The sequence below is a fragment of the Wyeomyia smithii genome, chromosome 3, assembly GCF_029784165.1.
Source record: "Wyeomyia smithii strain HCP4-BCI-WySm-NY-G18 chromosome 3, ASM2978416v1, whole genome shotgun sequence".
NCBI classification, from domain to species: Eukaryota; Metazoa; Arthropoda; class Insecta; order Diptera; family Culicidae; genus Wyeomyia; species Wyeomyia smithii.
Window position 1 is genome coordinate 243,097,222 of NC_073696.1, and position 144,179 is coordinate 243,241,400.

At 38.3% G+C, this 144,179-nt stretch overlaps 2 protein-coding genes, 1 long non-coding RNA gene, 1 other non-coding gene and 1 pseudogene across 4 annotated transcripts; 2 read left to right on the top strand and 3 right to left on the bottom strand.

Annotated features, from left to right (window-relative positions):
* Positions 1-17,177: 17,177 nt before the first annotated feature.
* On the bottom strand, positions 17,178-39,912 carry LOC129729980 (uncharacterized). Its single transcript, XR_008728771.1, has 4 exons — positions 39,031-39,912; positions 38,117-38,968; positions 17,362-17,468; positions 17,178-17,307 (listed from the first exon to the last, which is right to left on the bottom strand). It is a non-coding gene; the product is annotated as an uncharacterized LOC129729980 (long non-coding RNA).
* Positions 39,913-50,851: 10,939 nt separating this feature from the next.
* Positions 50,852-50,979, bottom strand: LOC129733473 (U2 spliceosomal RNA; annotated as a pseudogene).
* Positions 50,980-61,154: 10,175 nt separating this feature from the next.
* On the bottom strand, positions 61,155-62,318 carry LOC129729164 (uncharacterized). The gene has a single exon (XM_055687647.1). The coding sequence runs from the start codon at positions 62,316-62,318 to the stop codon at positions 61,155-61,157; it is 1,164 nt and encodes a 387-aa protein (XP_055543622.1).
* Positions 62,319-108,800: 46,482 nt separating this feature from the next.
* Positions 108,801-109,835, top strand: LOC129727140 (U1 small nuclear ribonucleoprotein 70 kDa-like; the record flags this gene model as incomplete). The annotated part of the gene is made up of 1 exon (XM_055684635.1): positions 108,801-109,835. A coding segment is annotated over one exon (1,035 nt), but the record flags the coding sequence as incomplete, so codon positions are not given.
* Positions 109,836-116,985: 7,150 nt separating this feature from the next.
* On the top strand, positions 116,986-117,091 carry Trnai-uau (transfer RNA isoleucine (anticodon UAU)). Its single transcript has 2 exons — positions 116,986-117,023; positions 117,056-117,091. It is a non-coding gene; the product is annotated as a tRNA-Ile (tRNA).
* Positions 117,092-144,179: the final 27,088 nt, after the last annotated feature.

The following is a 144,179-nucleotide window of genomic DNA, read 5'->3' on the forward strand; positions in this document are numbered from 1 at the left end:
CGTCATCAAAAGCCCGTCCGTCTGTCCGCGCGGACCCGGAATGGAAAGGAACTCCGGCTGGAGGTGACTTTGATTAATTCCATTTTGCGTTCTCTGACCTGTTGCTGTTGGCTTCGATCGGTTTTGATGGCCGTTGCTTTGACGGAACGGGCCAGGATCACTTGATCTCTCTCCGGATGGGGTAAATGGCTCTCGCGGCAAGTGATCCGCTGTCCGCTGTGGCTAATGAATTTCGGTCTCATCAGAGCGGGCTTTGTCTAGGTCGGGTTTTTGGGGAGTTTTCGGACCACTGCAGAACAACACTTGCTGAACCCAAGAGCGTCGACGATCCGTTTGTTTGATTGTTGTTTTCAGAAGAAAAATGAGCGATCCTCCTTTCGAAATTTGTCATTAATTTGATTCCCCAACAATGGGGCGCGTATTTTTTTTCTTTTCTTCTTCCAAAACTCATACGGTCAGCGTGATCATCATTTATCTCTTTATCGACTGTTTATCCAAATGATTAATCTAACCTGGACAAACTTTCCCGTATTAATCATAGCCAACGGATCGTTTGTCTTTGGTATTGTTCTCCGCGAACCGAAGGTCATTTTGCATACTTGCTAAAGAACTCTCCCATGACACTTTGATAGTTGAACAAAAATAAAAAAAAACAACAGTAAAAAACGTCCGTTAAACATACCATCAAAATACCGCCAAACGACTCATTTAGATTGATGAAGCAACGTCGAGTCCCGCCGGCAATGAGAAGGAATTTCCAGCCCTAATTACAAGCGCGCATTGTGTCAAGGAGCAAGTAAGCAAGTAAGCAGCAGCAACAGCAACAACTCAGGCTTATCGTCACCAGTGAAGACGTTTCAGTCCGTTAGGCAGCCCATCTGCACATGTCCTTCCATTAAGGCCGTTTGCTCATTCCGCTTATCGCACTTGTCCCATCCGTTCCCAGGAAGCAATTCTCACATTTCATTAGCATCTCATTAGGTCACAAGTGCCGTGAAAGTGAATATCAACTCGGCTGAGCGCGCGAACAAGTGCACCCCTCTCGGGCCTCGGGCTGTCCTTGTCAGCCGATTGCGTGACGATCGCGTTATGCGGCAATTAATCCTTCGTCGGTGGATTAATGTCGGTCGCGAGCACGACCACGGCATGACAGGGAAACTGCAGCACTCTAGGTATTAGCGCAAGGGGACACTTTTAGTCTGATGGTTTTTTTCTCTTTATTTATCCACAGGTGAAAACAGAAAAAAATGAAACAACAGAAGGTGTTGGCAAGATCGTAGCTGCTTCTGGAGTCAACGGGCACTAGTAATAAAATATTATATTCTTCCATTATGCAATATGTGTTTGTTAAGAAATATTTTCTGTCCGGGAATTGTTACCCAGAAAACTGTTTAATATTTTCATATTGCCATTCCACTTCAATAATTTGCTTGAATATTTTTTTGTCTACTTCCCATTCAGTTGAATTGAATCAACATGAATTGTAACAAATGCAATCGTAAAAAAAAATAAATTTATGAAAAATGACCAGTTACGTATCCGTGCAGTCCCCCCACGATTATGGATCACTTAAGAAGGTGTATGAATTCAAAATATCATTTCTGACCAATTTTATTGTTTATATGTAATCTATAAATGTGTTCAGTCACAAAAATATGTAATCCTTCACTTCATTGAGTATATTTTTGAATGTTTTGTGAATATTTCTCAGAAAATATATTTATTTCATAACTCACCAAATACACAATTATGGATCACTTTTGAGAGCGGTTCTAATTATGAGACAATTCGCATCATATTATGGATCAGCATATTAAAAACAGCTTTTGGCATCGAATTCATTCAATAAACTTTATTCAAATTATGTAATTTGAAGAAATAACATATTTCAAATCGTATTAAAGATCCCGCATGGCCTGGTCAAATTTTACGTGGCTTTTGAGGTTGCAATTATATCGAGAGTTCAGGTCTGTCGCTCCCGAAGGTAGAAATGACCCAAGCAACCAAAAGTTCCAATTTTCCTTAACAAATGAACTTAGAAGTTCACATAAAGTTCAGATTTAGTTCCGCGGAACTTTCTTGCTGAACAACAGGACACATTACTTACGAACCGAACTTCATTCTAAATAAAGTACCGTCGATACTTGAAGGCAACTTGAAAGATCATAAGAACCTGCTTGCTCCTCTTCATCGGAACCTTAAAGTTCACATAAAGTTCACTCGTGAACTTCAAAACCCCTGAAATTCAAGTTCGGTTAGCATCTTATCCGTACTGTTAAACAGCACGAAAGTTCAAAAGAGCTGCTTGCTCCTCTCTGTTGAAACCTTGAAGTTCACATAAAGTTCACACGTGAACTTTAAAACCACCAGAATTGAAGTTCGGTTTATATTTTATTCGTACTTCTAATCAGCACGAAAGTTCAAAAGAAGCTGCTTGCTCCTCTTCATTGGAACCTTGAAGTTCACATAAAGTTCACACGTGAACTTCAAAACCGGGGAAATAAAAGTTCGGTTAACATTTTATCTATACTTTTTTCAGCATGAAAGTTCAGAAGAAGTCTATGTCGTACTCCGTTTCTGCTTCAAAGTTCTGCTTCAGGGCTAGTGATAAAAATGAGTTTTTTTTTAAATATTAACGAAAAGTGGTTCATATTATTATGATCGGATATTTTTTTATCTAAATCGGAAAAGGAAAACGAAGCTATCACTTCAATAGGTTATATTTAGGTACATGAAAGCTTTCGATATCTAAACATTTTCATTTGTTGCCTTGTAGAAAATCAATTATAAATTCATTATAAATTTAAAATTATAAATTCATTATTAATTGCATTATGTTTGGAGGTTTGGTTTGGGGGGTATTGGAGGTTCGAATCCTTTTTTCAGACACCAAAGAGAGTTCTTTATGCCCAAGGCGCTGGTCGTTTTGACTACGGCAAACGGCATCTATTGGCCGAAAAAGTTTTAATCGATTTTGACTATTTATCATATTTTGTTTATAATGCTTACCAGAATAATTTTTAATAAACGGTTGGAACGAAAATATTACTTACACAACCTTTTTCGAATACATTACCAAAAAACTGCAGCAAAATCAAAACAAACTAGAGAAGTGTCAGACGTGAGTTCATATTGCGTTCCGCGTGTACTTTTTTTGAACTTGAAAGTTCGGATAAAGTTCCACGTCAGTCTTTCTGAACTTCTGAGTTCGCATGAAGTTCCGCGTGTACTTTATGTGAACTTCCAAGCTGAAAGAGAGGCCCGGTATGTTCCTATCTATGAACATGTAGGTAACGAAGAGAACTCAGCACATCAACTAAAATCGATGCTGACATCATATAGCGGGAACGGAGCAGGGGTATGCTTTTAGGCTTCGAAGAGGAAGGACTCGAGTTCGAAGCTTAGTGTGGTAGTAAGTTGCAAAAAAATCATGTAATTTGATAATAAATAAAGCCAGGCATTATTCTTCTGATCAAGAATTTATCCAGTGCGCGATGCTTATCGTGGAATTGAACTAACACAAATAATAAGAAAGGGAAATGACAATTAAAAAAAATGCTAGTTGCTTATTTTTATTTTGAGTGTTTTGAAGTTTTCTTTTCATGATCAAAAGCTTGGCTGATTAGACTATGAAATCTCCTTTTATCCGAACCTTTGGTTACTTGGGGAACCATTGTATACGGTACATCATAACAGTTTCGCGCTTTACATAGCTTTCCTGTCCCTCGTGCCTTGGGAAAAATATTTTTCAAAGGCTTAGCACTGTTTAGCTTCCGTTTGGAGCTTATAAGAAGTTGAGAGGGTGTTTTAAGTGGTGAAAATCACATTTGAATCGGAGTGTTCCATATTTATAGAGAACTATCTTGTCTCGGTCCCTATTATGGAACACTTAGAAAATAACTAGTTTTTACAGAAAAATCGTTATCAACCATCAACATTTTGATGAATCGTGAAGAACTTACCTTGATCTTTGTGTATGAGTTATTTTTTGCATGAGAATTAGCGATTATATCACATATGAACCTTATGAATGATGAGCGTGCTTCTTACGCTGATTGAGAAAAACGGCAAACATTTTGATAGATTATGGAAGACAATATTTTACGCTTATAAAAAACACATTAATCTAGGAATGAGAACGATGTTTTCCGTGTTCAAAGCTAGCAAATATGGCATATTTTACTGCAAAAATGTTACATGCCTTTGAACCGTTATTTTAAATGAGTTAAACAACTTCAGACACAAAAGTGATCCGTAATTGTGGGAGTTCCATAATTGTGGGGGGAGTGTATTTTACATGCTTGTACAGTAAATAAATCCAATGCAGTGTCACCGATGAGAAAAATTTGTCAAAATATTAAACAGTGAAAACTGGAAACTCCGCTCTCATTAATTACATACAATGGAAAATCGGCAGTTTAGAAAGAGCTAGAAAATACTCTTAGGAAATCTTTGTCAACTTGTAAACGAATTTCGGAGAACACTTTCTTTCATCCCAGTTGTAGGTTACGTTTGCTTGCAGCAATTTGCTGTGACTTGTCCCCCGAGAGTCCTTAATCATTACAATGACGGTATGGCCAAATTAGTCGGCGCCCCCGACATAATAGAAGTAACTAACATAAAAGACCCGGAGGACAATCGACAGAAAGGGGTAAACAGGGCAAAGAATTACCATAAAAATATCAAGTCACTTTTTCTTGCCTTGCAAGGTTTCATGCTGCTTTCGTTTGGCTTGTGCAGTGCACGCTGTGAGACGAATTTCCATGGTTTTTCGAGACACAAAAAAAAAGTATACCGTCTGCGGGGCGTGATGACTTTTCCGAAGGGGGAGCGAGCGCAGAGCTGGCCAATTTGTGTTAATATTTTTATGACGACACAAAGGATGCTGTTCCGCATTTGCTTGTTGCTGTTGCTCATTTTAATTCACCCTTCTACTGCTGCTGGTGATTTTGGTCCCGTTTGTCTCATCCGGTGTGGTGATTGGAATGGTATTAGGAAATTTATTGCTTCATTTGGTGCAACGACGCTAGCTTTTGCTAGCCTAGCAGCAAGCCCGGGTGGAAGTCCCTGGCCAATAAGGCGAAACGGAATTATTTATGGGCCTCAATGGTCACTTTTGTATAATTTTACGCTTTGTATGAATTTTTGACAACGTCTTAAGAAAAGGGTTTAGTTCCAATATTCCTTTAAAGCAATTCAAGGAATATTTGCATCCTTATATAAGAGTTTAAAGTACTGCATTTATCGATTGAGAAGACATTCTAAACAAATTAATTACATGCATGCTTCTTCCTTCAGCATCGTCATCGGTTTTGTGCACAAGCATAGCAAATTGATAGGAATGCTTTCAAAATCTCAGCAGCATTGAACCGTATGGGAATTAACAACAAACCAGAAATCAATAATTAATTTATAATACCATCTCAGATTTCCTTCCGTCTTTCAGTACCGTATCGTATCATGAGTGATGCAATGCAATTATCGAACGGTAGCTTGGAGACGCATCTTGAAGCCAAACCGGATGAGAACGAAGCGAACGGATATGACGCTTGGTCGCCCACATTTTAGATTGATACAGAATTGCTTTCAAGGCGAGGTCGACTTTGTTGCAGCGAGTTTGCATCTAATGGGAGTTCCCTAACGGATTTACGCCACTAGTGATGCTGTTATAACCATGCACGGATTCACGGGGAAGACAAATGCCACACTGCAGATTAATAGCGAGCTTATGCTTGGAAATTATTCATCACTATGCGCACCGGTGATTATCATATGCAGAAGCCGTCGTCGTCATCGTCGTTTGTCCCTCTGTCCTGGCAGGAGCTAAGCCGAGATATCATCGGAAGCTTATCGCGTGTTTCTCTGGTTCAGGCAAATCAAGCAGATGGGTACCTAAATGCAACCGGTATGACACTTAATCATTTATGTAGTTTCGGTTTACAGTGGCATGGCAGTGCAGCGTAATGCAGAAGTGGTGTGTTTTCTAATCGCTTTGGTGGTTATCAGTTTCGAAGCGGTGTTCTGCCGAAGGCGTCGTTAGCAACCAGCAAGCGTTTCTTCCGGTGGGAACCGGAGGATTATCAGCGGAGCTTGAAGAATGTGTTCCAAGGTGAGTATTTGTGATAGATAGTTCAAATTAATTATGGTGGATTGGTACAAAGCTACATCACATCAAATGATTATCCGTAGCACGACTCTGGTCGGCATTCCAGACGGGTTTGCTGGTGGTATAATTTAACTAAATTCAATTTGCTAGCTATGAAAAGTGCGTAAGAACTGGAGATTTGTAAAATAATAACAAAATTCCGTGTTACAAAAAAAAAAATTAATAAACAATAAAATACATTATTTCTTTCGAAAACATTGAATAAAACTAAATTTCAAAAGTTACAGGTTACGCAGATAAAACAGGTAATCTATTCTATTATCATCAGAGGTCCAATGAAGTAATAAAGAACACATCTTTTGCAGAAAGGTTCTTTGAAATTTGAAGAACCATATGCGAGAAATTAATGCTCTAGGACATTACGCCATCATTGAATATTATTTTTAATCGCTTGTTCCAGCAAATGAAATTCCCTAGCATGTGGAGCCGTCTCTTATGACTTCCGCTTTTAAACATGGTGATCGTAATTATTTATCGAGGAATCAGGAGCCTTTCCGCAGCTTCAATATTGTTGGAAATTTTACCGCGTGAAATTATGCTCGATGTCACCAACACGGTTTCATGCCTGAGCTATCGGTCACATGAATTTGAAGAAATTTATGTCGGAATGTATAACAAATATAAAAGGAAACGCGAAAGTCGATGCAATTTATACAGACTTGAAGGCAGTATTTGATAAAATTGATCATCGAATAATGCTACACAAGTTGCCACGGTTTGGATATTCTAATCAATTGGTATCCAATTAAGAATCACACTAGACGGATCATGAATTTCGGGTACGAACTAATGGTTGCGAATCACAGTTATTTACAAACAAGTTCGGAGTGGATGATTGGAATATTGACGGCGTTATGCTTACTAGAGTTACCTAAGTGACTAACTTAAGGATCCTGTTGGATTCAAAAATGAAAGTTGATTTGCACCGCTCAGGGTTGATATCTAAAGCTATAAGAGATTTTGGCTTTATATCCAAGATTGTTAAGGACTTTTTTGACCCTCATTGCTGAAAGGCACTGTACTGTGCAGTTGTACGACCAATTTTGGAAAATGCTGCTGAAGCAATGCATAGAAAATGAATGTACATGAATATTTTTTTTCAACATTATACCTATAGTTATTCTCTAGAACAATTTTTTTTCTTACGGAGTTCGGTGCGAGCACTCGATCTGTGCGGTTCGCTTTTTCAGTTGCTCCGGGTCTATTTATTAAGCGCTTTTGTTATCGGTTGCTGTAAAGTCGTGTACGGTTGAGAAAAGTAAAATCCCATTTGTTTTATTTATTTAGTCTTTCCGTTGCTTAATCGTAATATTATTAGGTGTAAAAGCTGGTCCCGAGGTACGATGCTGGCCTAACAAGCCAGTCGTCGTAGGTTCGAGTCTCGGCTCTGGAGAGACTGTTAGTGTCAGTAGGATCGTAGCGCTAGCCCCGCAATTGTCCTCTACATTAAACAGTTGGCTGCGAAGTCCATGTAATTAATAAACAGACGGTCGAATTCCGAATCGGAATGTAGCACCAAAGCTTTGCTTTTTTTAAAGGGTGGAGGAAAAGGTGGTACGAAACTAGGCGGTTTCGTACCACCGGTGAAGGTGACAAAATGACGCCAATATTAAAATCCGTGGAAGTTAGGAGAAGTTTTGGTTGCCACTAATGATCATATCCAGCAACGGAGTTGTGGCTAATAAAGTGTGAATTCATGGGCGCAGCCATTCTTTTTTCCGGTGACGGAACGCGTTTTCCGCGAGTGCTTGCCATAATTCTTGTGCTTAGTCAAACTTGTTAAAAAATGAAGGTTTAATGAAAAACACAGTGTTCTTTGCGTTGGAATAATTATTTATCCACGCATTCAAATTGAAAATTTTAGGCCAACAAGGTTGCGTGAGTGTGAGTGAATATTTCATGCGTCGCGCAAACTAGTGGTTTTGGTATGGTTATGGTATGTAGTTATAGTGGTTGTGTCAATACTTGGAGAGCGGAGAGAGTAGCGTTGCACTGTGGTGTGACGTAGTGCTAGTCGGCATTTGTTTCGCTGGCATAGGTCTTTGCCATGATTGTGATTGGTTTGGCTTTTTTTAATAGACTTAGAACTCTGTTCGGTTTTATATGCATTTATGCATATTGTTTTGGCGATTATGTATATATGCATTTTCTAAAGTCTTGTGGCTTCGAATGCATGGAGCTTGGTCCGTTTTTTATTCAAAAGAAAAATCTTGTGTCGCGCGTTGCTTTTATATAAGCGTTCGGTCAATAAATATCATGAATGATAGAATTGCCATGGAGTATACGTTCCAAACAATCGCGTCTACCCAAGTTAGTTTGCTTACTTGAGGAAATTCGTGATTGCTAATTGGCAGATTTTTAAACACTTGGGTGCTTCTAGAAATGGATAGTCTCCAGCCACGCCGCTCACACAAGTTCGCGATGTTTGACGAGAGAGATACTCATCGTTGGTCTTCGTAATGAGCTAACTTCGCTCGCAACATTGTTTGATTTCGTCACTTACCACGGTGATACAACCCTCCCTTTCCGTCGCAGTCGTGGAGATGCAGAGGTAAACTCGGTCTTTGACAACAACGGCTGATACACTTCCTTCCTTACAACATCCTCCCTTACCCTTACCTTAGGACGTGGCCGTCGCCGTTATCGATCTTTAGCAAGCGATAGCTACTGAATTGTTGTACAATAAAGATGGCAAACTAATCCCAAGCAGCCATATACGTGGTTCCCTATGCAACTCCACTAGCTCAGATCGATCACGGAGGAGTAACTACGAAATGTGCGATCGTTCAAGCTCAAGGTGAAACTCAAAAACAATTTTTTTTCTTACGGTGTATATATTTTCTGGGACGACGAAAATTCTATCTACAATTTTGCTGAAAACAAACATAAATCAAAAAAACCATTTTGACTCGAATAAAGAAATCAACGATTTTTCACTTCAAATCTACACAGACAAAAATAAATCTAACAATTTCGAGTTTTCATCCGATTGCCACCAAATGTTCAGGGAGTATGAAGAAACAATAGAAGCTTGTTTTGGCATCATTCTTTTATTTCATTTCACCTGTATAACCGAACGCTCGAGTCTTAGCTTCAACCCCAACCATACGATTCTGCCCGACTTCATAATCGACCGTTTTCAGTGTATTAACCCGGCATGGCTCTTCATTTCTTCGACATTCTTAACAACTTTAGGTCGTTTTAGAGGGTATCCCTACATAATGGCCCAGTACTTCTCAATCAGGCGCAGTTCCGGAGTGTTTGGGGAGTTCAGCTCTTACGGGCACAAAATCGACTACGTTCGTCTTGTACCACTCTACCACTTCCTTGGAGTAGTGGCATGATACCAAATCCGGTCAGAAGAGCATCGGACCATCGTGAGCCTTGAGAATAGGAAGAAGCTGCTTCTGAAAGCTCCAGAACTCTTTCAAACAGTTATAGTGCTATCGGTAACGAAGGGAGTGCTCCGCATTCCGAATTTGCAAATGGTCTGCCAAATCAGAAACTTTTACGCGAATTTCGAGAACTTCTGTGTTCTGAGGTCCTCGAGAACATCAAACTTATCCTTGGCCGTCACGTACAGGTTTCCAGGAATCTGCTTGAAGTCTGCCTTGATATACGTCTCATCATCCATCACGCAATAGTGTGGCTTGGTCAATTTTTGATCGTACAGCTTCCGTGTACGGCTTTTCGCGGTCGTATTTTGCTTCGCGTTTTGGTTTAGGGACTTTTTGACCCTAAACGAACGTAATTCGGCCCGTGTTTTGATCCTCTGCACGGAAGACGCACTCACGTGCAACTTTATCGCCACATGTTGAACCGAGCCGTTTGGTTTGCGCTTGAAGGCAGTAACCACGCGCTTGTGATCGTTTTCGTTGAGTTGAGTGCTTTTCCGTCCGGATGTGGGTTTCCGATCCTCAGTCAGAAGTTCTTTGAAACACTTAATGATACCGGACACCGTAGAACTCGCGATTCCTAGCCCTTTCCCGATATCGCAGTGCTGATTTTCAAAGTCGTTTTTAAACGGAAATGCAGTAGCTTTTTTAAAAATGAGAGTTGGAATTTAAGTAAAAACTTTTCCAAGGTAAACAAGCGTTGCATACAAGAATGGCAAATTTGACAGTGCGTCTTGAACTGTCCTACAGATCAGACGTTTTTTCGGTTGCTTGTGGACTGGTATTTGACTGCCTATAGCTTCAAAGTTTGTGTTTTGTCAGTGTGTCTTTTAAAGACTACCTGAAAGTTATTTCCCATCAGTCTTTCTCAAGACTACCTACTTTTGAATTTAACATTTGTTTTAACTTTTTTCGTATCACCTGAAATGGCTGGATGGAAAAAGAAACCTCGCATCGCTGCGGGGAGGAAAAGAGAGGCATCTCTTTCTGACACTTCGAGTGTCTGTAGTGACAATCCTTTTGATATTTTGCCTGAGCAAGAAGCTGGTGAAATGGAAGTTATTAATAATGAAACTATACAAAATATAAAATCTTTAAAAAAGGAGAAAGTTCCACCTATTGTGGTAACTATTTCTTCTGAATTTAATATATTCAAAAAAGAACTTTCAACGTTTGTTTCTGACGTTAAAGTTACCTATCAAATTGGCCGTAGAGGCGAATGCCGCTTATTAGCCGACTCAGTAAAGGGTCGTGATCGTCTTGTTCAGTAACTGTTTAACTGACAAGATGAACAAATTTTTTACATATGACACCAAGAACGCCAAGCCGTTCAAGGTTGTCTTGAAAGGTCTCACCAACGATCAAACCGTTGATGAGATCAAACTTACTTTAACAGAATTACTTGGCATAGCCCCTACCCAAGTAATTCTAATGAAACAAAAATCACGAGGCGAAAACAGTCAGAGAACTGGAATTTCCCTTGTTAATTATTTAATTCATTTTAACCGCAATGAGGTTAACAACTTAAAATTTTTTGAAAAAGCACATGCTTTGTATAATGTGCGTGTAAAGTGGGAAATTTATAGGAAGTACGGCGGAGGTGAAAAGCATATCACCCAATGCCGTACTTGCCAATGTTATGGCCATGGTTCCAAATTCTGTAACATGGACCAAAAATGTCTTAATTGTGGAGACTCTTCTCACAAAAAGGACACATGTCCTGTGAAAGAGAGTAAAAATTTTCGCTGTGCGAATTGTAACGGCAACCATATGTAAAATTTTTATCAATGCCCAGTCCGTTTAGCAATTGTTAAGGCAAGGCAAGGTAAACAAAATTCAATTTCTCAATTAAAACCAACTTCAAAACAAAATTCTCCAAGCGTACCAGTGACGCATAATTTACCTACTCCTTTGCATACCCATTTAACTTATGCACGGGTTACAGGTAGTTCGAACATTATACCGCCTAGTGTTGGTAGTTCGAAAATGACCGTTAATATGGGTAAGCAAAACACGTTAGAAAATAATTGTACACCTATCACTTCAGCTAATATTGCTGTCGAAAATATTTTTTCTAATGTCAACTGCCTGGGGCCTATTACGGCAGGTAAACTTTCTTTTTTGCAACAGGCAATGTTCGATCTTATGAACGCCATGTTGCAGGCAAAATCAATGTTTGAAGCCATTCAAATAGGCACAAATTTTACTATTAAAATTGTTTCTAATTTAAAATTTAGCAATGATTTTAAATAAAACAATTAAAATATTAAATTGGAATGCTCGCTCACTGAAGGCCAATGAGAATGAGCTTTTTTATTTTTCAACAGTAAATAACGTGCATATTGCAATTATTACTGAGATATTTTTGAAACCTAACATAAAATTAAAATATGATCCCAATTACGTGGTTCATAGATATGATAGGATTCAGGGTTCCGGCGGTGGAGTTGCAATTGTTATTCATCGCCGAATCAAACATCGTGCTCTTCCCCATCTTGAGACGAAAGTTATTGAAACTTTGGGAATTGAAATTCAAACTGAACTTGGGATTTTATTTATTGCCGCAGCATATTTACCATTTCAATGCACTCGCGAGCACAAAAATTATTTTAAAGGTGATTTACAAAAACTCACCTGAAATCGTTCGAAATTTTTTATAATCGGCGATTTTAACGCTAAACATCGTTCATGGAATAATTCTCAAAGTAATTCCAATGGCAAAATTTTATTCAATGATTGTTCTTTAGGATACTATTCTATTTTGTCTCCGAATAGTCCTACATGCTTTTTTCTGTAAGAAACCCTTCAACAATTGATTTGGTGCTGACAGATCAAAGTCATGTATGTAGTGATTTGATCACACATGCCGACTTTGATTCTGACCATCTTCCAATAACTTTTTCTTTTTCACATAAATCAGTTTTAAACCCTATGAGCTCTGTTTTTAATTATAACAAGGCTAATTGGGAAAGATACAAAACTCATATTGAGAGAAATTTCAATAATGAGCTTGATTTGCAAAACGAAGTGAATATTGATTCCGCTTTGGAAGCATTAAAATGTACAATTGTTGATGCCAGGAATTATTCTGTTCCAAAGGCTCAAGTGAAATTTGATTCATCAATAATTGACGAAAATCTTCAACTTCTAATTCGTTTGAAAAATGTCCGCAGACGTCAATATCAACGTTCTCGTGACCCTGTTTTTAAAACTATTTATAAAGATTTACAGAAAGAGATTAAACATAGATTTACTCTTCTGAGAAATCAAAATTTTGAGACTAAAGTTGAAAAATTGAAACCATATTCAAAACCTTTTTGGAAGCTGTCGAAGATTCTTAAGCAAGCCTATTCCAGTTTTAAAAGATGGTGAACGTTTTCTTGTATCCAATGAACAAAAGGCTCAAAGACTTGCTCAGCAGTTTGAGAGTGTTCATAACTCAAATTTGAATTTTGTGAGTCCAATTGAAAATGAAGTCACACGTCAATTTGATTTAATTTCTTCCCAGAATTTTTTACCTGCAGAAATAATTGAAACTAACTTGAATGAGATTAAATCAATTATTAAAAATTTCAAAAATATGAAAGCACCTGGTGACGATGGGATCTTTAATATACTAATCAAACATCTCCCTGAGAGCACAATGGAATTTTTAGTGAAAATTCTCAATTGCTGCTTCAAAATTGCATATTTTCCTAAATTATGGAAAAATGCAAAAATTACTCCCATTTTAAAACCGGATAAGAACCCAGCTGAAGTTTCAAGTTATCGACCAATCAGTTTGCTTTCTTCAATAAGTAAACTGTTTGAGAGAATTCTTCTTAACAGAATGATGTCACACATCAACGAAAATTCAATTTTTGCAAATGAACAGTTTGGATTTCGCCATGGGCATTCCACAACTCATCAATTGCTCCGAGTTACTAATATGATACGAGCTAACAAATCTGAAGGTTATTCCACTGGAGCTGCTCTTTTAGACATAGAAAAAGCATTCGACAGTGTTTGGCATGAAGATTTGATTGCGAAATTGCAAACTTTTAATTTTCCAATTTTCCTAATCAAAATTTTAAAAAATTATCTTACTGACCGAACTCTGCAGGTTGTCTATCAGAATTCCAAATCTGATAGATTTCGTGTCAGAGCAGGTGTACCTCAAGGTTCAGTCTTGGGTCCAGTCCTGTACAACATATTCACTTCAGATCTTCCTGATTCGCCTCCAGGATGCACGAAGTCATTGTTCTGCGATGACACAAGCATTTCCGTACAAGGAAAAAGTCTTCGTGTCATATGCAGTCGATTGCAAAAAAGTTTAGATATTTTTTCTTCCTACTTGCAAAAGTGGAAAATCTCTCCCAATGCTTCTAAAACTCAAATGATAATTTTTCCGCATAAGCCTAGGGCTTCTTTCCTCAAGCCAAACAATAATCACGTTGTCAAGATGAATGGGGTTATTTTAAGTTGGTCTGACAAGGTTAAGTACTTGGGACTAATTTACGATAAAAAACTTATTTTCAAAGAGCATATTGAGAGTATACAAGCCAAGTGCATCAAATATACGAGATGTTTATATCCTCTCATTAACAGGAATTCTAAACTTTGTTTAAAGAACAAACTTTTGATTTACAAACAAATTTTTAGACCAGCAATGCTTTATGCTGTACCGATCTGGTCAAGTTGCTGTTCAACAAGGAAGAAAACGCTCCAAAGGATTCAGAATAAAATTCTGAAAATGATTTTGAAGCGTCCTCCTTGGTTTGGTACACTCGAATTACATAGACTTACTGGTGTTGAACCATTAGAAGCTATGTCAAATAAAGTTATTAACAATTTTCGACAAAAATCGTTGCAATCCTCAATTGCTACGATAAGCTCTCTTTATAGCCAATAAGTTAACAATTAAGTTAGTTGTAAGTTTACTTCCCCTTTTCTGACAAGCAGGTTTAAATCCCTACGAACGATAAGTCCTAATTGCGAAAGCAAACAAATCCTAATAATGAAAATTACAAATTTCTAACAGTGTTGAGAAGTCACCATTTGTGATTGGACACACATACTCATTATTTACTAATATTTATCATAAATACTTAAGCTACTAACAAATCCCCCCCATTAAAAAAAAAAAAAGAACATACGCCGTCTAGTAACCAGATCCCAAGAGAACAAAAGATTTAAAGGATTTCTAGTAAGCCTTGACCTTATGAAAGCTTATGACAGTGTCAACCACGGTTTTCTTTGGAAAATTCTTTTGAAATACGGTTTCCCCGAAAAACTCGTGACATGTTTGACAAATTTGTATTCCTCTGCCACTTCTAGCGTACTTTACAATGGTTTCCTGACTTAAGAATTTCAAAATTAAAACATCGGTCCGGCAGGGATGTTCGCTGAGCATGGTGCTGTTTGTCATTTACATCGAGCAATTGATAAGTAAATTACAAAGTAGTATCACAGGCATTCTTGTTTATGATAGGTTCCTCGCTCTTACTGCATATGGGTCATTCCATACGAAGTGACCACGAACAAGCACAAACTTGGACACGACCATCACAGATTTTGCTCAAAGTTGGGAGAACTATTCATCTACCGTCACTTTGGAAAAATCCCAAATTTGGTGTCGATTGGAATACCCCCCGCTCTGTGGGACCCGCCCTGTTTACTGCAATGTCACGCATTTTTTGTTCAAAATCTCTTTTTTCTTTTTCTTACAATTCATAGACGTAAGATGTCCGAAAAATACTGATAGATGATTTTTGAAGAAAATAAACCAATGAATCCAGAAAAAATATAAGTTTTGACCGGAAGTGTTGCCCGATAAATTATTTTTGTATTTGAAAACTATATTTACAGTTTTCGGCAAATGCAGCCATTTTGATTTTAAATTTGATAATTTCATCGTGTTCCTTGGAAAATTTCACATAAGAAACAACTATCATCCCGAGGTAATATGAGCCAATCTCGAGATATAATATTTTTACGAAAAAAGTTGTAAACTTCGTAATTAATTTTACATATTTTTTTTTTTTTTTTTAAAATGATGATTGGTGAATTTTGAAGAAAATAAACCAAGGAATCCAGAAAAAATATTATTTTTGACCGGAAGTGTTGTTACTTAAAACTAAATTTGCATTTTTCGGTAAATGAAGCTAGTTTTATTTCAAATTTGACAGTTTCATCGTCTTTCTTGGAAAATTTTACGTAAGGTAATATGTGGTAATAAGAGCCAATCTCGAGATATAGCATTTTTACGAAAATAGTTCTAAATTTCGTAATTAATTTTTCGTTAAGGGGTTATATACCTTTTTGGTCGAGAAAAATGAGGAAAGTTTGAATTTATTTTTAAGTACATAGCACCATTTTCATTGCACCAAAGGGGTATTTTTCTGAAAGTACAGTTTATCAACAACAACAAAATACGTTTGATTTTGAGATATACCAATTATTACTGTAGTAATGGCCGTTTCCCCGAAACGCTATTTTTTTGCAGAGGCTTGCGGTGATCCTGATAGAGACTCAGCGGGTCGACCGAAATCAACAAACTCATATTATTTCGTTAGTTTAGAAGTGTGCCGGGTCCTTGAACGATCGCTTTTATGAGTATTTTGTTTTCAGTGCAAATGGGAACATTTTTCCCAAAAATTGCACGTTTTGAGCGCTAAAAATTTTTTTGCGGCAAAATGTAACTGTATGTTTCGAAAAGCGATCGTTCAAGGACCGGCGAATTTAATAACGAAAATTAAAAAAAAAAAAGATGAAGGAAATCGGTTCAGTAGTTTTCCCGCAATCAGGATCACGGCAAAGTCATTTTACGGAAATCACTATTTCGAGATAATCGCGTGTAAAGTTTCAAGATTAGCTTATGCGGCCGTGGCGAGGCGCGCTGCAAATTGCTCTAACTTTCTTCCTATTGCTCAGATCTTTATGAAAATTTGTGAAAATGTTCTCAAGCTGTTGTATTTGAAGATAATACAATAAATTTTTTTTCGGTTTTTTGAAAACTGAAAAGGTATATAACCCCTTAAAATGTTATATCTCAAGATAAGCTCGTATTACCACGGAGTGGTAAGTGCTTCTTACGTAAAATTTTCTGAGAAACACGATGAAACCGTCAAATTCAAAATAAAATTAGCTGCATTGGCAGAAAAATGCAAATTTTATTTTAAAATACAAAAATAATCTGACTGGCAACACTTTCGGGCAAAACAATATTTTTTCTGGATTCCTTGGTTTATTTTCCTCAAAATTCACCTTACCATATTACCATTTTGACAGATTGCAGCTTTGGTTCTCAATGTGAATAACTCGTTATATGAAGTTATTCGTACAGTATGTATCAAGCGAATCGATTGGGTTTATTCATAACCATTTGACTAATGATCGCGATTCTTTTGTCAAAAAAGAGAATTAATGACACTGTCAACTCTCCTACTCTCACTCAACTCAACTGCAGCCCTCCTACCGCACTTTCCCTTTCACCGCACCGCCCCTCTGCTGCTAGGACAAGCATATAAAAAGCGTTCAAGTTTATTCGCAATCCATACAGATCATGACTTGTGCAACTTAGGATAAAGCAACTCACGACCAGTGATGGAACAATAAACAACTGATAATATAAAATGACTTCTTTATCAAAAAGAGACTACCGTGCAAAGTTTCAGTGAAATCGGAAATAGTCGATCAGCATCGATTTGCGAAGTAGCGTTGACTGCTTCTGCCATTGTATGTAGCCCCTAGCAGGTCACGTGGAACCTAGGATCGAACGTGTTGAAAACTGGTTTATTCGTGTGGCAAAATGGAACTTACCCTGGAGAAACCCCGATAACTTGGCTTCGTATCCTGATAGTTGCCGACTAGGCTTAGATACTCTGGAGCGCCGTAGGAAACTGCAACGATCTTTGTTTGTCATTGAGCTAAAATAGTCGAAGGGAAAAATAGCACGAATGGTCAAAAATTGATATGACAAAATAAAAAAATAAAAACAGAGAATGAAATAAAACACGTTTTTTCCTTGAGAACATCCTCACTGCAACCAAATCAGATATGACCGGGTGTCTGCTGTATCCCGCATTTTTCATTATTGGCAATAATGATTATTGTTAATTCTGTGCTTGTGTATAATGTAATTTTACCCCTCCTTTTACACGCTATCGGCTCTACTATACCGAGCCTCCTTCCTCCTGTCAAATAACGCCAAACATAATTCCCTGGAGAAATTTTCTCGTGTGTCCTTCTGGCCAGTTTCATTGAAAAGAGAGTCTTAATTTTTGTTAATAGGAAGTCACGCAACGGTATCATAGAATACAGCGTAAAGGAAGGGTAAGTGGTGGGATGCCTGAGAATAAACCAGCGTTGCAAAGCGAGCGAGAAACAAAACCTTTCTCCTCCTTTTTGCATGAGGACGAGATATATGCTACGCTTCTCAAGTCTTTTGTACACACGCTTTCGAGACACTATTACTTCTTCATGTACCCGTCTTGTTAGCTGCTGTTGCCGCACCCGCACACAAAAACTCTTTTGCCTTGCTACTCAGCGACTGTGAAAGAGTACGCGAGTTCTTGCTTGCGAGTAGGAGTACTCGACTAAAATTGCTCGACTGCATGGAGTGCATGCGAAAACAGTTTTTGCTTAGCGGTAGCTGCATTGCACAATGGTCCAGAAACCGAATTTAGGGGGAAATTTGGGTCTAGAGCTCTATAGCAACATTTTAGAGAAAAACTTTCTTCTACAAAGTTGTACATATGATAAAGCGCTCATTGAAAAATTATCAAAAATTAGAGTGACCAACATTTTCGATGCAATCAAGTATCTAACCTTTTTATCTTTGTAGATAGAAGAAAAGTTGTTCTACAATGTTATAGCTCCATTAATTTTAAATACCTTTGTAAAAGTTTTTCTCTATCTTTGAAAACAACCGATTTATATTGAAAAAACATATTTTACGCTCTAACTTTTTTATTTCAAGTTTCATCTGTTTGTCAAAACTGTCTTTGAACGACTTTTCGAGCTTTTTAAGAGAAACCATTTGCAATGCTGACATCGTAAATATCTCAATTTTACTCAAAGTTATTGGTATTTTTCATCAAAAAATATGCGTTTTTCATTTGTTTGTCATTCATTTTGGGGCAAACATAAAAAATATCTCTTAGTCTCATTTTGAAGGGCATACTTGACTCTATAAATGGAGGAACTTGAAGAGAAATGTTATTTTTTAAATTGGAGTAAATTCAATTTAAAAACAAGACGTAAATTTCAATAATTGTATACATTATGCATATAAAAGCATCCAGATTTATTTTTTGGTATTTTTTCTCATAACTAGACATAATTACCTTTAATTTTACCCAAAAATATCGAAAATCAATCAACTGGTACAAAAGTTATGAATTTTTTTAAATTAAATACATCGAACACAGTCGTTTTTTATGGTCACCCTATTTCGAAGTTTTTGATATATGAATATATGAATACATGATATACATTTGATATACATGAATACATGAATAGTCTTTAGCAAAGATATAGAACTTTTCAAAATATGAAACTATGCAGAAGATATTCAATTTCTATGACGTCTATTCACTGAAATACAAAGCATTTTCGCTGTCAACCCCCTAAAATTTAGTTTTTCTAACATAACTTCTTGAATATTTTTTTCCCAAGAACATAATGTTCTAGACAAATATGACCAACATAAAAATACAGGTTTCTTTTGAAGACAACATGTTGCTACAATCGTTCTATACTGAGTTAGAGCGTTTTTTCATTAAATTATTTCATAGATTAAAATGCTTATAGAAGAGAAAGAGGCAAACCGGTACACATCATTAAATACTTTTTTTAAAGCTAAGACCTTGTACTACAAGAACGTTAAACTTTGATACTTGACAATTCATAAATGAATGAGTAGAGTGATGTTTTAGGTATGTATGTTTATGAGGTTTTCTATACAAAAATGCACCAACTACCTGATTAATGAACGATGATTTGTGAATTTATAAAACAGATAACTCACAATACTCTCAAAATTAGTAAGAACACTTCTAGAAACTACTTCTGAAAAGTACAACTTTGCTAAAGAAACTATTCATGTATTTTCTCTGTATCAAAAGTTGGATTTTTTATTTGCATGATAGTAGGCCATGATAAAAAAAAATTCTTATCAACATTTCCGTTATATTTCTGAGATCAATTCTTTTGAACGTTGTCTTTGGCTAACATCAACCGTTTAAGCACAAAAGAATTAAGTTCGTCAAATTGCCTTTTCCGACCATTGTGCATCGGTAGCTACAGCGGATCCCAGTAGCGGTAGTTGTAATAGCAACGTCAGCGGTAGGTACTGCGGAGCTTTTCAGAACAACCACATTATTTTCAGAGTGATAACTCTCTTCATTCTACATGTCCCTTATATACGTTTTCCTGAAATCCATCCACGCCCCAGTTTAGTCCTATCCCCTTCCGCCTACATCCAACCAAACGACAAGAACACGTTAAGACCCCGGATCCGGAAACAGCAATCAGACCCGCACGATACTCTCAATGCCCGATGGAAACAACCCAATATGCCAGTCCGTAATATCTTGGCCCAGCAGCGGAACTAATTTAATATGCTGCTTACCTATGGCAATGAAAACCATCAAACAGCAATCCTGTGCTTTTAATGCAAAATATTCTAGCTTAAAGAAAGATTTAGTTTCAGCTCGTAGTCGGCAGCGAGGATAAAAAATTTGCTTTTAGTTATTAAGATACTTTAGAAATTAAGCTACCAGATATAATTGGCGCCGTTAATCATTGAATTGTATTTGTGCCGTGTCAAATAAACTATAGATGAAGAAAAAAAAACTCTCTTCATTAGTGTTGGAGAAAAATTATTAACATTGATGATGATATAGGATAGTTGATAGTACTCTTAGTGTCTGTCATTTGAAGAATTATTGTAAAGGAGAAATTTACTTCGAACTTATCACTTGCGGTCGCTCTCGATTGTAATAATACAAGAATTGTAACAAACAGCTTCATGTAGTTCTACGTTAACTTTGCGGTCGTGGCTTTGCACACGACTTTCAAGATCCTTTTCTTCTGAGGCAAATTATAAAATAGCACTGTCATTGTCAAACTATCTACAGAAACCGTAAATAACAGCATTTTAATGATTTTTCAATTTGAACAATCATTCTCGCAAAATCTCTTGGTAAACTTCCTCATTTGGTATAACTTGTTAAATCAAATTAAAAAAAAAAAACAATACTAAAAACGGAAATAATCGACGCAAAATATACCAAAGTATTGGCATTGTGAGCGCGTAAACCCCACATCACAACCGATTACTTTCGAGAGAAGAACTAGGCTGATTTTGACCAGAACTCAAAATTTTGCAGTTATTTCCGACGGATAGAATTCATCAACCTACAAACGCCAGTAGAATTAAAACCCATTTCTCACCGTAGTATTCAAACTAATATATGGATGAAAGATCCACACGTTTTTGAAAAAAAAAAAAAATAGGATTTATGTTCTCGTACATTCATAATACTGTTTGACAAAAGTGAAAAACAAATTGCTTCAAAGCTCAAACTGGAAAGAATTGAAAGATTAAAACTTCTTAACAATTTCTGTAAATGTAGTGCCCCCGTCGAATGACTGTGGAGTAATTACTCGCCGGGTTTGTCGCTTCTACATTTGCTTACATAAACGCTCCTTTTCTTTTCAAGTCAAAATTCAGAGAAATTGTAGAAAAATTTTAAATCTTTCTTTTTTCAGTTTGAGCTCTAGGTTGATGAGTTATGAATTTTCGGTCTTTATGATGTCCGAATTATTCAAGAAAACTTAAAAAATACATATACATTGTTTTGTTAATCTCATTGCATTTTTTAAGGTGACTAATTATTTTAGTAGATACATAAATATATGTAGTCTGGATAATTTTTTGAAAATATAACCAGTGAGCTGAATTTATCAAACAAAAAAAGCCTTCTTATTATAACCGTATAACAGAAACCGGAAAAAGTTCAATCATCCTTTAATAACATGGTGTAAAATTAGTCTAAGACATACTCAGAAGTTTCGGTTGAAAACCGAAACCATCAAGCAACAATCCACTAGAAAATCAAATTCACATATAGTAACGTCACTTTCCTTAATTGGTTTGATTTTCTCACCGTCCCAGCATATCCCACTTCACCAGATTGCTGTCCTTTTTGAGAATCGTTTCAATCTGAAAATCTTAGCTCACACTCAAAGAACCTTGTAATTAGAATCGAATTGAACCCCAACCCGAACCGTCCCAATTCAAAGACCCGTGGAGAACTAATTCACAAAGAGTGATACAAATATTTACTCTGATCTCTTCAAATAAAAGCGATCCAACACTAGAACCTGCCGAGGAATCTTCCCACAACAATCGGTCTCCCTCGCCCGGTTTATGAGGTGCGATTTGCCATGGGACGCGTTCCTACCGCCATCCGTCCGCCCATCCCACGCGGGTCCCAAAACGGTGCCATTCTTCCCTCTGCTCACTTGACGACGGTGGCTGTGCCTTTCCCGAAATGAGCGTGAAATAAGCCGCGATGAAATTTTCGGTTTCCACTGTTTGCCGTGCTGCTGCTGGTCTCACAACCCGACGCGCGATGGCGCGAAGTCCGTAGAATGATCCGCAGTTCTATACGACAGTAGCACAAGCAAGCGAGAGGTAAACAGAACAGTAATGGCATTTGCCTATAAGCCTGCCCGAATTATTCGGTGATCAGAACGTCATTAGCTCAGGCCCGATCGCGTTCTCAATGGATGTCTTTGAGCGCCTGATCGGGCTTTCTAACGAGAATCGTGTTTTTCCACGTTTTTTTTCTCTCGCTCCCCTCTGGATTCCACGAATGAATCGCGGGCATTGTTTGCGGTGGACAAAGCGGAAAAACAAATTTCACATTACCTGAATAGACTCAGTTTTGTTGGTAGCAATCTGAATTAAAACTATCTTGTGTTGATGGGATTGGTTCTAATTTTTTTACCTTCTAACCCGGAGGCTAGAATACGCTAGTTGAGAGAGACCTGCGACCACTGACATTTGACTGGCATCTAATAAGTTAATCGCTCACTGCGACAGGTGCAGTGTCCGCTTATGTGGGAATTTCCTCAATTACCCCTTTTTCTGACATTCTCGCCTGTCGCACATTTCCGGCAGCTGTAGGAAACAGACGCGATAAAGCACTCGAGTTGATCTTTATGTTAATTTGATTTTTAATCACATTTGTTTGCTCCCCATTTTGGCGACATTACCATTCAACTCGTTAGTGCGCTCAAGTCATTCTCATTTTTATTATGCAACCATAAAGTTGTTTCCAGAGCATAAATTCGGATACAACATTCTGTAGCAATCATAACATTTAGAAGATCATAAAAACTTGGGGCAGTTGATTGTATTTTGGTGGAAGAAAAAAAAATATAAATAAACGATCTTGAATGTTCAGTTCATAACGACTAGTACCAGGACAATAAATAATCACACCGTTACAGATGGCTTTCGATCGCACCGCGATCGGCACACAAACGCGAGGCGGCGGCGGCGATTCTTTAACGATAGTCAGGATCAGAAAACGGTGCGCCGAATTGGGCTCTCTCAATGCAGGAAGTGTATAATTTATCGCCTGCATTCGGTGGACAGTGTGCGAGAGCGTGGCCTGGACAAAGCGGCAAACAAAAGGGTTCGAATCGACAGGAATCAGCAAATTGAAATCTCACCTTCGCCGCCAGTGGGACCCGGAGGTGCATCGCGCATCTGCGGAGGTGTGATAAAACATCGCCGCGGACAATCGCACTGTACAACTTCGGGCTGATATAATGGTGATGCGATCCGCGCGGTGCGTTGATTTTTTTCTTTTGACTGTTTGACTGAAGTGATGATTAATATCCTTTGTTGCCCGGTGATTGCGAAAACAAACCGCGATTGAACCACAGCTTGCATTCGGGGCTGCAACGAGCTTAATTGTAAATCAACTTGACTGATTCATTATTTTTTGTTACTGGTTAATAACCGTAATGTTTTCAGAGTAATATATTCGTGTAGTGAAGAGAGTCCAACTTCCCAAAATAATGCAACCGTTATCAAGAAATTAATATCTAACGGGCCAAATGAAATATTTACGAAATTGTTAATCATCTCACATGAGAGCAATTAAAAATGACCCAATTATAATATATTTGTAATTGTCATTTTCGATTTGGCTGAAACTTTACACAGAGGTTTCTATTGGCTCGAAATATCATTTTATGCTATTTGTAGTTTTTTGAAACACGACTTATTTTTGAGACAGTATCATGTAATAATAGTACTGATGGTTACAAATACTTTTGGAGCCAGAACTGTTTGTTTGATCAGTGCGAAAGACGATAATTTTGTCTTTCCGAAAAAAATATGCATGATTTAAAAAAAAAGTGTAAAATAAATATTGAAATTTGCCAAACATTTATAGCTGCTAAAAATTGGAGAAATAAAATATAAAAATATGATGAATTTTCCAAAACAAAAAAATTTGCATTTGATTATTTTACAGTATATATTTCATTCGGAAGGACGAATTTGCTATCTACGACTTTGCCGGAGAAATTATGACGATCAAACTAACCGTTTTGGCTCTAAAAATATTGAAAATATCATTACGCACTCGACTCAGGAACTGCTCTTAAAGTTAGATAGGTAACGGTCTCAAAGTTCAAACAGCTCTTAGTGTTTAGCTAACATTGTGTGGTTTTTGGAGAAAAAATAAGATTTTCAGAAGGTATTGTTCTAAAGCTCAAACTGGAAAAACATGGAAAAATCAATAATTTCTTCGAATTCTATCAAGTGAGCTCGAAAGTGCGTCAAAACGTCGCATAGTAATTGCTCGCCGGGTTTTTCACTTTCGCGTTTGCTTGCGGAAAAACTTCATTTAAGGGTTTGAAGACTTTAAGCACTTTCGACTTGATGGGGGATGGAGGGTATTTACGACAACCTGGAAAATTGCGGCCTTCAGCAAACTTTTTCAGAAATTCATGGGCTGTTGTATAATAGCCAAATCAGTGCAGAATTTTACTGCTATGTGGCGCTAATGAGCACAAAACTTGTCATTTTTTAAACTTCATTTAGGGTAAATTAACCTTTAGGGGACCGTTTTATATTGGTCCACTATGCCTGTCAGATTAACTCAATATTTCTCAACATCAAATCGAAATTTCTCGTGATTCTGATGCATATTGGCTGGATAAGATGTTTCCCGTTCGAAGTATTCTGGAAATCCCTCGAGTTTTCGCATAAATTGAGTTAATCTGGCGGTGGCCCACTATAGGAGAGAGGTTCACTGTAGGTTAATTTATTCTATCTCACGGTTCCGACCTGCTAGGACGTTGTGGTGTTCAACGAACTTGTTCAGAAGGTCAATGGCTTCTGCACGGTGGACAGCTTAGTACTAAATTCCCCCGCTATATGATGCTAGTGTGCATGCAAATCTTCAGTGGTGGGCACCGCTAACCGGAAAATTTAGCTCGATAATCGCTAAACGCTGAACCATAAACCCACATTAGCGGAACTTTCGCTAATCGCTAACTTTTTAATATGTAAATAGTCATATCGCTATATTTATTGCTCGTGTTTTGTAAGATTTGGACCACTTTGATCTGTTTTCGTTAAACAAACGAAAACAATTACTTTTTAAAGCTATTTACAGTAAGGGGTTCACGAAACGGTATTCATATTTGATTTTGTAAAAACAAGAATAACAAAAGTTATTTAGCTTGCATTGAAAATAGATACACTTAGGAATGTTTTCATGAAAATTCAATTATTATCTGAATCGAAAAAGTAGAACCAAAGTTGTCATAATTTCAAGCGCATTGCAATTTACCAAAGTTTTTGGTGTGCCAAAAATTCAATCTAGACCTTGTGCTTGTTCTTCAAAATGCTCCTGTGGCTTGTACGACAACTGGAACTCCATTCTAGGGTAAAAAAACTGACAAAAGTAACTTTCGCAGTAAAGTATGTTCATCTTTCGAAGCAATTTACGTACGCCATCAGCAATTCACAGTTTTTCCAAATATTTCTATTGTCGCTTCTCCACAAAATTTAGCGAATTAGCGATTAGCGTTTCGAAGGCCAAAATTTTAGCGACGCTAACAGTTTCGCTAACCAGCTCAAAAATTAGCGAAATCGCTAAATCGCTAACTGAATTTTAGCGTCGCTAATTAGCGAATTAGCGGAATGGTGCCCACCACTGCAAATCTTCGTATTTATTTTTTTCAATTTATCGTGCGATTCTTACTACCCAGAAAATTGCGGTCTTCGGCTTGTGCCACCTGTGCACAGTAGTCCAAAAAGGCGAAACGTGGATTTTAATTCCATAGCGCCTTGTAGGTTCCATTTGTTCCAATTTGTTCCATTTGTTCCAAAACTCATTTTAGAGTACGGCGAGTGTATGTTACAGTAGGTTTTCATATATTAAATATACTAACTTTTTTGAGTTAAGAGATAGCGGAATGGTTCATTTGGCAAAGTTTTAGAACGTGTAAAAATATGAAGCTTCGCTAATCATACAAATTTCTTATCTTCATTGGGTACAGAGGTACAGAGTATGAATATGAATGAATATGAAAGTTACCTAAAATTTAGTTTTTTCGTTCGTAACTTTTGTTAGTTGCATTTCACAAGAAAACGTTGTTCTGAAGAAGCCTTTGTGCATAAAAAAACACACGTTTTTGTTGAATACCACATATTCCCAGGATTTTTCCTCACAAAGTTATAGCATGTTTTAGCTTATTTTTTGATAACTTCAAGAACGTATAAGGTAAAAAGGGGTGAGTGGAATCATGATGTCAATACTTTTTCTCGAAGTAGAGCTCGAGTACTCAGAACTGTTATTAGTTTCATCTGTCCCAAAGCACCCAAGCGCGAAAAAAATGCTTAAATTAAATCCGCGTGGAAAACTCTATTTGCCAATGGTTTTTAATAATTTCTGCTAAACACTCACGTAATAGAATATATGTTATTCTTCTGTTATTTCCACCTGCGAATCGAGCTGAATATCAAGGAAAAATATAAAAAGGTTAGGTGAAATCAGTGAATGTTCAGTCATTGGATTAAGAAACCTTTCTGGACATTCTAAATAGGCGATTTAAACACGGAAAACCAATTAAACATGCCGCGTAGAAAACGACTTTTTATAAAAAACTGCGTATAAAGCAACCGCGTAAATTCCGAAATCCGCGTTAAAAACACGTAAATGCCGAAGTTCGTGTGAGAAAAAACGCGAAAACTCCGAAGCCAGCGTAAAAACCACGTAAAAACCGTGTAAAAAACCTTAATGTGAGTGTAATTTTCTGAGCAAAACATGACTTTTTTAAAATTTAAATCATTGTTCTTCGATTTTAAAATGAAGAATTGAAATCGCTACAATGACAGTTGGTATATGGGCGAACTGTCATTATAGCGACTTCGAGCAGCTTTAATTCGTGATTTGAAAATTGAATGACAACGGAAGAAGTTTTTTGAAAATCACGTTTCGCTTTTTTTTCTCTGTGTGGACTCATCACTGCGACCAGAGACATTTTGATCTATTGTAACATTGCCCTTTTCTGTACTCCGCACTATATATTATTGGCAGTATCACTATTGAAGTGAATGATACGCTTTTCATTTATATTCGTGCTTGTGTGTGAGAGTTTACCCTTTCGTTTCAAGCTTACTGCTCTACTTTACCGAGCCTCTTTTCTATCCTACCAATATCGCCAAATTACAATTACCTGAACTAAGGCTACACCTAACGTTCCTTTCTGGCCAGGGTTATTCTAAGAGGGACTTATTATGTCAAGAGGAGGGCGACATATCGAAACCTCGTTACTTGTGCCTATACAAATATTTCTGAGATCAGTTTTATTATAAGAAGGACTTATTTTGTCAAGAGGAAGGAGTCTTATCGAGACCTCGTTCCTCCTCCAACACCGCGTCACAACCACAATTCCCTGAAGAGGCAATCAATGTTTCACCTCTGGTCAGTTTTATTAAAAGTAGGACTTATATTTTTGTCAAGAGGAAGAAGTCTTATCGAAACCTCGTTCCTCCAGCCAAGATCGCGCCATAATAACAATTCTTTGAAGAGAACTATTATACGTTACTCAGAACAGTTCTATTATAATAGGGACTTTTTTTTGTTAGGATGAAAGTCAGCAAGGGTTAGGCTGACCAGATTTTCTAGGGATAAAAACGGGACAATTGGGTTCAAAAAACGGGACACATGATAAGATTGATTTTTGAAAATGTTTACCAACCAAACAAATCAACTTTCAATCGCGAAAGCACAAAACGTACTCAGTAATATTAGAAAATCCTGGCTGCTTGGAAACTTATTTTCCGTTTGGGGAAATTTCAATGCAAAGCTCTATTTAGGATTTTTCAAGGAGTATCTGAAAACGGTACAAAATGGCAAAAAGACGGTATGGTTAAAAACAGTCGAAAAAACGGTACTGTCCCGTTCAAAACGGTACGTCTGGTCAGCCTAGCAAGAGTACTATAGAATTCAGCTTGAAGGAAGGGTATGTAGAATAAACCTATGCTCAAAGTCCTTTGACAACCAAATGGCCTGATTCTACTAAGATTCGAACCCACGACCACTCGCTTATCAAAGCGGACTCTGTAACCTTGCGGCTACGAAGCTCTCAATACAGAAGGATATGTTCCATTGCGTTTGATTTCACTTCCGAGACTTCAAGCGTTTCGCAGGTGTTTGAAGTTTTTGTGGGTTTTGTCGGGGTTCCTCTCGTATTTGCGAAGATACTTTCAGGACATGTGCAGATTTTTACAGAAATTCGCCTTAGTTTTCGAACCACGAATAGATTTTTTCCAGATTTCAAGCGAATGCTTCCGGTTGCAGACATTTGCCAAAAACACCTGGCGTCTCTGGTCTCATGTGTGTATTGAAATCGGGATATTTCCTAGTGTTTTTATGCTTCCTATTTTAATACATTTTTTATGCGTTTGCTTCTAGCGTTAAGTGAAATTTCCCGTAGATACACTGACAAACGGGGGTGGCCGTGTTGGATTGTTTTTGTTTCCTTTGACCTGTGTATCGTCGTATCTCGTTATTTTGATTTTTCCACTTTTTGCCGATAACGTTTGTGATTGTCAGTGGGTTTCAGGGTTTGGTAAGGAAGAAGATGTGTGAACGTATGAATGATCTGCTTGGATGACTTTCTTTCCTGTAGGAGACTGAACCACTGCGACCATTGGTGTAGATCTATTGTGGTATGCTCCGCCTAAGTCGAGGTGCATTTAATTTCGGCGCATAACTATTCTTGAGTTGATGTCCAATTTTGATTTGCACGTGTATCCCAGTCAGGTATCACAATTCGAATGAAGTGTAATATCTGAAAAGGGCTTTCGTTCCAGATTTCAGGTGGACTTAGGAATCCTTTACCGAGGATACGCAGTCTGCGTTGTATTATTACTATGCATTCGCAAAGTAGGTGTTCAGAGGTTTCATTCTTGAGTCCGCAGGAGCGGCATTTCTCGTCATTGAGGTTGCCCATCTTCTTCAGATGGTACTTACTCGGACAGTGACCAGTGAAAAGTCCTGTTATCGTACTTAGGTCTTTTTTATTGAGCCTAAGTAGCCATGGTTTTTGCGTAGTTTGGTTTTATAAATTTTTTTGATTGCCGTAAACCAGATACAGCATTCCAATTTTTACTTATGACCATGCTCTCCCACTCATCTAGACTATTTTTAAAGCTCTAGATGAGACGCCACAGAAGGGTTCTGGTCCTATAAAATTTTCAGAAAGCCTTGTCTTGCTAGTGAGTCGGCCTTTTCATTGCCTTCAATTCCGCAGTGTCCTGGTACCCAGTATAGTAAAACCTGGTTTTTTGTGCTAGCTTCCGAAGTGAAAGAATGCATTCCCACACTAGTTTTGATTTGCAAATGGGTGCTTTAGATATTTGCGTGTCTGTAATTTCTCTTTAGACAGATTATGCACATTCCATGATTGCGTATATTTCAGCTTGAAAGACTGTTGGCCAGTTTCCCATAGAGATATATTCATTTATTCCTGGCCCGGTGATGCCAGCTCCGGTGGCTTTATTTATTTTTGAACCATCGGTGTAAAAGATTATTGAGCCCTGTCGAACTGCTGGACCTCCTGTTTCCCACGATTCCCGTTCGGTCACAATGATTTTATAGGGAGTGTCGAAATTTGGCTTATTTTCCAGCCAGTCTTCGTTTCTCACTATAAGTTCGTTTATAAGAAAATTTTTCAGTATTTTGATGTGACCTGTTAGATTTTCGTCTAGAAAGTTTTTGTGACGGGTCAGCCTTAGGGCACTCTTTACCGCCTCAAGTTGCACCGTTTGATGAAGTGGAAGGAAATGACAAATTGCTTCCAAAGATTTCGTCGGAGTACTTCTCATAGCTCCGCAAATAAATACGCAAGCTAGCCTTTGTAGTTTGCCTAACTTTGTTTGAGCGGCCGTTTCATTAGTTTTTGGCCACCACACTAGCGAGGCATTGCTGAGTCTTGGTATAATTATTTTTTAAGCCCCAGTTTTTACCAGTGGTTCTGCTACACACCCACAGAGCGCTAGTTGCCTTCTTGATTGCATTTTCAATGTGTGTGTTCCAGTTTAATTTATGATCAAGCCATATTCCTAGAAACTTAGTTTCAGTAGATGTGTTCAGATCAGGGCCATCGAGCCGTAATTACTTTATTGTGTATTTCCTCCTTCGTGTGGAGGGAATAAAAGTTGTTTTCGAAGGAGTTATAGAAAAACCCTCTGTCCTGCACCATTTCAGTGCGAAATTTAAGGCCGATTGCATACGGTTGGATATAACGCAATCGAATTTTCCTCTGACAATAATTACTATATCGTCAGCAAAACCGATCACCTCTGAGCCCCTTTCCATCAGGATTATCAAAAGGTCGTCAACAACTAATGACCAGAGCAAAGGGTTAAGTCTAGGACTTCCTGTCGTATAGCGTTGATGAAGGTTGGGTTATTACCTCTATTACATATCTCAATGTTGTTAGTTAGTATGTAATCTAACAGGCACTCACCTCTTTTGTTTATGTTGGCACTTTCCCATACGGTGTGATAGGCGTTCGCGTCGCAACCAATGATAAAAAGTTTATTTTTTTTTGCAGTAGTTTATTAAATCCGCAACTTCGTGTGGAGGGGCTTCATTTTGTTCCCCTGGAAAATAAGCTGAGGCGACAATAATTTTTGTTATTCCTCTGGCCGTTGGAACTTGGAGTTGTATTGTTTTTTTTTTTTTTTTTACTCTCGCTTATTTTCCGTCGGTCTAGCTCCGCCACTGTTGTGGCCAATCCTCGACGCCCAGGGAGGCGACTCCACACCCAGGACCCTAACTCACGACCCGTTTATTAACGGACCGGCGCCAACGGCTTTACTTCCTCATGCGATGGAAGGCGTGATCCCAGAGATTTTTCGCCTCAGAAAATCTCCCGGTGTCGGCTAGGATTGAATCTAGACCAGTTTAGGTTAATTGTGAGTGGATCACGCCACCTCACAACCATCGACACCTATGTCGGCGGTGGGATTCGAACCCAGGCGTCGAGCGTGGTTGGCGGAGACGTTACCAACCGCACTAGGCCCCCGCTCTGTTGCTCCTTTTGCGTGATGTAGATTCACTTGCATAAATTTAATTATTTTAGGCATTGCTTATTTTATTTTCAGGGTCATTGTGATCCCTCAGATCGGATTGACGAACCTTGTGCTCTGTATGGCATCTTCTAGAGGTACCTTCACCGACATTTTCAGGTACCCTCTGCGCCTGTGGGTTGCTTGCTGCAGGTTCGGCTTTTTTATCCGATCTGGGTTTTTTGTTAACCCATCTGTCTGTATGTTGAGGATTCTTCTTTTCAGCTTCTCTGCTACCCTCACTACGTGGTTGGAGGACTACTTCTTGGTTTTCCTCCATTTGTTCCAATCCTGGGTCGACTACTTCTTCGCATTCAGGATTCCTGAGCCAATGGTTAGCCCCAAGTTTTCTTGCAAAAATGTGCCCGAATTTGAAGTTCAATTTCATTCCCCAGTTTGTAGTTTTACGCGCCGAAGTATCATCAACGGACAATACCAGTATGGCGTGTTCTTTGATTGTGCTGCGCTTCAAGATTCGCCAGGCATCAGTAATTATATCGTTCTGGCTTTCCACTAACGCCAGAATGGCGTTATTTTCGTTTGCAGCACTTTTTGGGAAAAGTACCGACATGATTTCCGGTTTAGGTATCCTCTTCTCATCTACCGCAGTTAGATCAGCTGTTTCCCAGGGTTTTAGATTCGGAATTATGGTCTTCAGCCAATTTGCCGTGTATTAGTCTTGACGGCCAATGACCATTAATCCGGATTTGAATTTGCAGCTGGCAAATTTAGGCTTCAATCGTTCCTTCCTCTGCTCTATTACTTTATTTAATATGGACTGTTCGATAAGTTCCAGATTAACCGTAGTAAAGTCAGTGTTAGGGTAGTTTTTTGGTAAAATGCCTATTCTTATAAGCTAAACGGCTTCGCTGTAGGTTGCGGGGGCATTAGTCCTGAAGCTTGGTCCTTTTCTTGTCCCAGACCAACTGGATCTAACTGCCTCTAACCTGCTGTTCACCGATATAGTAGGACGTTCGCAATCTCTCTTCCTTTTGGGCAGAGGATTATTATCACTACTGTATGATGTATTCAGCTGTCTTGGTCTTTTAGCAGTCACCGGTTGAGCGGTAATTGCTTGTGACATAGCCGATGGATTTCGCGCTAAAATACGCGCCTCTTCTTCTCCGTAGCCTTGGTTCTGTAATTTCTTAAACCGTTTCCTAGCTGAACCACATAGGTACTGTCTCTTACGACTTTCGAAGAGGAACGTAGAGATCTCCTCCTCTTTCGTCGTTGCATTACCTTTGGTCTCGCTCACGGAAGGGCATAGAAAATTTGACGGGATTTCATAAGGGACTTTTATTTCCTCGCCGGTCACTACATCACCATCGCCTTAGATGACTTTATGTGGCGAATGATTGTAGAAGGGAGCGACGAAAGGGCTCTGGTAGCACGCCTTTCGTCAGCACATGTGAGTTGTTTTGTTCATCAGTTTTTTTGCTGATGCTGGCTGTAGAGACGCTCGAAATGCAACAATTCCAATGGATTCACTAAAATAAGTACGAATTATTTTTCCTGCTGTTTTTTCCGATCCTCATCATACATTCTTTATGATGTTAACGTTCGTGGTTGTGGTAGATACGTGAACGTGTGGATGATTTGTTTGGATGACTTTACTGCCGGTACCCGGATAACTGGCCCATAATGAAAAACAACATGTTGACTGCCGTTCTACGCATAGTTGTCCCATGTTACTTTTGGTCGATTTTCGTTTTTTATCACCAATGAGTCTATTTTTATGTATATTTTTGAAAAACTTTCAAAAATAATATTGTTTGTTCCGAAAGTCTTGAAAAACCATACCAAATCTGTTTGTCCCATCGATGATTTTCTTCACATATTTGTCCCACTAGATTTTTTCTATTCTAATCGATCCCACTAATCACTAATTCTCATATTTACAACTTGGGAAGTGCTACAGAGCAATAAAAACTTCTCCTCACAACGTTTGGCTACATTACGGGTGTCAGAAATTCGGTACCGAAAATCACTTTGCTTGATTATTTAAATGCGGTACGTTCATATCTTTGTTCCGAATACCTAAACATTGTGTGCTGGTTTGTAATCTTAATGCCTTTCCTTTTCGAGCATAAGAAGATAAACGCATGAGATTCATACTAATTGAAAGTTATGAGAACTATCTTTTGTGTGATGAAAACCTAACAACGTTCAAATATGGGCAATCTGAAAAAACAATTCCCCTTTGTAATTGTAAGTCATCTGATACTTATTCAATTAACTAAACTTTCATCTCGACTATCATCACCTGCTTATAAAGACAACACGATTAGCGTGATCATTTTCGTGAAAAGTTAAACAGCCTTGTATCCCCAAAACGAACCTTGTATTGGGAAACATCGAATGCACGTGGTGGGACTGATATGCGTAGAAATTACCTATTGGAAGGCAAATTTCTCGGCATTATTGTCCCAGTGGGTATTTTTATGGAAAAGAGCGTTAAACCGCAGAACATTCAACTAGATTTATTGAAAACACTCTATTGCAAGGTAAAACTGCTTAAAAACCCGTGACTGCATTTGTCACATTGGCGCAATGCGTAAAAGCATTGTAAAACTTTAAAACTTTAACATCGTTTTTCTCGTTTGCATGATTTGGAACATGGGACAAGTATGCGTAGAACGGCAGTTGAGAAAACGGCGATTTAATATTATCCGTGAATTTTGGGATATCCAGCAATTACATCCAGAACCAATGACCAAAACAGTTTCATGACAGCACAAGTTTATCGTTGAGAACATGGATGGAATTGGTTTTTCGTTAAATAACATTGAAAAAAAAAAGACAGAATGGGACAAAATATGCGGGTACCTTTCAAAAGTACTCGCATATTTTGTCCCATCACATATAAATTCAACCAGCAACCGGCAGTATCATTGGCAACATAGATTGTACTACAGAAAAACAACATTAGTCTAGTTAATTAAATGACATACTTCTATATGCCTAAAATAATCCGATATACACTAATCTGGAGCAAAATTATATGTTTGCAGTTTGTACCACTATGCAGTGGGACTGTAATGCGGGTACTTTCAATATGGGACAAAAACAACTTGGTATTTTTTCCATGTTTTTCCATACAAAATTATCAATTTTAATTTTTTTCCAGAAAATATGATAACAATTAAGTCGATTCCCGATAATAACTCAAAAGTGACCAAAATCAGTATGGGACAGTTATACGGGTACCGGCAGTTTATGCGGTGAATGGTTGTAGAAAGAAGCAACACGTCTGTGCAAGCGCTGCAATGTTGTTGTAATAACTTATTTCAATTCATGTTTTCAGTCACAGAAAGTAGCACAACAATTATTGATATATCACGTTTTAAACCCAGTCAGTTTTCAACCGATTTCTGTCATTTTTGCAGCAATCGATTGGAAAAAATTGTAATCTGATAGTTCAAACTATTGTAATATTGAAAATTGTTGAACATTGTCGAAACGCAAATGTCGACTTTTGATTGGTCGCTTGCTGCCTTTCCCTAAAAAGGACGACAGAATGGAGTCGGGAATGCACTCTTTGGGCTATATAAGAGAATGTTTCTCCTCAAGCAAATCAGTTTACTAGCAGCAGCGGACATCAACACCGATGGCAGTAGGCGAAGTGGATCAGCAGTGGGCAACAGCGACGGTGGTAGTGGTTAGTTGCAGTTCCTACCTTTTTTCAGTTCGACTTCCCTTCGATCTGAGTTGGACACCACCAGCGGTAATCCAATTCAGATATCGTTGGGTGAATACAACCCGAAACTGAAAGAGACTCGCACCGCCAGGTGGTTTGAGAAGCCACCATCATCCAGCGTATGTATATATAGGTTGTATGCACATAGCGTGCGTGGCATGCTATATAGCGTGCGTGGCTAGGTATATAGCGTGTGCATGTCTATAGCGTGTCTATGCAGCGTGTCGCTAGCGTGTGTGGCTTGCTATATAGCGTGTGGCTAGCTGTATAGCGTGTGTGTATGTTTGTAGCGTGTGTGTGCATGTTTATATAGCGTGTGTGTGAATGTTTATATAGCGTGTGTGGCTAGCAGTATAGCGATTGCAATTTTTATATATAGTTGCTAATCAATCATCTCATGTAGAATCTAATTATCACTGTAAATCATTCAAAACTAAATAAAAAATTTGCCATGTTGAAAAAAAATTATTCAGTTGTCAATAAATGGCATTGACAAACACAATTAACCTCAAAGCTTATCTGAAGAATTCCTGAGCTAGTTAGCCTGAATCACATAATTTTTCGCGCAAGTCTCACGAATTGCAGCAGTTAGTTGTAAAATTATTTACGCTATCGTAAAATACAGAAAATTATTTGAACTGTTATATCATAGATGGGGAATGCACTATTTGACCTTAGCTATAGCCTCTTCGTAGCCACTGCCTAAATTAAGATATCTTAGTGCAACTTGATACAAAAGACAGCCTCAAAACAATTCAATTTCGTTCTTGTTATGGATACGGCAGCAAGTGAAACCGCATCTGGAGCAAAGAGACTTAAATTAATTAACCCCAATTGAGTGTATTCCCAAACCTATTCCAAGAAATACATTGACATAAGACAGGCTGTCGTATTCTTCGTTACCTCTGCGATCGTGTCTTATGAACAACCTCTTCAACTATTATTATTCTTACATTGTATGTACATGATCATATCTATATTGTTACATTAATGCAATTAAATCATGGTCATATCACTTATCAAAGTTAATCCTGACCAAAAACCCACATCACTAGCAAAAACTTCCTTCTGTGGTCTTTGCAGGGGTTCAGATGTATACCTGATCTCTAACAAAGCAAAGCCTACATTCTAACATTCCTTCTTTATTGTAGATTTCGTGCGGCACTGGCACAATCCGAAATTCACAGTTCCAAGATAAACGTGATTGAAAATTAGCTTTTAAAATTACCTTTAGAACATCCACGAAAACTATGAACAACTTCGAATTTCTTTTTTTCCCATACTTGGAGTATGTTTTTGATTTGAATTCCAAAGACACATTCGTTTTTAACTCAGGTGTTTTGTGAATTTTAAAACAAGTCTTTGTGAAATAAAATTTAACCGTATTCGATATCATTTTACATCAAAATTTCAAAATGGAAAAATTTTGAGTTGTGCCGGTGTTGCACGAAACAGCCGATATCCCCACCTAACTGTGAGGACGTGGCAGGCGCCGTTATTGGTATATAAATGTCGGGTCATTGAATGATGCACAGTGAGAAGTAATTACCCAGTCGCAGTCGTTATTTCAGTTGATTCATTGTGCATTTTGAGTGGCTCGGACCCATCAAGGAGTAGCAACCATTGATATGTACAGTCAGAACTTAGCTAAGCTAAGCTAAGCTTCAAGCGCTCCTCAATTCGCGTGCTGAAATCTGCTATGAGCCTGCTTCATTGAAGGTATTGGCTTTCTGCGTCTTGACCAGTGTGTCGAACAGTTGACATTTTTGCATGACACCGTATCGAAAAATACTGTTGCCTCTCTTGCAAACTGCGACAGCAGCGTTCAACTGTACGCTTCTCTATTTGAGAGAATCGTGTGACTTAAAGCCAACACGGATGGTTAACGATTCCCTTTTGTGCCGATCTCCAGCCGCTTCGATATCTCGACTGTCGCATTGTGCGAATGACAATAATTGGCAATCATGCGACAGTTTAGCACAGTAATAAGATGGAAAATCAATAGTTACTATGTATGTACTGCCGAAAAATATCATCAATCGTGTACACCAGAAAATTTGAATCCCTACTTCTAAACTTTTTCATTCGAAAATAGTTCGCTGTAGCGAAAGTCTTATCCAAATTTGGCATATTTATTCAAAAACAGGACAATAAAAGCATGAATCTTACAAATTCAATTAACGTCCTCGTGCCCAAATAAAAATTGACGCTAAGTGAATTGATTTCACTTCAATTCTTAATAAATGCAATAAATACCACAGATAGCTACAGTCAATAACACACGAGCCAGAGATTGTCTATACAATGACAACAATATAAAAAGAAGTGAGCGAGAGAATTGTTGTTCATATTGAATTCGTGACAAAAAGCAAGAGATAAAGCAGATTGTATGAAACTTCGATAGCGGCTACTGTCCCGTAGTGTTTCATTCCACAAAGGTAATCACAAAAATCTTGCTGCTGTCGTGTGAATACTATAGCGTACCAGTACATTTCCCTACCCTGGTCTTGACCACAAATTTGTTTGGTGACAATATTAAATTCTATTAAATATTAAAATCGAGTATTTTAGAACTAGCTTCATCATATTTCGCGCGGGAAGTGTATCTACATGAAGTTTCTAGAAACTGGAAAATATACTACAATTTTTGAAAATTCATTTCTATTATCAACGCTTGAAAACACGACATAACTGAAAAACAAGAAAAAAAAGAAAAAAAGGAAAAAAAAGAGAAAAAAAAAAGAAAAAAAGATAAAACAAATAAAATAAAAATACAACAAAAATAACTTAAGAAATAAAATTGAAAAAGGAACAAACAATTAAAAAAAACAAATAAAATAAAATAAATTAAAAAAAACAGCAACCGTAAGAGTGAATTGTGTTCGAGAATGAATCGATTTCTAAAACTCTAATACTTATAGTATTACTAGAACACCACAGGAGAAGTTTTTGGGATGATACTCGGAAAAATATTTTAAGCAATTTTTTGATAAATAGTGGAGCAATCTCGCATGTGTATGAAAAATTGGGCCGATCATGATACAACACTCCAAATAAAAAAGAAATCGGGCGACTAATTCAAACGTAAACTATAGTCTGATGATGAAAATTGAAAAAAAAAGAATATATAATATTATAACCTATGAAAAAAATGATGACTTGATGCAAGATTTCTAGAATATCAAAAGTCTTACCTAATTTTAGCTTCAGTTACACCTGATTTGATCAAAGCATTAAGATCCGCTAGCTTAGTTCCCATCGTAATCATCCGTGACCGTGACAATAGTCTCCAATTGAGGCAGTTTTACTAGAAAGCTTACTTAAATATTTGATTAACATCCCCACTCGATCGGTTCCGGTTGCTTTACATTATCCAGAGTGAAATGGAACGCAGAAGATCGACTCATCACCAAATTCTTCCACGCCAGTTTTCTCCGCTCCCAACGCCGTAGGTACACCGTTGTCGATCGAACAAAGCAAACGCTCTATCACTTCTCGCCCCCTCTCGATCGGATTCGATCGGTCCTTCTGGTGGTGGGACTTCCACGCACTGTAGGCACCAGCAAACCGTGTGGACGGTACCAGCAAAGATAGCAACAATTAGATGCGACCAATTCAATCCGAAAATTTGCTGCCGTTTCTTCCCTTCAAAATGGATGCTTCTCTCTCACCCAGCGATTCGAACGCGGTTAGGGGCGTATATAATTAATTGATTTTGTGTCCGATTACGATTGGCCTTTAATGATCGGTTTCATTCAGCGGAAGGTGATTAAGCTAGTGAAAAATTGGGAAAGTTCACAAATTGGCATTTATTGTACGAACAATTTGGTAACTCTCGTTCAGTAACAATAGGTGTAGCATGATGTTTCGCAGTTCTGGGTAATGGCCTCGCCTGACAGGCAGACTCCCTCGCCATACTCCGTACTGGGGCAGCAGAGATCCATCGGTTTCGGACAGGTGCGGTTAACAAACACGGCATGAACCGTCGCGAAGGTGGTCTCCATTTGCTGGTGGTAACGGCGACGATGTTCCGAGATTATTGGTTTCTAGAAGTAAGATATGTATAAGAATTAAATTTTAGTGTTTACTTCAATAGGAGTAAACTAACCGTAACACTGACTGGACCACAGTAACACGGGTTGTATCCATGGTAGGACTTCATGTAGGTCGTATTACACATATCATTTTTATTTAACTTTTTCGTGTACATTTTTTGGGTTTACAGAAAAAAATTCTCTTGACAGACTTTTAATTTCGATTGCTACTGACATGCATATCAAAGCGTAGCCTACTGGAGTTTCGGGAACAAGCCCCTCCTTCATCATCACATCCTCCTGGTGCGATTTCCGGAGTGTCTCGCTGGATTCTGGTATGCCGCAATTGAGGATCATCGTTCCGCATTAGGCAACTGTTGCAGTCCTCCAGAGGTACCGGACAGGGTCTTGGTTTGCAGTGAGAAACCGGTAGATAACAGTCCGGATTTTGTGCGATGGCTTGAGCTGTTCGGATTCGATGCAGCGCACAACAGGGATCACCTTTAGGTTTTTTAACACAACATTTCTCTACGCAAACTACTGGGCGTAAATTTGAAGGCGGAGGGCAAGCTGGAACAGGTTTGCACTCGGGTTGACGTTCCGGCTTCATGGTTACACAGCACTGACAGTTGCAGCGGCAACCTTTAACCGTTGGTACGGCGGTAAAGTCGATTTGCTGAATCGATCTGACACAAGAAGTGGTACTAGCGCAAGATGACCGTCTGGACCCTCCAGAACTAGGTCCTGCAGCCACAATACGCATGCACTGGCAGGGGCGGGCACATTTCCGGCAATGATTCTCGGGGTGACTTACCGACGGAGCATCATCCTCAGTGCAGTCCGGGGAAATGAAATCTGATGAATAGGTGGATTGAAAGCGGGACATTGCAGGTTTTTTTTTGGAAATTTTTCGCGGTCAAAAGGTACTGCCAAAGTAGCAATAATATTTTCTTGTGAATTTTTAGAAGCCTACTAGACAAAGATGTAAAATATAACCTAGACGGGGGTTGAATCTCAAAACCCACCCCATTGCGCTTGTTTTGACTTTCGAATTCCGCGCAGCTGGCCAATTTCGTCACGAAAACGATCTCCGATCGCGGCGCCCTGGAATTAAATTCCGTATCATTCCAGCTGCCGTGCCAAACGGTTAGAATTTGCGCGGCGCAATCGATCATTGCCTGCAGCGGAAGGACTGTCGAGTCGAAAACAATTGCTGTTGCCGCTTCCATCATGGCCCCACTTCGGCTGATTACTGTTACGCTGCCTGGAAGTTTAAATTCTGCCACACCCAATCGGAGCAGATCGCCGCTGATTGATGTCGCTCCTTGCGCAGCATGAAACGCGCCCGCCAAACTTGCATAATCCATTCAATCGACAGCGAATGCGGAATCCGGTGGTGCGGTGATAGGGTGAAGACGATAAATGGTTCGATCAAACGCGGGTTCGTAATTTCGATACAAAGTTGCACTCGAATCCTAGCAGCGATTGGATAGAGATTATGCTGCCGTCATTGATGCCGCGGCTACTGCTGCTGATGCTGATGCTGGTGCCATTGCCAATCCGAACAAGAGGCCTTCGTGTCAGCAACAGCAGCATTAATTGAGATTGAGATATTTATGGGCAAATCGATTCGGTCTTCATTGAGCTGCCGCCGATGCCAGTGTGCCCCCAAGCGGTAGAGTGGGGTGGCAAACACGCGACCGCCGCTCTCGCGATACCGAAAATACTGTGAACTGTGGTCAGCCGGAGTAACATCTATTGGTTTGTGCGAATCTGGGTTTGATTTCCAGCGACGGTGGCGGCAGTGGTAACCACTTAGAGCTGGATGTGATTTGCTAATGTTGGCTAATCAAATCGCTGCTAACGCTCGCAGGGGTTGTAAGTCAGTGGTGAGACGGTGTGTGAAAGGGAAGATTTTTTTCCGAGAATTATCTCGTTATATTGTCTAGAAATACTAGATCGAGAAATCAGTGCAGAAAACATTCCTTGCTATTTCTTGAATAGTATAGGTAGATTATTAATATTATTTATTTAATTACAGTGACTTAAACTCTTGGTCATTCGTCTCTTTAGCATAGGTAGATGTTTTTTTAATGGAAATAATATTTCGTGGGGTAGTTCTTCGAATTGTTTTTTCTTTCAATATGTTCATCACAACTTTTATGCATTTTTTTTCTTTTTTGCTTACCTATTTCTGTACAATTGAGTTTTGTTTTCATCTACTGTAATATGGCATTAAATTGAATTTATCAGGTTTTTGTATTTTTATTGATATCTTTTCTTGTTTGGTATCGAAAAACTCCCAATTCTCGCCTTTCCGGTTTATTTTGTTCTTCGCTCTTTTATTATAAATTTTATGTTTTACTGTTTTTGTACTCATGCTGTTTTTTTTTATTTTTGATACTTTGTAGGTTCATTGCGTATTAACTTCTCTCTGGCATCAAAAATACTTATTTTCTTGCGTTCGAAAACGTTGCGCTAGGTATACAAATTTACAATTTGTTTCCATCCATTTCGATAGAAGATGAGAAATCTCGAATTTGTCTAGTATCTTTTAATTATATTTAATCAACCTTTGTGTTCATTTCTGTTTCTTTATGCAATTTTATTTTTGGTAGCAACTAAGCTCTCGCTATTTGTCAATAGATGGCGCCAGCATTAAGTGCTTGTCGATTTTGAAAAGAAGAAGGCGACTGAAGCACATCGAGAGTTAACAAAAGAAAGTTAACGGATATGCTGCTCTAGGTGAAACAATGTTTCGTGACTGGTTACGTTGTTCCGAAGACTTCGATGCAAACGACTGTACGCGTGAAGAGAGGCCAAAAATCTTCGAACTCAAAGCGCAGGTGAACGTGATTTATACTGCCCTGAAAGCTTCTTTTGACCGTATAAGATAATGGCGTTACAAAAAACTTTACTGAAAATTTTTTTCTTCCATCTGCTCTTGTTTTATATATACACCGTTTCGTATCAGGCTAGTCCTCAAGAATCGATTTTGTTGAATATCCAAAAACTGAGGCATCTAGAAGGCAACATTGCACAGCATATATTTGACCAGCGAATATTTGCACATCATTGAAACCCACAACTTTGTAGAAGACATAAAAAGAGTTTCTATTAATTTTACGTAATTTTAGGGGGGGGAGTTATGTCGAACGTTACATAAAGGAGAGGGGAGAGGGGTTTTTAAAAATCTAGATTTTTAGCGTTACGTAATTTATATACCACGCCCTACTGAGTTGGTTTTTCGTGTTTTTGTCAACAATTTTTATTGTTTTTTTATCTTCAGATTTAAATATTTTCTGATGTTTTTTGCCTTTCTCCTAGAAAGGTATAGCAATCACTTGCAAAACCGAAAATATAAAAGTGCTCCAAAGGGCCGAATGGCATATATCACTCGACTCAGCTCGACGAGCTGAGCATTTTCTGTATGTGTGTGTATGTGTGTGTGTATGTGAAGATTTTTATTCTCACTCACTTTTCTCAGAGATGGCTGGACCGATTCTCATGAAATTAATTGCAAATGAAAGGTCTTGTTGTCTCATAAGACCCTATTTAATTTCAATGTAATCGGATTTTTAGTTTCGAGGTTATGTATCAAATAGTAAAAATCATAAAACATCATTATCTCGAAAACTACACAACCGATTTGAACAAAACTGGTCTCAAACGAACGGGCTACCTGAAAAACTCTTAAGTTTTGAATTTTATAAAGATTGAACATGTAGTTCAAAAGTTATGAAAAGAATCGTGTTCTGAAGACTGTTGAATCTCACTCATGTTTCTCTGAGATGGCTGGACCGATTATCATAAAATCAGTGTCAGATGGAAGGTCTAGTTGCCCCATATAACCCTATTGATTTGTTTTGCAATCGGACTATTAATTTGCCTGTTATGTTTAAAAATGTGAAATCCAGCTATGCAAAGGAACATATTCCGATGACTACTTGGACTCACACACTTTTCTCAGAGATGGCTCACCTGATTTCCACAAAATTAGTGTCAAATGAATGGTCTAGCTGCAGTTATGGTCTAGTTAAGGGTTAACTGATGAATTATGATTGAACACGTGGTTTCAAAGTTTGGCTGCTCTATACGTTCCCATTTCATTTGATTATAATCGAACTTAAGCAACCGTTATGCATTAAATTGTTAACAATACAACGAAAGTCAATTATCTCAAAAAGTACATGACTTATTTGAACATAACTAGTGCCATACGAACGAGTCAGCTCTCAAACTCACAAATAACAAACTTCATAACAATTTGATATGTGGCTCAAAAGTTATGGAAAGAAAAGAAATTCAAAGACTATTTAAAACTATACCTTCTTTGATCGATATATGTGGCCTTAACATAATTTAAGTGTGGTATCGTACTATTTGAACGTTTCAAATTCATTGATTCCTTACGATGTGTTTAAAGTCGGCCATAGGATATGATCAAAGTCAAATAACAACTCGTTTGAAATGATTGATTTTAATCGAAATGACAACATCCTCGACTGTTGGCTTGTGTACTTCGCTTTAATTCTAAATTTTTTTATATTGAGTGGTATTCGGTCATTTTCAGCAGATTTTCTGGCATCAATCTGACACCGGAAATACCCATATTGGGAGGTATTTAGTTATTTAGGTTGTTTTCCAAAAATTAAAGTGGTCGTCTTTAAATTCAAAATGGTGTGCAGGGTCAATGTTTGGTTTCTATACATCATCACGTTTACGGAAATATCCATATTGAGTATTATTCGGTAATTTCTCTCTGTTGCCTAAAAGTTGCCATTTAGCAATTCAAAATGGTGCCTGAGGACAATTGTTAGCTCCTTGCATCATTCTGGTTCCAGAGATACTCATATTGAATAGTATTTTAATCTATCTTGGATAGTATTTCAAACGATTTGTTATTTGACTTTTATCATATCCTATGACCGATTCGTCGAGCATTTGCAGACTTTAAACACATCGCAAGGAATCAATGAATTTGAAACGTTCAAATAGTACGGTACCACATTTAAATTATGTTGAGGCCACACATATCGATCAAAGCAGGTATAGTTTTACATAGTCTTTGAATTTCTTTTCTTTCCATAACTTTTGAGCAACATATCAAATTGTTATGAAGTTTGTTATTTTTGAGTTTGAGAGATGACTCGTTCGTATGACACTAGTTATGTTCAAATAAGTCATGTTAAATTTGAGATAATAAACTTTCTTTGTTTTATTAATAATTTAATACATAACGGTTGCTTAAGTTCTATTATAATCAAATGAAATGGGAACGTATAGAACAGCCAATTTTCGAAACCACGTGTTTAATCATAAATCAATCATGACCATCGTGTTCAATCTTAAACCCTTAACTAGCCCGCTCATCTGATAATATTAATCAAATCGGTTGTGTCGTTTCTGAGATAATGAAGTTTCGTGATTTTCACATTTTGGTACATTACAGACGAAGTTACAGTTCGATTACAGTAAAATTCAATAGGGTGTTACGAGGCAGCTAGACTTATTAGTTGACACTAATTTTGTGGAAATCGGGTCAGCTATCTCTGAGAAAAGTGAGTGAGTTGAAGTAGTCTTCGGAATATGTTCCTTTTCATAGCTGGATTTCACATTTTTAAACATAACAGGCAAAGTAATAGTCTGATTGAAAAACAAATCAATAGGGTCTTATGGGGCAACTAGACCTTCCATTTGACACTAATTTTATGAAAATCGGTTCAGCCATCTCTGAGAAACATGAGTGAGATTAAGTAGTCTTCAGAACACGTTTCTTGTCATAACTTTTGAACCACATATTCAGTCTTTATGAAATTCGAAAATTAAGAGTATTGCAGGTAGCCCGTTCATTTGAAATTAATTTTGTTCAAATCGGTTGTGTAGTTTTTGAGACAATGATGTTTTATGGCAAAAATTGAATGAGAAAGGCTGGGTCTGACCGCTAGGTGGATTAATTTAGGTTTTGCCTTTCTCCTAGAAAGGTATAGCAATCACTTGCAAAACCGAAAATGTTAAAGTGCTCCAAAGGGCCGAATGGCTTATATCACTCGACTCAGTTCGACGAGCTGAGCATTTTCTGTATGTGTGTGTGTGTGTGTGTGTGTGTGTGTGTGTGTGTGTGTGTGTGTGTGTGTATGTGTGTGTGTGTATGTGCAGAATTTTATTCTCACTCACTTTTCTCAGAGATGGCTGGACCGATTCCCATGAAATTAATTGCAAATGAAAGGTCTTGTTGTCCCATAAGACCTTATTCAGGTTTTTTGTAATCGGATGTTTAGTTTAGAGGTTATATATCAAAATGTAAAAATCATGAAACATCATTATCTCGAAAACTACACAACCGATTTGAACAAAATTGATTTCAAATGAACTGGCTACCTGAAAAACCCTTAACTTTTGAATTCTATAAAGATTGAACTTCGGGTTCAGAAGTTATGAAAAGAAACGTGTTCTGAAGACTGTTTAATCTCACTCACTTTTCTCAGTGATGGCTGACCCGATTTCTACAAAATTAGTATCAATTAATATGTCTAGCTGCCTCATAACACCCTATTGAAGATGATATAGATTTTGAATGTCATACTGGTTAAAGAAACACTCATATTGGGTGGTGTTTGGTCATTTTCAGCTGTTTTACAGAAGCCGGAAGTCGTGTATCATTCTAGATTCGGATATTATTGTATTGGGTGGAAATCGGCCAATTTAGGCTGTTTAAGCTAAATATATTTCCATTTAGTTGATTAGTTCGCGAGATGTGCGGAAATTTGTGCAGAAACATGTGCTTCCAGAAGAGGGAGGGGCGTCGAACCATTATAGACATATTTGTTACCTCTAAAAACATTCACATACCAAATTTGGTTGTATTTTTTTGAGATGTGCGAAATTTGTGTTTCATTTGTATTGGACCCCTCCCTTCCAGGAGAGGGAGAGGTCTGAAACTATCATAGGAACCTTTATCGGCACCAAAAATCCCATTATACAATTTTTCACGTCGCTCGGTTTGGTAGTTTTCGAGCCAATATGGATCAGACAGACAGACTGACCGGACTACATTTTTATATGTATAGATTACAATATCAATATTTTAGAACCTACAGAGTGAATATATATTTACTGGATTGAAGCGGTCATGTAAATCTATTGAAACAAATAAAAGTTTTAATGAGAAAGGCTGGGTCTGACCGCTAGGTGGATTAATTTAGGTTTTTCTTCATATTTATATACTATTCCTACTTTTTAACCTAGATTCTAGTAAAATTTATATATTATGATTTGATTCTTTATGTTATGTTCTTTGTTTTTTCGTCATGTGATTCACTTGTGCACAATTCGTTTCTGCTTAGATTCTGTACTTGTTTGTTTGTCGACTGTAGCGGTTAATTTTGTAGATTTATCGGCTTAATCAGTCCGTGTATAGAAGCAAAAACGATTTTTTGTTTCTTAATCCTTTTTTTTTCTTTTTTTTTCTTCTTTTTTTTTCTTCTTTTTTTTTTTTTGTTTCTTAATCCGACAGTTTCGGTGACTTTATTTCACCTTTTTCAAGGAGTCTAGGATTAAGAAACAAAAAATCGTTTTTGCTACTATACACGGACTGATTACGCCGATAAATCTACAAAATTAGATTCTGTATTTATTATAATTTAAAGTTTGCTTATAGTTTTGATTGTCGAATTATTGCTCTCGAATGACTTTCTTTTTAACCTAATTTTGTTGCCAACTGTTTTTGCCTTTCTCCTAGAAAGGTATAGCAATCACTGGAAAAACCAAAGGTATAAAAGTGCTCCAAAGGGTCGAATCTCGTATATCAATCGACTTAGCTCGACGAGCTGAGCATTTTCTGTATGTGTGTGTGCGTATGTGTGTGTGTATGTGTGTGTATGTGTGTGTGTGTAACGCTCTCCCAATCTCACTCGATTTTCTCAGAGATGGCTGAACCGATCTTCATGAAATTAATTGAAAACGAGAGGTCTAGTTGCCCCATAAGACCCTATTGAATTTCATTGCAATCGGATTTTTAGTTTGCCTGTTATGTTTAAAAATGTGAATATCACGAAACATCATTATCTCAGAAACTACTCAATCGATTTTAACAAAATTGGTTTTAAATGAACAAGCTACTTAAATAACCCTTAACTTTTGAGTTTCATGAAGATTGAACGTGAGGTTCAGAAGTTAAAATTAGTGTCATTTGGAAGGCCTGATTACCCCATAAGACCCTGTTGATTTTTTTTGCAATCGGACTATTACTTTGCCTGTTATGTTTAAAAATGTGAAATCCAGCTTTGAAAAGAAACATATTCCGAAGACTACTTAAATTCACTCACGTTTCTCAGAGATGGCTGAACCGATTTCCACGAAACTAGTGTCAAATGAAAGGTCTAGCTGCCTCATAACACCTAATCGAATTACAATGTAATCGGACTGTAACTTCGTCTGTAAAGTACCAGAATGTGAAAATCACAAAACTTCATTATCTCAAAAAGTGCACAACCGATTTGAACAATATTGGTATCAAATGAACGGGCTAGTTAAAGGTTAATTGATGAATTTTATAGTGATTAAACACGTGGTTCAAAAATTGTGAAAAGAAACATGTTCCGGCGACTTTTCAAATTCACTCGTTTTCCCAAAAATGACTGGACTAAATTCAACAGTCTTAGTGTCAAATGAAAAGTTTGGCTTTCCTATAGGTTCCAATTTTATTTGACTATAATCGTATTTTTATTCCAACCGTTAGTATTAAATTATAAAAAAACGAAAGTCTATTATCTCAAAGATCACACGACTTATTTGAACATAACTAGTGTCATTTGAACGGGTTGTCTCTCAAACTCACAAGTAAGAAATTTCATAGTAATTTGATATGTTGTTCAAAAGTTATGAAAAGAAACGAAATTCAAAGACTATTTAAAACTGTAACTGCTTTGATCAAAACATACGGCCTCAACAAAATTTAAATTTGGTATTGTGCTATTCGTACGTTCCCGGTATTGCTCGTGATTGAAGTGTACGAAATTCAAAGTCATTTCTTTTATTTCGCTATTTCTTAAGCACGAATATTTTACTCCTAATTAATAATTTTTTTAACTTTTTACCTTTCTCCTAGACAGGTATAACAATCACTTGCAAAACCGAAGATATGAAAGTGCTCCAAAGGGCCGAATGGCATCTATCACTCGACTCAGTTCGACGAGCTGAGCATTTTCTGTATGCATGTATGAATGTGTGTGTGTGTGTGTGTGTGTGTGTGTGTGTGTGTGTGTGTGTGTGATTGTGTGTGTATGTGCAGATTATTATTTTCACTCACTTTTCCCAGAGATGACTGGACCGATTTTAATAAAATTATATGCAAATGAAAGTTCTAGTTGCCCCATAAGACTCAATTAAATTTTATTGTAATTGGATTTTTATATTAGAGGTTTTGTTAAAAAATGTACAAATCACGAAACATCAATATCTCAGAAACTACACAACCGATTTCACTAAGATTGATATCAAATGAACGGGCTATCTTAAAAACCCTTAACTTTTGAATTTTATATAGATTGAATATGTGGTTCAAAAGTTATGAAAAGAAACGTCTTCTGAAGACTGTTTAATGTCACTCATGTTTCTCAGAGATGGCTGGAACAATTTCCACAAAATCAGTGTTATATGAAAGGTCTATTTACCCCATAAGACTCTATTGATTTTTTTTGCAATTTGACTATTACTTTGCCTGTTATGTTTAAAAATGTGAAATCTAGCTATGAAAAGAAACATATTCCGAAGAATACATAAACTCACTCACTTTTCTCAGAGATGGCTGAACCGATTTTCACGAAATTAGTGTCAATTGGAAGGACTAGCTGCCTCATAACACCCTATTGAATTTTACTGTAATCGAACTGTAACTTCGACTGTAATGTACCGAATTGTGAAAATCACGAAACTTCATTATCTCAGAAAGTACACAACCGATTTGATCAATAGTATTATCAGATGAACGGGCTAGTTAAGGGTTAACTGATGAATTATGATTGAGCACGTGGTTTCAAAGTTTTGCTGCCCTATACGTTCCCATTTCATTTGATTATAATCAAACTAAGCAACCGTTATGTATTAAATTGTTAATACGAACGAATCATCTCTCAAGCTTACAAATAACAAACTTCATAACAATTTTATATAAGTTTGAATGAGAAAGGCTGGGTCTGACCGCTAGGTGGATTAATTTAGGTTTTTATCTGAATAGAGACATTCTCTTAATTCACCAGATCTTGTTTTATATCATTATTTTTTGTTTGTTTTATGTATTCTTATTTCTGCCGATTTCGTAATGAATTTTTTTTTGTTTGGTTCAGAGTGTTTCCGATTTGTGATATTTTTTCGTCTCGACTTGACATTCGACAAGGAATCTTGGAGTCCATCAGGTTACCTTTCTCTAATTCGCTCTCTCTCTCTCTTTCTCTTTATTTCTCCCTTTTCATTCCACTCTCTTCATTTCCCTCTCTTAATCTCTCTTCTTTTCTTTTTTTCTTTTCTCACTTTATCTCCTTCTCTTTCTCTCTCTCTCACACTTACTCACTGTCGTTCTCTCTCACTTTCTCACTGTCGCTCTCTTTCTCTTTCGCTTTCTCTCTCTCTCTGTCTCTCTCTCCATCTCTTCATCTTTTCCTCTCCTTCTCTTCATCTCTCTCTCCCCTTCTCTCCATCTCTCCCTCCTCCTCTCTTCATCTCTCTCTCCACCTCTCTCTCTCTCTCTCTCTCTCTCTCTCTCTCTCTCTCTCTCTCTCTCTCTTCCTCTCTATTTCTCTCTCTTTCTCTCTCTCTTTTTCTCTCTCTCTTTCTCTCTTTCTCTCTCTCTTTCTCTCTTTCTTTCTCTCTCAGTCATTTTCTCTTTCTTTCTCTCTCACTCCTTTTCTCTCTTTCTCTCTGACTCTTTTTTTCTTTTTTTCTCTGACTCCTCTCTCTCTCTTTCTCTCTTACTCCTTTTCTCTCTCACTCCTTCTCTCTCTCACTCCTTCTCTCACATTATTTGTCTTTTTTTCTCTCTCAGACTATTTCTCTCTCTCTTCCTCACTCTTCCTCTCTCTCTCTCCCTCACTCTTTCTCACTATTTCTCGCTCTCTCTGTCTCTCTCTATCTCTCATTCTCTCTTTTCCATTCTCGTTCTCTCTCTTTGACTTTCTTATTCTCATTCTCTCTCTCACTCTCGTTCTCTCTTTTTTTTTCTTTCTCACTCACATTTTCTCTTTCTCTCTCTCTCTCTCTGTCTCTCGTTCTCACTTTTTGTTGCTTGCTCTCTCATTTTCTCTCTATAGCATACACATATCTACATATATACACTGATAGTCATACACGGGCTATTAAAAAGTGTTTATTAATTACGTAGCGCAAGTGATTAACCTTTCAAAACCCTCCTCCTTCCATGTCACTCTCTTCTTCTGACCTTGAAAATTTTGTGTGTGTGTTGTCAAACTTTCCAACCCCTCTTTCAAAATCAATTTTCGTAATCGGAAATTTGTAAAAAAACATCTAAGGGAACATTTAATTATTACGTAACGATTAAATGTTCCCTTAGATGTTTTTTACAAATTTCTGATTACGAAAATCGCTTTTGAGTTGTAAAACATATTAAAAATCTTGCTTTGATTTTACGCACAATTCGAGTTTATGCACATTTCAAAAACGAGAATGCGCGTAAAATCGAGGTATACCTGTAGTTAGTATTTGGCTTAGATTTTAGATATTCTAAGTTTACGTGTTTTATGTCTTTCTCCTCACTAATTTTGAATATTCTTTGCTTTTTTTTTGTAATATTGAATATATTTTGAATATCTGTATTGTTACTGTTTTCGTTTGTATGGTTCTTTGGTTTACATTTTTTGACGTGGGACACATCCTACTTTTGAAGGGTGGAATACTGTAGAAAGTGTAACGAAAATGTGCCCTCGTAAAGTTCATATCCTGTTTTTTTTTGTTAAGCTGATAAGAACAGATACTACACTTTGATCTTAGCCTTTAGGCCGAGAAGCTATCCCTGAACGAATTTTAAACGCCAATGTTTTTTATCCAAAAGTGAGGTTTACTCCAAACTTGTGGTATAATAATTGGCATACCGTTTTCAATGATCAACTGATAAAAAGTTTGAATAGAACATAAATCATTTTGGTGTAGTTTCGCAGCACACAACCAATCACCAGCTTACTTTTTAAGCTGAGAACAGGATGGTGGTTTTGAATGTATGCAATATTACTTTTACTAAATAGATCTTGAACACTTAATCGATTAGTCAAGTTTTCCCTAAACTTTCTGTATATTAATTGGCATATCTTTCAAAATGCAAACCAGTGAAAAGTTAACTAAAGATCTTTCCAGCAGAGCAGCGGACTTTCTGTTACCTGGTATTGATTTTAAAGCTATATTCTGACTAGCTTTTTCCTTTATTTCAAATTCTCATAGTTTGTCTTAGTTTCGTAATTTGAATGAAGGGAAAATAAATTTCATTTATGTTGACTAGCAGCGAAAATGAACTGATTGAGTTTTCACAAAGGCAACAGTATAGCACTCGTCATGTCGCGGTGCGGCTTAGAAGAAAAACAATCAAATTGTTCAGCAGATACCAAGAGTGTAACTTTCGCGAGTTGCATATTGCCGTTGTGCGACCGGAGAAAATTTTATTCGTAAGAACGATAGTTAGTAGCAGCCATAAATTTACAGTTCGGTATACTGCGATGATGTCAAACGAAAGTGGCTTTTTTAGGACGTTACATCCTATGTGATGCAGTGTTGTGAATTTTTTGAAACGGGTTCAACACATGTCATAATCATTAGACTGAGACACGGTTATATGGGAAAAAAGCAACGGTGCTATTTTTTCGCTCCCATGCACTTTTCCTGTTCCTTATGGGTCCAATAAAAACTGTGTAACTTTTCAGATCGATCCCCGGTGTTCAAATTTTCCATTCGATTTTATATGTGAAAAATTCATTTTTTCAAAACATATTCTCTACAGATACCCAGTTGACTCCAAAAAATATATCGATACATGAACATCATTTCTTATCACATGGTTGAATTTGCAACAAAAGCATGCTAAAGCAATATTGCTAGGAAAATTCAGTAGTGAGCCGTTCGTCAGATATTCAATCAGTTTGAGGGAAACGGCTTTTCCTACAAGTTTCCTACAAGTATCGCATTACGATCGTTTTTTATTTTTTCAGGGAAATTTCTTACAAATGTCATATATCGATATATTTTTAGAAGCCAACTGGACATCTCTAGAGAATAAGTTTTGAAAAAGTGGATTTTCCCATATATAATCGTATGGAAACTTCAAAAAGCGGACGCGAAAATATAGTTACGTAGTTTTTATAGGATCCAGAAAGACAGGAAAATTGTTTGAGAGCTAACATTTATTTTCTAATATAACTGAAGAGTTTGATGAAATAAAAAATAATTTACGTAGTCCCACGTCCATCATGCGTTCGTGTCTTGGATACCACCCTCCTACTTTTTTTCGATTTGGTGACTTTCCTTTAAAAGATATTTTGCTTGTGTCCTGTACATTGGAATACTTACCATCTTTATTAGTTACGATTGTTCATGTACATATATAGTTTGCGTATTGTTTCTTTAACTATGTTTTTCTTACGATAGTAATTTGTATGATTATGATGTTCAATTTTCGTTTTTTCCACTTTGTTATCCGCTTTTGAAAATATTTCTTCTGATATGTTTTTCTTATTATTATAATTATTATTTAGTTTTCGATTTTTGAATTTTTTTTTATGTTGCCAATTACCAGTTTTTGTAATTTTAGGTCCTAATGGGACTTTCTTTTTGCTGTTTAATTCAGTCTTTCAGTGATTTCAATTATAATTTTACTTGCTGTACTTCATTGTTTGGCTTGGTTTTTACCTTTCTATTTTTCGTCTTTTAGAGATTTTCAAGTTTTTTTCTGTTCCTCGGCATTCTTTAATGTCGTTCATCCAACTATTCCTCTACCGTCGCATTCAACCTGCCACCAGGCGTTCAGTTCCAAAGAAAAAGCTCCCAGTTAATCGTAACCGACAGCCACATTCGGCTCTGACTGTACCGAAAACAATAGGCTCCATAAATTTGCTAATTTGTGTGATCTAACACGCTTTGGCGGTAGCAAGGGAGGATGGCCGATGGTGCTGGTAGTGATTACATACGAATCGCATGGGTCTCAAGCGATCAATGAGGAAACGGCAGAAAAGCTGCTGCACATTTCGTTCAACCGATTGGTCGTCAAATGCGATTTGATATCGCTTCGATACGATTTAATGGCTGCTGTAAGCATAAATTATGCTGCAGTCGAATCCACCCAGGTTTCAACTGGAGGCCTGTTTTCCATGATTTCATTACGCTAGATCGGTGCTAACTCACTACAATGTACGATTTGGGTTTTCCGGAGATTTGGGGGGTGTTGCAAGTAACTCGTTAACTTAATCGCACCGCACAAGGCTAGCAGGAAAGGTAATACTTGCCAGAATTTGCCTCTGTTTACTGTACAGAACATTCGGATGATTGATTAATGGAAGACAGAAGCTCCATTACCTATCATCGAGGCGTCATTATCACATTTCCGATTGCCGCAGTTGAAATAAAAAAAAAAAAAACTAAAGTAGGTTTGAATAGAAGAGAAAAAAAAGAAACGGTGGAAAAGTAACCGACGAAAACGGCTTTCCTCCGCGCGATGGCCAATAGTGGTTCCGGGCGGCGACGCCGTCGATGGCCTGGCCGGGAGATCGTCTAAGTAGTAGCTTAATTTCAGTGCCAAGAAATGGGGAGGAAAAAATGCTAATAATAGCAACAGCAGCTCGCGATGAAAAATTCAACAGGAAAATACTGAACCTGCTTGGCCATCACTTCTCCCCACACTCGGGGCCTCCAACCTCTTCCTCTTACTCCTGCCAGACAGGGCAGGCAAGTCATTGGATCGTTCGATATCGATTTTCATTCTCGGTCGGTCCACTCTTCTGGGCCAGCCGATAGCTCATTTCTTTCGCTCTTTCTTTTGTTTACACGATTTCTTCGATTTAATGAATGGTTCTACTTCCATTTCCTAAAACACCATCAACGTTTCGATAATTGGCATTATTTTAAGGTGCACGCTCTTATAATAATTGGACACTCCTGCTGTTCGGACTCTTCCCGCAGTTGTTACTGCTGCTGCCGTTGTCGAAGTGCTACCGTTTTCCTGTCCGTGATTTGATCTGCCGGACAAGCCTTGAACTGAACGTCATAAAGGATTGTGAATACTATTTAATATTAAAACTAGGGGCATTTTTGACGACTCAAAGAAACTTTTAAATTTTGACATTTAATTCAGTAGAATTTGGAATTGTGAGGTTTGATGATGACCCCTGGAAACCTCAGCCCTTTTCCCCGCACCAAGCCAAAAAATAAAAAGTGGATTCCTCGTAAGCCACTGGATAACTTCTTTCCTCCTTCGTTCCGTTTTCCACCGCACCGGCGCAGCCGTTGCTTTGTTTTAGCAGCAACAACAGAATAAGAAAAATCACCTTTAAAAGCTCGGAAACAGAAAATATTCGGCTCGCGTATAGGAAACGATGCAGGCGGTGGAATATTGGCCGTTCTATGAATGAAAATGTTTAGAGAGCAGCCCATCCCCCCCACACCGGTGCTACGACTCTTCCTCCCCCGATTCGTACACATCGCTCATCAACGCCATTCATTAGTGCGGCGGTGGAGCCGGCAGCATCCGCGGGTGCATCAGCTGGTTTGGGCAGAAGTTGAAAGAATCGTTCTTTCGCAGCCGCCGGGTTTACGTTGGTTCATCTTCGCAAAAGTTTCTGGCTCTGGTTTCCCCGTTCTTTCGGCCGATTAGATGCTATTTGTTAGCTAACGTCCTGAAAGCAGTAATTTTTATTATAAAAATCCCCACATTTTCCTCCCATTTGCGGGCGCTAGATTCAATTAGCCAACATTCCTAAACAAGCTGCCAAAAGCAGTGCGGCGGTGCACATACAGACAGGCACACACTCACATACACATATATCCATTTCCGATTCACTCCAAATCGTGGCCAGACAAAAAGAGAGAGAGAGAGAACCGGGAAAGGCTGCCTGATGTACATAATTTGCATTTCAAGCGGCACCTGAATAGTATGTGTATTAGAAATTAGCTGTTTTCAGTGCATTCACTTTTTTCTCTATTTTGGTTATCAACTCTGTTCGAGAATGACTACACCTGGCTGGGAAGCGTTGTTGTTCGGTCAGAAACAATTCCAAGCCACGTTTGCCGCAGAAAAACCAGCCTAACCGGGGTGCCTCGCGTAAATGGTTTTATGCACTTTCCCTCTCCTGTTGGTGCCATCCCCAGCAAATGCGGGGGAAAAGTTGGGCGCGGAAAATCCAGATCGTTGCATTAGCTGCAGAAAATATGGTCGAAACATAATAGTAGGATGCCGCTCGGATTGGATGCATTCTGGTTGCGAGGGGCAGACAGTGTTGCTAGATTGGAATGGTGTTCTTACTTGGCGTTTGATGAAATTGGGACTCTAGTAAGTTGAGAAATTCAAATATTGAAATAATTTGCAACCTATCTATACTGCAGATTACAGTTTTGACAATTTTGTTCAAGTTTTGCTTCAGTTACCGTGCTGGATCGAAACCCGTACAGTATCGAAATCCGTACACCGTGATGTTTTTCTTCAGTTTTAAGCATTATAAAAATAAAAATTCATATGATAGTTACATGTACATGTCCGTTGAGCTGTTGGCCTTCTGTTAAATTAAACTATGCGCTAGTAGGCCATGAAACAAAAATATTAAAAATGAAAAATCAATAGTGAATCGGTTTCAGTTGTCATTTCGTTGTATTGTTAGAGAATTTAATAAGGAAACGTTCTTCAGATAAAAACGTTTTTCAAGTGGGAAATAAGTGTTTTACTCTGTGAATCTTTTTGAAATTGATGGAAAAGGTAAGTTTTTGTCATTTTCGAGCAGTATATTGTCTGGTAAATAGTGTAAACTGTATTTATTCAACAAAAACAGTGCCGTACGGATTTTGATCCTTGTTAATTGCTTGAATAAAAATCCGTACAACGTGTGTATCATGCATATATTGTTGAACTTTCTTCTTGTTTTCAGCATATAATGGAAGAAAACAAGTATAAATATACGGCAAATAATTTGGAAGGAGCTGTGACTGAGGTGCGCAAGGGAAAGTCGTACCGGGAAGCTTCGAGAGGTTTCGGCGTTCCGGTTACTACGAAACGCTACGAAAATTGCACTATTTAAGCTGATATCAAAAATTAGAGAACCGTGTGAAACTTTAGGAACCAATTGATCCTCAACATATATTTATTCGTGAATTTAAAGATAAATTATGAATAAAAGACGTTCAATTTTGTACTTCTATATCTATACGGATTTTGATTTATTGTTGTATGGACTTTGATCCAGTCTATATCGCGTGTGTGCGGATTTCGATTCAAAAGTGTACGGGTTTTGATTCAGACAAAAAACTGTGTACGGATTTCGATTCAAAACATGTTCTATTTAAACATGATTTTTTCGAGTTTCAGAGTGATTTGAATCATTTTGCTTGAAAAAAGTGATGAAATATAAGTAGACCTACAAGTAAACATGTCAGTTTAAAGCAATATGTGATTTCTTGATTTTATATTGACCTTCGAAGATTATCATGTGCTTAGGTGTACGGATTTCGATCCAGCACGGTAGTTGTGCAGATTCAGTCTGGTTCTCTGACCAGGTACTTCATCTCTGTCTTTCTCAAACGAACTTTATGATACCTACATACTTAAATTCTAAAAATACGTCGTTACAGCCAGTGGGTTCTTATGGCAATCGGTTTTCACTTGAAATAATATTATTGACCAGACTAAAAATTTCGGCACTCTTATCTGTTGTGAAAACATTCATATCAGCAACCATTATGATAAGTTATTTTATGTCTGTTGGTACCAAAGACGCCGGTTCATGTGGGTTCGGAAAATATCCCTGTGGGTACTTACCCACACGGAATTATTGGACAAATGCAAGACAAAAATGACAGATTTTTTTATGGATATTGTTGAGCTAGAGGTTATAAAGCTACAGATTTATGTAAAACTTCTCAGGGAGAAGGCTTATTTTTAAATTGTTCCCGAATTCGTTCGTTTTGTCTGATTAATCAACACCATAGGCTTGTTGTAACGAAAAAAGTGTTTTTCTGATTTGTGCCGAACCGAAAACTATTAAAAACCAGCAATTGTTTAGAATCGGTTCAATTACGTAGCAATTCTATATTCATATCCAGCTTTTTAATTACGACAGGGTTTAAAAGTTTTGGCTTCTCGTAAAAATTACCCATGCCAAATTTGAACTCAATCGGACTGCGGTACGAAAAACCTCAAAGCGGTCGAAGTTTCGGTTTTTTGATCGATGAAACAAAAGTTCGAGCTGGGAGTGTTTCTTGTGTGTTCTGGTGTAGCTCGAGTCTCCTAGCGCGAAAGTTTCGATGTCCCTGAAAGTTAATATTTTTTCAGACAATTTTTTATGAGATAATCTGCTGTTTTTACATTTCATGCATTTCAGGAGATTTACTATAAAAAAAAAATTTATTTCTGGTGCATTTTTTCGTTGGTCAAAAAAGTAAGACTTTCGCGGCAGCGGTTTAATAATCTCGAATCGCGACGTGGCGGTGGTGATGGACATTGAGACTTATCTCATCCTGGATGGCAACGACTGGCAGGGCACTTCTTATTTCAATTTCCCCACGAAGGAAGTGAGCTCTGAGATGTGGTTCATTCCACACATCAAGTTCCCCAAGAAAGTGCTGCTGTAGCTGACAATCAGCGAGAAGAGGATGTCAAAACCGCTTATCGGAAATTTATAATACGAAGTGCCTGCTAGAAGTTGCGTCGTTCATCAAGTAATACCTTAGGGTGAAGACGCGGTGCTCTGGCCGGATCTAGCGTCGGATGGTCAAAATCCCCCGGTTGCATCCCATCCAGAGTTTCTGGGCAAACCAGAAGCGTAAGATCTACTCCAATAATTTTGTCTCGGAAACTGAGTAGGAATTGATAAATAAGACGAAAAAGAACTCAACATGCCAACACGTATGTTTTCGTCCATCAAAGCGAACGTTCCGGTAAGCTTCTGGAATGCCACTCGCAAGGGCTTAGATTTTTTTGCAAGTAAACTAATATAATTCCCTGAGAAATTCATTAAACTCAATTATCTGTCTTAGTTTTGACTATCACCTTCCGAAAAAAGTCCATTTTATAATACAAACATCACTAATGAACGAAATTTGAAAATCTAATTTCTGTTATACATTCCATTGGCATCGTATCGTTGAGGTCCTGTCGAAAAATTATGTCAGGAAAAATTATGTTCAGGTATCAGTAGGTCGACAACCTGCCCCTAATCTTGAAGTCTGTTGCAGTTTTTGTTAGTACATAATTGTAAACTGTACCTTTCCAAAAATATAAATTTTTCTACGCATTGAAAATACCGATGTTTACTGCAATCAGAAGAGTTAAAAATTACAAAAATATGTAATACTTTTTTATTTGAGCCAAAATGATTCGTTTGATATTTGTCAAGTCTTCAGCAAAGTTGTAGATAGTATTCGTAGTATTCGTATAGATGATATCGTTCCAGAAAAAATATACACCTTTGGAAAGAGAATTTTCCACATTAATGTTACACATTTTTACACATTATTAGCTTAACATTGATGCTTGTTTAAACATGATAGAATGAGAATCAAAACAAGCTATGTTTTTTTGAGAAATGAGAACAATATTTTTTTTTTTCAAATAAATATTTAAAAACAGGTAAAAAACATTATTATCTGAAACTTTGCCGAAGACACTATACCAATCAAACAAACCGGTTGTACGTTAAAAATGTTTTTATCAATTACAGACTCTTGGCACAGCAGATTATCCCATTACTTGATGTCCCGGATTTGATGCTGACAAAAATCAAGCGACAGTTTTATCTCCTATCAATGTTACTCGCACTAGCGGTCTTTAGGTCGTTTCAGTTTATTACATAAGCTGACCCGGCAAACTCCGTGCCGCCGCCATGAGTTTTATTGACTGTTGTACTGCAAAAGCAAATATCTAACTGCTGCTTCAAAAACATACTCAAGATATGTTTTAGCTCTGATTTATCAATGGTATTTTTTTTCAATATTTTTACCTTTCTTCAAAAACAGCCACAGCACAAACTCACAGAAACCGAGGTAAAATTTAAGTGGAAGCAACTAAAACCAAAAAAACAAAATCGCTCAGAATTATCCATAAAACATTTAAAAAATTTAAGGCCATTGTTTTAGTACGCACTTGTTTGAAACTTCTCCGATCACAGGTAGCAAAAAATCGTAACTCACTGAAACTCACAGATAACCTCTCACAATCTTAAGATAAATAATTATAACTATCACTACAACCACAGACAAACAGACGTAGCACGAGATTTATTTCAGTGCATCAAAATAACGGTCATATCTGATGAGTTTCAGTTATGCGGAATATTCCCGCCGCAGCGGTGGTGGCGCTGATGTGCCTTTTCCTTTGAACTAAGTTGACAGTATTCGAGCACTGTGCTACCAATATCAGCAGAAAAGCTTAAAGTTTTTCTTTTATGGCCAACCATTTTTCGGTTTTTTTTTTCTGTTTCTGCGAGAATCTGCATGTTGAGGTTTAATGCCACCAAATATCAGGGCCTTGGGCATTATCGAATATCACGAAATTGCGAAGCGTGAGGGTACATACAGACGTTTGAAATTAAATGGCAAATTGGTCGACAATATCTGGATACACGGAACTTCAAAATTTTCGCTTCAGTCACATTATCACTTCATTTGTTTTTGAGGCAGATCTGTTGCTTCAGCACAGTGCAATTGAGACTCCGCAACACTATAGTTTTCAATTCAATATTCAGCAATGAATTGGATATCCAGAGATTTCTAGGAATGCAACAGTACGTATTTAACGAAACATGAACAGAAATCAATGTTTTTTGAGGAGTAAAAACTACACCTTCGTTTTACCGGCTAACAAAATCATTGCAGTATGAGCGAATATGATTTAGGTCAGAGTGCATTTTAGAGAAAATTGAAGAGATTTATTGAGGTCGAGCAATGATACCATATGCATATATATTTTTTTTTTTCTGTATGAACTTCCGCACTGCGACCAGAATCGTAGATCTATTGTGAGATATGCCCGGGTGTCTGCTGTATCCCGCACTTTTATTATTAGCAACACCGCTATTGAGAAGTGGCATGCTTATTATTATTGTTTATCAGTGCTTGTGTGTAAAGTGATACTCTTCCTTTTACCCGCTTACTGTTCTACTATACCGATGCTCGTTCCTCTTGCCAAATATCACCAATTATAATTCCCTGGAAAAGTGTCGTAGTGCGTCCTTCTTGCCAGTTTTATTAATAAGAGGGACTTATGTATTGTTAAGAGAAAGTCACGCAAAGGTGTTATAGATTTCAGCGTAAAGGAAAGGTAAGTGGTGGGGAGCCTGAGAATGAACCCATACTTCCAGTCCAGTTTCGACATCGAAGGGCCTGATTCTACTAAGATTCGAACCCACGACCATTCGCTTGACAAAGCGGACTATGTAACCTTGCGGCATATACCCTTATGCATATATTTGTTTATGTGACGACTGAAACGGTTAGTTTGATGGGTTTATCGGCTTAATCAGTCCGTGTATACTAGCAAAAACGATTTGTTTTTTTTTCCTTTTTTCCCATTCCGACAGTTTCGGTGACTTTATTTCACCTTTTTCAAGGAGTCTGAAAATATACATCGTGTGTAGTTTTCCTCTTTCGTTACTGGTTTATGTTTTATGTCTGTGTTAGCTTACTTACAGAAAGGATAATCGTTCTATTGTTAAGTGTGTTGGTGTCCAGCATCGGTTGTCTGGTGTGTATTACAAATGGCGTCCCACTTTGGCTATATGTAAAAGGTATTGTTCGCTTAAAACAGATTTGTAACTTTCCTCTATAAACTGTACTTACTGCATGTGTACCTATTTTTGTGTGCTACACTGTACAAGCTTCTAAAGCTTTTTCTAGCACTTACTTTTTTCAAGCACTTTTATGGCAATTTCACTTTAATCGGGTAATGAATATTCTAAGCTGTTGGTTTTGCGTCTTCCTCTGTAGTCTACTAATTCTTGACGGCTTGCTAAGGGTGTGTTTGAGAGATTGTACAGCTTTGAGTTGTGGTGGTAGTGGATTGGCTGTCATGGTTGTCTGTTTTGTTTTGGTTGATGTTCTTTATCGAGTGTATAATACCAGCGTATATGGTGTTCAGTCCCTCAGTGTCTGTGCGTTTGTTTATGCTATTTTCTGTGTTGGCAATATGGCAAATTTCTAAAAACGGGAGTGCTTGTGGTTTGTTGTGTCTGTCTATAATTTTTGTTTGTTGAAAATCAAACCGGTGATTCTGTGTGATACTGTGATGCATTAGTGCTGGTTTTTCCTTAAGTGAACTGATTTGGGTATCTGTTTCGTTGTAACCTTGTTGCAGTAGTTTGTCCCAGGTGTTATAGTGCGTCCGGTGTCCACTAATTCTAGTTTTAAGCATGTTTGTTGTCATTCCCACGTAGCAGGCGCTGCAGTCTTTGCACGGTATGTTGTAGATGACGTTGCTCTGGTGTTCATGTGGAATGGGGTCTTTAACATTTGTGAACAACTGTTTAACTGTTTTTATGTTGCGGTGTGCAAGTCGTATGTGTTTGTAATCGTTTTTAAGGTGCTTGTCGATTCGGTTCGACAGGTATGGTATGTATGGTATCGAACGGTAAGTATATTCCAGGTTTTCACTAGGTGTTTCCTGCGGTGCCGTGATGTTTTCCTGCATTCGGCTTATTAATCTGTTTATTAGTGCTTTCGGGTAGTTGTTTAGTCTCAATTGTTTGTGAATGATGCGAGCCTTATCATCGTTCTGTAGATTAGTGGATAGCTTGTCAACTCGTCTGATGAAATTTTTAGCCATGTTAATTTTGTGATGGAGCGGGTGGAACGAAAAGTAGTCTAAGAATCTGCCACTGGCGATTGGTTTCATATACCATTCTGTTTTAATGCTTTGATTTTCTTGTCTTATCAGTGTCATGTCTAGAAACGGTAGTCGTCTATTGTTTTCCATTTCGTAGGTGAATTGAATATGTTCGTTGTAACTGTTGAAAGTCTCTAATACATGGTTTAGTTGATTCGCGGGCAGTGCTAGTAGAAGATCATCTACATATTTTTTCAGGAATGGGGGCTTGAATGTTAGTAATGGTATTACTGTGTCCAAAAGTGTTTCCATTACTAAATCTGCTAGTGTGGGCGAGATGGGATTCCCCATTGCGGTGCCAAAGATCTGTTGGAAATGTTGTCCGTTGTATTTACAGTAGCTTGATTCTATGCAGAATTCAACTATTTCGATAAACAAATCTAGGGCACAAGGTGCGCAATAGCAAATTCAGTCCAAAACTACATCCATTACAACAAAAATATAACCCAAAAAGATGAACTTACGAAATGCTGTGAAAAAGCTACGAAAATTACAAAACATTTCTTTCGCGATAACCCAGATGTACTCGCCATCCAATCGGACAAAGGTAATAAAACAGTCATAATGCCAACAGATGAATACAAACAGAAGATGCTTAATATGCTCACCGACGACAAAACATATCTCCCAATACCACGCGATCCAACATCACGATACCAAAGAACAAACAATGAATTTGTTAAACGATTGCTCAACCTAAATCTTATCGACAAACAGACCGCAACAAGACTAACTACATATAATGCCATATACCCCAGAATATACGGACAGCCCAAAGCGCACAAACCCAATCTACCACTAAGGCCAGTAGTGCCAAACATGACTGCTCCCGCTTACAACCTTTCGAAATATATAGGAAAAATCATACAAAACTCCATCGAGAGCCGATACAACATAAAGGATTCATTTACATTTTGCGATTTTATTAACACAGTTACATTGCCACCTGATCACATCCTAATTTCCCTCGACGTTACATCGCTATTCACATCGATTCCCAGCATTAGTTACACACAACATAATAAAACAATGGGAGAAAATCAAAGTTTATACGAACATAAACCTAGATTTGTTTATCGAAATAGTTGAATTCTGCATAGAATCAAGCTACTGTAAATACAACGGACAACATTTCCAACAGATCTTTGGCACCGCAATGGGGAATCCCATCTCGCCCACACTAGCAGATTTAGTAATGGAAACACTTTTGGACACAGTAATACCATTACTAACATTCAAGCCCCCATTCCTGAAAAAATATGTAGATGATCTTCTACTAGCACTGCCCGCGAATCAACTAAACCATGTATTAGAGACTTTCAACAGTTACAACGAACATATTCAATTCACCTACGAAATGGAAAACAATAGACGACTACCGTTTCTAGACATGACACTGATAAGACAAGAAAATCAAAGCATTAAAACAGAATGGTATATGAAACCAATCGCCAGTGGCAGATTTTTAGACTACTTTTCGTTCCACCCGCTCCATCACAAAATTAACATGGCTAAAAATTTCATCAGACGAGTTGACAAGCTATCCACTAATCTACAGAACGATGATAAGGCTCGCATCATTCACAAACAATTGAGACTAAACAACTACCCGAAAGCACTAATAAACAGATTAATAAGCCGAATGCAGGAAAACATCACGGCACCGCAGGAAACACCTAGTGAAAACCTGGAATATACTTACCGTTCGATACCATACATACCATACCTGTCGAACCGAATCGACAAGCACCTTAAAAACGATTACAAACACATACGACTTGCACACCGCAACATAAAAACAGTTAAACAGTTGTTCACAAATGTTAAAGACCCCATTCCACATGATCACCAGAGCAACGTCATCTACAACATACCGTGCAAAGACTGCAGCGCCTGCTACGTGGGAATGACAACAAACATGCTTAAAACTAGAATTAGTGGACACCGGACGCACTATAACACCTGGGACAAACTACTGCAACAAGGTTACAACGAAACAGATACCCAAATCAGTTCACTTAAGGAAAAACCAGCACTAATGCATCACAGTATCACACAGAATCACCGGTTTGATTTTCAACAAACAAAAATTATAGACAGACACAACAAACCACAAGCACTCCCGTTTTTAGAAATTTGCCATATTGCCAACACAGAAAATAGCATAAACAAACGCACAGACACTGAGGGACTGAACACCATATACGCTGGTATTATACACTCGATAAAGAACATCAACCAAAACAAAACAGACAACCATGACAGCCAATCCACTACCACCACAACTCAAAGCTGTACAATCTCTCAAACACACCCTTAGCAAGCCGTCAAGAATTAGTAGACTACAGAGGAAGACGCAAAACCAACAGCTTAGAATATTCATTACCCGATTAAAGTGAAATTGCCATAAAAGTGCTTGAAAAAAGTAAGTGCTAGAAAAAGCTTTAGAAGCTTGTACAGTGTAGCACACAAAAATAGGTACACATGCAGTAAGTACAGTTTATAGAGGAAAGTTACAAATCTGTTTTAAGCGAACAATACCTTTTACATATAGCCAAAGTGGGACGCCATTTGTAATACACACCAGACAACCGATGCTGGACACCAACACACTTAACAATAGAACGATTATCCTTTCTGTAAGTAAGCTAACACAGACATAAAACATAAACCAGTAACGAAAGAGGAAAACTACACACAATGTATATTTTCAGACTCCTTGAAAAAGGTGAAATAAAGTCACCGAAACTGTCGGAATGGGAAAAAAGGAAAAAAAACAAATCGTTTTTGCTAGTATACACGGACTGATTAAGCCGATAAACCCATCAAACTTATGCATATACATATATCATACGTAGTGTTATTTTATTCTATCTTTAAGTTAAACTGATGCATAAGACGATAATTTGCAACTTTACTCAAATAAGCCAGGAATTTGATTCATATTATCAAGCACATGCTCTTTAATTAAATCAAAACTTGAGAGTATTCACATGCATGTTGAGTTTGTTTGTTTACCACGCTATAGCTCTTTTGCACTAAATTTCTTTATTTTTGGTTTTCGAGCTACACTAACACTACACGTCTTCTGTACCACTGTAAAATGTGTAGTAGGCAGCGAAAACGAAGTTCAAATAATATGTGAATCAGATGAATCATTAACATGTGCTTGTTTACTCAACAACGACGCCTCGATAACGACGCTACAACAGCTTGTCTACCGCTCATAACCTGCAATCATAGTAATCTAATGACGTTGTTCTTGGAGTAAAAGGCGGGAAAAGGCGAAAATATGTTTTAATTTTTTTAAACTTTACCAGTAGATTATTATTATTTTTTCTTGTTAACTCGTCGGAGATCAAGACAAAACAAACACAAAAAGAATCATTCAAATCCGTTGATTCTATTTTAGGTGAAACGTCTTTTCACAGACACCAACTTATTTTTATTTAATAGATAATCTTAATCTTCTAAACATATAAAAATGCAGCTCTGTCTGTCTGTCTGTCTGATCCATATAGGCTTGGAAACTTCTAAACCGATCGACGTGAAAGTTTGTATATAGGGGTTTAAGAAGCCGAGAAAGGTGACTAAGATAGTTCGAGAACCCTCCCTCTTTTGGAAGGGAGGGGTCCCATACAAATGAAACACAAATTTCTGCACATCTCAGAAACTAACCAAGTAAATGGAACCATATTTGGCAGGTGAATGTTTTTTTTTATGTTCATAATTTTTTTTTCTTCATCTATAATTTATTTGACACGGCACAAATACAATTCAATGTTTAACGGCGTAGCTTACTTGCTAAAGTATCTTAATAACCAAAAGCAAATTTTTTATCCTCGCTGCCGACTACGAGCTGAAACTAAATCTAACTTAAAGCTAGAATGTTTTGCATTAAAGCACTGGTTTGTTGTTTGATGGTTTTCCATTGCTATAGGTAAGCAGTATATTGAATATGTTCCGCTGCTGAGCCAAGATATTACGGACTGGCATGTTGGGTTGTCTCCCTCGGGCCTTGAGAGTATCGTACGGGTCTGATTGCTGTTTTCGGATCCGGGGTCTTAACGTGTTCTTGTCGTTTGGTTGGATGTAGGCGGAAGGGGATAGGACTAAACTGGGGCGTGGATGGATTTCAGGAAAACGTATATAAGGGACATGTAGGATAGGTCACGGCTCGCCAAGACATCACGAACAGGAACAGCCGGCTTCCTACCTTCGGCCTGCAGGGAAGCTATTAATCTAGACCTGGCGTCACGGTGTACAGGGCATGACCAAACAACGTGCTCTATGTCGTGATAACCTTCACCACAGGCACAGATACCACTCTCCCCGAGCCCAACACGACGGAGATGCGCGTTAAATCTATAGTGATTGGACATAAGCCGGGACATCACGCAAATGAAATCCCGACCTACATCCAACCCCTTGAACCACGGGTTCGTCGACACCTTGGGTATAATGGAATGTAACCACCTTCCCAGTTCCCCCTTGGTCCAAAAATTTTGCCAACTGATGATCGTATTCTGACGTACAAATGCGAAAAATTCATTAAAGGCAATTGGTCTTTCATAAATATCACCGTTTGTTGCGCCCACCTTAGCCAAAGAGTCCGCTTTCTCATTACCCGGTATCGAGCAGTGAGAAGGGACCCACGCTAAGGTAATCTGAGTAGATTTTTCGGATAAAGCACTCAGATGTTCCCGTATTTTCCCCAGGAAATACGGAGAGTGCTTAACATCTTTCATCGATCGGAGAGCCTCAATGGAACTGAGACTGTCCGTAAAGATGAAATAATGGTCCGTGGGCATTTTTCGATGATCCCTAGGGTGTACTGAATTGCAGCTAATTCTGCGACGTAAACAGAAGCAGGATTATCGAGCTAATGGGAGACGGTTAAATTGTTATTGAAAATACCGAAGCCAGTGGACCCATCAAGAAGTGATCCGTCAGTGTTGAACATATTGTTGCAGTTGATGTTTCGATAATTATTGGAAAAAAATTTGGGGATCTGCTGCACGCGTAAATGATCCGGGATTCCACGAGTTTCTTCTATCATGGATGTATCGAAAAACACAGTAGAATCAGAAGTATTTGATAAGTCGACACGATTTGGAATATTCGAAGAAGGGTTAATATTTTGGGACATGTGATTGAAATACAATGTCATAAAACGGGTTTGAGAATTAAGTTCGATTAACCTTTCAAAATTTTCAATCACGGGACGGTTCAAGACCTCACATTTGATTAGAATACGAGAAGACAGGCTCCAGAAGCGGGTTTTCAATGGTAGTACTCCAGCTAAGACCTCCAAACTCATCGTATGGGTCGATTGCATGCAACCCAAGGCGATACGCAAACAACGGATATTGTATTCGCTCCAGTTTGATCAAATGTGTGTTTGCAGCGGAGCGAAAGCAGAAACACCCGTACTCAATGACAGACAATATCGTTGTTTGGTAAAGCCTTATAAGGTCTCCTGGATGGGCTTCCCACCATTGTCCGGTTATTGTACGAAGAAAATTCACTCTTTGTTGACATTTTTTCATCAGATACCTCACGTGACAACCCCAGGTGCCTTTAGAGTCGAACCAGATACCAAGATATTTGTGTACCAAAACCTGAGAAATCGTTTTACCCATTAATTGTGTTTGAAGCTGAGCAGGTTCATGCTTCCTAGAAAAAACTACTATCTCAGTCTTCTCCGGAGAGAATTTGATACCTAGCTGTAAAGCCCAAGCGCGGTACAATGTTTTGCTCCAGGAACTTATTGAACAAGTTCAACAAGCGCCTCTTGGCATTGCCGGGTAGATTCTTCAACAAGTTGAATTTGATTCTATCTAACCCAGGCGCGTTATTGTTACAGGACAGGAGGGCAACTGAAAATTCTGCCATCGTAAAAGGTGATTCTATCGCGTCGTGGCCCGGAGACGCATCGCGAACAATGTTTTGCTCAGGAACAGAGTCCGGACATACTTTCCTGGCAAAATCAAATATCCACCGACTTAAGACTCCTCGCTTTTGTTGACCGTTACGCGATTCCGCATTCTTCGGGCTGTGTTCCAAAGAGTGCTCATCGATGTCTCCCTCGACGTCTCGTTCACGAACCGACGCCAATATCCGCGTTTCTTTGCTTTAGCCAAGCTTTTAAGCTTGGTATCAAGCTCCGAATACCGTAAATAGTCGCCAGGTATACCTCCCTTCTGGTAGGCCAAAAACGCGTCGGATCTTTGCGTGTAGAGATCGGAGCACTCTTGGTCCCACCACGGAGTGGGAGGCCGTTCTTTGATCGTTACGCCGGGATATTTCTTCGTTTGGGCTTGCAACGCGGCGTCGAGAATCAAGCCCGCGAGAAGGTTGTATTCTTCAAGTGGTGGATGATGTTAAATCGACTCGACCGCTTTTGAAATCATTTCCTCGTATAACTTCCAATCGACATTCCGTGTGAGGTCATACGGAATATCAATTGGTCGCATGAGGGTTGAACCGTTAGTAATTGAAATAAGAATAGGCAGATGGTCGCTACCGTGAGGATCGAGGATTACCTTCCATGTGCAATCCAACCGTAGCGACGTCGAACATAAGGATAGATCCAAAGCGCTTGGGCGCGCTGGAGGTTTCGGGATACGTGTCATTTCACCATTGTTTAAAATAGTCATGTCGAAGTCATCGCAAAGGTTATAGATTAAAGAGGAGCGGTTATCATTGTAAGGGGAACCCCAAGCCACACCATGAGAGCTGAAGTCTCCCAAAATCAAACGTGGCGAGGAAAGAAGTTCTATTAAATCAAAGAGCAGCCGTTGCCCAACCTGTGCTCTGGGAAGAATATATATTGAGGCAATACAAAGCTCTTTACCTTGTATTGTCATCTGACATGCGACAACTTCGATACCTGGAATCGAGGGGAGGTTAATACGATAGAAAGAATAGCACTTTTAAATCCCTAAAAGTACTCCTCCATATGGGGTGGTAAAATTCTTCTTCCAATTTTTGGTAAAATACTTCTACAATTCCACTGTAAGACAGAGATAGAATCCTTCATATACGCAGATGAATTAGGCATCGAAGGATACAATCGCTGCAAGGAGGGGCCATTGGGCAGTCAACTGCTTCAAAAATGATCTAACTGTTGGGAGGAATGCTGTAAGAAAAATTTTAATTGGATCGGGTACATTGAAAGTTTCAAAAATCCAGTCCACAATGTCAGAAAATTTCACTAATCCAGAGTTTGTTTCATCAACTGGGAGTGTAAAAGGAGCAACTGGGGTTTTAGATGTTCCTGGCAGTGCTGGGAACTCCTTCTGGGACTTTAAATTTGCAAGCCCTGGAGGAGTTTGCTATTAATGTTCATAATGGTTTGACACCCCTCACTTTTCTGGAAGGGGGGGTTCCATACAAATGAAATTCACATTCCTGCACATCTCGAGAACCAACCAACTAAATGAAACCAAATTTGACAGGTGAATGTTTTTAGTGGTAACAAATATGTCCATAATGTTTCGATACCCCTTCTTTTTCTGGAAGGGAGGGGTTCCATACAAATGAAACAAAAACAAGTAAATGGAACCAAATTTGGCTTGTAGAGGTTTTTCAGAGAAAAAAAAAAATTTTTTTGGTGCTTCGACTCCCCTTTTACTTCTGGATAGGAGGGTTCTTATACAAATCATACACAAATTTCTATGGTGGTTTGATAGTCCTTCGTACTCTGTAAGAGGAGGGCTCCTATACAAATTAAACAGATATTTCAACCAGGTTTTCCGGAAAACAGCCTAAAATGATCGGGTCGATGTACAGGAACCAAAACTCGACGCCAAGGCGCCATTCTTAAATTTAAGATGGAAACTTCGGGTTTCTAATATTGCTGTTTCCGGAACCAGGATGACGCCCAGAGGCCAGAAAATTTCTCCAAATGCCATTTTGAAATCCAACATGGCGAATTCCGGCTTCTGAGAACAAAACCGTTTTGGGTATTTCTGAAATCGTAATGATGCACTGAAGCTACGAATCAGACAACATTTTGAATTGTAAGATGACAATTTCTGGTTTCTGGACGACAGCCTAAAATGGTCACCGGAACTAGAATGATAAAAATCGATCACAGACACCATTTTGAATTCAAAGATGGCAACTTCTGGTGTCTAGAAAACAGCATAAAATGACCAAATACCACCCAATATGAATGTTTCCGGAACCAGAATGACACCCAGAGGACAGAAATTGTTATCACATGCCATTTTGAAGTCCAAGTTGACGACTTTCGGTTTCTGGAAAACAGCCTAAAGTTACCAAATAAAATGGCCGATTTCCATCCAATATGAGTATCTTAGGAACCAGAATGATATACAGCAGCTAAAATTGACCACAGACACCGTTTTGAATTCTAAGATGGCGACTTCCGGTTCCTGGAAAACAGCCTAAATTGTCCAAATAACTGTTTCTTAAACCAGAATGACGCTCAGGGACCAGAAATTGTCTCCCAATGCCGTTTTGAAATTCAAGATGGCGACTTCCAGTTTCTGAAAAACAGCGGCGAGTGACCAAATACCCAAGAATATCCCTGGAACCAGAATGATGCAAGGAGCTAAAAACGGACCTCAGACACCATTTCGGATGGTAAGATTGCTTAAAAGAAGAAGAATACCGAATGGATATTTCCGTAATCGAAATGATGTATAGAAGCCAAGCATTGACCCCGGACACCATTTTGAATTCGTAGATTACCACTTTCAGTGTCTGGAAAACAACGAAAATAACTGAATGCTATCCAATATGGGTTTTTCCGGATCAGAGGTGACGTATAATGGAATGTGTAAAAGTTATTTAATTCAACACAAAAATAGGCAAAACGAACATTGCCAGGTCAGCTGGTTATAATAAATTTCAGTAAGGATCCATCCACATTCCACGAGAACAATTTGATGTGTCAATTCAACATTTTTAGAATTTATATGGCTAGTTATCCACGGAGGAGGAGGAGGGGGGGTCGAAATCATTAAAAATCTGTCCACATGGAATGTTGATGGCCCCTAATACATATAGTGATAGTGTTTTTGCAAATGTTCGGAGCTTTGAACACTTTAGAATAAAAGTCTTGTTGGGATTCAGCTATAAAAGTCTTTTTATTATACACTGAAAATATGTTTTAGTTTATTCCACGAAAACGTGTGCATTATATACAAAACCAAGGTTGCTAATCGATAACTTATCGTAAACACCGATAACGATACTGTCTGATATCGTTATCGACGATAACGCTAACGTCTTCAGATATTAACGTCATTGCCATGGACGATAGCTACTGGACGGTATCGAATCAATAACGTCTAATAAACGAATTCGCAGTTTGTTTTCACTTTGGCTGCTGTCTTGGATAGCAACACAAACAAAGTTACATTTGGTCCAATAGCAACGGATCGGCTCGTTGCTATTGCATTGCCAAACTTATGAATTCGTTGCTACTCGAGAATTTTTTCTTCCTTGAGTTGTTATTTTTCAAGAGTAAATAGCAACGCTCGGTGCGGTTATTTTGTTGGTTATCAAGCCAACTTTAGCAACCGAAATATAGCCACTAGTGCACTTGTTCTGATAGACGTTAGTAAGCTGATAACGTCAGGTAAATATCGTAATCGTCGATAACGTTAATGTTTGAAGACGCAATCGTCATCGTCGATAACGATAGCAGACGTTATTGGTATCGGCGATGACGATTATCGACGATAATCTATCGTATTAACAAGCCTGTACAAAACCTTTTGTTGTTTTCTGCAACGAAACCAATGCGTAATAAATATGAGAGTACTTTCGTCAGAACTGTCAAAGTACGTATTCGTATGCGTAACGAAAGGTTTCAAAAATGAATGCAATCATTCGTACAAACAAACGCTGCATAATGTAAATAGTACGAAAAATTAGTAAGCCTACGCAATAAAATATACATATTACGAAATTTTTTGTTCGTTGTTATCCACGTTCGTATGAAAGTACATCCGTGAATTGTACAAATTATGCAATTCTTCTCGATAACTTGCAATACGAATATACTATACAATCAACAAAAGTACTGTGCAATCTACGAATTCCATGTTTACGAAACGTGCGTGCAGAGAATAACGAAAAACTATTTTCAGTGTAGCTAGTGTAATATAAGAGTGTTGTCCTCATCCAGATACCTAGGCATTCTATTTTTGGACCTCTTCGGGAAGTCAGTAGGTGTAAGAAAACCGTTACCTAAGTAATATCGAAGCATTCAGATTTTCTCCTAGCGCTAATTTTGCTATTTTATTGTTAACACTTAAACATAGTTCAAAGCATATTTTTGAAGCCTATAAGGGTTTTTAGGACAATGTTTGCCGATACATTGAGATTTGTTTACCAGAAAAATCTAAAGTACAAAATCTCGGTTGTTTGATATTATTCCACCGAGATCAAAACAGAGCTTTTACCGAGATTCTGAAAAACACAATCGTCAAAATGACATGTGCCTCACTATCAGCATTGTTCGAGTTTCAGTTTAGGTGTTATGAAAATGAAGCAGATTTTGCGGTTGAGTATCATAATCTGTTCAGAATAGTTAAAATATTTACTGGGTATATACTGTTGCTAATCCTGTTTACTCAAAACGTGTTTTTATTGCAATTTGCAAATAGAATTGGTCGAAAAAAATATTTTTGCTTCACTTTATTATCCGTCGCATTTCGGACCCGTTTTTTAATTCTGGTATTCAGGGTGTGCTTCTGGACAGCGACGAGCATTGCTTTTTTCCTGGTAGTAACAATTTTCCCATTGGATTTAATTTAAGAATAACCTATCTGCGTTTACTAATGGTTTGAAGAATGAAAATAATGGAATACATACTAAATAAATGAATTCGTGTATTTATTCAATTCAATAATTTCTAGAGTTCTCTATAAAAATCACAAAATACGAATTCCAGTGAATTTTACCGAAACTCTAATAGCAAACTGACAGTTTAATTTCTAGGCGTTCAGCATATTTTCGGTATTACTTCACAAGTACTTTTGTAAAACCATACCGAGAAGATTTCAAATGTTTGAATCTCGGTATTTCAATTCACCGCACTCGTTTATAATGTATAAGTGTGTAAGTAATACGAACTTGATCTATTTTTGCAAGTTTAGTTTAAAATATTTGTTTCATTTCGAGAGTATCTTTTAAGTTGTAATAGGAACTGTAAACTGTCTTTCGAAAACTCTCGCGCCAAATTATTTTTTGTTATAAGATTTATCAGTTGAGGGTTTAAGGGGCATCCCGCTCATTTGCAACTTATATTGCTCCAGTCTGTCATTAAATCTCTGAGCTCTCGGATTTACGTCATTTTTCCATTTTCATCGTATAAAAAGGTTTGATTATAACAAAATTCAATTCCAACATATGTGGTAACTAAAGCTCTCTGAATTGAATTTGAACATAATCTCAAAATGTTAATAGTATCATCTAACATGTTCAGGCTGATGAAAGAATTAGGAATACAGTCTTATCTGCTTCGAGCTCGATGTTTGAAAGAAATCAGATCAACCCGTGAGAATTGAAAGAACGCAACAATTTCTCAGACTAGAACTTTTACGTGTACACATCATCTACAACACATGTTTTTTCTAGTTATTTTTTAAGTCAAACGTTTTTAAGTGATCGAAAACAATGGCAACTGGCAGCCTGGACCGGGCTCTACTAAATTAGTACTCTCCTGCTGGTGGCAAGCCTTTCAACAGCAGCCAAATGTTGCCGTGAATTCTATAGAATGTTTGCACCACACCGCCTGTGTACGTAAAATGCACACGTGGGCCTGTGTTGGATAGCAAGTCGGAATGTTGGTGTTGAAAATAATAAAATTTAGAAAATAGTTCACATGTGAAATCAAAGCATCGCCAGCAGTAAAGCCCCGTCAAATTTTATTCGCATTTGGTGTTAGTGAATTTTATAATGACTACCGTTAGAGCCTGTGGTTTGTGTCAGCATTAGTGAAAAGTGGGTGCCAAAAGGAAAAAAAAAGTTTGACCACGCGTTAATGTAATGCAAGCATTCAACCTTGCTTTTCAAAAGAGATTAAATTGAGCTCTTGTTTTTACATGCACGTTCTATTAAAATTGACTGACGTTGGTAACTTTTACAAGCGAATACTCCTGCCGAGCTCCGAATCTGTATGAAATTCCAGATGTCTTAGCGAAAAGGCATTAACTTGTCTCGAAGCTTGAGAGTTATTAATTCATCATTTCATCCCGCTATCTCCGGCCCAAAGCAATCGGCCTACATATTCGCCCGAGAGTCACGTCATGTGTTCACGTGAAATATTGTGATTCAGATTACTGCAAGCGCTGCGCAAAGTCGCTCGATCCACTCAGGCACGACGCGTAGCGACAGCCAGCATTCCAATAAATGATTGTTTTATCTAGTTATTTTACGACGAGTGGGAACGTTTGCCGGACGCCGCCACTCAAGAATGGCCCCATAAAAATTGCGTCCGATGGCACATGCCTGAAGTGGAGTCATCCCTGCCTGTTGGTTTTTCTTTCAACGATTTCGCGTGACTCAATAAAAGAGGAAAATCGAACCGAGTTAAAAATAACCTGTGTCCAATCGAACTGTTGATGCTGGAGGAACGAAAAAAAAAAAAAAACAGAAACAACCGATTGCCACCAGCCGACACTGGCTAGAATCGGAGCTGCATGTACTGTGAGACAACGTAGACGCATGGTGGTTAGCAGTATTTCCAGTAAACTATACCGCCCTGTGCGCATTGATGCAAACCAGATGTCGGCAATTTAACTTATCTTACAACTTTCTCAAAAAGCCAACTTAACTTTCTGGCATCACTGTCAAAGATCGTCGCTCTTAAGACGGACAAACGACAACACGACCGAATCAAGAATCCTCTAATAAGCACCCTAAAACTATCCGCACTCTGCATCCGTCACGCAGCCCATCGAGAAGCACTTACTCATCAATTGAATGTTAATGTCCCTCAATTTCGACTCAATGACAATGGAAGCCCCGACAGCTTCTTTTTTTACTCGTCGAGAGGGGGACAATCATCTAGGAGCTAGTCCGAAATAAAGAAGAACGAATGAAAAAAAAATCTTTCACGACTTCTAAGAGCATCCTTTACCGTCTTCAAAAGTTCGATGAATATAGATTAACTGCGATGACAATGGGCTTTTTTTTCGCCTCCACTATTCGTCTCGGACCGAATCTTCGATTCCCGCTCATCATCATTACAATAATCATCGCCATCCACTTCGTCTTCGGCACCCGGGACCCGCTTGGCAGCATCATCGGTTTCCTCCCCTACGATCCTCGTTCCCTCCCACCACAGTTTATTTCCCGATTTTAGCAGAGACATCATCAGATCTTTTTCGGCGGCCAGTATCTAACGCATCTTCCTCCCAAAAGACGGAGGTAATCGAAATCGAACCTTGAAGATAGAACACGAGAAAAAAAATCTAGTGAACATATATAGATGTAGGAAAATATAATCTAGAAAACATAAAGCCTAGAAGTTGCAGAGTCATAAAAAATTTTGGACCGATCCTCCCCCGGGGCTTCTGCGGTGTGCTTTTTGCTGGGTTTTTGTTCCAACTGCTGGCAGCAGCTCCGGTCAGAGGCGGCTGGCGTGGTTTTGCTACTGCAATGGCAAGTTGACAGTTCTATATTTTTAACTATTTATACAAAGGAAACTTTTACTCTATGTTGCAGCTTGAATTCAAAATTGAATTATCTATCGGCATGTTTTACAATTGCATTTGCTGTCGATTTGTGGTAATGATATTTTTTAAACCATGACCAATTTGTGAAGAGGGTTTATGTAAAAAGGCTATCGATGACGAAAAAGGAAAAAAAATAAGAGTCTGTTTGATTTGTATAGCAAAGTTCAACAAATTTTTTTTTGTTCACACAAAGTTGTAGACAGTAATGAGCATTATCTTTTTGCATTTTTCAAGAAGGTCAAAACTATTATCCACAATTTTTCCAAAGAAAATACATCAGTTGAACAAATTATTTCGGCACTAAAAATATTTTTATTATTATTACATACACACGGTCAAGAAGATAATCCGAAAGTTCGATTTATGTTATCACAGTTTGTTTGCTTGGTATATTGTTTTCGACGAAGTTTTAGGTTACATTGTTGCCTACCCAAAAAAAAATAAATATATTTGTTTTTTTTTTTCGACAGTTTTGGTTTTTTTCGCCAAGTTCCCCATCTTCAGGTAATACTATTATTGTTTACCTTACAGTTTGTAGTTTTCGAATTTCTAAAAAAATTGGTTTTCTAAGAAGAGGGTTTTTTGAGATATTTTATTCTTATTATATTTTGATGTTTTTGCCTTTCTCCTAGAAAGGTATAGCAATAACTTGCAAAACCGAAAATATGAAAGTGCTCCAAATATGGCCGAATGGCATATATCACTCGACTCAGCTCGACGAGCTGAGCATTTTCTGTATGTGTATGTGTGTGTGTGTATGTGTGTGTGTGTGTGTGTGTGTGTGTGTGTGTGTGTGCGTGTGTGTGTATGTGCAGATTTTTATTCTCACTCACTTTTCTCAAAGATGGCTGGACCGATTTTCATTAAATTAATTGCAAATGAAAGGTCTTGTTGTCCCACAAGACCTTATTCAATTTCATTGTAATCGGATTTTTAGTTTCGAGGTTATGTATCAAATAGTAAAAATCATACAACATCATTATCTCGAAAACTACACAACCGATTTGAACATGATCTCAAATGAACGGGCTACCTGGAAAACCCTTAAGTTTTGAATTTTATAAAGATTGAACATGTTGTTAAAAAGTTATGGAAAGAAACGTGTTCTGAAGGCTGTTTAATCTCACTCATGTTTCTCAGAGATGGCTGAACCGATTTTCATAAAATCAGCGTCAAATGGAAGGTCTAGTTGCCCCATAAGACCCTATTGATTTGTTTTGCAATCGGACTATTAGTTTGCCTGTTATGTTTAAATATGTAAAATCCAGCTATGCAAAGGAACATATTCCGATGACTACATGGACTCACTCTCTTTTCTCAGAGATGGCTAACCCGGTTTCCACAAAATTAGTGTCAAATGAATGGTCTAGCTGCCTCAGAAGACCATATTGAATTTTACTGTAATCGAACTGTAACTTCACCCGTAATGTACCGACTTGTGAAAATCACGAAACTTCATTATCTCAGAAACTATACAACCGATCTGATCAATATTGATATCAGATGAGCGGGCTAGTTAAGGATTAACTGATGAATTATGATTGAACATGTGGTTTCAAAGTTTGGCTGCCCTATACTTACCCATTTCATTTGATTATAATCGAACTTAAGCAACTGTTATGTATTAAATTGTTAACAATACAACGAAAGTCTATTATCTCAAAAAGTACATGACTTATTTGAACATTACTAGTGTCATACGAACGAGTCATCTCTCAAACTCACAAATAACAAACTTCATAACAATTTGATATGTGGCTCAAAAATTATGGAAAGAAAAGAAATTCAAAGACTATTTGAAACTATACCTTCTTTGATCGATATATGTGGCCTTAACATAATTTAAGTGTGGTATCGTACTATTTGAACGTTTCAAATTCATTGATTCCTTCCGATGTGTTTAAAGTCTGCAAATGCTTAACCAATAGGCCATAGAATATGATCAAAGTCAAATAACAACTCGTTTGAAATGATTGGTTTTAATCGAAATGACAACATCCTCGACTGTTGGCTTGTGTACATCGCTTTAATTCTAAATATATTTATATTGAGTGGTATTCGGTCATTTTCAGCAGATTTTCTGGCATCAATCTGACACCGGAAATACCCATATTGTGAGGTATTTAGTTATTTAGGTTGTTTTCCAAAAATTAAAGTGGTCGTCTTTAAATTCAAAATGGTGTCCAGGGTCAATGTTTGGTTTCTATGCATCATCACGTTTACGCAAATATCCATATTGAGTATTATTCGGTCATTTCCCTCTGTTGCCTATAAGTTGCCATCTAGCAATTCAAAATGGTGCCTGAGGACAATTGTCATATTGGATAGTATTTTAGGCTGTTTTTCACAAACCGGTAGTCGCCATCTTGTATTTCAAAATGGTATTTAGGATACTGGTTAAAGAAAAACTCATATTGGGTGATATTTGGTCACTTTGGACTGTTCTTCAGAAGCCGAAAGTCGTCATTTTGGACTTTAAAATTGCCTGTGAAATCAATTTTTGTCATCTGGGCGTAATTCTGGTTCCGAAAACATTCATATTGAATGGTATTTGGTCATTTCCGGCTGTTTGCCAGACACCGGAAGTCACCATCTTGAAATTCAAGACTGTGTCTGTGATCAATTTTTAGCGTCTGTGCATCTCTCTGATTCCAGAAATACTCATATTTAATGGGAATTTAATGGGAATCATTTCAGGCTGTTTTCCAGAAACCGGAAGTTGCCATCTTACAATTCAAAATGTTGTCTGAAGTCGATTTGTGGCTCCAGTGCATCATTACGGTTCCGGAAATACCCATATTGGGTGGTATTTGGTCGTTTGCGCTGTTTTTCCGACACCGGAAGTCACCATTTTGGATTTCATAATGGCATTTGGAGACAATTTCTGGATTTTGAACGGCATACTGGTTAAAGAAAAACTCATATTGGGCGGTATTTGGTCATTTTCAGCTGTTTAAAATGCTATCTGTGGTCGATTTTAGCTACTGTGTATTATTCTAGATCCGGATATTATTATTATAGGTGGAAATCGGCAATTTTTGGCTGTTTTCCAGAAACCGGAAGTAGCCATCTTACAATCCAAAATGTTGTCTGAGGTCGATTATGGAACATATTTGTTACCACTAAAAACATTCACCTGCCAATATGGTTCCATTTATTAGATTAGTTCGCGAGATGTGCAGAATTTTGTGAAGAAACATGTACTTCCAGAAGAGGGAGGGGCGTCGAACCATTATGGATAAATTTGTTACCACTAAAACATTTACCCGCAAAATTTTGTTCCATTTGGTTGATTATTTCTCGAGATGTGCACAATTTTGTGTTTCATCTAACTATTATGGACATATTAATTACCCCTTAAAACATCCACATGCCGATTTCGGTTTATGTTTCATTTGTATGGGAACCCTCCCTTCCAGAAGAGGGAGGGGTCTCAAACTATCATAGGAACCTTTATCGGCACCAAAAAACCCCTACATACAAATTTTCACGTTGATCGGTTCGGTAGTTTACGAGCCTATATGGATCAAACAGACAGGCAGACCGGAGTGCATTTTTATATATATAGAGAACAACATTAATATTTTAGAACCTAAAGAGTGAATATACATTTATTGGATTGAAGCGTTCATGTAAATCTGTTATATAAATAAAAAATTGAATGAGAAAGGCTGGGTCTGACCGGTAGGTGGATTAATTTAGGTTTTTTTAAATATATTTTTCCGACGTACAATTACGTTTTTTTTTCTGGAAGGATAAAACTGCTTTCTACAACTTTGCCGAAGACATTATACCAGTCACACGAATCGTTCTGGCTTCCTCTTGTTTCTCTTTTTTGGAAAACTTTAATTTTTTTGTTCCATTTCCCCATGATCAGACAACCATCGGTTTTTAGCTAATCTTTTATAGTTTTTATAGTTTTATAGTTAATATGAAAATAAATATTTTTGTTTTAAATAAGGTTGTTTAAATAATTAATTTAAACTTCAGGAACTGAGGCGACATCCATAAATTACCTAACGCAAAAAACCAAATTTTTGGACCCCCACCCCCCTTGTGTAACGAAACGTAATGCCATCACCTACCCCCATATAAATTACGTAACGTCGGAATATATATATAGTTTGCTTGTCTTTCAGTCACGCGCACGACAAACGAAAGTTACTCAAATTGCCTTTTTCCCAAGCAATCTCTGAAGCTGAGGTACACTAAAGTTTGTTATTTTTTTTGTGGGTAGCAACGCCAACACTCCTGTTCTGACTACAAGTTACCTTTGCTTTTAGTCCTCCACTCACCTCCTCTCGCCTGGTATGAAGCCAGTCGTAAGGAAATCAAAGCTAACTGCGTCTTAACTAATATTCGGCACACGTGTTAAATTAGCACATGGCTATAGGTTCTGATGCAGGTGCATCGACAAAAACCGCCAAAAACGTAATAAAGGGCGGAAGGCAATTTTAGGATGTAAGAAAGACATAGTATCAAAGATATCAAGCATGTAAATGAAATCTAAAGTTAGCCAAACCACTGTCGGTTGATTATGAACGTTATTTTATAGTTTCATGTCCAATAAGTTCTGTAATGTCATGGCATTACCATCAAAATGAGGTTGTCAAGTGTGGAATAAGGCAGTACCTGTTGTAGTTTATTGAGAATATACCCTGAAAAAGTCAAAAAAATAATGGGGATTATAAACCTTTTTGCTCGAGGAAATAAGCAGTTTGTTTTTTTTTAATTAAGAAGCAATTTTTATATGCATTGAAAATGTAATTTTACAAAAGAACAGTTATTCGATAGCAAAAAGTTGTTTGTTTATTAAAACTATCATTTACGACCGAAGACGTTAATAACGAACATTTACAGGAAAATTCAAGAAAACCGGCTGTAACTCGCCAAAACCATTTTATGCAAAACATTATATCGAGTTTCAAGTTTAGCTTATAGCGCGTGACAAGCCGCACTTGAAATCTATCCAACTTTCTCCCTATTACTCGGAGCAAAATGTACAAAAATGTTCTCAAAAAGTTGTACTCAAAGATAAAGCAATATATTTTTTTATTTAAAAATAGGAAAGATAGTTAACCTACACAAGACAGGCTGCACACATTGTACCCCAAATTAATTTTTTAAGTATACTACGACGTTCAAGGTGTACGGAGAAAGGGATAATTATTTTGCTGATACGTGAAAATTTTTACTGTTTCAAAAAAAACTTAGAGTATAAGATAAATCCATTCCCGACGAGTGACATTCAAACTTTGATTCAAGTTCAACAATTATACTTGAAAATTTTCACGATGAAATTATTCAGTAAGGTACAGATTGATCTTTAATTTGCAATACAGTTTGTTGTTATTGTGTTTATAGTTGATGAGCAGTAAGAGTTTGAGGTTCATTTTTTGAGGTAAAAACTGATTTCTCTCCGCCGGGATCGGGTTAAGCTATTGGGCATTATTTTTGAACATAATGTAAAATCTGATCAACAGTTTTGATTCAAGATATTTGATATATCGACATTAAAGTTTCAAAATTTTAAAACATTAAACATAGGTTTATCTACTATCCTGCAAATGCGCTACAGTATGCCAACTTTTTTTATTTTTTTTCAAATAATATTTGTTTGCTTATGAAGAAGAAGATGAAAACAAAGAAGTAGACAAAGGTGGTGGTGATGGGATGAGGATTCTTATGTTGTTACGCGGCTTCTGTGATGGAACGCAGATGACAGATGTTTCATGCGCGTCATATATCATGTGTGAAGTTATATCGGAGTATGAGAGAGCGATTCAAACTACCCATCAATGATTAATAGTAAACAGTACTCCGTTATTCCAAGCTTTGCTATTGTTGATAACAAATTACAGAGACAAACTTTTGCATGTGTGAATAGTTTTTTGAGCAATCCAGTATTTTTTCTTGAGCAATGGTTTTTGTAAATTGTTTTTTTTTTCAATCACATTCATTTTTAGTTATTTTGTAAGTTTAGTTTGAATATAACATATGTAACATCGAACAATTGAGTAAACAAACTGTTATTCTATAGAAACATATAGAAAACAATTTTTCCAAAATAATCAAATAATGGAGAGAAAGTTTTTAGATATTGGAGAAAACAGCTGTGCAGTGGATCCGTATAAGAAGCGAGATGCAGATTCGTTGTCGAGTAAGCAATCAATCCAAGATCTACTGAACGAAGGATTTATCGCAGTTTAGATAATTAATTAAGTTTTAAACCAGCGCTGGCCATCTGCATCGAATTGTCGATAGTGGATTTTTCGGGTCATTTTATTCTGAAATATAGATAATAAGTGTTTTCTTTTAGCAATGGGCGATATTGTATCGGTATCGGAAATATCGATACTTTTGAGACGATATTTCGATTTTTTGGATCGATACACAAGCGTCCGATACTCGACCGTATCGATACTGAAAACCGCGATATTTGTATCGATATACTTTTATGCACACGGACCAGCTAGCTGACATCGCGCTATGTTACAAGGGCTAACATCTCAATGTGTACACGAGATCACCGCCACTTTTCATACGCTATGTTATGCTGTCTGTCAGTGTCAGTGGAGCCCACACATCGTAGAACCGCTGCGATGTTGGCTGCGATAAAGCAAAGCAAATCGGATAGAGATGCCAGCTAGTTGATACGAGCTGGAACCACTATAGCTGCCACTGTCAGTATAAATAGCGCACAAGTCTATTTGCACTAGCAAAACTTAAGCCTGTATAACACTCTTTGACCAAGCGTCTAATATTTGGCACTTTTTGACAGATAAAAATTTGGTCGAAGATAATTATTTGTCACTCTCCAATTTTAACATGAGGCAAACACGGGCAAACAACAACCATGATGTCAAATAAATTTGACCATTATGTCAGAAGGTCAAAAATTTGACCATTAGACAAAGAGTGTACTACAGGCTTTAGATGGAGAAATAGATAGAGAGAATGTTGTGAGCCAAACGAACTTGTTTTACTTAAGCCACACATTTAAAGCCAAAAAGGAGTGCTCAATAATAACGTGTTCTCAAATACTTTCAAAAATAGGCATAGCTCTACGTTGCATTATTAAGCCACAAAACTTATATTGTTTCTCTGACAATTGATTAAAATATTGTTTGTTTACATTTATACTCAGCTTCATTTGTTTTTATTTCAATAAATTCTACTTCTCTATTTCTGCGTTGAAATGCATCCACAAACCCCTCAAACGAAATTCAACGTTATCAGAAATGATGTTTGGCTTCGATTTAGTTGGGCCATAACCCAACGAGCGGGAGCCCAACTAAAACGTAGCCCAACTAAACATAGCCCAACGAGCGAAACTTGACTGTATTTTAAAAACAAATATAAGTTTTCTGGTTACACTGTTCAGATCGAATATTTGCAAGCGGAAACTAACTCATTCGGGTTATTCGCGTTGAAAGAGATTTCGAAGGCTGTTCGCACCTACGTGAACTCTCATATGCAATTGTCAAAATGTGCGTGATGACAAAAGCAAAAGTATTTCCTTCCTTCTTTTCGCATGCAAAAACCAAACAAATATCAGCAACACCGTCAACGCGAATGCTTTCCGTCGACACAAGTTAGAGTACAAGTGAAAAAAAAAATTGCAATATTTATTAGTTAGAAAAATTCGGCGGTAGACTTCACTATCTTATTTTCGCTGACATATCTAACTTTTTTATGTCATCAATTTCCTCTTAAATTAATATGGAAGTGTGTCAATAATTTATACAAATAAAACGGGAGCTTCACAGCCCATTGGGCCAGTGAATACAAATCTTGAAGATGTAAGTTGTTTAATTCATTTGTTTGCCAAAGCTCAGAATTTCTGCATTACCTGTATGTATTTGTTTGTGAAGTCATTTGATTCATGCTGCTCTAGAGAATGCGGATAGATACCAGAAAAACAACAAAAAGTCGGCACATCAAATTTTCATTGCTGGAAACCAACAAAATTTTGCTGATTTTTGGTGTGCTGTGCTTCCAGCTATCTGTTCAGCAAAATGAAATTTTCTAATTATTCAGTAGTGCTCAATTGCATAAAATTGACAAGTCGTTTGCTGCATGTTCGGTAAAACAAAATACAACTTGCTGGTTGTCAGCTATGAAAATTTGCTGTTCGTTCAGCAAAGCATAAATCAATTTGCTGGTTACCCGTTTATTCAATGTTTCCGTCAGGCACCAGATTCCATCCGCCAATCGGATCATAGGCAAATTACTGTTGAACTAGAGATGTATGATTATCATTTCAACTTTTAAGTTCATCTAGCCCAACAAGGACTTAGCTATGGTCCCATATTCGCTATCAGGAGCTTAGCGATGATCCCGTACCAGCTGCACAGCGATTTGGCGTGTTTTACTAATGACGGCTTGACGTAAATTTTTTGACATATCAATTCTTTTGCTGGATTCCTGCAAACATTCATTTACTGTTTTCTGTTCAGCAAATAGTTTTGCTGTATTTTCGCGAATCACTGAATCGATTACTGGTTTTCAGTAAATTCAGGGTGGCCACTCAATATGAATTTTCAATTTCCCGGTTTTTCCCGATGATATTTAGTGAAATTTCCCGGTGTTTTATTTTCAAAACATATGAGAAAAAAATCAATTTTCACATGCTTATTTGTGCCTTGCAAAAATAATGTTACAAAACTATGAAAAACATTCCTCCTTCATCGTGTTTAGCTGTTTGTCGACTTTAGCAAGTACCTTCATGGTGATCTGCTGCACAATTTTCGCCCTCTTTATCTCCAAATCGTTGACAATCTTTGCCTTCTCCCTTTTTTGCTTCCTTCTGCATCTTTCTCTGTCAACCTTCGCTCGAGCTTGCAGTGCTTCTGTATCAGGATGCCAATGAAATGCGTGGGTTAAATTCAAGGGTTGGGGCATAGAGTTTTTGTCTTCTAGAAAAATGTCCTCAGGCAAAACTTCAAGCGGACTTTGGGAAGAAGAGCCTCAGAGTGACCAATGAAAAAAATGCACATGAACTGTCAAGATGCATTTTGCAAAATCACGATCTGTTATTTCAAAACAATTTTTTTTCGGAAAACTTCGATCCTGGGATTTTAAAATTTTTGAGCTGGGGTCAATGTATTGTATAAAAAATTTTCTCATGGTCCGTAAAATAAATTCAACTGACACTCTGAATAAGCAATTTGAAAAAAAAAAATTATTTAGCTACTGTTTGTTTTTGATATAGAAAAAAAAACTGAGAAATCTTTAACAAATAGCTCTTCAAAGTGGCGTCTTTCCCCAACAAAATCAAGTAGTCAAAAGGTCCAACACAGAATGAAAAAATTTTTTTTGCTGCTTTTTGCTGCTTGTGGTTAAAATCATACCAAAAATCGGGAAGTACAAACCGGGTAGCTCCGTTCCGGTCCGCTCGAAATAAAATCGAGACTCGAAGTTTCCGGTCCTATTTGACTTTTGACCGGATTCTCCCCGATGCGATGTCGAACACTATTCACAAGAAGTTTCAATACGCCTCCTGCGACGCTGATAACTTTTTGACTTCTTTAAAATCTGACAATATATGTTACGGAACAGCAAATTTATCCACCTGATCAAGCCTGATTTTATTTGACGCAGATCTTGCTGCGAAGCCGCTGTCGACTTTAACTGAAACCAACAACCAGCTTTCCCCTAGCCGGCAGAATCCTGCCAGTTAGGTAAACATGAAAGAAACAGGGTCTCATGTTGACATTTCCTCAGAAACTGTTGAACGAATAAAGCGGCAGACATGAAGAAGGATGATTTTCCCGGCGTGAAGCCTAATTTCCCGGTTTTCCCGTATTTTTTTTCCCGGTGATTTGAAATTCCCGGCTTTTTCCCGCTTTTCCCGTTTTCCCGGTAGAGTGGCCACCCTGAGTAAATGTATTTATCAAACATTCAAAAAATGATCTCAACTATAGTATCGATACTTCTGGTATCGATACTTTTTGACCGATATTATGAGTATACCGATACTTTTGGTTCTTTGGGTATCGATACTGAAGTATCGATACTCTCCGTCGTATCGCCCAATGCTATTTTCTTTCCAGTTTCAATTCAAGTTGGGATTATTTTTCGTAGGATACGCGAGTTCTCTAACTTTTCTCTTAACACTACTCATAAGCTGTTGCACAGTGTGTTCTCCGACCATTTTAACCACTTTAAGCCAATCTATTTTAAATTTTTCAACATTGTCCGCTGGTTTGACATATTTCCTCAGCTTTGCCTTGGTCAAAGCCCAAAAAGTTTCAATAGGGCGAATTTCAGGGCAGTTTGGAGGATTCATCTCCTTTGGGACACATGTGTCATTATTTGTTTTATACCACCCTAGTGCATCCTTAGAGTAATGGCAGGAAGCAAGATCGGGCCAAAAGATTGGAGGATTGTTATGCTGCTCAACCATGGGTAACAACCTTTTCTGCAAACACTCTTTCACGTAAATTTTACCATTCATTGTGTCATTCGTAATGAATGGACGAGATATTTTCCCACATTCACAAATGGCCTACCAAACCATTACCTTCTTGCCAAACTTTTCGGCGTAAATGTCTTTCACTGGTCCAGGGACATCCTTTCCCTTCGGTGATGTATAAAATTGCGGTCCTGGCAGAGTCTTATAGTCCAGTTTTATGAAGGTTTCGTCATCCATGATAACACACCCTATTTTTTGGTCAGAAGTTTGTCATAAAGCTTCCGAGCTCTCGGTTTCACAGATTCAGCTTGTTTTGGATTACGTTTTGGCTGCTTCTGCTTCCGAAGGGTCTGCAGACCCGTTCTTCCCTTGGCACGCATAACGTTACTCGCCGAGGTTCCAAGCTTTCTCGCCACATCTCGTACTGATACTTAAGGATGCCGCTTGTAGTATTTCTTAACCTTTTTGTCCCTTGTGGGATCAACAGGCCCGGGTTTTCTACCACGTCTTGGGGCATCAGTAAATGTGCACTCTTCACAATACTTCCGCAATGCGGTTTGAGCTGCTCCGACACTTATACCTTCTTCTCTGGTTAATTTTCTTATAGAAAGACCACTCACGGTGCCCCATTTGCGCACAATTCGCTTTCTTTGCTCGGAAGAAAGGCCACGCATTTTCAAAATTTCGCACTAAATGTTAGAAAAAATGACAGCATCTGTTTCTTTTGGATGTAAACAACAGGACGCAGCCAACGTTTGGTTGAATACTGCACGTTATTTGAAATGAGGGTTGATCGTTAGTGTATTTATAATTATCGGAACGGTCTATTTGACCTACATTAGGGTTTTCAAGGTCTTGTCTGGACGAGGGAAATATTTTCTAAGTCTAAATCGCATCCTCATCCCGTGTTAATTATTCTCACCATCGAAAAAATCACATGCATAGCCTACTTAATTTGACTTAAAACTAAATTTAAATTTTATTTTTGTTTATTTTTTTTGTTGAAAAAATGTTTTTTCACGGCATGCATTTTTTTTGGAAAGACAGAACTATTATCTGCAACTTTGCCCATAACGTCAAACCGTCAGCGAGTAGGAGGGTCTGGTGGCACGCGTTGAAGTGCCTGGCGTAAGCCGACATGGAGCTAGTGGCACAAATCTCGGTGGTGATTGCAAATATTCGAATGAGATCTTGGATGACTGAAGCAGAGGAGGGTTTCGTGTCAACAGCAGTTGAACACGGATCGAACAAATCGTTCTGACTCTAAATATATTTATAATCATGAATACCCTTTTACATAAAACTTTTTCTCAAATTAGTCGTGATTCGAAAAAATTCATTCATTTGTTTGGTTGTCCTAAAAAAAGTTTGTTGTTTAATTTAATCTCGGATATAATGTTGATTGCACCTCTGTGCTACACGCAAAATTTTTCCTTATTACAGGTCAGACTCGATTATTTATAGTCTCCCAATTTTTTTTCACTTTATATAATCGAATCAGAGAAAAAAATTTTTTTTATATTTATTTTTCATTAAGGCTTGTTGTTTTCGAATAGGCTTCAAATGGTGAGTCGACAACTTGAAACGAGCGTCAAACTTAGCTCCGGTCCTCACAAGTTCCTATCTCACGACTCCACGAGTCATATGATACAATAGACTACCAGTTAAAACACGGACACAGCTGGTTGGCGTTGCCTGGGCAATGTTGTCATCCGACAATAGCTAAGTGAGAAGGTGCGACGCGATCGTTGGCGCGGTAACCATATCTCGGCGGTAGAGGAAATGCTTCGCCAACCCGAGCGTCTGTCCACCAAGATGGTGCGGCTCAAAACAGCGTCTGATCTCCATGTTAGGAGCGGCTGATCAACGTCCTGGTGTCAGCGTGGGACTCTAATCGGAGCTGACACGATGGCCCTCCGGCGAGACAGGGGGTTGGGGAAGGCCCAACAAGCCGCCCCGAAAAGCACCAAATGTTGCAAATATCGAAGAAGTTAATACGGATCGGAACATTCGGCACAGACCTAGGCGACGAAATAAGGACTACGATTGGAAACTCGGTACATGGAACTGCAGATCGTTGGGCTTTCACGGCTACGACAGGATCATATATGATGAACTAAATCCACGCAACTTCGAAATCGTAGCACTGCAGGAACTTTGCTGGTCGGGACAGAAGGTATGGAAAAGCGGACATCGAGAGGCTTCCTTTTATCAGAGCTGTGGCACTACCAACGAGCTTGGAACGGGCTTTATAGTGCTGGGTAGGATGCGCCAACGCGTGATCGGGTGGCAGCCGATCAGTGCGAGGATGTGTAAGTTGAGAATTAAGGGCCGGTTCTTCAACTACAGCATCATCAACGTGCACTGCCCACACGAAGGAAGAGCCGACGATGAGAAAGAAGCGTTCTATGCGCAGCTGGAGCAGGTGTATGATAGCTGTCCGCAAAGGGACGTTAAGATCGTCATCGGTGATATGAACGCTCAGATAGGACGGGAGGCAATGTACAGACCGGTGATAGGGCCGAATAGCCTGCAACGATATGTGAACTTTGCAGCCTCCCGCGGTATGGTAGTCAGAAGTACCTTCTTCCCCCGCAAAGACATCCACAAAGCCACCTGGAGATCACCTGACTTACAAGTGGAGAACCAAATCGACCACGTTCTAATCGATGGTAAATTCTTCTCTGACGTCATCAACGTTCGCACCTACCGCAGTGCGAATATTGATTCGGACCATTACCTTGTTGCAGTATGCATGCGCTCAAAACTTTCGACGGTGCGAAACACGCGTCAAAGTCGCCCACCGCGACCAAACATCGGGCAACTACGGGACGCCGTGGTTGCACGGGAGTACGCGCAGCAGCTGGAAGCAGCATTACCAACGGAAGAGCAGCTTGGCGCAGCTACTCTTGAAGATGGCTGGAGGGACATTCGATCAGCCATAGGTAGTACTGCTGTAGCGGCGTTCAGTACTATGGCTCCGAACAGGAGAAACGACTGGTTTGACGACGAGTGCAAACAGTTAGTGGAAGAGAAGAATGCAGCACGAGCGAGAATGCTGCAACACCAAACGAGGGCGAACGTGGAGCGCTACCGACGCGCATGGAACAGGCAAAACTCATTCTTATGGAAGAATAAGCACCAGGAGAAAGATCGAGATCGCGAGGCGATGGAGGCACTGTACCGTGCGAATGACACACGAAAGTTCTACGAGAAGCTGAACTGTTCCCGCAAAGGCTATGTGCCACAAGCCGATATGTGCAGGGACCTGGGCGGCAACCTTCTCACGAACAAGTGTGAGGTGATTGACAGGTGGAAGCAGTATTACGATGAGCACCTTAATGGCGATGTAGCAGAGAACGACGACGGAGTGGTAGTAGATCTCGGTGTACGCGCAGATGACGACAGAATCCCAACCCCTGACATCCAGGAGGTTAGAGAGGAGATCGGCCGGCTAAAAAACAATAAAGCCGCTGGAGCTGACCAACTCTCCAGCGAGCTGTTAAAACATGGTGGTGAATCACTGGCTAAGGCGCTACACTGGGTTATTGCCAAGATTTGGAAGGAGGAGGTAGTACCAGAGGAGTGGATGGAGGGTACAGTGTGCCCCATCTACAAAAAAGGCTACACGTTGGATTACTGCAACTACCGCGCAATCACGTTGCTGAACGCCGCCCACAAGGTACTCTCTCAAATTCTGTGCCGTCAACTATCACCGTTTGCAAGGGAATTCGTGGGGCAATACCAAGCGGGATTTATGGGTGCCCGCGCCACCACGGACCAAATATTCGCGGTACGGCAGGTCCCACAGAAGTGCCGTGAGTATAACGTGCCCACACATCACTTGTTCATCGATTTCAAATCGGCATACGACACAATCGTTCGAGACCAGCTATGGCAGATTATGCACGATTACGGCTTTCCGGATAAACTGACACGGTTGGTCAAGTCGACGATGGATCGGGTGATGTGCGTAGTTCGAGTTTCGGGGACACTCTCGAGTCCCTTCGAATCTCGAAGAGGGTTACGGCAAGGTGATGGTTTATCGTGCTTGCTATTCAACATCGCTTTGGAAGGTGTGATACGTAGGGCTGGTATCGACACGAGTGGCACGATTTTTAGAAGGTCTGTTCAGCTCTTTGGCTTCGCTGATGACATTGATATTGTAGCACGAACCCTTGAAAAGATGACGGAGACGTACATCAGACTGAAGGCTGAAGCCGGACGAATTGGACTGGCCATAAACGCATCGAAGACCAAGTACATGAGAGGAAGAGGTTCCAGAGAAGACAGTGTCAACCTCCCGCCACGAATTCATATTAGCGGTGATGAAATCGAGGTGGTAGACGAGCTCGTGTACCTGGGCTCACTGGTGACTGCTGACAACGACATTAGCAGAGAAATTCGTCGACGCCTTCTGGCAGGAAATCGTGCATACTTTGGACTCCGGAGGACACTCCGCTCGAATAAAATACGCCGCCGCACGAAGTTAACCATCTACAAAACACTGATCAGACCGGTAGTCCTCTACGGCCACGAAACCTGGACTATGCTCGTGGAGGACCAACGCGCCCTATGGGGTTTTCGAACGAAAGGTGTTGCGTACCATCTGTGGTGGAGTGCAGATGGAAGATGGATCATGGCGGAGGCGAATGAACCACGAGTTGCATCAGCTGCTGGGAGAACCACTCATCGTTCAAACGGCGAAAATCGGGAGACTACGGTGGGCTGGGCATGTCGTTAGGATGTCGGACGACAACCCGGTGAAAATGGTTCTTGATAACAACCCGACTGGAGCAAGGCGACGGGGCGCGCAGCGAGCAAGGTGGCTCGATCAAGTGGAAGACGACCTGCGGGGCCTCCGCAGACGACATGGCTGGCGAGCTGCAGCCATGGACCGAGTTTAATGGAGACGACTTCTTCGAACAGCAAGGGACACTTCGGCCTGGAGCTGACTGGTAAGGTAAGTGTTGTTTTCGAATAAATAAGAAAAAATTTACTTTTGATTCATCCCCCTAAAAGTCAGAAAAACACATTTCTTACAAAAAAAATACATGTCTTGTAGTTATTCCTGATGTAATTGCAGTCAAATGTAAAGAAAATTTATTGAAAACAATTATAAAAGTATATGTAGATTTGTCTACTTGTTTCTATTTAATTTCTAAAATTTTTAAAATTTTTTGTTTATTTTTTTTTATTTTTGTAATTATCTTTATTCAGGTATTTTTGTTTAAGTATTTTTAGTTTTTTTATTTTTAAATTTTTCCAACCAATTTTCGAAATTTATTTTTTCGAATTTTTTTCTATTTTTTCCCTTTTCATCAAGCGTTACGTATTTTGTGAATATTCTCTTACGGTATATTAGCTCTAGATAAGTCATATTTGAAATTGAAGAAAAAATATATTTCGCTTCTATATATAATCGAGTCTAAGATTATAAATAATCGAATCATATATAATCGAGTCAATATAAAATGAAGTCTCTATATAATCGAGTCCGACCTGTACTTCAAAAGCAACAGCGCAAAATTGCCTTTTGGGTAACAAATCTCTTACTAAAAAGGCAATAAAGTTCTTCCCCAGTCAAGTAACAACACATACTGGCATATATTTTGCACGTTTTACGGGAGTAAGAGTATCTAATAATGGTCGTTTCAACCACATGCAAAGATTTTTTGTCGAAAAATGCTCCCTTTCCATCTCCAGTAGGGTTTGCAATATTCCCGGGAAACGGGAATAATAAATCTCATTTCTCGGGAACCGGGAATGGAAAAAAAACCTAAGCAAAAATGCGATTTTGAATAAATTTCATTAATAAAAGGTATCAAATACCGTGCTGGATCGAAATCCGTACACCTAAGCACATGATAATCTTCGACGGTCAATATAAAATCAAGAAATCACATATTGCTTTAAACTGACATGTTTACTTATAGGTCTACTAATATTTTATCACTATTTTCAAGCAAAATGATTAAAATCACTCCGAAACTCGAAAAAATCATGTTTAAATAGGACATGTTTTGAATCGAAATCCGTACACAGATTTTTGTCTGAATCAAAGCCCGTACACTTTTGAATCGAAATCCGCAACACGCGATATAGACTGGATCAAAGTCCATATAGCAATTAATCAAAATCCGTATAGATATAGAAGTACAAAAATGAACATCTTTTAGTCATGATTTATCTATAAATTTACGAATAAATATATTTTGAGGATCAATTGGTTTCTAAGCACGGTTTTCTAATTTCGTATATCAGCTAAATAGTGCAATTTTCGTAGCGTTTCGTTGCGGCACCGCTTATCGTAGTAACCGGAACACCAGAATCTTTCGAAGCTTCCCGGTACGACTTTCCCTTGCGCACATCAGTCACAGCTCCTTCGAAATTGTTGGTCGTATATTTATACTTGTTTTCTTCCATTATATGCTGAAAACAAGAAGAAAATTCAACAATTTCTGCATGATACACACGCTGTACGGATTTCGATTCAAGCAATTAACAAGGATCAAAATCCGTACGGCACAGTTTTTGTTGAATTAATACAATTTACACTATTTACCAGACAATATACAGCTCTAAAATGACAAAGACACACCTTTTCTATCAATTTCAAGCAGATTCACAGAGTAAAACACGTATATCCCACTTGAAAAACGTTTTCATCTGAAGAACGTTTTCTTAGTAAATACTCTAACGATACAACGAAATGACAACTGAAACCGATACACGATTGATTTTTTATTTTTAATATTTTTGTTTCATGGCCTACTGACGCATAGTTTAATTTAACAGAAGGCCAACAGCTCAACGGACATGTATATGTAACTATCATATGAATTTTCATTTTTATAATGCTTGAAACTGAAGATAAACGTCAAGGTGTACGGATTTCGATACTGTACGGGTTTCGATCCAGCACGGTAATCGTTCCCATTTTCATTATCAATTCGAATGGAAAACGAGTTGAGAAACAAAACTTGTTAAGTTAACACTAGAAATACATGATCGATTTTTGTCTCAAATGTTAGCAGAAGAGTAGGTTTCAGGGTTTTTTATGTCGTCGAACAATCGCTGCAGATCCGCAGACAATTTTCCGCTAGGCCTAAATAATAGAATTCCCTTCTGTAAAACTTTGCTCAAGTTCGCTGAATCACCGCCGGTGAAGATCCTGGAGTGTCCACTTTTTTCAGTTTGCTGAAGATAAAGCGGAGTGCGAAGGCAGGCAGGTCTTAGAGCATTTGAATGCCTACTCAATTAACCTGCAAAAATGATTTTTTTTTGTGAAATCGCGGCCGCGTACCAGATAACACTGACTGAGTTTTATTAATTTATTTATTACTGGTCCAAATGATCAACAGGTTTTAATTTTTTTATCTATTTATAGGTTTCAAACATTTTTATCAATGAAAAAAGAAAAATATAGTACTGAACTAACTACCAAAAAAAATGAAAGAAGTAAATATTTGCTTAATTTTTAGTTCACTGAATAAGACAGCAAATATTTTTAACAAAAAATTTAAGCAAATAATTTGATATTAGACGACAATCAAATATTGAACGTCATTTCAACAAATATTTACACCTTGACAAATATTGATACACTTTGACGACGCTTTTTGCAATATTTTATGGGGAATTATATTAAATCTTACGAAATTTTTCGAGGAACTCGGGAATCCCGGGATCCCGGGAATCAATATTTCTATTCCCGAGATCCGGGAATCCCGGGAAAAGGTACTTCCCGGGAAATCGTTCCCGGGATTGCAAACCCTACTATCGTCTATCAATCGCCTCAGTTCCGTTGACAATTTTTCGTTAGGCCCAAATAATGTAGTTCCCTTCTGTAAAACTTTGCTTGAGATCGCTGAAACACCGCTGGTGTCTGATTTCTAAAATATTGCTAGATCACCGATTCCAGCTCTTGCTACAATTCATTAGAAACTGAAGAGTCCAATACTTTTAGTTTGTTGAAGATAAAGATGAGTGTTTGGCAGCCAGACGTTGAAGCATTTGAATGCCTACGTAATTAATGTGAAATCGCGGCCACGACCCAAGTTACACTGACTGAGTTTTATTAATTTATTTATTTCTGGTCGCATTGATTTACGGGTTTCAATTTTTTTTATCAATTTACAGGTTTCAAAATGTTTTGTCAATTAACAAAGAAAAAACCAAGCAACTATCCGCTTAGTAGTAAACTCACTAGCAAAAAAGACATGAGACGAAGAAAATATTTCTTAATTGGTCGGCGTGCGACCAAACCGAGTCAAGCGCCATTTTCTTTAAAATTGAGTTATTAGCACCAGTGGATGTGCAAACTGATAATCTATGTTCCATTAAAAAATTAAATCATTAGAACAGTTCATAGGCGTGTTATAAAAAAATATCTCTGTAGCACTTTGTTAAAGGATGAAATTGCGTTCGATCAGAGTGAACCGTAAACACAGACATGGCTGTCGTAAACACATCTGTCTTACTCCAACACTTATTTCCGAATCCACGATCTATCAGGAAACTCGTAGTCTCACGCAAATATCCCCACTTTTTCCTCGAAGACGATTTCGCGGTTACGTTCAATTCTTTCCATTTGCGTTTAGCGTCTTTGCGTTTAGCACTCTGCGTTTTACCCGTTAAACTTCTTTAATCGCCCTTCAGAAATTCAATCGATTCAAGTCAAATACCGAAATCGGGTAATTCTGATTGACAGTGCAAATATCGATCATGCTTTTGTAATGTTCTGACAACCCAGTTGATTTGAACTGTTGAAAGGTTCTATTTTTGACAAATCACTGTCAGTAGGTATTATTTTTTTAATCTGATAAGTCTTATTCACTACAATGGCGTCTAAAGAAAGTGATTGTTTGTGATTTAAAAGCAAACATTGCGATTTCTTTTAACCAGTAACCGATTTCTTCGCTCCGGACAGCTCGTTAATACGACTGTCATCAGAATTAGATAAATAAACAGCCAGGTGATTTTCGTAGAGCCGAACTTCGTTTCAATGGGCACACCACTTTTTTCAAGATCTTGTTGAGCCAGACCGAACCAAGTGCATTTTATTTTCATTTGATATTTTTCAAATAAAATTAAATTTTTTCTTGTAACAAACGTCAGGACTGGGTTAATATATGTTAAATCAATAAAATTAGACAATACCCGCTTCAAAATACCAGAGCATTTCATATTGATACTATCTTAATCCTTACCACTTGGTTCGCTTTGGCACCAAGAAATAGAGCAACAGAAATAAAGCTTTGCTTGTCTATCAGCTGTACAATTTTTGATACAGATTGGACTGGGAGTTAAGGTAGCGTTGATATCTATGTATTACGTTCGACTAGTGAGAAAAAGCTTGTTTAATAGTCAAGTTGATATGTTGTAGTAAATACGTTTGACCAGACCGAACTGAAGACCATTTTTTAAAATTTTTGTTCGACCAGAGTGAACTGAGTGCATAGGTGTCAAAAATAAAAACCAAATATTTTATCAATCATTACTATTTTTCGTGTATTGATGATAACAGGACATTCATTAAGCCCTGTTTATTACGTGTTAGCATTGAATTAATGATAAGTTCAAACACGATTAATTTATGGGTGATCAAACTTCAAATGCTAATTACTCAAAACAATATGTTTGGCGCTTGGCTCGGTCTGGTCGCACGCCGACCAATTTATCGTTCACTGAATAAGACATATATAGCATATATTTTTGACAAATAAATTAGGCAAATAATTTAATATTACACGGCAAGCAAATATTGATCGTCGTTTCAAGCGAATATTTGCTTCGTATAATGCACACTGTGAAGCTGCTCTACACTTCTACGACGTAAGTTTCGTGTTTTGATACGATATTTAGTTTTGTTGCAATATTGTATGGAAAATTTTCTGAGGAGCTCGGGAATCCCGGGATCACGAGAATCAATATTCCTAGTCCCGGGATCCGGGAATCCCGGGAAAAGGCAATTCCCGGGAAATCGTTCCCGGGATTGCAAACCTTACTATGCACGGAATAAACACCAAATTTTTACGAAATCATTGAACAAATAAACAAAATACACTTACGTGCTCTTATGGTATCGATCAGCATGGTATATTTAGTAAACTTCCATATCCATCTCAAAACTTGAATCACTGCTCAATTATTCATCTCACGATGCCCCCATATTTATCATACTGGTAATCATGAATGAATCACATTATCATGAATGAACATAACCGCAGCCCGTCGTAGTAGGTTACCTAGATATCCGCTGTAGTTGTTTACGTGCAAAGTTGATAACCTAGTTAACCACTGCAGTGCTGTCGATTTATGTCAATTATGTCGGAATAATTTAACATTTTCAGTGTGATTTTTTCGTATTAACAGAAACTGATTTGGCAACTTTTGATTTTCTTCAACGCAGTGAAAACAGATGAAAATATAAACAGTTGAAATTTAGGAAATGTAGAGTTTCATCTCATATATTTTTGCTAATTCAAGCTTGTTTTTGGAAATTTGAGGTGAACATTTCAAAGATGTGCTAGTGATGAAAAAAACTTTGGTTGGCTGCTGAACGAGTCCGTTAAGCCGTATAGAACAATGCGCGGATTTAGTTTTCTGAGGTAGGTGATTGAATGAAATGAGTTTTCGAGTGTATGCCCGACTATAATATCAAATTTAGAGCTTTTAAGTTAGTTTTTGAGGATTTTAATTTGTAAGAAATCTAAAGTGGACTAAGAAGAATTTATTCCATGGATCAGCTGATTGGTTTAGTTAGAAAATATGCGTTTTTTTTCTGTTTTCACTCATGTTTTCATGTTGTATGAGATGAATATATGGGCTGAGATGAATAATGGAGCAGATCCCCTATATATGTATTAGAATTTTCTTTTTATTAATATTCAAGTAATTTTGATAAGAATATAAAAAAAATGAAGAATATTTTTTAGCTGTGCTTCAGATGACAATGAAATTTCGGAGCAATCGTTATGTAATATCTTAGTATTTCGAATCGATGATCTTTTTTATCCTTGCTATTATAAAAACCCTTGAAAAAAAAACATACATCATTAAGTTGATGCCCATCCAACCGCAAAAGTTCATCGTTTCTTGTATGTTCGCTCACCAATCAAAATTTCGAATACACTGTCAATTTCCTACCAGAAATCGATCTCCGTCGGTATGCTCCATCAATTAGTATCCTTCTTGGTCCTTGGAGCGCGTTCATCGCCACAGCTTCCGGTGATTTTTTTCTCGCGCGCTTGCCAGTATCGCATGAACGCACCGTGCCACGCTGCGTGCGCTCCAGTTTGAGTCCTTAGGATGGAACGAAATGGTGGTGTAATAAATCCACTGGACTGATGACCGCAATCAATATTTGGAGCTGGTGGAGCTCGTCATCATCATTACGTTCCGGTGCTCTCGATGCGTGCCATATTGGGCCGTGTTCTGTCGTGATCCTCACCGTCGCCATCGTCGTTTGCTTGGAACGGGTAAACTCGAGCGTTCAGAAAGTTTTGCCGTACAGAAAAAGTAATGTTCCATTTTTTGCCTGCTCTGTACCTCATGTGGATGAAGATAGGACTTCTCAACGGGAACAACTCCTCGACAAGAGCCATTCTGCAGTCGAACAACAGATGGTTGAACATTATTAAAAGTATGTAGATGATGTACAAGAATAATAGTGCTACTTTAGAAAACAATTTTTACCGATGCTGTTGAGTGAGGAATTAAAACCGGGGTGGCTGCATCTTGACAATGCGTCGACAAAAAACGACTGAACAGTTTTCTATCTGGTTACCCTACCTGGAGAAAAGACTTATAATGTTCAGCAAGTAATATCGCACCACAAGTCTGACATAAAAAAGACGAAACTCATCTTAAGCTAAGTTTACACGCGAAGTCAAGGCCCAAAACGGTTCGATTCCTTCAAATTTTGCACCGACATGGAGCCGAGCTACCGGTCGGTAGTGATGTTAATGATGATGAAACGCGGGGAGGATCCTGCAGATGCCAATCAGCCAGTAAATGAACATGACCGCGGAAGGAAAAAATTAGACGTGAAATGTCTCGGTCCGTGTTATGTCGATTTGCGCACTAGCCGCTGCCAGTTGCTTCGTGAGAAAACTTCGACGATGATGACCACAGCAACGACGACGACAACGAGAGACCTCTAAGGAGGCTGCTTGCTGGCGGGTAGTCAACGAGGAACCAAATGGCGACCGGAGCGTGCTCTTTTCGACACTTTTTATTTCTCTCGAACGTACCTAGAGCATAAATAGATGGAGAAATTGAAGAGCCTTAGCATGAAAACAAATGTGCCTAATGAGATGAGACGCGTTTGCACTTAGCTAATGTTGTTACTGGTCGCAGTCTGCCTTTCGGATAAACTCGTGAACTAATTTGTTCGGAGGCTTAACGGTACCGCTTAAGTGATGTGTTTCAAGTTTGGGAAATTTGTACCGCAAATTCATGTCAGCTTGTACAATACTCTTTACCGATTGTTGTTCATTTTTTTTTTTCGCGTTCACTTCACACTCGGACAGGTCAATCGATTGTCATTGCCCGGGAAAGCTTTGCAGCCTTTTATGGGCCCCTTTAAATGGACCGTTCGAGTAAAAGTAGCTCGACAGTTCGAAAGCGTCATCAGTATGAGAGCAACTGTTTCTCAAGTGCTCTGTAACATGCCGTCAATTAATCTGACTAACCTCAAAAAACTAAGTGCATAAATTCTAAACATTCCGAACATTCTTTTCCGATTCCGCGAACGGTAAATTACAGACCAGCAAACCCGCCTTAAAACCTACGATAAACAAACAGTGGAATTTCCAAAATCACACTTACGAACTCTTAAGAACTTTAAATAATTATAAGCTTCAGCCGAAATTCTGATCCGGCCCGAACCGGGCTGCTGGATAACGGGCGAACGGTGTGACCGTGGCGGCGGTGGTGGAAGAAGACCGGAAAAATTGGCATTTAGCAATCCATCATCATTACCGCCTGCACTCCGCGGTGCAGAATGGCCCGAAAAGAGTGCCCATCCCGCGCGGCGGCAATTATTTCGGGAAGAAGGGCCGCTGCTGAAAGCATTGCCACTTTGCCTATCGGGGCTTCGCGATCGGAAGTCGGATATCTAGAGGAAAGTTCTACATTATTCTCGATCAGAATAAAAGGCGGATATGCAGTTTTTAGCATCTCTGCAGAGGTGATCTATCGATCAAAGATTTTAAAAAGTTGTGAAAATATAAAAGTGAAAATAACTTTGAATATTTTTTTCTGTTCAGTTCTCCATAATGGAAGCGTTTTTTTTTTTGTTTTTATTGTTGTCTTCTAAAGCCTTCACAAAATTTTGGTTAAATCTCAATTTCCATTTATTCTATATATAATAGCAGTTTTCAATGTTAAGAAAAAAAAACTTAGTCTTAACTTTGTGATCATTTCTGGAGCTTGTGTCCTTTTGTCCTCGTTGCCCTTTTTCGATCGCCTCGGGTTCATTAGAAAAATTTTGCACTCAATTATGACTTTGGTTCGATTCATACGCATTCGATTCTACATCTGAAATGAAAATCAGAATGATTAGTATAAATTAGTAGTAAATAATAGCAAATTAATAATGAGGCAAAACAAGCAACGATCTTCATTTTGTAAAATGGGAAATAAATGAAATAAGAAAAAAAAATAGTAGCATATAATAATTAATATAAAAAGTGTTTATAAAATAATTTAAAACAATAACAAAGATTGTTATTTTCAAGGCAGATAAGTTTCAGAGCAGACACAATAAAGCTTTAAGTTTTGAAGGTTTTGTATTTTCCACTTCATAACATTTGATCATTTGATCAAAAGTGTTATCAAAACAGTGGTAAGCTCTTAACAAATAATTACATGATTCTTTCTCCACATTGAGATTCTCCGCACTTTCTAACAGCCTCAACTGAGCCGCTGGTCTAATGTGCTTTAATTAGTCTCCGCTAATGTCCTGTACAGTTCTAGAGAATTGAAAAAGCACCCAAAAAGCCCAATCATTTTCCCAGGATGAAAGTAAAATTGCTTCCCTTGTTCAATTTAGCCGATAGTTTACCGGCTACTGGAAACCCAGCTAGGGAAAGGTAGAGCATCCACCACAGAGATGGTTTCCTGAATGACGCCAACATCGCCGCTGGCCGGTGCGGGGAGGGTTGCTGCAGCGCGGCCTTTAATTAGATTCCCGCAGTCGGGCTTCCCGAATCGGGATGACCAAAGGATGACCGCATCTCTTTCTATCGATTGTCTCTCGTCTAGAACGGGCATAGAAACAAAAGCAAAAGTGGCCAATCCGGTACCGATGGATGATAGCGGGATTGCGACGAAGAAGAAAACTGAGGCTTTGATTTGGATATAGAAGCGAATGTTCGCCAGGAAGCGATAGATTTTCGACGAAGATCCATTAAAGTAATGGGGGGGAGAGAATGGAAAGAGATCCGTAAGAAGAAGGAACTCGTAGTGACCGGTTGGCACAGGCACTGCGTAAGTGTGATTCTCTGGAAGCAGATTACGACTCCAGTGGGTGGAGCCTATTTACTCTGGGAAGAGGGGAGACAAATCAATTCGGACTGAGTAACGATCGAAATGGATGAGTCTCATTAATTTGTTCGAGTTCTATTCTGACTTGCTGATGAAATGAAACTGGTTTTCTTCTGGGTTCGATGGTTTGACCGGTTTTTAGACATTGTCTCTTGCCGAATGCGGCAATAATAATGACGACGCTTAGCTTAGAATGAGTCGCAGAATATCTCAAGAAGCTAACATCCAGCCCCGCACCGACTGACGCAGGTACACAGAGCACTCCGCTTGACATTGGCGTTTTCCTTCGAGTGTTTATCGTACACATTTTTTCTGGCTCCTCGTACCACTGAACAATATTTACACAAGTCCTGGCCGCAAACATACGCACTTCAATCGATTTTCACACTGAATGTACTTGCACTAAAACAGATCGTAAAATTCCTTCCGCCTCCGTAACCGCGCTGGAATTTCCCTCCGCTCGCAATCAAGCTCGTTAGATCTCGGAAAGACGGGGGCCTGAGTTTTCACTTTCAATTAGAGTGCCACGGGCGATGATGTCAGTTTGCGGTGAAAAACTGGTTGGTCAATCGCGGATGTGTTTCTTGTTTTTTCTTCTCTCTCTCTATCTCACTGTTGTCTGCCAACCCGCGCTGCTGCGATCGAGGGCCCACTAAATCAGCACGCAAGTGAGAATGTAAAAGAAACATTCTAACCAGCAGAAAATAGTACCTAATTTTTATCCGATTGATTTCCATTGAAGATCCGTAATTGATTGGCACTACTAAGACATTTATTCACTTCGAGACTATAACTTTTGTGTTTGAAACAGCTTGAGGAAAATGTGTTTTGGAAACACTATCAAGAGTGGAATCATCGACAAGTTATTTCTAGTTCAATTATCTGCCAAATAAATCAATCGAAATTGTTCATTAGTTGGTCTAATTTAGATCTGGCTTTAAGTTTTTACTTTCTTTTTTAATACAAAAGCATGATAGGGTTATTTGAATCAACGTAAAAGAAGCAGAAAGGGGTCGCAAAATTATCCTGCCGACCTCGGTGAATTGTAAAAAAAAAAACTAATCTATCGTGCTATTTATATTAATCCAACATACTCAAGAACCGCCTCGGAATGAGACGAGGGCTCATAATTCCCAAATGTGGCTATAAATCTAATAAACATTCGAAGCGAATAAGACAAAAATCGGCCGGACAAGACTGGCTGACCCATCTCGGATAGTTCTGCCGCAGCAGAAAAACGATTCCGGGTCGACAACGACGAACGAAAGAATCATCATTTATTTATTATTTTGGAATTCATATCGTATCACATGTGCCGTTGAGGAAAAATGCCGAGAGGGGATAAGCAAAAGTACGGTGTGGTAATCGATAGTGAAGCCGACCGCAACCGACCTGGACAAGAATCGATCGGAACGCTTCGCTTCGATTCCCGCGGGTGTGAGTTATGTCTGTCTAAGGTGAGAGCCATTTGTCAAATTCTGTCGCTTCGATACATTTTTGGCCACGACTTGAGCGCACTGACGGCTTAGTCGTTTCGAGAATGAATATCATAAATGTGGAAGAAAGCAGTAAACAAGCTGTAAGATTTTTCTTTCGGTGTAAGGATGGTGATGGGGACATAATAAATGAGCGAACAATCGAATGAATCGAGAATATATGAACCTCAGAGATGGCTTCGAATAAATAATGGTATTTTTAGAAGTTCCAAATGAGGACAACAAGTTACTGCGTTTTATATGCAAGGACAGTCGAAATAAGTTTATTTTGTATAACAGTTGTGAAGTATGATTTACCGTGTTGTAGTTTTTAAAGTGAAATTATTATATTGAAAAACTCATTCAAAATCGGGTTTAAAACAGACCAATAGTCAAATAAACGGTTATTAGAATACAACAACTATAGAATAATAAGAAATATCTAATCTTTCATTAAACTTCTATAAAAATTTAATAAGATACATGAAATTGCTACATTAAACTAATAAAAAGAGAAAATGTCATAGAAGTTCGTAACAGTGAATCTTTTGCTATAGTGGATATTTTTGCTATAGTGAACCACTCACCTCAATTTATACAAAAACTCGTGTCAACCTGCATCAGAATCCCAAGAAACATTTATAAATTCCAATTTATGTTATGTAAAGAGAAATTCAGTTAATATGATGAGTGGTCCACTACAAGAGAGGGGTCAATTATAGATTAATTTACCCTATTTCTTGAAATCATCATCATCTTTCATCTTGTCAGAAACTAAACATTAATAACACGTTCGAATCAATGTGGCCCTGGACACTTGCGACATAAATCTATTCAGCAAGAAATAAGAATATTTGTGGTTCTAGATACACATTTTCATGATCTCGGGCATCACTTTATAACGAGACATATGGGTACTTGTAGACGTTTGAAATTCAATTGCAGGTTGGTAGCAAATATCAGGATACGTTAAAACATTTCGTCTTCCTGTGTATTTTCCTTCAAAAATTGTCACTTTGATGGTATAGATAAGCTGTTCTTCTATCGCGAACCATGTGTTCCTGTACAACCGAAGTTTATTAATACAGCGCAGCACTATATAATCGCAAATTGCAAATCCGGAAAAGAATTGCAATTTTGAAGAAATACAATAGTTGATCAACTTTACTTTTGAAATATGACATTCAATTTTTTTTGTCCTTGACAGTCAAAGCCACTCACTCCTCATGGTAAAATCGATAATTTCTTCAATTCTTTAATTCTCGACTACTGTGTGATAAGGTCGTATGTCTAAACGTCAACAAAATGAGTGAGAGTTATATTCCTTGTACTTCACAAGCACAAATCATCTCTTACACGTTTTGTTTACGTTTAGACATACGACCTTATCACAAAGTAGTCGAGAATTGATGGTAATACTTAAACACTGCGCTCACTGGTTTGATTTATCAGCAGAATTAGCGGCGCTGTCCCATTCACGAATAATCATGACTTTTTAATCAATTAAGACTGAGAAGCCTCCCAAGATTAGTGTAGTTAGGTTCAGATATTCAAACGACGTACTGGAACATTCATACAAACTAGGGTTTGCAATATTCCCGGGAATCGATTTCCCGGGAAACGGGAATGAAAAATCGAATTTCCCGGGAATTCCCGGGAACCGGGAACTAACAAATTCCTTAGCAAAGTGACATTTTAAATGGAATTCATCAATAAAAGGTAACAAAAAATTGTTTAAAATTTCATTCTCAATCCGCATGAAAAACAAAAAAAAAACAAATGAAATACTAAACATTTTCAAGGTAACATAAAAAATTCGTGATCGATTTTTGTAGCATATATTTGCAGAAGAGGAGAATTAAGGGTATTCATGTCGTCAAACAATCGCTTCAGATCCGCTGATGATTTTCCGTTAAGCTCAAAAATTTTATTTCCTTCTGTAAAACTTTGCTCAAGTCTGCTGAATCACCGCTGATGTTTGAATGAATGGATACGTTGTGGCTGCGTTTGCGGCAATTTGACAGCTAGCCCATACATTTTCTGTCAAATTAACGTCAACGCAACGCAAACGTATCTATTGTGTTTGGGCTTTTAGGCAGGCATTGGACGCGAAAAATATTTGCTATATTCGGTACGGACTTTTTGGGCAAAATGTTTTTTACACTACAGTGAATATTTACTGTTTACTTGAGCGGTAGCAAACCAATTCGCTTTTTTTTTTTTCATTTAAATATATTTGCTATGCCATTGTGATTTATTTCGAATAAACTGCGTCTCAAATCTAGTTTTCATTGACAGAGCAACATTTCAAACCCTTTTGGAGTTTATAACATTATTGATTAGAACGTAAGATTCAAAGGAAGATTTTTGGTTAATTAACTACGTTATTTCGTTATTTCGCCGTTCGGTGGTTTTCTGTGACCGAGACAAACCGGAAGGAAACGAGAGAATACTAAATAATCAGTTCAATACGACTCAAAATAAGTCAGTCTTAGAGCATTTGAAGGCTTACTAATTAACATGCAAAGATGATTTTCACGTTTAAATACTATACTGACTTTAGGTTTTATTAAATGATTTATTTAAGGTCGCACCAGTTTGACGTATTTAATTTAATTGCAATAATGCATAAAAAACTATAGTGAATCATACAAAATTTTTCGCTGAACTCGGGAATCCCGGGATCCCGGGAATCAATATTTCTGTTCCCGGGATCCGTAGCGCAGACTCAACCCCCCCTTCCCCCTTTCATGCGTTACGTAATTTGTGTACGACGCCATATGAATATTTTTTTGATGGTAGATTTACGTCTTCCGGAAACATATACAATTTCAATACAGGGATCCAATTCTAAAAACCGAAAACATCGAGAGCGTCACGAAAAATGTCCAATTTCAAACGTTTTAAACTCAGTCAGTTTCCAATCGATTTCTGCCGTGTTCTATGTATAATTCATATCTGTACCGATACCACACGGACGTTGAATGCTAATCGTGGCGAAGAAAGAAAAGCCGGGTTTTAATTTTCGGCTGATCATGGTGGGTGCGTTGACACTTAGGCACCTGTCTATCTGGCAGCTGTTATGGAGTTTTCGGTAGCTGCAGAATTATTGAAAATGACTGGCAATTCTACTAAAGAAAACGGAAGAACTAGAATCATCGGCGAATGAGAGATATAATAACACCTTTTGGTACTCTACAATTATGTGATTAAAGTAGTTAAGATTTTTCATCACGGGGACGGGAATATTGTCTCCATCCACGACACGATACATGTTATTTTGTTGCCTTTATAAGAGCTCTATCGGTCCGGTTCGACAGATTTGATTTGTTTGATCTTTATTAGAGAGCCTTTAACCTGAGGGGTCATTCAGCTCTTCCACCGGCTCGACAGAATGTCCACAAGAATTCATTTTTTTGTGCATCCGTATTACGAAACTGGGACAAACTGTGGGAACTTGAAATTAAGGCGGGGCTATTCAGAAGGGGGACGGGACACGAGGCATATCGACGCTAGGCATATGGATGTTAGGCATAGTATGCTAGGCATACAGACGCGAGGCATACTGGATGTGAGCCATAATGGATGCGAGGCATACTGCCAAAAGGCATAACGGACACAAGGCCGAATGGACGCGAGGCCGAATGGACGCGAGGCCGAATGGACGCGAGGCCGAATGGACGCGAGGCCGAATGGACGCGAGGCCGAATGGACGCGAGGCCGAATGGACGCAAGGCCGAATGCGATGTTGTACGATCGCATGAGATCCAATTATGTAGTTCAGGTGTTAATATATTCCTAAAGAGTTTAAGTTGAGTATAATACTTTTCTTGAAATCATGCGGCGAAGACGCATAATCGAGGGCAAGGAAACGAGGCGGCACTAAGCCGCCGTGGTTTCCGCAGTCCGAGCCGGCCGCCGACCCGCCGTCGGAAGCGGCGGCCTCTCGCACCCTAACGACTGATCTACTGGTTTACTAGGTCTACTCAAACAGAGTTTTCTTCCCTTAGTTAAGTCCGAACGAGCGGTAGCGAGTAAGGACAGCTTTCGCTCGAACAGCGAGGCGGCCGAAGGCCGCGAGTGTATTGCTTTCCAAATGACACTTTGTAGCGAAATACATGTTATTGAAAGAGGGCTCTGTTGATGATGACGATAATAACATATTCCGCATCACTTCCCCTTGGCCTTGTATCCATTCGGCTTCGCGTCCATTCAGCCTCGCGTCCATTCGGCCTCGCGTCCATTCGGCCTCGCGTCCATTCGGCCTCGCGTCCATTCGGCCTCGCGTCCATTCGGCCTCGCGTCCATTTTGCCTCGCGTCCATTCGGCCTCGCGTCCATATGCCTCGTGTCCGTATGCCTGCCGTCCATTATGCCTAGCGTACTATGCCTCGCGTCCGTATGCCTCGCGTCTGTATGCTTAACGGGGTGTCATCATTAAGAAGATAGCTCCAAGTCAGAAAAAAAATAAGATTCATTATGTCAGAACGTATATCGCACGCGATCATGAAGCATTTATGAATTAGTTTATACAATTTCTTTTCATTTTTTTCATTTTTCTCTCAACAGAGTCAACTTAAGCACATCGTTTAGTGCGCTTTTGACGTAGAATTACGTCTTACTGCAACATAAATAGGGGTACAAATTGTAAATGTGAAAACATCGAGAGCGTCACGAAAATTGCACACATTCAAAAGTTTTAAACTCAGTCAGTTTCCAACGGATTTCGTTCATTTTTAAAGCAAAAATATTTTACGATAAAGAATATACGAAAAAATATACTGCTTCACTTAATAATGTGAATGGTGTGTAGATTGATTAACCCTAATCAAGTGTATTTCCAAACTTATTGCAAAAAAAAATTTTTTGAAATTAGACAGGCGTACGTAATTCTACGTTAACCTTGCGGTCGAGTCTTATAAACAACCTCTTCAACTATTTATTCTACGAACTAATTTTCTTTTTTAACAGCGACTTTTACCCGTTAACATTCAAGTTCAGTTCGAATAAAGTGTTCATTGTCGCGGTTCAAACCTTTATTTCAGCCTAAAATAAATAGTTCATATAGTTCATTGTGTGCAGTAGGGAAATGATACAGATTTGGAAAAATATACCGCGTCCCGACGGGACATAAACCCGCAAGCTCCCTGTCTCCGGCATGATGTTTTGACCAATTAAACTACGGGGGGCGGTGGTACTGTTCCACAATCTATATGCGTATCAAATTTCACTGCCGACTTAGTCTATTGCTCATCCCTAACTACACACACTGCTGTGCAAGCGTTATTTATACGACTGAAAAGAATGTCTCATCACACACAGAAGAGTCAGCTGATGCTGATAACTCTTGTAGACCTGTGTGACCGGTCGGGATGCGGTATATTTTTCCAAATCTGTATCATATTTCCAGTTCGCTTATTTTTCGCTTTTCCTACTGCACACATTGTCTGCTTAATGAGATTGAATGTTAACGGGTAACAGCAAGGTGTTTCCTGCCTGTTGGGTGAACTCTGCAGCAAGCTAATGCTCCAGTTTACTTTTAATGCCAACGTGACGAAACATTGGGTAATTTTCGTGGGGTGTTGCGTCACATAGTCACCAGCAGGTAATACTCGTTTAAAACGACAGTAGGCAAAAAGCAGTACTTTTTCGTAGGCTGGTCCTAATTAAATATAACGTCGATGCCGAGTGGTAATTGTTTGTGGTAATTGAGATGCGACGCAATTTTTGGTCCATTTAACTACTGCAAAGTAAGTCTTGTTAGTTTGGATGTTAGTAATGGAATGATCATTTCTCGCGTAACTTTTCAAAAGGACCTAAGTAACAATGAAAGATTCCTTCCTCTCTCATTTTGTTTCGTTAATTACGTCGCTTTCTTGCCCTGCATCGAGAGATATTAATATTGCCTTGCTTACAATGCAAAGAGTGTTATGAAAATTGGCAAAATAACATAGTTATTAAAAGAAGAGAAAGCAAACAAAAAGGGTCTCTCAATGTTAGATAGTTCATTTCGAAAAGTTAGGCGAGATTTTGTTGATTTTATCAAACTGTACAAATTAGTTGCTATGCGGAGAGCTTGACCACCACATCTGTTGGATCGTGTATTACTTGATCGCCAACACTCCACCCTAATCCTTGGATCCCAGGAAACCGATTTGTGGTAGCGTCGACCCTGGGCTGTAAACTCCGATTTTGAGTGCTGCAAATAGCCCATTGGTTGTCGCACATGATCGGTAAAGCCGTCTCGCCAAAGATTTGCCTCAATAGGATCTTCCACCACAGCGCTTCATTGGGTGTAAGAGAGAGAAAGTGACAGAGAACTAGAGAGATAAATAGAGAGATAAATAGAGAGAGATAGAGATAGAGATAGAGATAGAGATAGAGATAGAGATAGAGATAGAGATAGAGATAGAGATAGAGATAGAGATAGAGATAGAGATAGAGATAGAGATAGAGATAGAGATAGAGATAGAGATAGAGATAGAGATAGAGATAGAGATAGAGATAGAGATAGAGATAGAGATAGAGATAGAGATAGAGATAGAGATAGAGATAGAGATAGAGATAGAGATAGAGATAGAGATAGAGATAGAGATAGAGATAGAGATAGAGATAGAGATAGAGATAGAGATAGAGATAGAGATAGAGATAGAGATAGAGATAGAGATAGAGATAGAGATAGAGATAGAGATAGAGATAGAGGTAGAGATAGAGATAGAGATAGAGATAGAGATAGAGATAGAGATAGAGATAGAGATAGAGATAGAGATAGAGATAGAGATAGAGATAGAGATAGAGATAGAGATAGAGATAGAGATAGAGATAGAGATAGAGATAGAGATAGAGATAGAGATAGAGATAGAGATAGAGATAGAGATAGAGATAGAGATAGAGATAGAGATAGAGATAGAGATAGAGATAGAGATAGAGATAGAGATAGAGATAGAGATAGAGATAGAGATAGAGATAGAGATAGAGATAGAGATAGAGATAGAGATAGAGATAGAGATAGAGATAGAGATAGAGATAGAGATAGAGATAGAGATAGAGATAGAGATAGAGATAGAGATAGAGATAGAGATAGAGATAGAGATAGAGATAGAGATAGAGATAGAGATAGAGATAGAGATAGAGATAGAGATAGAGATAGAGATAGAGATAGAGATAGAGATAGAGATAGAGATAGAGATAGAGATAGAGATAGAGATAGAGATAGAGATAGAGGTAGAGATAGAGATAGAGATAGAGATAGAGATAGAGATAGAGATAGAGATAGAGATAGAGATAGAGATAGAGATAGAGATAGAGATAGAGATAGAGATAGAGATAGAGATAGAGATAGAGATAGAGATAGAGATAGAGATAGAGATAGAGATAGAGATAGAGATAGAGATAGAGATAGAGATAGAGATAGAGATAGAGATAGAGATAGAGATAGAGATAGAGATAGAGATAGAGATAGAGATAGAGATAGAGATAGAGATAGAGATAGAGATAGAGATAGAGATAGAGATAGAGATAGAGATAGAGATAGAGATAGAGATAGAGATAGAGATAGAGATAGAGATAGAGATAGAGATAGAGATAGAGATAGAGATAGAGATAGAGATAGAGATAGAGATAGAGATAGAGATAGAGAAAGAGATAGAGAAAGAGATAGAGATATAGAGAGATACAGAGAGATAGAGATAGAGAGAGAGAGAGCGAGAGAGAAAGAGAAAGAGAGAGAGAGAGAGAGAGAGAGAGAGAGAGAGAGAGAGAGAGAGAGAGAAAGAGAGCGAGAGAGAGAGAGGGAGGGAGAGGATAGAGAAGGAGAGAGAGAAAGAGAGCGAGAGAGAGAGAGAGAGAGGGAGGGAGAGGATAGAGAGAGAGAGAGAGAGAGAGAGGGTCACCGGTTTTTACACATTGAGGTTGGATGTCAATTCCAAGCGTCATCCGTTGGTTCTCTGTGTAATTACAGCTGATCTGGCAATAACGAAGCAGCAACCGCGGGCGGTCAATCATACTCATGCTCATGCTCAAATAATTTTTAAGCGTCTGCTCAATTATAACTCAATTTTTCCAATATTTTTCTGAAGAAGTACACTCACTTTTCAAGAAGTCGTACTTTAACAACTTACTCTCTCTCTCTCTCTCTCCAGTTATTTTTCAGATATGATGATTCGAAAAGAAAATTTCCGTTTTAAATAATACTAGAAATATTAAACTTTTGTAAAAAATATGTAAAGCTTCATTAAATTCTGAGAGGGTTCCAGGGCTCTTCATTTCCCAAACATATCAATATATCGGAATATTTCGTGCAGTCATTCCGATTCGAACAGTTTCATTTTTATTTGATTCCTGTACTGCCAATCACGATGAATATTTTCGCTGTCAAACAGATTTGATTACGGGTTTCTTTTCCGACTGGTGTACATCGTGTCATTTCAAAGGAAACTGATGACCCTTTCCAAAGTCAACTGACAAAATCAAAGTAAGATCATTCGAGTAGTTTTCATTTGACGTACAAAGTGCTCTAAAATTGAACAAACGATTTTTCAATTGAATGCGACGAGTCATAACGTCACTACACTGAAAAAACTACGCACGCTCCATCCAAGTGTTTCATCAATTGGATATGAAAATGACTCATTGTTATTTGAAGATTTTTTTTATCGAATTCAATCATTTTTCACTTTCGTTTCAAGTTGTCGCACACATCAACTCACATCTATGACCCGCACTTCATATACATATGATTCCAACATCCTTTTCAAGTGAATTGCACTTAAATCTGCTTCACTGTTTCATCACAGTATTTATCATGTGCGAAACACTTTCAGTTGATTTGTTTTGTTTCTATATATCAAACGAAGTGCCATTTGTGCTGAAAAGTGTCTACGGCTTAAAAGTTCGACGATTTTCGGACTACATCCGTAAATTTTTGAAAGGTAAGTGATTTATGTCACGTAAAAGAATTGAATTCTAATTTATTTCGTTCTTCCAGCACAAGATCATAGAGATTCTGATGAAAGCATCTTTACGCTAGAGGCAAGTATTTGTTTACTAAAACACCAATTACATTAATAAAACTCTTTGTTTGCTTCACAGACTTCTTCAACAGAGTGAAGGAATGTTTGGTGATGAATTATTATAGTAAAATTTAAATTTTGTAAATAAAACAATGGTTACATTATATGCAATCATTTCCATGTAAAACTGTTTTCATTTTAAAATCGAATAAAAATCATTCGAAGCCCGGTAAACAGTCATTTGAGATTCAAAATCCAAACATTTCATATCTATATATCATAACACGAGAAATGAAAGTGTTTTCCTTTTGAAAATAAGCTGTTGCACGATAAATAATTCAAAAGTGTTTCGCATATGAATTCTATATGTTTTGACCAGTAGCGCGAATTCAAGTGCAAATCACTTTATAACGTCGTGTCGATTTTTTTTAGTGTATAACTATAATAATTGTAAAGCTTTAGCTGCCCCTTAGTCGAGTTTAAGCAAAAATTTTCATGTATTTTAATATTTTCCACCATTCTTAGGTAATGCGTCAGACCGTTAGAACTATTTGTTTCACATAAACCCTTTGTTTTGCAAACTTGAGTTGCATTTGAAAGAAGAGGGTGGAAACTGGTTCAGACAGAATATTAATCAAGTGTAGGCTAGATTTCGACCCATTTTTTGGTGCTTTTGTGATTTATCCTACCCAAATTTGGCCCACTTGATTTGTGCCCCAATTTAGTCCCAAAAACAACAAAATACCAACAAAATCATCCCAATGGACAACTACAATTCAAACTTGGTCAAATTGATAGCAAATCATCAAACTGAACGTGATATTGTACAACTTTACACTCGTTTTTATTTATGGTTCAAGCTGTATAATTCGAAAAATTATAATGTCAAAATGGTACCAAAATTTTAAACAATATTTAAACATAAAAAAACGATTCAAAAATCAACAAAAATAAGAATAAACTGGGATTTGGCATATTAACCATAAAAACGGCTTTATAGGATGTATTTTATTTTCAAAAATTCGAAACATTTGAACCAGTTGATCGATTTTTGATCTTTTAGAATTTAAGTCTTAAGAAAAAATAACAAATAGATGAATATGTGTGCCTTCACATGCATAATATACAAAATTATTGAAATTTTTGTCATTTTTTCAAACTGAATTTACTCAGATATAAGAAATAACATATTTTTAAAAATTTCTTCATATATAGAGTCCAATGTGCCATTTGAATTGAAACCAAGATTTTTACGTTTGCCCCAAAAATAACGACAAAAAAATGAAAAACGTATATATTTTTATGAAAAACAATAATAACTTTGAGTATCTTACATTTTCCCATCCTAGACTGTTTATCAATAATAACAATTAATAACATCAAGTTTCCACAAAAGGAAATCAATAAATGAAATTCTAGTTTTTTTTTTTTATTCTGTTTTTAGATATGTTTCCTTTTTGTTTTTACTAGATTTGATTTGGGTACTATTCACTCAAATGCCCAAAAGTCGTGCAGAACGTAGAAGATAATCAAAAATCATAATCAATCAAAATGAAAACCATAACCATAAAATATAAGAACATCTACAGGGCCCGGATAACACTCGTTATTACGCTGCAGGCTGTACAGAAAACTGCACTGGACAACCTCTCGTCGCGTTATTTGCATTGTGTCGTAGCTGTCAGTAGATTTATGTGTTGCTTCTGTAATCACCGGCTCACAAATTGAAAAAAAAACTTAATTTTATGGACTTTGCCGTCTGGGGTAAAATGGAAGTTTAAGTCTGTTCTAAAAAGACGAAGGTGTGAAGCGACATCTGATGGCAGCCTGAGCTACCATCTGAAGAACTCGTGCGATGCGTTTCTCGATCGTCTGCGGCGAGTGGTTAAACGTAAAGTTGAACAAGTTGAACTTGACTAGTGAATTTTCAAACAGTGATATGTTTTCAGGTAAAATGGAATTAATTCGAAATATATTTCTGTTTTAAAAAAATTATTTGTTTGTTTGAACGTAGCACTTCAATTGCCGGACCCTGTAGAAGAAAGAAGAAAAGGAGCAAAAAGTTAAACTTATCGTCGAAAAACTAATAAAACATTTGAAATAATAATCTGTAAAGTAGAGCTATACCGAATGGATGAGACTCAAGTAAAACAGAAGCGAGCAGAAATAAAACCAGTAAAAAATAGAAAATACCAGAACAAATACATAAGTAATTTTAAACACGTTATAAAGATCAGAAATAGCATGAAAAGAGAACAAAAAATATTGGGAAGTGTAAAAATTGCAACGATTACGCTAAAAATGATGTTACAAAAACCATGATGAAGTTTTTTTGGGAAAAGTTATAGCTTGTTCGCATATTTACCAAACGATTTGAAGGTATACAAACAATAATCAACTAGCTAATACCATTTGAAATTGATCCTCGCATAACTTGATCATCTCTACAGCAGTTACTTTAACAACCCCCATAGTATCGTATGATTAGGCATCGTCTCGCCACAAACCAAACATAACTAAATCTAGCTCGAGAGCATCGCACCCATCACACACTCTCGGAGCTCACAAAAACAGTAGTAATTTGATAATTTGTTAATTAGCAGCTCCTGGTGAAAGCGCTGCTGCCCAGTCTGCGGATGGCTTGATTCTTGCACTGCGCTCCGGCTGATTTGCGATGGCCGGTAAAGGCATGAGGGAGGGAGGAAGATGGCTTAGGTCGGGTAATTTTTATCATATCGAACGAGCCAAATATCATCGGAACCGGTAATCAGATAACAGGAACCAGCTCCGGAGCCAAACGAGAAGCAGACCGAATAAAAAAAATCCGGAAGCAAGAAATTCTCGACCAAATTGCATCTTGGCTGATGGCTGTGGCGGCGGCGGCGGCAAAAATTGTACAAATGAATCGATGGTAACAATAGGAAACAAGCGAGGAAAACAAGTTGGAACGGAGAGAAAAAACAAAACGCAGAAAAGGAAAACTCCATTAGAAAAGAATAGAGATTTGGCTTTCAGCTACGCTGACGCAGTCCGCCGGTGCCAATCCAATATATTAGAGCCTAATAACTGCATTGATTGCGATGGAACCCGGAAAATGAGCCAAACGGCAAGCAACGACAGATGGTGCCCAATCAGTGGCCGCGGGGCACACCGACCGGCCGGGGCCACGCTGGAAGTGGAGTTCATCCTGGACGCATGGAGCCGTTCCACGGAAGGCGGCCCCCGGCAGTTCGGCGTCCGTCCCGGGGGCCAGCAGCTGTTGCTTATCGGGTTGGATGGCCGCGGTCATTTTCTTCCCGAATTGAACATGCAGTAATTAGCCGGATGAGTTGAGCTGATAGTGTTTTTTTTGCGTAGCAGTGCCGGCCATCTAAGGCCCGAACAAACAACGCAGCGGTGAACTTCTGGCCTGTTTGCAGGTTGTTCCGATAGTGCGTTTGAAATGCGGTATGAATTATTGTGCGGGTGAGGAAAGTCGTCGCTGGGGAAAGACAGTTCGATTGCTCCAGTAAATGTCCACGGTTAGCTGTTTTTTTAACTCCCTGTACAGTCGGGCTCAGCCTATCGATCGACAGTCGAATTACCGCTGCTCAATCAACAGACAAACGTGATGAATGCGATGATGATGGTTTGCAAGGTAAACAGAGCTTCCCTTCTCATCCCGTCAGCGCTGTTGCTGCTGCTGTGGTCTGGATGGAAGTGAGGACGTTTTAAGTATTGATTTATGAATAAGTAATGAGCTCGCGGTTTTCAAGGTTTTGATTTCGCTTCCCATCGGTGTCGGAATCGCATCGACAGTGGTTGAGTGTGGTTGGCAGTGGAGGACGGGGAGAACTTTTAGCATTTAGTTCGCATTGCTGTTGGCGTACGGGACGGAAGAGCAATCGTTAAATGTATTCATTATTGCCGCCCATATTTTTACTTCGAAGTTGTACAATGCTGCAGTTGGTGGGGGTGTCCCGCGAGGAACATTTCATCCGTGGTAACACTTTATTGGCACCTAACAGCAGCAGCAGCAACACCGTGTCGTGATCGTGATGCGCGGAAAGGATCCGCCCCATCGTCATCGTCATTTGCAGCGTCGTCAAGGTGATCGGCATCATCGAGTTAGAGGAAGGAGCGATGGGAAGTACCACACGGGCCAGGCTCTTAATGGACTGTAAACGAAGCTGCGATGCCACCGAGTGACAGTCCCTTCTAGGTTAGGTTTTTAAAACAGATGAGCAAAGCCGTTTCCATTTGCATATATGGATCCATCCGAACTGAACGAGACTGACGCTTGTCGGTAGAAGCAACTGTGCCTAGCGTGGGAAGCAGACGCTCCACTGCCGCGTTGGAAAGAGACGTTGCCAGCGAGGTGTATTTTATACGTACTTTAATCGGAAAACTGCTTAATAGCAGGGTGACCATTTTTGCCAGGGCAAAAATTCTGCCAAGAGCAGACGCCATTGAGACTTATTTTAAAAAAATACTTGAAATTGACTGATATGATAGAAGAAAAAAACTACGGTGAAACAGCCAATGAAATAGGATGAAATCTGACACATTAACAGTAACATAATTCAAACTCTAAATTGGAATCTTTGATTCAAATGCAATAAAAATTTTTTGAAACCTAGTAAAATTTCCTGTTTTAAAAGTTGATTAGAATTTCATACAGGCATGTATATTTTACGAGAGTAGCTCTAATAAAACTATTTTACGAAACAAGCTCAACTAACCTCAGCCACTGGTAGCAGTTTCGATTAGGCACAATGCACAATTGCGAAATTTCCCCAATTAATCGATAAACCCAAAAACACAACACGATTCGACCCGCTGTTATTTTCCACTTACTGTAACGTCGCTTCCAGTTCATGGAGTCCCCGTACGGTACAATAGACATCAGCAGAAGCAGCAGCAAGGTCCGTCTCCAAGCTCTTGCTCCGATGTCTTCCCTCTTGCAAGCGGCAACTGTGGGAACCCAGGCGATAGCGGAAGTTTTCCGCCTTTTGCTTCCTCGAATTGTACCTACTATCCAGCAAAAACACAGCAGCAGCAGCAGCTTCTGTGTTTGTGATCATCATCAGCGCAATCATCATCTTCGCATAATCTTGACGAAATCTGAAGCCATCTGTTTTGCTCCACTTGGTTCCTCCCGTGTGTGTGTTGTATGTATCGATAATTGCGAGTGGGAAAATTAACCATTTTCCATACGCCCCCTCATGGTGATTATGCGTGCCGATTGATGTCGGAGACAGATGTTCTTGTGCGGCAAAAAAATACCGGTGCGAGTTATAATTTCATTAATTTTCGTTCGATGCTTGTAGGCTTCGTACTTCCACCCTAGAGCCATCGTGGTTGAAAACAAAACTGCCCAGAGAAAGCCAATTAGTTTTTTGTGACATCGCAGTTTCAAATCAGAAACTTCTTCAGCAACAATCATAAATGTGTAAATGTAACAAAACAGCAATTCAGATGCAATTCATTAATTATCACATTCCGTTGATAAAGATCACCCGAAAAAAAGAAAAAAAAAAAAAAAGTCTCCAATTTGTACAGCAGCTCGAAACCAAAATTCCCCTTTTAAAGTGTGTAATAAAAACACAAACCGATAGATAGTGCGCTTGTTTGCTGTTGTTGGTCGGACAGCGCCTTACACGCATCTACTACTGTACAAAACCGAAAAATATTTCACCCATTGTCTGTCTGTCTGTTGCCTTGCCGTCCCTTATCGAATTCGCTCGCCGTCATCGTCACCATCGTCAGCGTCGTCGCTCGTGAGCCGCTGCCAGCCTCCATCGCTCCAGTGGCGCAATTGGTTAGCGCACGGTACTTATAAGACAGTACTTTGGTGTGTACGGATATGAGCGATGCCGGGGTTGTGAGTTCGAGCCTCACCTGGAGCAGGGAGGATTTTTTTTGTCACACTAGCAAACGAGCGTTGTACTTTTGAAAATCGGTCTGTCTAGTAGTCGCACATGGTTTTATTGTATGCAAAGCAGTGAACATCATCACCAGACGTCGCATGACGGAAGGCCACTCACATGCAACCATTCGTAATTTGCGAACGTGACAATTAACTCTAGTAGTAATAATAGAACAAAAGCTAGCATCGAAACTCAAAACCTGGCCGACAGTTTGAGTTTTTTTTATTTCTTTTATAGTTTGAATGACAAATAGTCATAGTAGAACCTGTTGATTTATACTGATTAATTTAATCATTGATCATTAGATTCATTTTCTTGTGCATTCGTCAAAGCTCTGAATGGAATTTCTCAACCTATTAATTTGAAAATTACTTATCATTACTCATCTACAAAACATCTGGTTAATCTTACACAGCAAGGTTATTGAGCGTCCAAAAAATATTCCCCAAAACCAGATCAAGATAAAAAAGCATACAATATGGATTATAGCATAATTGCAAATCAGTCAACGTGTTGTCTGAATGTTGAAAAATCAATATAAAATCGGAAAACCTAAATTAATCCACCTAGCGGTAAGACCCAGCCTTTCTCATTCGATTTTTTATTTGTAAAAATAGATTTACATGAACGCTTCAATCCAATAAATGTATATTCACTCTTCAGGTTCTAAAATATTGATGTTGTAATCTTCACATATGAAATTGCAGTCAAGTCTGTCTGTCTGTTTGATCCATATAGGACCGAAAACTACCGAACCGATCGACGTGAAAATTTGTATGTAGGGGTTTATGGTGCCGATAAAGGTTCCTATGATAGTTTGACACCCCTCCCTTCCAGAAGAGGGTCCCATACAAATGAAACATAAATTTCTGCACAACTACGGACTAGTAGCTGTTAAATAAAATTCTAGCAAACAGAATAACAAAAATAATCTATAAAATAATAGGTTCGGGACAAAAAGCAGTTGTGGAAGACAGAGGTTGTGTATAAGGTGAATAATTTCAATACCATTCGAGGCTCAAAGCTTCAGGGCAGCCTCAAATAATTTGGTTTGAAAAGTCGACCCCTCCAAAAAAAATCTCGGGTTCGGATTTCACACTTTCGGGCTCGGGTCGGGTTCTTTTTAGGGGCTGATAACTTGGGGATGGGGAGGGGTGTAGGGGGTACGCAAATGTCCACGCTTGTCCACGGTAGGGGGAGGGGGTAATGGTAATGTCTACGTGGACACGATATTTTTTTTTAATCATTTTAAACAAAATTCAGTAGTAATCTTTTCTATTTGAAAGTAGTGTTTTCAGATGTTTCAAGCTACATTCACTAGAAAATTTATGTATTTAAAAATTAAACTTGATATTATTTTTTCCTTGAGTTTGGTATTTTTTCTTTGGTATACTAATTTGAAGCCAATTTTAGCTGTTTTTGTAGTTTAAAGGCGTTTCTCTGTCCATTGGAACAGTTTCCTATTTAATTTGGAATTCATTTCTGTTGGGGCCCCTCCGCTGTTTTACTTTTTTAGTCATTTTGGCTTAATTTGGATCATGTAAATTTCTGGCCGCTCTGACTTCTGGAAGTTGAAGATATGTTCGAAATGATTTAATTTTCATGCTCTTTGGACCGCGTTCGGAGCCATATTTTGACGTAGTCTTACGGCAACAATTACAGGGACCCAATTTCATTACAGGGATCCAATTTCAAAACCGAAAACATCGAGAGCGTCACAAAAATTGTCCAATTTCAAACGTTTTGTTGAACAATGTCGAAACGCAAGTGTCGATTTTTGATTGGTCGCTTGCTGCCTTTCCCTAAATAGGACGACAGAATGGAGTACCTAGTTAGCCGGGAATGCACTTTCTGGGCTATATAAGATACTGTTTCTCCTCAAGCAAATCAGTTTACTAGCAGCAGGCAGCAGCTGCGGACATTAACACCGATGGCAGTAGGCAAAGTGGATCAGCAGCGGGCAACAGCGGCGGTGGTAGTGGTAAGCTGCAGTTCCTACCTCTTTCAGCTCTGCTTCCCTTCGATCTGAGTCGGACCCCACCAGCGGTAACCCAATTCAGATATCGTTGGGTGAATACAACCCGAAACTGAAAGAGAGTCGCACCGCCAGGTGGTTTGAGAAGCCACCATCATCCAGCGTATGTATATATAGGGTGTGTGCACATAACGTGTGTGAATATCTATAGCGTGTGTCGCTAGGTATATAAGGTGTGTGGCTTGCTTTAAAGCGTGTGTGTATGTTTATGGCGAATGTGAATGTCAAGCGTGTCTGTGCATGTCTATAGAGCGTGTGGCTAGAGTGCGTGGCTTGCTATATAGCGTGCGTAGCTAGCAGTATAGCGGTTGAAATTTTCATATACACACTACCCGTCATAAGTTTGGAATCGCTTTACTGAGTATTGCAACACCCAGTTTGAATATTGCAACACCCCGAAAAGTTTAGCATCACTCAAAATGGGCAAATTTTTGTAACTGTAACTGTAATATGCTTGACCAGAGCTGGTGGCACAAGCCGAACACCGCAACTTTGTGGGTAGTAATGATCACGTGATAAGTTGAAGTCTAAATATGAAAAACTTCATGCACCCTAGCGCCGCATAGCGGGGTAATTCAGTATTAAATTGTCTACCATGTAGAAGCCTGTAGCCTTCTGAACAAGTATGCTGAACACCGCAACTTTCTGGCAGGTCGGAATCGTGAGATTAGTTAAGTTCAAAATACGACTCATTGTGTGCCCACTAGCACCACATAGCGGTAAAATTTCACACTGAATTGGGCACCATACAGTAGCCTTTGACCTTCTGAACAAGTTTGCTGAAAACCGTAACTTTCTAGGTTATCCGAGATATCCGCCTATTCCAGGTGATGCTAAACTTTTCGGGAGGCTTTGCAATATTCAAACTGGGTGTTGCAATACTCAGTAAAGCGATTCCAAACTTATGACGGGTAGTGTAATTGCTAACAAATCACCTCATGTAGAATTTGATTATTACTGTGAATCATACAAAACTAAATAAAAAATTTGCCATGTTGAAAAAATATTCACTTGTCAATAAATGGCATTGACAAACACAATTAACCTCAAAGTTTATCTGAAGAATTAACCCAATTCAGTGTATTTCCAAACCTATTCCAAGAAATACATTGGCATAAGACAGGCTGTCGTATTCTACGTTACCTCTGCGATCGTGTCTTATCAACAACCTCTTCAGCTTTTTTTGGTTCGTTCCTATGCGTGAGATAATATATATGAAAATTTTGGAAATGACAATCGACTTTGTATATTACATGTAAACTGTATTCTTCATTATTATTTTCGTTTTTGGTCTCAATTGTCTTTTCGAAACTTCCGTGTATTGGACTATATTTAGAGTTTTTTTGTTTATAAAAAGCTTGAAAATTATAACTGCTTTAATTTTTAATTTTTTGAAGTAGAATACTTCTCTCAGGAAGTTCGGCTACATAGGGATGTGAAATGAAAATCTAAAACCGAAAAAAGTGAAAAATATGTCCAATTTCAAATGCTATTAACTCGGTTAGTATTCGATGGATTTCCTGCGTTCTTGCAGCAATAGATTGGAAAATCTTCTAAGATTCTTCCCAAAATAAGATAATTGAAATTTTATTATTCACACTATTGTACTATTGAAAATAGTCAAGCCTTGTCAAAACGAAAAATTCGACCTCTGATTGGTCGTTATATGCTTGCTTCCCAAGCACGGTCGACAGGATTATATACCTTGCAATTGAAAACATGCTATTTGGCCTATATAAGAGCATGTTTCAGCCGGAGCCGCTCATAATAGTTCTAGACAGCGACAACAGCAGTCGTCCTTCCTTAGCAGCAGCACTAGCCCTGTGGTTGGTCACCACGTCTCAGGAGCAGCGCGGTTTTTCTCAGCATGTGTCGCCAGACAGCCATTATTCCCCTCGTGTTGGGGCAGCATGAAGATTGCCATCAGGAAATCCAATTTCGGAAATCAAAATGCCATTTTTTAAGGCAAATAAACAAGTCATTGAAAGTTAATAATTTTTGTCAACGCAAGCAAGTATTCTGTGTTGCATCCTAGCAATTCAAATTTGTCGCGCCCGTCTAATTTACTGAATGTGAAATAGCTTCCACAGTGCATGTTGTCCGTGTATCTTAATTCCACCAATGTTAGGGCAGCTCAAAGGTTGTAATTAGCAACCGATTTTGAACCGCAACATGCTTTTTTCAAGGCAAATAAAAAAATTATTGAAGGTTAATAATTTTCTGGCATCAACACAAGCAGACATTTTGTGCGGGATGCAATCAAATTCTGTTTTAGTTGTCTAATTTTTACTTTATTCAGTAAACTCCCCACTGTAGGGGCAGCGCAAAGGCTGCGGTCAGCATAACCGACCTTGAATAATAAATTGCCCTGTTAGAACACATTCACAAAAGCAGTTAGTTCGACTATGCAGAGCTAATATGAAGTCGATTCAATCAATCAGCATAAACAGAATTTCGTCGTCTCCCAGCTGCCAAGTTGCAACATGATGCAACACGCAACAGCGAGCAAACGAAATCGCTTGATGTTACAAACCGCAATAAGATACGGGTTAAAACCGTTGCGTGTGTGAGAGCACCATCGGTGTTTATTCGCTGGATACACTATCTACTGTCTACTGAACGCAATAATCTGCTTACATGCGACACGGGGACGGGAACATTTTCTTCAACGAAGCTGCACAACACGACACAAAACATGTTATTTTGTTGCTTCAATGAGAGTGCTACCGGTCCGTCTCGACAAGAAATCATTTTTGTGCATCCGTGCTACGAAACTGAGGAAAAACTTTAGAAACTGAAAAAAAGGTGGAGCTTATCAAATGATCGCTCTGAGCCGGAATCAAGTCACACATATTTTTCAAGTTATGTCATTCCACCACCTACGAAAAATAATTCATTCCTATTTTCATCCCTATATAAGAGCCTGTTTCAGCCGGAGCCGCTCATAATAGTTCTAGACAGCGACAACAGCAGTCGTCCTTCCTTAGCAGCAGCACTAGCCCTGTGGTTGGTCACCACGTCTCAGGAGCAGCGCGGTTTTTCTCAGCGTGTGTCGCCAGACAGCCATTATTTCCCCCGTGTTGGGGCAGCATGAAGATTGCCATCAGGAAATCCAATTTTGGAAATCAAAATGCCTTTTTGAAGGCAAATAAACAAGTCATTGAAAGTTAATAATTTTTGTCAACGCAAGCAAGTATTCTGTGTTGCATCCTAGCAATTCAAATTTGTCGCACCCGTCTAATTTACTGAATGTGAAATAGCTTCCACAGTGCATGTTGTCCGTGTATCTTAATTCCCCCAATGTTAGGGCAGCTCAAAGGTTGTAATTAGCAACCGAATTTGAACAGCAAAATGCTTTTTTCAAGGCAAATAAAAAAATAATTGAAGGTTAATAAATTTCTGACATCAACACAAGCAGACATTCTGTGCGGGATGCAATCAAATTCTGTTGTAGTTGCCCAATTTTTACTTTATTTAGTAAACTCCCCACTGTAGGGGCAGCGCAAAGGCTGCGATCAGCATGACCAACTTTGAATAACAAACGGTTAACGTTTATTCACTAAAAATTCATCCAATACAAAACAGGTTTTTGTCTGAGTACAATAATTTGCACAAAAAGACATTAAAAATTTTACCGCATTATTAGACGCGTTTCTCCAGTCATGCCTCGTGAACGTGAAGGTTCCCTATCACAGACATAGATTTCGTGCTCCAGCACGTTACGACACGTGAAAATTGTCTTTTTACTAGTAAGTGCAACATTTCTTGGAAGTGTTTTATTATTCTCGGGTAAGAGACTACGAGTGCATTTATTGCATTTATTAAGAAATCCATCGGACGTGTATTCAGTGCTATGTCTAAATATATAAACGCCAAATACAAGCGTGATGCTCGGAAACGCGCGAAGGACCAGCATGGGGGAAGTGCATCGAAGAAACCAAGTACCAGTACGGAGGTCAATTTAAAAGCAGCCAGAGGTAACACGTGTCCAACCTCTGGTTGGGACGCTGGAGAAGGGCCTTCTACTAGAGGTAGGAGAAATCGAACCATTTTCAGGACAACCAAACAAATGAATTGAAGATTTAATTTTTTCTTGTTCTGAGCTTTAACCAAAAGTTAATTATCTTAATTTGAATTCACATGTACATATACTCTGACTGTTGAAACTTGTTTGCGCCGCAAAGAGTTTGTACTTTTCCTGTTCAGTGAGGTCGTATTTATATGTGCAAACTGAAATTGAGTAGTACTTCAACTTCGTTTGCACAGAATTTTCAATACTGCCAATGAGCGGTCAACATTTATTTACTAGGAAAAATGACTGACACGCAAGCAGCCGGGTTATCTTTCTTGTAAAAGTATTCTACTTCAACCTTGCGCTCGTGGCTTTGCACACAACCTTCCTGTGATTTTTTACCTTCAAATACGTTTTTAGAATTTTTGTTTTGGTTTGCTTAACGTGTTTCAGTCACTTGAAGTTATATTCAGGATTATTTTCTTCTCGACTTCTTCTAGATAACAGGGATGTTTTCCCAATGTAAAATTTTGTACGTGTTCTTAGTAGTTTTAGAGACGTTTAAGAGTTTTTTAACGTTTATTTCTGGATAACTTTTTGATAGTAGTTTTCGGCCTTTTCCTGACGTGAGATAAATTTGAGCTCAATTGGTTTGTATTTTATTTTAATTTACCTGTTTTCCTGAAATTAAAATTATATATTTTCTATTTTCTGGGTAAATGTAACTCGCCACTCGCCTCGTCTTCTGTTATGTGGCCCATCATATGTGATTAAATTTCTTCCAGTTTTTTCAAAGTTATTAAGGTGTTTGCTTTCCCCTTCTCTTTTTATGTTGTGCATTTCTCGGCTCTCTTAGACTGAATTTTGATGGGATTCTTTTTATTTATGGCTCTAATGGTCTGGGAAGTTTTGGCCTTATTCTTTTGCTGAATTTTGTTTTGTTTAATCACTAATAAAACCACAGAAATAAACATTTTTCGACTTTTCTTGGAGGGTGGTATCCAAGACACGACCGCATAGTTGACGTAGGACTACAATAGTTTTATATTTCCCTTTGATGCTCTGTTTGATTTGAGCTCGTCTTACTTTTGGCACGGTTAGATTTTGGCACACATGTGCCAAAAACGAGCGATTATGTCTAATCACATTTCTTAGTTTTCTTGAACAGAATGGTATTTTGGTTTTTTATGTTGCCAAAGCGGATGATCGGAATCGAATCCTGAAATATGACTGAACATGTACCGGTAATATAATGATCATGATCTTAGCAGTACTAAGCCTCTAATTACTCGGGTAGTAATATCAAGTATCTAGGTTGTCAGCCTTAATTCATAAAGCGAGAACTCAAACGACTTGGAACTAAAACAGGCTCATTGGTGGTAATATCTATGAAAAAAGTCATAAAAAGAGAACCGTTCATTTTTGGCATGGTTCAATCTTGGCAACAGGAAAACTCTGCCGTGTCGTGTTTTGCAAAATCAAACGGGGTCTGTATTTTTATTGTTTATTTGCAGCACTCAATTTTAGAAAAAAATATTCTCTTTAACATTGATGAATACCATTCATTCTAGTACAGTAAATTTTCTTCAATACGCGAAAAGGTAAGCTTCTATACAGACCTAAATTGAGTACTATTTGGTAGAAATTAAACAATATTTATTTGTCTTGTGAACGATGGCTCAATCTCCGATCACCAAGCGGCAAAGATATCACATAATAAAATTTTTCTGCAGTTACAAGTTCATGGAAAAAATAACGATAAAGAATTACAGTTTTTAAACAAAAATGTATTTTCACAGAAAATTTAAAATGGACATGAGAAAAAACACACTGTAGAGTTCAAAAATAAACAACTCATTGTATCTGTACAATGAACCTAATTTATATACCCTGCTATCTGCCTCTACCGACAAGTACAGAATTTTGCTGTCCCAGGTGGCGCAGCGTATTTGGCGGCACCCGTTCATATTATATTGAATTCCCGTTCAATCATATTGAATTATGATATTCGCTACTATACGAAACAAGAAGAAGAAGACAATTATAACGGCAATTCGATTGTGTTCCAGATCGCAAAACGATACCTACGCGTTAACCCAACACGCCCCACTGTGCGTCAACAAAAGCAATGTAGTTACCAATCAGTTTGCTTTCTTCAATAAGTAAACTGTTTGAGAGAATTATTCTTAACCGAATGATGTCACACATCAACGAAAATTCAATTTTTGCAGATGAACAGTTTGGATTTCGCCATGGGCATTCCACTACTCATCAATTGCTCAGAGTTACTAATATGATACGAGCTAACAAATCTGAAGGTTATTCCACTGGAGCTGCTCTTTTAGACATAGAAAAGCATTCGACAGTGTTTGGCATAAAGGTTTGATTGCGAAATTGCAAATTTTTTATTTTCCAATTTTCCTAATCAAAATTTTAAAAAGTTATCTCACTGATCGAACTCTGCAGGTTGTCTATCAGAATTCAAAATTTGATAGATTTCCTGTCAGAGCAGGTGTACCTCAAGGTCCAGTCTTGGGTCCAGTCCTGTACAACATATTCACTTCAGATCTTCCTGATTTGCCTCCAGGATGCACCAAGTCATTGTTTTGCGATGACACAAGCATTTCCGTAGAAGGAAAAGTTTTCGTGTCATATGCAGTCGATTACAGAAATGTTTGGATATTTTTTCTTCCTACTTGCAAAAGTGTAAAATTTCTCCCAATGCTTCTAAAACTCGAATGATAATTTTTCCGCATAAGCCTAGGGCTTCTTTCCTCAAGCCAAACAATAATCACGTTGTCAAGATGAATGGGGTTATTTTAAGTTGGTCCGACAAGGTTAAGTACTTGGGACTAATTTATGATAAAAAAACTAATTTTCAAAGAGCACATTGAGAGTATACAAGCCAAGTGCATCAAATAAACGAGAAGTTTATATCCTCTCATTAACAGGAATTCTAAACTTTGTTTAAAGAACAAACTTTTGATTTACAAACAAATTTTTAGACCATCAATGCTTTATGCTGTACCGATCTGGTCAAGTTGCTGTTCAACAAGGAAGAAAACGCTCCAAAGGATTCAGAATAAAATTCTGAAAATGATTTTGAACCGTCCCCCTTGGTTTGGTACACTCGAATTACATAGACTTACTGTTGAACCATTAGAAGCTATGTCAAATAAAATTATTAACAATTTTCGACAAAAATCGTTGCAATCCTCGATTTCTACGATAAGCGCTCTTTATAGCCAATAAGTTAGCAATTAGGTTAGTTATAAGTTTACCTCCCCCTATTCTGTCTGACAAGTAGGTTTAAATCCCTACGAACGATAAGTCCTAATTCCAAAAGCAAACAAATCCTAACAATTAAAATTACAAATTTTTAACAGTGTTGAGAAGTCACCATTTGTGATTGGACACACATACTCATTACTTACTAATATTTATCATAAATACTTAAGCTACTAACAAATCCCCCCTAAAAAAAAGGCAATGTAGTCTTCACTTGGCATGGCTGCACACAAATGAATATCGAGTTCTACTGCACTGTTAGACGAGGAGTGACCAGCGCTCTATTCATACATTTTGCATTGCAGTACTGTTGCCTAGCGAATCTATACATTAGAGAAATGACAAGACATTCACCGTTAAGGCAACTGTCAACATCAAAACGGGCGAGCTGTATAAATTTGCATTGCCGTTATCCGTTTTGATGTTGACAGTTGCCTTAACGGTGAGTGTCTTGTCATGTCTCTAATGTATAGGTTCGCTACTGTTGCCTGTGCCAGCATGTTTTCCTCCAAGACATTAGTTTCAATAACATTCTAACAGCAGAACGTAAAACTGTCTGACAGTGGAGGTGGTTACGAACTTTCCGAAATAGCTTCACTTTCAAGACATCGAAATAGTCTGGGCTCATCAAAGCGAACATTAGTTGACCTATTGGGACGGGGAGGTTCTATCAATTTTTTTTGCCACTGCTATACAGGATATCACAGCAGGCAGTTGGTGTCTACTCATGAAGTCTGTGTCAGGCGTGCTCGCATGTGATTGGTACATTGTTGGTGATAATCCGACCTTGAAACTTTTTTTTAAATTTTCACTGTTAACAATAAAATGATATCGCTAACTGAGGAATCACAAAATTTTCCATCATTTTATCAATCTAACGATATATTGATTATTGTAATCCATCATGTGGTTACATCAGTATTACTGTTTGAAATCTTTCATTCCAACGTTACACCTTGGTTTTAGTTTCCGCAGAATGTATCTCGATATAGTGCGGTTATACGTAGTCCTACGTCAAAACAAGTCGTCGTGGACAAAGAGGGGGGAGGGGGGTGGAGGAGGTTTGATAAATGTCCACGCTTGTCCACGAGGGGGGATGGAGGGTCAGGAATGACGATTTTTGTGTCCACGTGGAATGTGGACGGCCCCTAACGGATTTCCGACGTCAGAATTTTCTATCCGTTCAACTGTGAGAGAGGGATTCCCGCTAAGCATGCTCTCGTTTGTACTGGATGTGGAACCACTCATGAGACTATTAGTAATAGTAGCTGTGGTGTCCGTGAATATGGCCGGTTCTTGAAAGTTGTTGCATTCGCGGATGATTTAAACATTTTCATCGAAATGCGAGAAGAGTTTGATTTGGTGGTGCAAATTCTCAGCTCTTTTACCTGTTCTGCCCAAATAAATTTGAAGAGTCGTCATTTTTACGGTTAAATAGAATACAATCTGGTCCGCAGTTAGTTAAAAAAGTAAACAAAGATTTTAGTAGTATTTTGTGGATGTTATTGATAGAGAACAATTTTGATAATATTATCAAAGATATGAACTTTTTGTTCCAATGTCACCGAATGCGAAACCTAATTTTATACGAGAAAACATGGCTTACAAACTCTTTTATCCTTTCAAAATTATAGTACGTTGTTCAAACTCTATCTAAAAACAAACATCTTGCACTGATAAAGAAAAAAGTTGGTAAATTCTTGTGGAATGATCAAATGTTTAAAATACCAAGGGACCAACTATAGATTGATCCTGAGTCAAAGTGTCAAGCGCTGTTTGTTAAGAACATCTCATGGAACAAAAATGGGGTAGATATGAGAATAAGAGAATATGAGAAATAGCTTTTAGATTACCGAAATAAAGCACAACTAACGCCTATTTTAAAGCAATGATTGGTAAACTTAATCCCAATAAACGAATAGACTGTTTTGAAAACCGTTGATATATTTTATAACCGTTGATATATTGGATTATATTGGAATTTGGTTGACGAAAAACACATTACTAGGCTTGGAATTCTCCTCAATATGTAAGAAGAGCGGAGTGAATACTCACCGCTCACTTGTTGCCCAGCACGAACGCTGCGTGTAGTAATTTTTTGCACCACACTTCTTTATTCTGCTTTGTGCTATTCTGCCGCTCACAGAAAAATTATGACACTTGCTGCTTACACCACAGCCGCGTGAAACTAGAGTGGTGAATCACTCTAGAGTGAATACACATAGTACACCATGGTACGCATTGCTGAGATTAATTCGATTGAATTCTAAGAGCAAACACGCGTGACGAATGACTGGATTTATTTTTTTTCAGTTTTGAATTACGCAATCCACTCTCCTAACTAGATTCTCCCCTTATTTGATATATGCCTAAGAGACACATGGTAAAAGCACTGCAGCGAGCTCTGTTGTTTAATTATTAAGCGTAATTTTCTTTTGTGTGAGAAGGCTCACTCCAGTCTATTGTCTCTTCGGGAGATATTTCAGCTGCTCTCTTCAAGTGCTTTGCCCACCAGTATAAGATCAGTTGTTTTCACTGTAAAAATATTCTCCTACACGCTAGCGATTCTCTGATGAGAAATTACAAGCCTGTGGAGACAAAAAGGTTGGTGATATGTTGAGACTACTTTATTAAGCCGCATTAAGTGCAGGTTTCTGGTTTGTTTTCCTAAGACTCAGAAAAGGGCTTCCGCGCATTATTAATTATTTTGCTGCTGGTTTTTCTTGCTTTTAAGAGCGTTTCATTTAAATTTATTGAAGTTCTATGTCTTTTGAGTTATATATAGGTGCTGTGCAAGTTTTAAAGATTTATTGAAAATCAATCTTCAGCTTTTTTTTCACCCACTTTCAAACAATGTCCACCGCTTTTTTGGTTGTTTGTGTTCCTGAAACCACTTACATTAAGATTTATTCCGTATATGCTTTGGATTATTTTAGAATTATTACTGAGATTTGCCATCAAATTGATTATTTCCATGACATGAAGTCTTTAAAAAAGGATAGAATATAGTATAGATAGAAAAATTGATTTTTGAGCAACTCTTGATCTTTTTTTTAAGATAGAGCTTTCATTTGAAGTACAGGGTGACAAAAAAGTCCAGTCACACAGGAAAATCTCAATATTTCAAAGAATAAGAAGAAAATCTGAATCTGGCTTTCATAGCTTTATTCAGTAACTCATAAAGATACTTCACAGACGATATCTCGGAATTACACCACCTTTCTCTGATCGAACCAGCTTCAGACGTCTCGGAAAGTCGTCGCAAGCGGCACGCACGTAATCCATCGGAATCTCGTCCCAGATTTTCGTGATTACTCGCTTGAATTGCTCCAAATTTGTTATTTTATAGTCGTTCAGCTTCGACATCATGTATCCTCACACGAAATAATCCAGTGGATTCGACGACGGAGGCCACTCATTCTTCGAAATGAAATCGGTCAAGTTTTCACACCACGCCTGAACAACCTTTGCGGTGTGGGATGGAGCGCCATCTTGCTGGAAGCAGTAGTAATCGTCTTCAAACAATAGTTAAGCTTGAGGCAGAACATTTTTATTCAAAACCGTGTCCAGGTAGTACGCTGCGTTTATTTTGACCCCTTTATCGATAAAAATAAGAGGCAGTTTACCTCTCTTGCAAATGGCTCCCCAAACCATCACTGACGTCTTATTTTGGAACCGGGAAAACGTTCACTTCGTCCGCAGGAGCTTGCTGGAGGCTCACACTCCAAACTCGATCATTTTGGTGATTGACTGTTTGCTGCAAAACGAACAGCTTCTCGTCCAAAAAAATAATCTCGTCATCTGCGCTCCAACCGAGCAACTCCCGCGACCGTTGGTACCACTTGTCCTTTGTAGCTTTGGTAACCCCATGAACCACCTGTTTTTTGTACGGTATAAGTTTTAAATCCTTGCGCAGAAGCAGGCGGATTGATTCTCGGTTAATTTTAAGGTTTCTGGCCAGCTTCCGTGCAGATTGGGCGGGATTCCGGCGAATCCGGTCTCGTATAATCTTTTTCAGCCTTGGAGTTCTCACAGACCTTGGTCATCCAGATTGTGCCTTGTCCTCGGTGCCTCCGGTCTCTAGGTTCCGATTTATGGCCCGGTACACGAATTTCCGGTTGATTCCGAGCGGTTTTAGGTGTTTGAATATGTTTCCGGGTTTGTACCCTTTCACATATTCAGCGATAACAGCTGCTCTTAACTCTGCCATGGCTTACAATTCAATGTAAACAAACTGCACAGAAACGAAACTCTGCCACTTTGGGCAGCAAAGTTAACTCTTTCATCTGACAAATAGATGGCACCAGAGAGATGCAACGTGCAGGCTACAGGCGACCCCAAAAAAGTGTGACCGGACATTTTTGTCACCGTGTAGATAAAAATTAACCGCCATCTTGGACTTTATCAGAAAAACTTGTTTTTGAGCAAGTTCGCAACCACCAATTTTAAATTTGACATTACCATTGGAAAGCTGAGAAAAAATGCTTTAAGATACATCCAAAAAAATAGGTGAGCATTGAGTTCACCTTGCTATTCCGGTCACTTTTCGAAATCGAGCTTCAAACAGTTCAACGCATGACGCGCGGCCAATATCAAATCAACGCAATATGCTGAACCTGCAGTGTTAACTTATAGTTTCAATATGAATTCTAGTTTTTGTGGGACCAACAGAAGGATGATTTTAATTTTGACGTCGTTTGTCTGTGTGTAGTGTATATTAGGGGCTATGCATATTCTACGTGGACAGATTTTTAAGTATTTTGTCCCCTTTCCCTCCCCCTCCCCCTCCGTGGACAACTGCTCATATAAATTCAAAAAATTTTGAATGGACCGTGGACATTACGCAGGCCTTCCTCCCCAAAGATGTCCGTGTGGAATGTGCATGGCCCCTCACTCAGTTGTTTGATTGTTGCCAGTGCCTGTTAATCGTATCTTTGACCCCTTTTCACTCCATTCACATTGGTGCTTATTACGGGAGTCACTTCGCGGTGAAATATATTTCACTCTCACGCTCACTTCACTTTTTTAGACCTATTTCCGATTCCACCTCAAGTGAGGTGACTAAAATCACCTTCGTGGAGTGAGATTGACAGTGAAGTGAAATTGAGAATAGAACAAGTGAAATGAGATTGTTTCCCAGCTCAACAATCTCTAAGTCCCAGAAAGTCGTTTTTTCCGTTTTTTAGATAACACCAGATCTTGGCGTGTTCTGCGTTTCTAAGACATTCGGCATCAAAAAAAATATTTTTTTCGATATCGAAAATTTCCTGAACTAGTTTGCATTTTTTTCATCGGACAAAAAATGAAAATTTGATCGCTTTAAGGCACGGATCAAATTTTGATTCGTTTTGTTACTGAAGAATAAATACAATATTTACCATTAGATCACAAATCAATTAACTTTAAGACTTATGGCATCTTCGTGAAATCATTCCACCGTTCAAAATGGTCGTGAAAAAATTTTTGAAGTTAATAAAAGCACTTAACCCGCGCTTTCTTCAAAAACATTTACAATGAAGAATGTCACATCAGTTAAAACTGAATTTTAGATATCGTAACCCAAGAAAGTCACTTTTTCGGAACTTACGCGGTTATTATGTGCCCGGTTAAATGTATCCATGCCACACTTTCCCGAGCCCACTGGCTGCAATTCAATGTTAGGGCTAATACTAACTAAGGAGGCTCATTTGCAATACACCGTCTCAGTTCCATGTCTGCACGATACCACCCGCCACCGTTTCACCCCACGTGCCCGCGGTGGGCGCACAGCGATTATGATGCTTACGTGATCAGCGAAAAGTCTCCTTCACGTGGCGCTTTGGCAGACACATTGTTTCACTTGTTAATTTATTAGTTTTCAGCTTTTATGCTGCTCTTTTATCATATTTATTTTGCTGTAACTATTTTTTTTGTTAGTCAGACATAGACCCACACTAGGAGAGACATTGAGCAAAAAAAACGTGCTTTCTTTGCTCGGTACAAGCGTGATAAACCCATCACCGATCTGCCTAGACAAACAGACAACCGAGCGCCCAGTCGGCCGGGGAGTTGCGGCATCCAGTGCAACACACAAACGAAACAAACAAACCAAAACCCAAACAGCAAAAAAATGCAGTCGCGCATGGTGAATGCGAAAGTGCATTTACTGCTCATTATTATCAGCGTTGCACCAGACCAAACCAGACCAGACGAAGACGCTTCGGGGGCTTTTCTTGGAAGCGGAGACGGACCCAGTCACGCGTATCACACATCCATCCATTCATCCCCCGGTTGCGAGACAACTGCGCTTCTGCCGATGTTGTGCCACTGCAGCAGCAGCGCGCTCCAAAGGAAAAACGTCGAGACACACAACGGACAGTTTTGCAAGTTTTTCCAAGCGTCAATCATCAAACGAACGCATGCAAGCCGGAGCTCCGCGGCTGCAATGAGCGTTGATCAATTGTTTTCGGTGAACGCGGGGGGTGGAACCACCCCACCCTCTGGATACACCCTCTTTGAGTTTCAATACCACAGGGACAGAAGGTTGAACTAACCAGTGCAGTATTCGTACCGCTGACTGGCTGTTACGAAATTTTCTTGACTGATCAAATCGCATTTTTTTAATTTACAAATGACGGAAAAAATCTCTGACTATTTCATATCACCCGTTAAGATGCAGATAGGGTTTTCGCCCTGCGGGGCGAGACTGCTCTTGCAACCTCCAACCGAAAGACATAGACGCATGTTCAGCCATTTCTGCGATATGGATGCTTAAACGTCAATCAAGTTTGATCGAGAAAAGTCGGGAAAGTCGATTCGAACAAGTCGATGTTGGATGCGGTAGCATCACCCGCAAAAAATAGATATAAAATATTAATCTGTTGTAGTACACATCTTTGTGAACATGCCCCTTACATACCGCGTGGGATGATGTTAACATGATAAATGTAAAGCAGAAAAAAAAGTAAAAAAAAAACAACGATCCACGTTACAAAGTAAAAAACACAAGCTCCAGTAGCGTTCGGATACTACCAAGCAGAGGTTTCGTACGGGTGACTTTTTAATATTCAGAGTATAGAAGATTAATTACTTACGATTTATACTGAAAGCCAACATCATTTTGTTAAAAATTATCTCAAACAGTACCATATAAGTCTAGCTAGTCCCCAACCTGTTTGTTTGTTTGAGCAATGAAGCCATTGGATTATTTTCAGTAAACTGTCATTAGTCCTTGAAAGTTTATATACTCATGGCAGGTTGTAGGTTGTAAGGCATTGCTAGTAACATTCGGGTAGCAATCTTTGTTCTACTTTATTTTATCTGAATCTATATAAAATGCCATGAAAAATATACAGTTCACATTTCACATCAAGACCGCTGGAACAGGAACAGGATTGGTTGTATTTTACAATTTTTATCAGGGCTTAGGGGAAAGTAGGTAAAGACGGACACCCTAAGGTTTAATCTAAATAATTCCCTAGGTATTGCTATTTAGATCGCAGTAGTCATACAAATTGAAACTTAAGGTCATTTGTTTTCATAATCATTTTTGGTATTAGTGAACTTCCTCCAAGTTTTATGTGTTTTGGGTCTTCAAAAATAAGACTATCAATTGCTGTTTTTTGACATGGTTGGGAAAGACGGACACTTGGGGTGGGCAAGATGGACACTACAAAGGTAAAGGTGGACACTCACAAAAAAGATGTGGTACGTTAAGTATTCTTTTGATTTATGTGTTAAGTGATGGCCATACATTACTCTTCGTTATTAGTGTCCATCTATACATCACGTGAACAGTTTGAGAAGATGGGTTTCGATGAAGGCGAAAATTCTTCGCCTATATGGCCTGTTCTAATTGCTAAGTGATTAATATCTGCTGGTTTCTCTCGCGGGTGTACTTTGTGAACATCTGTAGTACACAACAGATGCTACATGTGAAAATTCTTGGAAAATCCGTGTGTCCATCTTTCCCTACCTTAGTGTGTCCATCTTGCCTGACATGGTTGTAAATTTTTCAAACGATCATAGCTCTTCATCGGAACATCGAAAATCTGCTGGATTTTCACTAGAAAACCGAGGAAAGACTAATTAATCACTTTACTATTGTGAACAAACGAAAACACGTAAGTTTCACGAGTTTTTCACTATTTGCCGTGGAATAAAAATTACATCAAATTGCGCGTTCACGAAAATATTCTTTGTTTTACTTACAAATTTGACAGTTTGCTTGCTGAAAACCGATAATGCAACTCAAAAGCATTAACACACTATAAAGAAGGTATTCGCATCACTCAACTATCATAATACATTCTAGTTTGTGAAATATTAAAAGTGTCCATCTTACCCGCAGTGTCCGTCTTTACCTACTTTCCCCTATACTTTTCAAAATGAATTCCAGTTTGTATAGGACCAAGACAAAACAGATTTTTTATGGGTGATATTTGGAGATATATTGACTAAAGATATTATATTCATAGTTTTTGGGTATGGTTTAATCGGACTTAATGGTTATCAACAGCTATGTAAAGTAGGTACTTGAGTTAGAGATTTTACTAGCTCCGAATAGGAAAACGATAGGAAAAATTTAGATTGAATTGTTCCAGGGTTGGGGAGTTTCTATGTACAATAATCTATCATTCGATTTCGAGTGTCTCTATTTTTAGTGAAACTATGTACACGTATTCGCTTGAAAGAACTATGCAAAAATAGTTTTTTTTTAATAGTTTCTATGTATAATAGCACAGAAACATTTCATTAAAAAATAATTCCTATCTTTATTAGGTACAGAGTTACAGAATATTTTCTGTAAAAGTTACTCAAAAGTTAATTTTTGCACTTAACATTTGTTAGCTACATTTTACAAGAAAACGTTGTTCTAAAGAAGCATTAAGGCATACAAAACACACGTTTTTGTTGAAGACCACATATCTCCAGGACTTTTCCTTACAAAGTTATAGCATGTTTTAGCTTATTTTTTCGATAACTTTAAGAACGTATAAAGTAAAAAGGGGCAAGTAGAATCATGATGTCAATACTTTTCCTCGAAGTTTGACTCAAGTGCTACAAACTGTTATTGAGTTAAGTTCCATCTGTCCCAATCCACCTAATTTTTATTCTATACGTTCTTGAAGTTATCGAAAAAATATGCTGAAATGTGCTATAACTTTGTAAGGAAAAGTCCTGGAGATGTGTGGTCTTCAACAAAAACGTGTGTTTTGTATGTCCAAATGTTTCTTTAGAACAACGTTTTCTTGTAAAATGTAGCTAACAAATGTTAAGTGCAAAAAATTAACTTTTAAGTAACTTTTACAGAAAATTTTCTGTAACTCTGTACTCAATGAACATAGGAATTTTGTTTGCTCAGCAAAGATTCATATTTTTGCACGTTCTGAAACTTTTCCGAATTAACCATTCCTCTATCTCTTAACAGAAAAAAGTTAGTATTTTGTATACATGGAAACCTACTGTAACATATGCTCGCCGTACTCTAATACGGGTGGATTGGGACAAATGGAACCAAAAGGAGTTTATAGTACTTCAGCTTAACTTCAAGGAAAAGTATTGACATCATGATTCCACTTGCCCCTTTTTAACCTATACGTTCTTGAAGTTCTTGAATATGTTATAACTTTGTAAGGAAAAGTCCTGGGGATATATGGCCTTTGGCAAAAATGTGTGTTTTATGTGCCCTAACAATTTCTCTGAACAATACTCTCGTGTAAATGTAACTTACAAAAGTTAAGTACAAAAAACTAAATTTTAAGTAAGTTCTATGTTATATACTTTATAACTTTGTACCGAAAGAAGATAGGATTTTTATTTGTTCAACAAAGTTTCATATTTTTGAATCTTCTACAACTTTGCTGAATAAACTATTCTTCTACCTCTTAAGACAAAAAAGTAAATTTTTTTATTTTTAGTACAGTAAACTTTTCATGCATTTTGACAATTTGCAATTATGTGGGTCATTCATACAAACAATTGTTCCGAAGACACTTTTAAGCTAGGATGAAGGTAAAAGGCGCTATGGAATTAAGTTCCACTTTTTGTCTATTGCACCACTGTGCGCTGCCGCTGAAGGTCATTTCAACTTGAGACAGTAAAAATGCGATTTTCGTTTGCAGTGTCGAAAATTTACAGCACTTTTACAGGTTGTGTTGTAGTGAGGATATGAGTGCGGAAGAGAACAAAAGAGAACAACTCAAAAGAAAAAGTGTTTTCCTGCTATCATTAGCGACACCACTTACCATGCAACGCACGTGCTGTTTAAAAGAATTGTTGTGTATTTTAATCAATAATCGAATTGTTCTTGTTGCATGACATAAACAGTAATCGAATAAAAAAGAAATTAACTTTCCGAACTACACTTATTGGTAGAATCAAATGATTCGTCTTCTCGAACAAAGTTCACATGCAAAACTTCAGCTCACTCGTGTAGCAGATAGCCTCTTTCCAGAACCAGATATAGTCACAAAATTTCTTTCTCACAGACAGACAGATATGAGATGCAATCTTCCGTTGCGTAGTCATAGTATTTCTCGACATTCTTTCGTTATAATAGAGTGCTGATGCAAGACACTTTGTTTCCCACATACCAGCGGAATTTTTTTCGATGCTGTTTCTCTACTCTGGACTTAATAATTTCGTGTAAATTGAAAAATAAAGAAAAGAAACACTTTTCAATTTAAAATTTTGTTATATTAAAATTTCTTTGTTCAAAAAAAATTCTCGGTGCACATTTTTGCCTTTCTCCTAGAGAGGTATAGCAATCACTGGCAAAACCAAAGGTATAAAAAAGACCTGTGCGCCGACCATGTCATCGGCGGTGGCGGCGTAGAAAATATTATACCTCGGCGGCGATCGGCGCGACGGCGTGACACTAATTAGCACTTCTAAATTATTGCGTATAATGTGTACACTCTCATGTTCGGTTTTTTTAATTCATTATAAATAAATAAAAATATGTTCATCCGGGTTGACAGGTTGTCGAAAAAAAAAAGTAACAACCAGCAAAGAAATGACTATCGGCGCGGAAAAAATTTCCTCGGCGGCGCGCCGACTCAAAATCATCGGCGGCGTGCGTAAAAGTGTCGGCGGCGGCGGCGCGGCGTGGCGGCACACAGGACTAGTATAAAATTGCTCCAAAGAGCCGAAAGGCATATACCACTTGACTCAGTTCGACGAGCTGAGCATTTTCTGTATGTGTGTGCATGTGTGTATGTGTGAGTGTATGTGCAGCTTTTCAATATCATTCGATTTTCTCAGAGATGGCTAGACTGATTTTCACAAAATTATTTTCAAATGAAAGGTTGAAGCCTCATAATATCTTATTAAATTTTATTGTAATCGGATTTTTGGTTTTGATCAAGCACTCCAATGAATGTATGGTTTATGCTAGAGAACCATGGACAAATTTAGAAAAACGTGTATTTTCCGAAATAATAATAATTTTTCGAGCTTAACATTAAAATAACTCGAAAACCGATGCCTTTAGAATGTTTACCACCAAGAGCTTTTTGGTTCAAAATGACTCTTCTGCATCTTTTAAAATCATCAGAATACAAATATTTTGAAAATTTTTTAAAAATAAGAATTTTTATAAAAAAATTAATCTACCATAAACAAATTATTATAGTTTCTTAAAAAAAATAAAGTCAAAAGAAATTCAATTTTTTTTAAATTGAAATTCCATACAACTCATTTTCAGACAGTTTTTCTATACAACCAACGGTTTCGGGGCTACAATGCTTCGAATAAAACCTATTCCAAAAGGCATACGCCCTTTTAGAATGTAACTCATGGGTGTAAAAAATCTCTCCACCTGTGAACAATGCTCAGTTTGCTAAGCCAAATACGTGTGCAAAGTTTCATTCAAATCAAAAATGGTCGATATTCGACCATAGGTCATTTGGCGCGATCTTGCTCTATACCGATTGTTCCGATTCGTATCATTCTCTGGATTGTTCCTTATGTTCCTTATGCCCATTTTGGACAATTTTCGCATTGGTTTCATTGGTTTCAAAACTTACTACAAACATTTTTTGAAGCAATTTATAGCTCATAAACAGTTGCTGTATCATTTATTTTCGATTTCAATACATTTTAAAAAGCTATGTTGTTTCGAGTTTCGTTATTTTGAAGTTGCCTTATATCGAGGTTGCCTTATATCGAGGTATGACTGTATAGTTACGAAATCCCATGCTATAGAGACAAAAATTCGATGCAACCTTCTGTTGCGAAGCAAAGTAGTATATTTTCTCGACATTCCTTCGTCGGAATAAAGCTGTTCTATCTGTTGTATTTTGATTCGGATATACCGGTTCTTTTAGCAGGCACAGGTTATGTTTGCATGTGGCAAGCTTTAAGCTGTATGAAATTTTTATTATTGTTAGATTTCGTTTTAGATATAATATATAAATTCAACTTACAAATTTCGGTTTCTCAATCAGAGCAAATAGAACAAATTATTTTTATTTTTATTTAAGCACTAGTGTACTATTTTGTGTTTGTGATTTCACTTTAATATTCAACGGCGGGTCTAGACTGTTTCGCTGCTTGTGGCAAAAAAAGATTATTTGACACAAAGTATATACGCAAAGTTTGCTCAAAAAAAAAACTTCTCAAATTATAATTTTGTTATTCAAAGTTTCTTCGCTCAAAAAAAAAAAAAAATACTTATAACTCCAAATTTGCACATTTTTTCCATACCATCAAAGGTTTCTGAGCCGCGATAATATTAAAAAAGTGTAAGTTTGAAGTCTCTTTATCCACGGGAAATACCCAGTTTGCTTAGGGAAATATGTCTGCAAGTTTCTCTGAAATTCAGAATGGTCGATATAATTTTTGCGTATTCTCAGAACATTCTGGTTGAAAGCGCTCACCACACGAAAATTTAAGAAGAAAATTAAATAAAATAAATATACCAATAACTTAAAAAAAACAGGGTGAGATTTGCAAAACGCAAACAGCAAAAAAAAAACAGTAACGAGGGACAACTAAAAATTCGATTTTTTATTGCTGTCAAAAAAGGAAGATGAACTTAAAAAAAATTATTTCTTATAAAGATACATTCATTGAGAACGAAAGAAAAACCTATTGAACATTTGAGAAAGGACCGGCCTTCCGATGCTTTCTTATGTTGCCGGAGCAAGAGTGTTGAACGGCTTTCACTTCGACTTTTCGGTGGCAGCTCTTGATTCTACCAATAAACTGTTTGCAGATCATTGATCTCCAGTTATTTTTGCACCGACGGAACCAAAAAGCCCGAAGAAATCTTCGATTAAACGACACTGAGATACATTCGTTGGGTTGCGTATTTCGGGTACAAATGAATTCTAGTGGTTGTTCAGGAAAGATTGTATTTTTTGACAAAATGTGCTGGTATTTTTTCCTGCCAAAACACATACATTGCATCGGTATATTTCGTAGGAAATGAAATCATAACAACATTAATATTAAACATTCATTCTGTTATACATTCTTATTGATAGCTAAGCCATGCTTATTGTGGAGTCAGAAAGCCTAAAAAAAATTCCAAATTTTTAATTGTCACCCGTTACCTGAAACCAAGGATGAAAATTATCGCTCGCGTTATTTTTTTCGCAAGCCGATAGCTTATTTATTAGGCACGATTCTGAACAACTTCGTGTGACGAACTTGAAGTCCTCAAGTAGTACTACAACATTGTCGAAGCTAGTAATGTTCCTACTCAAACGCTGGAGCCCTCTTGTTGACAAAATTGTAGTACTTCTTGAGGACTTCATGTTCGTCAAGAGATGCGTAACAAAGGTTACACGACCAAGTACTAACCCTAGAGGCATTTAACGATGAATTCTCTTGTTCTTATTTTTTCTACCATGAATTTTGAAATCGATTTTTAATTTTTTGTCGCGTCATTTTAGTTGCTAAGTAAGCTTAAAAAGCAGTTTTTAAAAATGACTATTATTTTAATTAAAGATGTTATAAATTTCTTCGAACATTGCAAATAAATTAATATAAATGGATTGAACCACTGAATTGGATTATTTTTTATCAAATCGGGGAGCTTTTTCACTATCGGGGATCTTCGTAGCCGCAAGGTTACAGAGTTCGCAATGGTAAGCGGGTGGTCGTGGGTTCGAATCTTAGTAGAATAAGGCTATTTGGTTGTCAAAGGACTTTAGCATGGGTTTATTCTCAGGCTTCCCACCAAGTGCCTTTCTTTCAATCTGAATTTTACAGTACCTCTGTTGACTCTCCTTCAAACAAAAATAAGTCCCCATCATAATAAAACTGGTGTGAGTAACGTATAAAAGTGCTCTCCAGGGAATTGTAACTAGGCGATATTGTTAGGATGGACAGAGGCTCGGTATAGTAGAGTAGTAAGCTTGAAACGGAAAGGTAAAACTTACACACAAGCACGTATATGAATGATAAGCTTATCACTTACTTCAATAGTGATACTGCCAATAATATGAAGTGTGGAGTACAGAAAACACCTGGGCAATATCACAATAGATCTAACCTCTGGTCGCAGTGATGAGTCCACACAGGGAAAAAACTCAAAGTTTTGGATACTCTCTCGTCTAATTATGTTTACGCTTAATATGTTTGACAAGTTTTATTTGCATCGAATTAAGACGATAGTTCATTTGACATAGAAAACTTGAAAAATATGATATAATACTCTAAATGAATACTAACACCTTTTGTGAGCTGTTACTAAAAAAAGTGAGGCAGCAACGAATTTGGATAGAAAGTATTAGTATGATTTGTGAAAATCCAGCGAAGTAAAGGCAAAAGTTATTCAAAAAATAAAAGAATGTACATTCAGGAGGCGTTATCGTTAGGAAATTTGCAAGATATTTGGTCGGGATGCAGCAATCCGAACCAATAACCTTTTTTTAGTTGAGTCACGGGAAATTGATTTATTCTTTCCAAATAGTAATCAATTAAATAAACCGAAATCATTTGACTAGTTTATAATAGTATAATAACCGAATTCCTATGCAGCTGCTTGCTAAAAATACACGGACAATTTGAGAGTTTGTTAAACATTAAATGCCAATAATTCAAAACAATACCACCGCCGACATAGGTGTCGATGGTTGTAAGGTGGCGTGATCCACTCACAACCATCCAAACTGGTCTAGATTCAATCCTAGCCGACACCGGGAGATTTTCTAAGGCGAAAAATCTCTGGGATCACGCCTTTCATCGCATGAGGAAGTAAAGCCGTTGGCACCGGTCCGTTAAATTCAAAATAATATTCTGACGTTTGGTTCGGTTTGACTATTTGAGAAATGAAACAAACTACAGCAAAGCAAGAATATTTTTTACTCTACTTGCACTAAGAAATTTTAGTATTCAGGGCACATTAATCTGTAAACAAAAGTAAAATTCTACTATCAAGGTAGCCCATTATAGACTGAATAACCAGAATGAAATTATTCGATTTGGCTGGATATTATTCGCATAAATACTCATAACTCAAAAGTCGTAGATTGCAGAATCAATGTTAGTATAAGAGTTTGTCATAAATAAAAAAATATAAAGACCAGAATAAATTTCCTAATGATTGATTCCCGATGCACGAAAATCTTGAAAATGATTAAATTCAATACATTATAGAGATAGACTTTCAAAATTGCTATGACTTAATTTTTATGGAATGGATATTTAGGTTCACGCTTGGTTTGTGATTTATCCGTGTTTACTTTATTTGCAAAACGAAATGGTCATTATTTAGTATTGTATCCTAGGCTCTGGTTCTGAATTTTTCAATTTAGAATCAACTGATGTATCAGATCTTATTATTCTTTTAGCTTATCTAAAGCAACTTACAATGTCTTCAAACAAGATAATATATTCTAATGTGATTGTATTACAGATTTTTTTAAGGAATTCGGATAGTCTAAGATTCGAAATTCATCCAGTAACTGGAATTTGATAACGAACATTAAAACAGTTTTAAAGAGCGCTGGCGGATTTGCCTTGACAGAAAACCCTAGGAAAATGTTTAAAAGATTTTGAAGATTTAATTCCAGAAGTTAAGAAACCCGTTCGAACAACAGTTCGAAAAAAAAAGTAAAAATCTCTTCACTTAGTTTATTAGTTGTCACTGAAAGTAAAAATCTCTTCACTTAGTTTATTAGTTGTCACTTTGTTTTTTTTTTTGTTTTTTAAGAACGACCGACCTCATCCGGGTGCTGGCAAGCAGACAGCATCCGACGTGGCGATGTTTACACTAGATTCTAATAATTTCCCACGAAAATTTTATTGAAATGAGTGAATTTGTTATTTCTGCTTCAACTCCGGTCCGGGCGGCGCGCGGCGACTGCCGGCCGTTGTTTGTGGTTGCTCTGCCGTAGTGGGTCTTGACTGGCACGGCAAAGTACTTGTGCACCTCCGTGAGTGTACGGGGCGCGCACTTAGACGCTTCTGGTCTCTGCGTGTGTATCTTTTTTTATTTTTTTGAGGTTGATGAGTTTTACGACAGCCATTGGGCTGCCGCTTTTACGCAGTAATGAGCCGAGTCTGCGTGAGAGTATTTATTTTCTGTGATTTTTTCACCATTTTTCCTCTTAACAGGAGGTACGTGGTACCTGTACGTGAAGCTGTCGAAATTTTTTGGACGATTTTATTGCGCGCGCGTTTTTGCCGTTTATCGCTGCAAGAGCTACGTCGCGTTCTTCATGCCCGCCTCCATTGGTTGGCAGTTGATGGGTGCGTACTGACAAATCACAGATCACTCGAAGGGGTTCGGCTTTGGCGCGGGTCGGAAAAATTGATGATACGGCCATCGACGGTCCTACCGTAGATGGTCACGGTGCGGTGGGCCACAAATTTTGGCAGTTGTTTACGTAATACGCACCGACGGTCCAGAACGGGTGTCTGTGTGTCCATCCATCCATACGTCCGTCCGTCCGGATTGATGGTGATGCCCGCCCTGGTCGTATTTATTTTGGAGAGTGCGAGGAGATTTATTTTACGACGGTTCTTTTTCTTCGACCGCCGCCACCTTCGACAAGAGGAAAATTAGGTCCATAATGCACGAGTAAACAGTGTCAAAAAATCGGAATGGATTTCGATTTTCCGAGTGAAACTGAGCAGACGTTGGTCGTTACGGGAAATTAGCTGCCGAACGATTGGGCGGAGGCGGGGACGCGTTCCGAAAATGACCGGTTTCATCATCGCTACCAAAATTCACCAATTTCCACCTATTTTACGCAATGATAGATTTTGTTCGATTTCAAGAACCCAATTACCAATTTCAGTTAACCAACTGTCGCTCTCCGATTCAACCGCCTAACATCCCTGGTCAATAAATTCTAATCGGTCTTCGTTAGCCATCACATTCGACTCGGTCGAAACGGGGCACATGTCCGCAAAGTTCGAAAAGACGGAAAACCAAATTACCAGAATACATATGTTCGACATATCAATTATCGCTGAGTCCGCAGTTTGGACAACGAGGACGACGACGTAGAGAGGACACCATCCGAGCTGCGTACGAATCGGGGGGTCTTGTAACAACAACAGCGCGAAAAAAAGACCATTTGAAAAACAAAGTGAGACCTACATTTTATCCGCTTTTGTTATTCTCTCCCCGGCGCGCGGTGCGAGTTTCGATTTTATGCGTACAATTTCCACCATCAGCTGCTGCTGCTGCTGTTGGCTGTTGGCGAGGGCCAAACGATGCCTCAAATGAGCACTCGGTCACCGGATCATAAGAGGAGGCAGAAAAGTGCTAACGCCTGGAAAAGGACCGTAAC

Bases quoted from the DNA above. Each gene is read 5' to 3' on its own strand.
- LOC129729164 (XM_055687647.1), bottom strand. From the start codon at position 62,318: ATGGGGAATCCCATCTCGCCCACACTAGCAGATTTAGTAATGGAAACA.